Here is a 136,383-nt window from a genome sequence, read left to right as displayed (position 1 = left end):
GGGAAACATTCTCTCCAATGATTATGACCAGGTAACTGGAAAAACCAAAAATAAATGATTCTGAATGCAGAATGGCTTACCTTGGCCTACATTGAGAGATCTAAAAAGACCTTTATTTCCTTTTATTTTTTATAATAAAAAATAAAAATAAAAAAGAAGGTGGTGTTGGAGCTAGATGTCAAAGGAGATCAGGGATGAAGGGCTTGGAGGTGAGGAAAGCATTCATTCCAGCCATGGGAGTCAGCTAGTACAAAGATATAGTACTAGGAGATGGTGCATCATGTGTAAGGAATAATGAAGAGACCACTCTGGCTAGACTATTGAGCATAAGGAAGGGAGTAATATGTAAGAAAGCTGGAAAGATAGGATGGAACCACGTTGTGAAGAAATTTCAGTGTCAAAAACAGGAGTTCATATTTGGTACTGGAGGTAATAGAGAGACACTAGAATTTATCAAGGAAAGAGAGAATGTGATAAGATCTATGCTGTAGGGAAACCACTGTGTGAAGGATGGACTTGAGAGAGGGGAGTTGGGAGTCAGAGAGACCAATTAGGAGGCTATTGCCTGAGTCCAAGAAAAAGGTATTGAGGATCTGAACTAGAGTGAATTCATATCACAGAGAATGAGACTCAATGAGAGACACTGTACATGATTATCATGGAAATGTTTTACACGATCACACATGTATAATCTATATGAAATTGTCTGTCTTCTCAATGGGTGCAGGAAATGGAGAAAATCTGGATCAAGGTTTTAAAAACAAATGTTAAAAGTTGTTTTCATCTTTGACAGGGAAAGATTAAATACTAAATTAAATAAAGAAAAAAAGAAAGATGAGAGATGTTGTAGAAGTAAAAAATAACAAGATTTGGCAGCTGATAAGATATATAAGGTGAGTGAGCAGGAGCAGTTAAGGATAACACTGGAGTTTTACATCTTGGAGAATGGAAGAATGGTAGATTCCAAAATAAAAATAGGAAAGTTGGGAAAGCAGAAGAGTCTGAGGGCAAAGATAATGATTTTCTGTTTGAAAATGCCCAATACAAAATTGGCCATGGAGGCGCAACTCAGAAAATGATGGAGTCAATTCTAAAGATCTATGAGTCATCTAAAGATTATAATTTGGGAGCTATTGAGGTCACCAAGAGAAAGAATTTAGAAGGCAGAAGCAGATCCAGGAGAGAGGCTTGGGGTTCATTCAGTGTGACACTGCGGAGATCCATCAAAAAGGAAACGATCATCTAGGATCAAACACGCAGTGTCAGGAAAATCTAGAGAAGATGGTACCCCGGAAAAGAAGGTTGCAGAAACTGTCACATACTGAATTGGTCAAGGAGGATGAGGACTGAGAAGAAGCCATTAGATTTGGCAATTAAATTCCTAGGAACTTGGGAGAAAATTTTGGTTAAATGATGATATTACAAGCTAGACTTCACATTAACTCTCTGAAGTCTAGCTTCTAATATCATAACTCTATGATGAAGTGAATGAGAGAAGAGAAAGTGGAGGTAGAGAGTGTGGATAGCTCAGTCTCTTGTCTAAGATGAGTTAGCCAGCAGGGATGGTGGGATCCAATGTCCAAAAGGGAAATCGGCTTCCTTGGGTAATGGGGAATTCCCCCTTTCTTAAATTCTTCAAGCAAAGGCCAAATAACCACTTGTTCAATACATCATAGAGGGGATCCCTTCTGGGGATGGGTTGAACTGGGTGGCTGCTGAGACTTTTTCTTCACAAGTCAAGGACCAAGGAGAGCTGTTGGGTAATCTATGTCCTCTGTCTGATGGTCAATGTCAAAAGAAAGTCATAGAGTCTCAAAGCTCCTTGGATGAGTCCTATGTCCATCTCAGAATGGGACACAGACAGGAGTTCCAGGATAGACAGTCGTGGCTAAGTCGCTCTTTGCATCACTGGAGGGACAATCCCTATTCATGAGATCCCAGATCTATTGAATTCAGAATATTCTCCAAATAGTAGTTGGAGTATGGCAGGGTCCAAAATCTATAATTTTCTGGCCTTGGAGTCATGAGGCCCAGGTTGCAGCCCTGGCTTTGCCCAAGCTGTGGGATCACAGACAAATCACTTAGCCCAACTCAGTCTTCTCATTTACAAAATATGCGCAGTATTTACTTTCCCTACCTCAATATAACGTTGCCATGGGACTATAGAGAGGTTGTACTCGATGACTCTGAGACTGATTAAATGCTCTCTTGGGGTCCATAGGATATTCCCAAAATGAAAATGAGAATTGATTCTACCCATTTTACTTCCTGTATTTTAATAAATTAGATTCATTTTTTTCAATCATCAAAAATTTACCTTGTCTCCCTCTAACCCCACCTCATCTTCTATTAATTTTTTTTCAATCATCAAAAATTTATCTTATCTCCCTTCAGCTCTATCCCACCTTCTAATTGAGAAAGTCAGAAAAATAAAACGCTCGTTACAAACCTGTGTAGTCAAGCTGAACAAATCCTACTGGCCACCTCCCCAAAATTATGTCTGTCTGCGTTGAGTGCATCACCTCCCTATTAGGAGGAGATGGGTAGTCTGTTTCATCAGAAGCTCTTTGAAATCATCTGGAATTTGCCAGTTAATATGTATTCCTACTAAGTTTTAGGCCTCTCTGGGCTGGATCTGAGATCTCTTACTTTGCTGCTTGCTTATTGTTCTTCCTGTGCTGGAATATTCTCCCCAATAGCATCCTCCAAGAATGCAGTCCCCAGCATCTGGAAAAATAACTCATGGTGACTTTTTTCCTTAGATTTCTCTTTCAGGATTTGGTCTGGTGCATTTTCTAAATCTATTTAGAGCAATTGGGGGCGCTCTCTATACTTTTTTTCTGCTATTCTGACAACCTGGCTCTACCTTCTACTTCCTATGTCTAGGAGCAAATGCTTATCTAAATCAGTGATTTTGTGTGTGTGTGTGTGTGTGTGTGTGTGTGTGTGTGTGTGTGTGTGTGTGTGTGTGTGAGTGTGTGTGTGTGTGTGTGAGTGTGTGTGAGTGTGTGTGTGTGTGTGAGTGTGTGTGTGTAAAATCAGTATCAATACTATGAAAAGAGAGATCACACACAAATTATACATACACTAATGAGACTATTCCCTGGAGTCAATGGGGTTCTCAGGAGGACTGAAGACAGGGGATACTGTGGGTCGGGGGTCTGTATCTTGAGGTGTTCACTAGTTACCAGGTCAGCTGGTAAGGGCTTCTCAGTTTTTGGTCCTCCCTCTGATACCTGTCACTGATATCTTCCTTGATTTCCTCATTTCATAGGGATCCTAAAGCAGTGACTTGTAGGAGAGCAAGGGGTCACCAGTTCCCTCTACTACTAGAGCTTTGGGATCTATGAGCCTTGTAATTGGTTGAGGGAATAAAAGAGAGAGGAAAGACAAATACACTCATGGTTAATGATGACCTTGACTGGATTCTTCCAAACATTTATCTGTAAGGTACCAGAGCCCAAAGGCTCACTCCTTCACCTGAATATTGGTTAGTTCCTAACATGCTATGAAAAATGCTCATGGTAAAATAGAGGACAAAAGCACCACTATATTTGTAATTTTTTTAGTTTATTTACTTTTAATAGGCATTTTCATTTTAATACACAATATGAATTATGTTGGGAGAGAAAAATCAGAGCAAATGTTAAAAACCATGGGAGACGAGGAAAAAAAAAAAAACAAAACAAGAAAGAAATGAACATAGCATGTGTTAATTTACATTCAGTCTCTTAGTTTTTTTTCTGGGTGCAGACGGCATTTTCTGTCCAAAGTTTAGTGAGATTTCCTGAACCCCTGAGAAGAGCCAAGTTTGTCATAGTTAATCATCACACATTCTTGCATAATGTATTTCTGGTTCTGCTCCTTTTACTTTGCATCAGTTCATGTTAAGTCTTTCCAGGTTAGTGTGCTTTAATAAAATACATTGTTTTATGAATTATGTTGGAAGAGAAACATCAGAAAAAATGGGAAAAAACATGGGAACTTGGGTAAAGAGACCTAAAATTGTCTGCAGTGAGTGGCTCCACTCAGCTCCAAAAGTCTGAGCAGCAGATGAATCACCTATTTAAGGCTCTCGGTCAGCATCCTGTTCAGTGGAACACGAGGCCCTTGGGGATAGCCGCTCTTTATCTTCTGCGTCCTTGATACTAAGAACAGGATCCTGCTGAATAGAACTGAATTGGAAACCTTAGGGTGCTGGAGAAGAGATGAGAGGAATGGGTTGCCCACTCCCACCTCCGAACCCTCTGGGTCCTGACTCCTAGGGCCAGGCCACAGCATTGAAGGCAGTGGGGACACAGGGAGAGCCTTCCAGGTTGTCCAGTTTTCTCTTCAAGTTGTCAGACTTATCACTGAGAACGAGGCGCGTGGAGGACAGACTGGGGCATCCCCACCTTCCTGGACATCGCCTCTCTTGGGGAGGCCTGGGCCACATTAGCTATGACCTGGACAGAACTGGAGGAGTCACATATCAAAGGCCATCCATCTGATCCAACCCATGTGTCCTCCAGAGCAGACTTTCAGGCCTGCGTGAGTAAATCCCAGAGCCCATCTGAAGGGACCAGCCAGCTGGGCCCTGCATGGATGCTCCTGCCTGGCTCGGCCTCCAGGAAGCCTCGGCCACCTGGCTTCTGGGCAGCCATGTCCTTCCCCTCCCTTTCACTCCCCGTCCTTCTGAGCTGCCAAACCTGCTTTTCCTGTGGCAAACAGAACAGGGAGTAGTGAGACCTGCCTGGGGGAGGCAGCTAGGCCCCAAGGCCCCAAACACCTGGATTCCTCAAAGGGTTTCCCGCTCTCCATGGCCCCTGGCTTCCCTATGCCCGACCTTACCCAAATCTGGTGCCAGCTCTTCACCGCCCACCCTTTCCAGGCAGGAGGCCTGTGTTCCAGGCCGGGCTCCACCCTCAATTCCTTAGGCTACATGACCTTGTTATCTCTTGCTGGCTTTCCCATCTGTAAAGCAGGGAGAGCAAAGCCCTCAAAGCCCTGGTCCTGGGTGGCATTTTAGGAAAGGGGGCTTGTTGGCAGGGAAGAAACCAGGAGAAAACTCTGCAGGGAGCAACAGAAAGTCACTAAAAGTGTCTGAGAAGGGCATTATGCACACCTGTCCAGTGGAAGATGGACCAGAGGAGAGGCTGGAGATGGTACCTGCAAAAATTCTCCCTTCCCATCCTTTTTTTTTTTTTTTTTTTTAAGCTTTTTATTTTCAAAATTTATACACGGATAATTTTCCACATTCACCTTTGCAAAACCTTGTGTTCCAAATTTTTCTCTCTCCCTTTCCCCCATCCCCCCCAAACAGCAAGTAATCCAATATATGTCAAACATATACATATTTATATAATTATCCTGCTGCACAAGAAAAATCAGATAAAAGGGAAAAATGAGAAAAAACAAAATGCAAGCAACCACAAAAAGGTGAAAATGCTATGTTGTGATCCATACTCAGTTCCCACAGGCCTCTTTCTGGGTACAGATGGCTCTCTTTCTCACAACATCCTTGGAACTGGTCTGAATCACCTGATGAGAGCCGTGTCCATCAGAATTGATCAGCATATAGTATCATTGTTGAAGTATACAACAATCTCCTGATTCTGTGCATTTCCCTCAGCATCAGTTCCTGTCAGTCTCTCCAGGCCTCTCTGTATTCCTCCTGCTGGTCATTTCTTACAGAACAATAATATTCCATAATATTCATATACCACAGTTCATTCAGCCATTCTCCAGTTGATGGGCATCCACTCAGTCTCCAGTTTCTGGCCACAACAAAAAGGGCTGCCACAAACCTTTGTGCACATGTCCTCCCATTCTTTATGGCTGGATCCAAAGGCTTCTTCCAGAGACCTACCTGTCCCATCCCCCTCCCCCACCTCCATGGCCCCTCCCGCACTAAAAAAGCCCTTCTCAATATCTTGTGACTGTTTATCCACATCTAGATCGCAAGCTCTCTGAAGGCAGAAGCTGTATCATCTCTAATGACAAAGAGAAATATTTCCGATTATAGTAAAAAGTTCCGGCAAGAGGCCATGACAGACTGAACTAAAGGGTGGCCATGTGAGTGGAGAGAAGGGAATGGATAAGACTGAGGTTGTGGATGTCAAGATTTAAAAATGGAATGAGGAGGGGCTGGAGGTGTCTGGAGATGGAGAAGGAAGAGCAGCTTTGGGGAAATGCTGAAATTGTGCAAGAGGAGGAAATGAACAGCACAGGAGTCCTGCTCTTGTCCTTAGCCAGCCTCTCATTTTCATGTACCTTCTGTGTCTCCAGCAAGAGTGGAAGCTCCTTCCAGGCCCCCCAGCCCGTGGCTGGACAGTGCAGTAGAGGCCTCCATGTGAGGCAAATCCCTGATTTCCCATCTGTAAAATGGGTGCTAAGGCTTACAGGTCCTCCCTACCAAGCAGGGCTACAGAAGTAAGAGCTGAGGGTGGGCTCAGATGAGAAGCTGTTTGCCTACAAAGCCTCCACAGCCTGGCCACTGGCACCCAAGTTAGAGGCAGTTTTCTGAGGACTTTGAGTGCCAGGGTCAGAGACAGTGACAGACTCAAGAGGCCTGAGCTGTGAGGCTGGTTGACAACCTGCCACCCCTGCCAAAGCCCCGAGGATGTGGCCCTCCTACTCCCACCCCCCAACCCCCGAGGCTGAGGACATTGGAGAGAGGGCTGGGGTGGATCTTTAACTTCTCGAGGCCTTCCCGCCACCCCAGGCAGACCGCCAGGATTAGACAGGGTTTCTGGAAGAGAGGCCAAGAGAAGCAGGAATTAACCGACCTGGAGCCAGAAATAGCCTGGAGGGGCTGACGTCACCAACTCCCACAGTCCCCCTCACCCCCAGTGTAGTTGAGAGAGTCAACCAACCTTCCCCAGTGTGAGAAAGAAAAACAGAGAGAAAAAGAGACAGAGGCAGAGAGACAGAAAGAAACAGAGAGATAGAGACAGACAGACAGACACAGAGACAGACAGAGAGATGGAAACAAACAGAAACAGACAGAAAAAAAAGGAAAGAGCCAGAGAGAAAGAAACACACACAGAGACGGAGAAAGAGACAGACAAGTCACAGAGACAGAGACAGAAACAGAGACAGAAAAAGGGAGACAGAGAGAAAGATGGAAACAGAGATAAAGACAGAGACAAAGAGACAAAGACAAAAACAGAGATAGAAACAGAAAAAGGAAAAAAGATAAGAGATGGAGAGACACAGAAATAATGAGAGGTCCCAGTTTCTGTGGACAGTGAATAAATATTTGGGGAGACAAGGAAACACAAGAGACAGTTTGCTCTCAAGGTTCTCACAGTCAAGACACAAAGAGCTCATCCACCCCAGCTACCAGCAGGCTTTAAAGCAGCAGCCTGCTGGGGGAAGGCCCTGGCCCTGAGGGGCATCAGGAAGGGCTTCCTGCGGGAAGGCTTTTAGCTGGGACTCCAAGGAAGCCAGAGAAGGCAGAGATGAGCAAGGGGGACACTCCAGGCATGAGGGACAGACAGAAAAATGCCTGGGAGGGAGAGGGAACTTTTTGTCTATCAAAAATTTGTAGAGCAGTTAGCACTGAGCCTAGCACTTAGTAGGCACTTAATGCTTATTCTCCCCCTCCTCCCTCCATAACCCCTTGTGAGAGGGTCTGCAAGGAGATCAGTGGGGCAGGATCTCAGAATACAAGTGGAAAGGAAGGAGGCCCAGGGCTCTGAATGCCAACAGAATTTGGTATTTGATCCTGGAGCTGAAGGGTAACCACTGGGCTTTATTGCCTGGGGACGAGTAGGAACCTGGTCAGACCCACAATTTAGAAAATCAATATGATGGCTGAAAGGAAGAGGGAGTGGGATTGGGGTGGGGGAGACTCCAGGTGAAAGGACTCCCCAGCACCTATTGCAATAGACCAGGTATCAGTTGACCCCAAAGTGGCAGCCATTAATAGATGTCAGGATGTATTTGAAGGATGTTCTGAACGCAATCCAAAGAGGTGAGAGAATGGGGTCAACGATAACATTTAGGTCGCAAGCCTGGGTAATAGGACGATGATGCTCTCTAATGTAATGAAGTTAGGAAAGGGAGGGAATGGGGGAGGAGTAGCTCAGTTCTGGACACCACACCAAGTTTAAGATGGTCTAAACATGTCCAATGGGTTGCTTACTGGTTTAGGGAGAAAGGAGGTGAGGAAAAACATTTGGAACTCAAAATCTTTTAAAAATGAATGCTGAAAGCTATCCTTAAACTACACATGATGAACCTATATTGGATCACTTACTCTCTAGGGGAAGGGGTAGGTGAGGAGGAAAATTGGGAACATAAGGTTTGAAAGTATGATTGTTTAAAACTATCTTAGCATGTATTTTGAAAAAAAAAAAGCTAAAAAAGGAAACTATGTATTTAGAAAAATAAAATACTATCAAAAATGCAAAATAAAGAAGCGAAGAAAAGAAGGAAAAAAGAAAAAAGGGAAGAAGAGGGGAAAGGGACTTGTCTTGGCCTGGGGAAGGGGCACCCCTCCTTCCCTGGGGTTGGAAGAAGGAAGGCATCTGATATGAGAGGGAGCTCTCATGGAATGGCCTCATTTTATTATTTCAGTAAAACCTGGGTAAAAATTCTCAGCTGAGAGGGTGAGGGAATGTTTGGAGAGAAGAATGTTTGGAAGAGCTAGTGGGGGGGAGAGGGAAAGTTAGTGAATTCATTAGGGGAAGTAAAGGAATTGCCGAGCAGCAGTGAGGGCCTAGTTGAAGTTATGTAAGCATGCATACATTTGTAGTAGACCCAATTAACATGGATTTGTGATTTTCTTCAGCTTTGTTTAGCAGCACCAATGTAAGAGAAAGAAAAGGTCCCCCAATCATCTAGCAATATATGTATGGAGGGAAGGAGGGAGAAAGAGGGGAGGGGGAGGAGGGAGAGGGGGAGTCAGAGACAAGCAGAGACATGCAGTGTCAGAGATCCCAGGCCCCACAGCTTCAATTTCCAGGAAATTAGGGGTGGAGGAAGGAAGTATGGCCCCCACGTGTAATTCCAGGGCAAATGGGGGCTACAGAAGAATATCCAAACCCTACTTAGATATTCTCTCTGCTAAGAGGTGAGTCTGAGGATCCAAACCTAGATGGCAGGTCCTGACAAAGTCTAGGCTATCCGTGTCCTTCCCCAGCCCAAAATGAAGCTCCCTGGAGAGCCACTTTGCAGGTTCCCACTAAGTATGGAGAATGAGTGAGTTGCTTCAGTGGATGACTGAGACTTTGTGGGGGGAATGAATAAATGAAGTGAATGATAGAGGAGGAGGGAATTTCTGGGCAAAGGACATTTTCCTGGCTTTCTGAGCTGAGAGGATGGAGCACCCCCCAGCTTCCTCTTGGGCTGGGGAGAGGATGTCATTTCCACTTTTACGAGTCCTTCCCTATTCACATGGGCACAGCGCCCACACCGGATGCGCTCTCAGGTCGCCACTAATTGCCCAAGATGGAGACAGGCCTGGGAGAGTGGGCTCTGAAATATACCGATATACCTGGACCACACTCCTCGAGCCAGACTAGCCTCTCAATTAAGCTCGTGACCTCCCCCTGCTGTCCTGAATTTGAACATTCCCTCTGTCCACATGAATAAACCCTGGAAATGCACTTGCCTGGTCTGGAGCAGGGGACTGTGGGAAGAGAGAGCAGGTCTGTCCTGCAACTTGGGGCAACAGCTTGGAGAAGGGGGAAGGTAAGCAGGGCTGGAAGGACTTTAGGCCAGGAGGGATTAGCAGGGCTAGGACAGGGAAGAAGCCCTGGAAGGACTAGCAGGGCTGGAAGGACTTCTTAGGCCAGGAGGGATTAGCAGGGTTAGGATGGGGTTTCTTAGGCTAGGAGATTCTAGCAGGGCTGGGGGATTTCTTTCCCCTGGAGGGACTAGAGGGTTTCAGGCCGAGGCTGAAAATTTGACGGTCAGTCTTGGAGGAGCAGAAGTCTCCTCGCTGCCAGAGAGCCTTCACCCCCTACCCCTCCCCTGCAGCTCTCCTGGGGTTTGCCCCTTTCCTGCTGTCAGTTATCTTTGCAGGCCTCTTCTCTCCATTCTAGACTGGGATCTTAGAGAGGGCCAGGGCCAGAAACAGCTCCAAGGGACCTCAAAGATGGTCGGACCAAATAACTCATTTAAACAAGAGGAAACTACAAAATGACTTGGCCAAGGTCACACAGCCTGTAAGAGTCAGAGTATCCAATCGGGAGCCCAGAACGGCCGGCCCTCTCCACACCTTGGGAGCCTGGCCAGGCTTCGGGACAAAGTCCAAGGGCTTCAAGCAAAGCAGCTCCCCAGGACCTCCCCCGAGTGTTCTCATTCTCCTTCCGGCCCCAGAAAGCCTGGCTGATGTTTGCTAGCTTGGGCCCAGGGCAGGAGGGAGGGAGGTGTGCAGGCTGGGAGTCAGGAGATTTGGGTTCTGCCACTTACTCACTCACGTGCTTTGTGACCTTGCACAAGTCACTCCCCCTGAGACTAGTTTCCGGGATGTAAGCGTTTATATTTAGGTCATGGGGAACCACCGTGAGTCAGAGTCACCAGGGATGTTCAGCCTCCCCTCTTCTGCCCCAAATCTCACCCAGAAAGCAGGGAGAGGAGAACCAGGTCACGGGGATCCCCTTCCCTGTCCGTCCCCCTCCTCATATCTGGGTTCAGTCCCATGATTCACAGGCCCCTCTCAGGCCAGTCTGGCCAGGGGGCCCATGACACCTGGACACTGGCCAGGGCCAGCCCTTGTCACCCCCCCCAAATCCCTATGTCCCCAGACACAAAGCTCTGTCTGGAACTAGGAGATGGGACATTGGATTTGGAGTCAGGAAGAACTGAATTCAAACCCTTTCCCAATTCATTTACTATCTGGGTGACCCTGGACAAGAATAGTTTAAATAGTTTGTGACTCAGTTTCCTCCTTTGTAAAATAATGGGATTGAACTTGACAGCTTCTAAGGTCTCTGAGAGACTGAGGCCTCTTGTGCCCATGGAGAGACAAGCGGACACTTGGGTGAGAGGGCAGGTGGACAGAGAGGATCTTGGGGGATTCCCAAGCTGGGCTAGACTGTGGCCTGATGGCTGCTGGCCTCCGGGGTCTCTCCAAATTGAAATCCTTTAGCCTCCCCCCCCCTCCTCCAGGAAGCCCTCCTGGCCTGACTGGGAGAGACGGGGCACGGAGGGCGCCTCTGCTCCTGCTCAGTCTGGGGCAGCCATTCCAGCGGCCTCCAGCTGCTGCTCCTTTGGCACAGACCCCAGGCCACGTGGCCATTAGACTGGCTGCCAGCCCTGGAGAAGAGCAAATGCTCAGGGGACAGGTCCGGCCTTGGTCACCGCCTCCCTCTAAACCCCGGGACCTCAGTCTCCTCTTCTGTAGCATGGGCAGACGGCTCGGCAGTCTCCGGCCTCTCCAGCTCCGCGGCCCACCGGCCTGTGCCACGTTCCCCCGTCGCCACCAAAGGAAATAAGCAAGCGGAGACCAATAGGGCTGAAGAGGATATACTCTATGGCTGTTCCAAGGCTGGGCTTCTGGGTGGCCAGGACTCCACGAGGGTCTTTCCGTAAAAGAGCAATCTCCCCAGGTGACGTAATTGACTAAAGGCTGGAGGAGGGGGGGGGGAGGGGAGGAGGGAAAGAGCCTTTGGTCCCTGCTCCGGAGCCTTTCTTCCAAGGAACCACCCCCTCCCCCCAAGCTGGGACTTCCCTCCCCTCCCCCTCCCTGCTGCAGCAGCTCTGAAAACCCCCCAGGACTTTCTTGAGGGTCAGGGGCTGTTTGTTCCCCTCTGAAGAAGGGTTCCCAGGGCCAAGACAATGTCTCCCTTCAGAGGAGACACTTCTCTGGGCAAGGCTGTGCCCTCTCTCTGCTTAGCTCCGCCCCCAGGCAGGGCTGTGTCCCCCTCTCTGATCAACTTCCTCCCAGGAAGGACTGTACCACCCCTCTGATCATCTCCCCCCCCCAGGCAGGACTGTACCCCCCTCTGATCATCTCCCCCCCCCCAGGCAGGACTGTACCCCCCCTCTGATCATCTCCCCCCAGGCAGGACTGTACCCCCCCTCTGATCATCTCCCCCCCAGGCAGGACTGTACCCCCCTCTGATCATCTCCCCCCCCCAGGCAGGACTATACCCCCCTCTGATCATCTCCCCCCCCCCAGGCAGGACTGTACCCCCCCTCTGATCATCTCCCCCCAGGCAGGACTGTACCCCCCCTCTGATCATCTCCCCCCCAGGCAGGACTGTACCCCCCTCTGATCATCTCCCCCCCCCAGGCAGGACTATACCCCCCTCTGATCATCTCCCCCCCCCCAGACAGGACTGTACCCCCCCTCTGATCATCTCCCCCCAGGCAGGACTGTACCCCCCCTCTGATCATCTCCCCCCCAGGCAGGACTGTACCCCCCTCTGATCATCTCCCCCCCAGGCAGGACTGTACCCCCCTCTGATCATCTCCCCCCCAGGCAGGACTGTACCCCCCCTCTGATCATCTCCCCCCCAGGCAGGACTGTACCCCCCCTCTGATCATCTCCCCCCCAGGCAGGAATGTACCCCCCCTCTGATCATCTCCCCCCAGGCAGGGCTGTGTCCCCCTCTCTGATCAACTTCCTCCCAGGCAGGACTGTACCACCCCTCTGATCATCTCCCCCCCCCCAGGCAGGACTGTACCCCCCCTCTGATCATCTCCCCCCCCAGGCAGGACTGTACCCCCCCCTCTGATCATCTCCCCCCCAGGCAGGACTGTACCCCCCTCTGATCACCTCCCCCCCAGGCAGGACTGTACCCCCCTCTGATCATCTCCCCCCCAGGCAGGACTGTACCCCCCTCTGATCATCTCCCCCCCAGGCAGGACTGTACCCCCCTCTGATCATCTCCCCCCCAGGCAGGACTGTACCCCCCCTCTGATCATCTCCCCCCCAGGCAGGACTGTACCCCTCTCTGATCATCTCCCCCCCAGGCAGGACTGTACCCCCCTCTGATCATCTCCCCCCCAGGCAGGACTGTACCCCCCTCTGATCATCTCCCCCCCAGGCAGGACTGTACCCCCCCTCTGATCATCTCCCCCCCAGGCAGGACTGTACCCCCCCTCTGATCATCTCCCCCCCAGGCAGGACTGTACCCCCCTCTGATCATCTCCCCCCCAGGCAGGACTGTACCCCCCTCTGATCATCTCCCCCCCAGGCAGGACTGTACCCCCCTCTGATCATCTCCCCCCCAGGCAGGACTATACCCCCCTCTGATCATCTCCCCCCCCCAGGCAGGACTGTACCCCCCCTCTGATCATCTCCCCCCAGGCAGGACTGTACCCCCCCTCTGATCATCTCCCCCCCAGGCAGGACTGTACCCCCCTCTGATCATCTCCCCCCCAGGCAGGACTGTACCCCCCCTCTGATCATCTCCCCCCCAGGCAGGGCTGTGTCCCCCTCTCTGATCAACTTCCTCCCAGGAAGGACTGTACCACCCCTCTGATCATCTCCCCCCCCAGGCAGGACTGTACCCCCCCTCTGATCATCTCCCCCCCAGGCAGGACTGTACCCCCCTCTGATCATCTCCCCCCCAGGCAGGACTGTACCCCCCCTCTGATCATCTCCCCCCCCAGGCAGGACTGTACCCCCCCCTCTGATCATCTCCCCCCCAGGCAGGACTGTACCCCCCTCTGATCACCTCCCCCCCAGGCAGGACTATACCCCCCCTCTGATCATCTCCCCCCCCCAGGCAGGACTGTACCCCCCCTCTGATCATCTCCCCCCCAGGCAGGACTGTACCCCTCTCTGATCATCTCCCCCCCAGGCAGGACTGTAACCCCCTCTGATCATCTCCCCCCCAGGCAGGACTGTACCCCCCTTTGATCATCCCCCCCCCCCAGGCAGGACTGTACCCCCCCTCTGATCATCTCCCCCCAGGCAGGACTGTACCCCCCTCTGATCATCTCCCCCCCCAGGCAGTTCAGTACCCCCCCATCATCTCCCCCCCAGGCAGGACTGTACCCCCCCTCTGATCATCTCCCCCCCCAGGCAGGACTGTACCCCCCCCTCTGATCATCTCCCCCCCCAGGCAGGACTGTACCCCCCTCTGATCACCTCCCCCCCAGGCAGGACTATACCCCCCTCTGATCATCTCCCCCCCAGGCAGGACTGTACCCCCCCCTCTGATCATTTCCCCCCCAGGCAGGACTGTACCCCCCTCTGATCATCTCCCCCCCAGGCAGGACTATACCCCCCTCTGATCATCTCCCCCCCCCAGGCAGGACTGTACCCCCCCTCTGATCATCTCCCCCCCAGGCAGGACAGTACCCCCTCATCATCTCCCCCCCAGGCAGGACTGTACCCCCCCTCTGATCATCTCCCCCCCAGGCAGGACTGTACCCCCCTCTGATCATCTCCCCCCCAGGCAGGACTGTACCCCCCTCTGATCATCTCCCCCCCAGGCAGGACTGTACCCCCCCTCTGATCATCTCCCCCCCAGGCAGGACTGTACCCCCCTCTGATCATCTCCCCCCCAGGCAGGACAGTACCCCCCTCTGATCATCTCCCCCCCCAGGCAAAACTGTACCCCCCCTCTGATCATCTCCCCCCTAGGCAGAACTGTACCCCCCTCTGATCATCTCCCCCCCAGGCAGGACTGTACCCCTCTCTGATCATCTCCCCCCCAGGCAGGACTGTACCCCTCTCTGATCATCTCCCCCCCAGGCAGAACTGTACCCCCCTCTGATCATCTCCCCCCCAGGCAGGACTGTACCCCCCCTCTGATCATCTTCCCCCCCCAGGCAGGACAGTACCCCCCTCTGATCATCTCCCCCCCCAGGCAGGACTGTACCCCCCCTCTGATCATCTCCCCCCCCAGGCAGGACAGTACCCCCCTATCATCTCCCCCCCAGGCAGGGCTGTATCCCCCTCTCTGGTCAGCTTCCCCCCCCCCCCGGGGCAGGGCTGTGTCTCCAAGTCTGACCAGGGGCTCCCTGAGTTCAGTGTTGTGTTTCCCCCCAGATCAGGGGCTTGCAGAACATGCAAAGTCAGAGCCCAAGAGGCTGTCGAAGAGCACCTGATTCAAATCCTTCATTTATAGGTCAGGAGATAGCCTTGGAGCAGAAGGGACTGTGGGAGGCAACTCAGGGGGGCTGGGCCCAGCTCTGGCCCCCCTCATTTGGAGAGATGAGGAAAAGATGCTGAGTTTGGGGGTCAGTGGGGTGCAGAACGCCCTGGGTGCTTGAGAGAGAGTGAGCATCTCAGAAGGGGAGAAGGGTCCTGGCCTGGGAACTGGGAGGCTCTGGGTTCAAATCCTGGCTGGGCCTTGGCCCTGAGAGTGGGGTGTCAGGAAAGACTCCCTGGCAGAGTTGGGGGGAGCAGTCCAGGGACTGGGCGAAGTGCTTTGCCTCCCATCTGTAACTGGCTGCTCTCCCGCGCCCACCTGGGTCTGGTCTGGAGTCACCAGCCTCAGGGATCCCTGGGAACATCACTGCAGAGTTTCCTGGGGGACCCCAGGAGGGGAGGGGAGCTCCTGGGGAGGAGGAATGGCCTGGATGGAGCTTGGTCTCCTGAGGGAGGCAGAGATGCTGGGGGAGGGGAGACAGCCTGGACCGGCCCCCACTGAAATCCCAGGGTGGCTACTCACTTGTTATATGACCTTGTACCAGTCCGTTCCCTTCTCTGGACCTCAATTTGCTGTAAAATTTCTGTAAAAGAGGAAGGGGGAAGGATATTGAACTGCCTGGTCTCTCTCCCGAATTCGTTCTTCTAGCTCTAAAGCTGACCAATGCCGTGATCTCCAAGGCCCCTTCTAAGCGGCCGCTGGCTCTGCCAAGCCGGAGGTCATGACCAGGCTGACCGTCTGTCCGGCCTTGCCATCCCTCCTCCCTTCCTCCCTCCACAGCTTAGCCACCCAGGCCCACACAGACCCAGGGGCTGATGGGGAAGGAGCCACAGGCTGGTGCTGGAAGCCAAAATATTGGGAGGACTCCTACGCTGGGTCCGGTACCTAGGCCGGCTCGGTTTGAACATTCTCTGGGGGGTTGCTCTCAGTCTGAAGCGTCGCAGGCGAAAACGACGCCTGCCCAGGCCCTGGCTGGGATAGCGGGAGCCCAGCCCCCGGGGCCGGGGGGCACGGGCAGGGTGTAGAGGGCCCATCCAGGCCAGCAACTACCAGCAACTACTTCTCAAGCTTTGCGGGAGCAGGAGCCAGCCCAGGGTCTATGACACGGGGGACTGCCTACATAAAGGAGGGGCGGGGAGAGTGACCCGGGCCCATCCCCCCATGCCCTCCTCACCCTCTCCCAGGGTCATCTAGGCCAGGCCCCTGCCTCCAGATTGGATTGCATCCAGCTAGCCATCTTGAAAAGCTCACTGCCTCCCCCCAACCCAGCCCAGATGAACTTCATTTACTCCCATTCATTTACCCATTCACTCATACCCATTTCTTGATCATTCACTTATTCTCATGATTGCTTTTTATTAACAAGCATTTATTATCGCTCTTCCTCACTACTCATTCCCCATTAAACAACTAAAACCTCACAACAAACACAGAAGCTCTACCAAAATAAGTGTCCACACTGTTTCTGTCCCAAATGCGTGCTTCATTCTGTATTTTAAGTGCATAATCCGTCCCATGGCACAGCTCCATTAATAAAGCATTAACGTGCCTGCTCTCCTATAACCCACCAACAGTGAGCATTTTCCTCTCGTTAGTTTTGCCAGTCTGGTGAGCAGGAGCTAGAATCTCAGAGTTGCTCTAATCTGCATTTCCCTATTTCTTAATGTGTGGGCAGCTGTGGTGCAGGATGACAATGCTTGGAGTTAGGGAGATTCATCTTACTGAGATCTGGACTGATACTAGCTATGTGACCCTGAGTAAATCACTTCTCCCTGTTTGCCTCAGTTTCCTTATCTGTAAAATGAGCTAGAAAAGGAAGGAAGGAAGGAAGGAAGGAAGGAAGGAAGGAAGGAAGGAAGGAAGGAAGGAAGGAAGGAAGGAAGGAAGGAAGGAAGGAAGGAAGGAAGGAAGGAAGGAAGGAAGGAAGGAAGGAAGGAAGGAAGAGGCAGAGGGAGGGAGAGAGGGAGGGAGAAAAGGGAAGAAGGGAGAGAGGGAGGGAGGGAGAAAAGGGAGGAAGGGAGAGAGGGAAGGGAAGAGAGGAAGAAAAAAAGAAAGAAAATAAATCACTTCTACATAAACCTTGACCATTTATCTACTGAAGAACTAAACTTAAGTCTTATGAACTTGAATCAATTCTACATATATCTTAGCTATCAGGTTTTTCAGAAAACTTGTAGCAAATATTTTTCCCCATTACCTGTCTCCTCATTTTAACTACATTAGATTTGTTTGTGCAAAAACGTTCCCATTCTGTGTAAAGAAAACCATACATTTTGTTTTATCCAATCTCTTTAATCACTTGTTTAGTCATAAATTCTTCCTTTAACCATAGATCTGAAAGGTAAATAACTTGCATTTCTAATTTATTTATAATGACACCTTTTAGGTCTAAGTCAGCTATTTGGAGTTTTACTTTGGTATATGGTGGGAGATACTGGTCAATATTCAATAACTGTCAAAATGTTTTTGAGTTTTCACAGAAATTTTTTTGTTAAATAACAAGTCTTTCTTTTCAGTAACTGGGATGTTTAGATTTACTGAACACTCTGCTACTATGTTTGTTTACTTCAGTATAATGTGTTTCAGTGATTAACCTCTATTTCTTAACCAGTACTAAGTCATTTTTAATATATAACTCCTTTGTACTATAATGTGAGATCCAGTTGATACAACTCCTTTTCATTCTATTTTATTTGAGAATCAATCTTTTTTACTCTATATAAATTGTATTTTTCCTAGCTTTATAAAATAATCCACTGATAGTTTGATTTAATACTGGATAAGTGTTTTAATTTAAGTAGTATTGTCATTTATTATATTGACTCAACCTGAACATTTAATATTTCTTCAATTACTAAGGTCTGTTTTTATTTCTGCAAAGTGTTTAAAGGTGGATACATACAATTCTAGAAATATCTTGGTAGGTATACTTCCAAATATTTTATAGCTTCTATAGTTACTTTAAATGAAATTTTTCTTTCTAACTCTTTCTGCTGAGTTTTGTTGTTAATATACAGGAACAGTGATGATTTATGTGGATTTATTTTATAACATACAATTTTTCTGAGGTTAGTTATTATTAAAAAACCTCCTCTTTAGGGGTTTTCTAAGCAAATTATCATGTTATCTGCAAAAAAAAGTTTTGTTTTCTCTTTGCCTACACTTTATTTAAAAAATTTTTTTCTTTCCTGTCTTATTGCTGTAGCTAGCATTTCTATGACTATGTAAAATAGTGGTGGTGATAATGAACATCTTAGCTTTATCCCTGATTTTATTGGAAAGGTTTCTAATTTTTCCCCTTTATGTGTGCAGTACAAACACTCTTGTTCTACTTTTTCAAGGCCAGGCCTAATAAATCTCCCTCAGGTTTTCAGGTATCCAGGAGGTAAAAGAGTCTGTCTTTTTTCTAGCTAAACAGTATGGTATCTGAATATGATCGAATACTATTGGACTTTAAAAAGTGATAAAGAGGATAATATCAGAAAAACCTGGAAAGACTGTATGAAATGAGTGAAGAAAACTGGGAGAATAATTTATACATTAAAAACACAATTGTAAAGATCATGTCCTTTCTAAATGAGGGAGGGTAGGGATGAAAGAAGGGACAAAATCAGGAATACAATGCTTTAAACACAAACGTTCAATTTTTTCTTTTCATGTAACTGGGGAAAAATAAAATCTGAAATAATCAAAATTAAAGATGATCAGTTTTGAAAGACTTAAGAATACTGATTAATCCAATAACTTATCATAATTCCAAAGAACTGATGAAACATGCAATCTATCTCTGACAGAAAACTGATGGACTCAGAATCCAAATGTTCATATTTTCTTCTCTTTATTTTTTAAAATTTTGGATATGGATAATGTGATAATTATTTTTGTATGACTACACATAGTTATAAGAGATTTTATTTTTCTTGCCTTCTTACTGGGGCATATTGAAAGAGAGGGAGAGAATTTGGGCCTGAAAATAAAATGGAATTACTTTATTAGGGGAAATAGTCTATTATTTTTTTCTTTTGTTAACCTGAGTGTTTTACATTTTTTGTAAGTTTGAATACATTTTATCATTTTTGTTGGAATATGACTAGGCAAAATAATTTCTGATAATTTCCTATATTTCCTCAATTATCACAAATTCTTTTTAATTTTTATATGAACTTGATTTATCTCTCTCTTATCTCTTAGATTAACTCAGGTTGTTTTGTAAATAAACGAGGAATTGGAACATGTATAGACTACCTCAAATAGTACCTCTTCTAGGATACTAGGGGAACAGATGGTAGAATGCTAGGATGCTACTTCTAGGAGAACTAAGACAAGTGAGGTAAATGCCTGTGGAGCATGCATAATAAATCTGGTAGACCAACTATGATTGGGAGGATGCTTTTTCAATTGGCTGCTTAACTAGAAATGTCAACAATTTCAAAAACCAAAACCAAAAATTTTGGTCGATTGTTTCATTTATTTCTAGCAAAGACTAACTTCCAGGGAGAAATCCCACATATAATATAGATAGATACTCTAGCTCTCTCTGCCAGAACCAGGTCTGCTACATTTCATCTTAGGGCTCTAAAGTTCTTCAAGGGTTTGGGCCCTCTTCTCAAGCCCCACCAGCTGTGTTACTTCATTTGCTAGAGGCTAGTGACTAGCACCCTCAATTTCATTTAACCATTTAACATCAGCTAATTATTCCAAAGGGATATTTTCTTCAAAGATACAATGAAAATAAATATACCAGCATTCTCTCAAATACCTCTAAGGTACAATCCTCCTATATTATATCTATCTCTGAGGGACTAGGCTCAAAATTTGGCTCCATTTCCATTTAGCATTGTTTCCATCAAGTTCACATCCAAAAGCAGCATTACCACTGGATCTTTTCAGCTACTGCTGGGCTTCAATTCTGAATATCAGGCCTGAAGTTTACTCCTTGCTCCTCAAGACATCAGTGTTGGGTTGTTGCAATACCCAGGTTGAATTCTGACTTCTAGACTCTAAGGCATGAATGCTCCACTTCCTCTCCCTAAAATAAAAAAAGAATAAACGAAAGGGCCAAGAAGGTTGAATTTCTCTCCTCAGAAAGTGAAGTCTCCATGGATCTTTCCCTTACACTGTGCTTTAACTGTTCAACTGAAGATAATGAAAGCAAAAACATGGATAGTGCTGACTCAGATCTTAGAAGAGGCTGACCCATTCTACCTGCACAACCAGTTGAAGAAGAATCCTCCCAACTGTGTGATTAGTCAACTAGCCCACATATATTCCACTGTCTCCCCAAGACACTGATCTTATACGTCAAGATACTCCCAGAAGCAGCTCTCAAGTGGAGAGATGCCATCTGCTCTCTAGAGTCTTCCACATGGAGACACACACCATCTGAGGCATTGTGAGCATATGTCAATCACCACCCCTCCCCCATCAAAATTGTTTTGTTTTGTTTTGTTTTTTCAAAAAACCAACACCTAGATTTATCTATTCAGTGGGGTTGGCTTTTTTCTTTTTAAGTTTATTAACCTCTTCTTTAATTTTCAGAATTTCTACTTTATGGCTAAGTCGGGTTTTAAAATTTGTTGTTATTCAATTTTTATTATCGATGTGCTCAGTTCATTGATTTGTCCTTTTCCTCTTTTATTGATGAAAGCGTAGTATGTATTTCTTTAAAATATATTTAGAGGTAAATTTTCTACTACAAATTGCTTTAGCTACATTCCATTTTGCTATGTTGTTTCATTATTGTGATTTCTTTGATGATATTATCTACTGTTTCTATTTAAGTATCTTTTAACCCACCAGTTCTTTAGAATTATATTAGTTTCCAATTACTTTTTAATTTTCTCCTCAAGGACCCTTTATTCAATATAATTTTTATTCTATTGCAACCAGTAAGTGTTATGATAAGCATTTCTACTATTCTACATTTTTAGTTAGGTCTTGTGCCCCAATATATGGTTAATTTTTGTAGAGATGGCATTTTAGAACTTTCTATTTTCATCCACTAATTGTAAGAGACCTATTATTTCTGATTTTCTAAAGTTCTATACAGGCCCTTAACATGTATATCATCTTTTGGTTAGATTTATCTAGGTTTGAAAATAATACATTTAGATCCCTCACTATTACAATTGTACTACCTATGTCTTCCTATTCATTTAATTTTTCTTTAACATTATTCTATGTAAAAATGAAGTATCAGTATTTATTGTTATCTATAATGTCTTTAAGCATAATGGACATTCCTTGCTTACGTCGCTATCATATGTATATTTACAGTACCATTCGCCTTGGTATTCCACCTTATCACCACCCTCTCTTTCTCTGATTGGAGAGTAGTGCCATGAACTCCAAACCTTCCATTAAAGAGAGATCTCAGCTCAGCCTTCTCATTTCTCTCCTGGCAGTGTTACTTTGAGATTTCTCTGACTTTTTTTCTCTACCTCCCCTCCCTGCTTTCAGCTTCCTTTGTATATTGCTAACCCCCAATTATAGAAGTTTCTAGAGGGGAGGAACTATCTTTATTTTTTATTTTTTTATATTTGCATCCTCAATGCTTAATACGGTGCCTAGCACATAGTAGATGCTTAATAGTCATTTATTGACTCCTGGCTTTAACCTTATCTAAAATTATATATTTATGTATAATTATATTTTATATATATTATAAATATAAAATTATCTAAAATTATATTAATCCTGCTTATATGAGTTTTGTATATCATTATACTATACTATACATTATATATATACACTATACTATACATTATATATACTGCTCTGTGTATATCATTATTTTTTCAAGTGTATTTCTTGTAAACAATATATTGTTAGTTTCTGTTTTCTAATCTACTCTACTATCCTTGTCTGTTTAATGGGTGAATTCTTTTCATGTCCATCCCCAATTAGGATTGTTAAGTTTCTATCTCTTTTTATCCTGCCCTCTTCAGTTTTTCTTCTCTTTATTTTCATCCCTCTCTTTTCAAGTAAGGTGACAACAGAAACTTGTTTATTGCTTCATTCATTTACTTGCCCATTTACTACTCACTCAATTTATTTCTTCATTTACTGGCCTGTTTATTCATTTTTTAAATGTTTTCATTTCATTTACTGGCCTGTTTATTCATTAACAAGTATTTGTTGAGCTCTGGCTATGTGATTGGCAATGTGTTAACTAGAGATACAAATACAAAAAAAAAAAAAAAAAAAAAATAGTCCCTGCCCTCTAGGAGCTTAAAACTACACACAAAAAAAGAAAGCTGAAAAATGTATTCATCCATTCAATCATTTCTTCGTTCATTCACCCATCCATTTATTGGTTCTGTCTGGAATTGATTGCATGTCATGGGAAATGCTGGCACAGGACCACCCACTATGACTTGTTGTCAAGGTCCCATGTTCTAGGAGGGAAGCAGAAGTACAGTAGCTAAAGAAAATGAGCGCCATTTTAGTGCTACCTCCAATCCAGATGTTCATGTGGACTGTATGCTTGGGACTTATAATAGAGCTTTTTCAGCTTGTATTGCTTTAATCAGCCACAGTCAGACATACTTGATCCTAATATCCTCTCCGGGAATTAAAGACAACCAACCACTTTCTATTCTGTCACCCATAAGCACCTGCTAAGTGCTGGGCCCTGTGAATCTACTGCCTTCTTTGTCCACCTGAATCTTTCTTCCTTCTCTCAACATGGAAGCTCCCAGCCACAAACTCATGGAATAGGAAAGTAGTCAGAGGACATCTAGGCTAATCTTCTCTTATAAATAAAGAAACATAGCCCAGATTCTCTGAGTCTATTTTCCTCTGTATTCCCAAACTTACTCCAAATCTCTCCAGAACTCAAATCATCTTCTAGTTTGCATCTGTGGGCATCTGGCCATAGTATATAGTGCACCTGGCAGGGAGGGGCAGAGGTATGGGGGGGGTCAGAAAAAACTCATCATTCTGAGTTCAAATCTGATCTCAGACATTTCCTAGCTGTGTGACTCTGGCCAAGTCACTTAACTCTGTTTGCTTCAGTTTCTTCATCTGTAAAATGAGCTGGAGAAGGAAATGGTAAATCACTCCAGTATCCTTGCCAAGAAAATATTTGTGTGGTCACAAAGAATCAGACATGACTGAAAAAACTGAATAACTTCTTGCTTCTCTTCCAAAGAACATTAACCTTGGTGTAATTCTCAACTCATTCCCCCTAGTAGAAAATGGTTAATATAATTCTTAACATAATTGATGAAGTGTAACTCCTAGGGAGAATGTAGCAATTTCTGAGAAATCCTAAGGCTACCCAGCCTTGGGAATGCCAGAGAACAATCTGTTGGTCAGCAAGCCAGAGAATTCAATGATGGGAGCTGTTCCATTCTTTAAGAAGCCATAGAATTCAGGAATGGGTGCAACCCACCCGTAGCACGCCTCAATTGTACTTCTAAGCCTTACCTCTATAGGTGAGTTGTACCTGATCTTTGTTTCTCTTTCCTATAAAATTATTTTCTTACTTCTCTTTGCTAAATTCTCTTGGAAATTAGCAGTTTAATAAGTCTTTGCCCCTTAATTTGGAGACAAAAATCCTAATAATATCAGGGCATCTCCTGCCTCAACATTTGGTGGCCTTGTAAAGGGAGCCCCCAATTTTACATCTTCCTTGTTAAGGTAAGCCCCCTTTAACTCTAGGGATCACCCCAAGCACTTAAGAAGGCTTGTTTGGGTCATCAGGAGCTCTATGCTCTGCAAACTTTCCTTGACCAGAGCTGCCTGGACTTGGAATTTCTTGCCATTTCTTGGCAAAGTTCCTTCTTGAAAAATTTCTTACTAAGGAATTTTTGCCAACTTTTCACCCTCTCTGGGATGCCAGAGGAGGCAAGGACTAGGAATTCTAAGACTCATGGCAAAGATGGAACAGTACACCTCTATCTCTAAGTCTACTGCAGGGGAATTGAGAGTAGACACTGACCTCCTAGATGACCCCATCCTTTCCACTTTTCCAGGGACTAGGGATCTCCCATTAGCTCCCTCATGAGATCCTTGTCAGGAAACCCAAGAATGCCTTCCAGGACCATCCCTTTATCAAGAACCAGACCTCATGTCCAGCAATATTTCTTCAACTTAGTACCCTTCCTATGGGTCCCCTGGACCCTCACTTGAATTCCAAAACCTTCTGGCCCCCGCTCCTCAGTCCCTCCCATACAAGGAGTGGGGTCCCTTTTTCTCTCCCTTGGGATCCTGATTCAGTCATGCTTTCTAAATTGGCCCCTGAAAGAAGGAGCAGATTCTCCAGGTGGAATACTCGGGGTGCATGTGCCTTTTTCCATGTCGGATCTTTTCCAGATTAAGGAAAAACTTGGTGTTTCTCTGGGGACCTCACTAAATATACGGAGAGCTTTAAAGCATCTCCCTCCAATTTGATCTTACCTGGGGAGATGTTAATATCATTATCTCCTCCTGCTGTACCATAGAGGAGAAAAAGAGAATCTGGGATTTAGCCCAGAAGTTTGAGGATGATATGGGTGAGTTCTCTTCCTCTGGTAGATACCTCCTAGAGCCTATTGTCATCCCAATCAGGGATCCTCAGTAGGTTTATCAGGAAGGAAGCAGAGACAAAGAAGGGATCATTTCTCATCTACCTCATTGAAGGCATGAAGAAGTGAATTAAGAAGCAGGTTGATTATGAAAACTTAAGGAAGTATCCAAGTTGCTGAGGAAAATCCTGCCCTCTTTCAGAAGTGCTTCATAGAGACTTAAAAATTACACTACCCTGAACCCCATTTCTTCAGTGGGGACCACTGTCCTCAGTGTACATTTCATTAGTCAGGCTGCCCAAGACATCTGGAGGAAGCTGCAGAAGTGAGCCCTGGGTTCTCAAACTCTCCAGACCCAGATTTTTCAATACTAGAGATTAAACTGCAGCAGGAGAGAATGACTGTCTCAGAACTATGGTGGGGATTAGAAAGTGAGTTCATTTTAGCCTCTGCCATATCTGGGAATCATTCTCTTCAAATGCCATGGCGAGGGCCATTGGTCTGGCAACTGTTCTCTAAGGAAACTCCCAGGTTTGTGGCTTAAGTGAAACCAGGAGGAGCACAGGAAGAGAGACTGTCTGAGGTGGGGTCAAGCTGCCTTTTTCCGATGCCCTGTCTTCCAGTCTCCCCAGAACCAAGAGTGATGGTCCTCGGGGTTTGGCCAGGCTCCCCCTTACTCCATCACAATGGTAGAACCTAGGGTAACTTTGGATGTGGCTGCTAAGTCCATTCAGTTTCTCTCTGATTTGGGGCCTCATACTTTGTCCTGTTCCTGTACTCTGGATCCATCTTTCTCTCCCCTCATAAGGTGATGGGAATAGAAACTAGTTTGAGACCTTCCCTCCTCTGTCTTGTCAGTTTGGTGACCTGTTATTCACACACCCTTATCATTTCCTCCTGTCCTGTTCCCTTGCTGAAAGCATTTTTGGTGCTTCTTTCAAAGCCCTGCCATATTCATCTGAAACTGAGAGGAAGTGGATTCCTCTCTGTGGGACCAAGGAATCCCTAGGCCACCCCATGCCACAAACCACTGCCACTTGTGCCATCCCAGCTTTAGTGTGCCCGGTAGCTATGTGTGTTCCTTCATAGGCGCCAGTACCAGTGCAGCCAGAGACCAGAGAGGAATTGCAATCCCTAACTGAAAATTTTCAGAGTATTGGACAGAGATAGGTGAACCTGTCTGTTTTCTCCAAGTTAATTGTCTTCTTCCCCACCACTTGTGAGCTTCTTCCAAACTCCATGCTGCTGCCACCATGGTCAAGTCTTCCTTCCTTGGTCTGGACTCAGGCAGGGCCAGTTCTATATCCCTTATTATCCTGAAGCAGCTCCAGAAGATAAGACCTTCCTCCCTTTGCCCCACATAAATTTGTGTTTTGATTGCTTGAGGGGAAAATGATGAGATAAAGTCCTCGGGAGAGAGTAGCAATTTCTGTGAAACCCTAAGGCTACTTTACCTTGGGAGTGTCACAAACAATGCTGTGGGTCAAAGGACAAGCTGTTGGTCAGCAAGCCATAGTTCACCAATGGGAACTGCTCCACTCCTCAAGAAGCCAAAGAATTCGGTAATGGGTGCAACCTCACCCCTACCACTCCTCGATTGTACCTCCAAGCCATAAAATTAGCATAACAGTGACTTGAACCAGATCTTTTTTCTCTTTCTTATAAAATTATCTTCTTGCTTCTGGCTCTTTGCTAAAATTTCCTTGGAACTGAACCCACTGCAGAATAATAAATCTTTGCTCCTTAGCTTGGGGACAAATTGAGTTTGTGAATTCTTTCACCATACCCTGAATGCCTCAACATCATGACAGAAATTTGTTAATACCAAATGTTATTTACCAGTCCCTTAATGATCCTAGTACAATCAAAATTTCAGTAATATCTTTACATTCCTATTCTTAAAATATTATCCTTTATTAGGTTAAGCTGAACCACACCCTAAATCCCCCTCACCCAGAGATTTTACTTTGTAAAGGAACATAGCTTAAACTGAATCTCAGTTCCTAATGTCCTTGCCCTCTTCCATTGGGATTCATGGCAGGAAGGGCTAAACAGCCAGAATGAGGTGAACTCCCCAGATTGTGGAGAACCACTGGGACCTCATGACTGTGTCTTGCTACCTCACACTGCCTCCTCCCCCCTCCTCCTAAAAGTATAATATTTTACTTGGAGCTGGTTTTGGAGTTCCAAATTTTTTCTTCCTCCTTCCCTTATCTCCCCTCCCCAAGATAGCACCTGATGTATACATGTATAATCATTTTAAACATATTTCCTCATTTGTCATGTTGGGAAAGAAAAATCAGAACAAAAGGGGAAAACCATGAGAAAGAGCAAACAAACAAAAATGGTAAAAATATGCTTCAAACTGCATTCAATCTCCCTAGTTCTCTCTCTGGGAGCAAATGACATTATCTATCCCAACTCTATTGGAATTGTCTTAGGTCACTGAATTGCTTAGAAGAACTAAGTTTTCATAGGTGATCATCACAAAATCTTGCTGTTACTATGTACAATGTTTTCCTGGTTCTGCTCATTTTACTTAGCATCATTTCATGTAAGTATCTCCGGGCCTTTCTGAAATCATCCTGCTGACAACAATAATATTCCATTACATTCATATACTATCATTTATTTTATTTTTTTTTTTTCCCTGAGGCTGGGGTTAAGTGACTTGCCCAGGGTCACACATCTAGGAAGCGTTAAGTGTCTGAGACCAGATTTGAACTCGGGTCATCCTGAATTCAGGGCGGGTGCTCTATCCATTGTGCAACCTAGCTGCCCCTCTATCATTTATTTAGTCATTTCCCCACTGATGGATATTCACTCATTTTCCAGTTCTTTGCCACTACTAAAAGAGTTGCTACAAACATTTTTTTTACATGGTGGGTCCTTTCCCCTCTTTTATGATCTCTTTGGGATACAGGCCCAGTAGTGAGACTGCTGGATCAAAGGGTATTCCCAGCTTTATAGCTTCTGGACATAGTTCCAAATTGCTCTCCAGAGTGGTTGGATCATTTCACAACTCCATGGAGTTGGGAAATCCATTGTGCTTTGTACTCATAGTATATCTCCCAGGGTGGCAGCTTTACTATGCTGTTAACTCCATTAAAAACATTTTATTCCTCAACTCATTTCAGGACTCCTCATTAGTTGCTATTATGAGAGGCATTGTGTACAGAAGATTGGTAGTGAGTAGAGTCATCACCTCAGGCACTTCTGTCTGATGCTGACAAGCCACTAAGCTGCTGGCTGCCTCAGTTTCTTCTCCTGTAATATTCTTCTCTAAAAATGAAATATTCTCTGGGAGCAGGTTTCTTGGGGAGCTTCTGGGAGCAGCCTTCATTTCACTTCAGTGTAATCACTCCAATGCAGCCAGGAGTTAAAGTACAAATCCTTTATTATTTCCTTCAAAGTCTTGTCTCTTTTCCTGGGGCCTGCGTAGCTTTCTTAAAGGCCCATCTCTCTCCTTGAGCTCCTGCCACTAGTCCTTTGCCTCTGCCAGTTTCTGTCTTTATCTTCCTCCGAATGAGCTTCTAGTGGGCTTCTCCTTCCTGGCCCTGACAGCTCCTCCTTATATGTCCCACACTGAGTATACACCAATCATTATATCACGAGGAAACCATTATTTGTTGTAGGATTAAATCAATGCTAAACCAGATTTAACCACTATCTCCTCAATTCCACTTAGTACCTTGTTTCATGTTCTGGCCCATAACATCTCCTTGTAGGGTCAGATCAATCATACTGAACCATGCTAAATTAGATAATTATTGTCTCTATTCATCCCAGTGACTTAGCACCTTGTAAGAATGCTAACATCTCCCATTTTCTTTTGATTTAGAACATAGGTGGTCATGACCTCCCAGATTTCTCAAGGTGAGAACTCCAAAAAAGAAGGTGATCACGCCTTCCCTGACTGCTCAAAAAATAAGTGAAAAACGTCATAAAAAGGAGATGAAAACACCAAAGGAAATAGGAGATCAAATCAGATTAGCAGGTTTCTGAAGGGGCTCACTCTTAAAACAGGTATATATAAATCCTTCAATATGGGAGGAATTACACATAATTACATAAATTACATAAGCACATAGTAACATAACACAGGCTAGAAGTGATGTAACAAATAACATGAATCAACATGCAGAACTATACATGTCCATAAGTCCTAGAAATAGTCCAGAAGAAATGTGTTGTCCATTAGTTCATGTGCCAGGAATCCAATAATTCCTGCTGGTTTTCAAGTTCTGCAACAGTCTTATCTTGTGTTAGGGAATCCTGCATATTTTGCTCTTAGGTCTTCTCCTTTGTTTCCAGATTTTTCTCTTTTTCTGTCTCTCTCTGATAGACAAGGTGAATATGGCTTGTTGACCCTCATCTGATTCCTTCTCCATGTGTAGAAATACAAGCAAAGCCTCTTCCCCAAGCAGTTAACCTATCTAATTGCCTTCTATTCACCACTTTCTAGATTTCTCCTCATCACCTGGCAATTATATTGGAGCTGCTCAAACTGGACACTGCCCTTCTGTTGGGTTAAAAAGCCTGTATTTTCTCCAATTGTAATCCCTTTCTGCCATGTGATTGCTTTTCTGCTGATTGATCACATCAGAGCCTTGAACTTCTAAAGGTGTAACCTCAGCTGCCATCATGCCCCACCTGTCTTTTGTATGATATCTTGGAGCTGGGCCCTGCCTCTCATTTCCCTGGGTTAATCTACATTCTGAGGCTCAGTGGAAGCCTCAGTTGCATTTTGGACTTGGGGTTTTAGGTCTTCTCTCACCCCGTCTTCTCACTCTGTCTCCATATCTACATTGGGCTCTTAGATGTCCAACTTTTCCACATTGAAAGCATCGACAAGTTTCTCTAGAAGTCCCTTGCCAAGAGGGACCCTGTCTTCCCATGTTCATCATAGTCTGAGTATAATAAGCATGTGGGCCCATTGTGGCACAGCTTCTTATGATCTCCTCTAAAGGAGCATCTTTGTGTAGTCCCCATATAATTCTTATGCAAACCTCATTGGCATTTTCCTTAGCCAGTTGTCTTATCACAATTTCTGTAGCTGCATTTTCTCCAATGGTTCTTGTGACAGCTGTTTGCAAATATCCCACAAAATCCACAAAGGGTTCATTGGGACCTTGCTCTATTTTTGTGAAGGCTTCCCCTTGATCTTTTTGTCAGGGGAGGGAACCCCAAGCTTTTGTTGCAGAGTAGCAATTTGTTCATAAGCTGTTATAGGGTAATTAATCTATGCTGAATTCTCTGCATACTGACCTTCACCTGCTAGTTGGTCAAAAGTGATTTGTATATTAACTTCAGTTTGCCTATTTTGTTGGGCTTGAATCCTACATAATTCATGATACTCTGAAAGCCACAAGTTTTGTCCAGGTTCTAAACATGTCCTTGCTATGGATTTCCAATCATTCAGGCTTAGGATTTCATAAGCCAAATTATCTAGTAACATTTTAATAAAAGATGATGTAATATTGTATTTAATTTATATTTTAACATATTTAACATATATTGATCAACCTGCCATCTAAGGAAGGGGGTAGGGAGAAGGAGGGGAAAAATTGGAACAAAAGGTTTGGCAATTGTCAATGCTATAAAATTACCCATGGATATATCTGGTAAATAAAAAGCCATATTTAAAAAAAACCCAAAAAACATAAGATGATATAGCCCCATAAAGAGTGCAACCTTTTTTCAAATCCTTAATTTTATACAAATCAAAAGGAGTATATCTTCTCCTTTTTTGACCTGAAGAGTCAAGCTCTTCAATCATAGGGTATATACATGTATTAAATTAGATACATCCTATCCTTCATTTTTTGCCTTAACCAGTGCTTTTTGTAATCTTGTCATAGGCTGCTTCATAGGTGGTTGTGTCACCGCCCTTCCCCCTCCTCCTTCTCCCTCTACCCATGAAGGGTTAATTGAGGGAAGTAGGTCAGGGGATGGGAATGACCTAATTTCTCCTGCTGTGAAGTAGCACACTTAAAATTGTACTAACTCCATTCTTATCTGATTCTTCATCCTTTTCACCTAGTTTATTTGGCTCTTCCCCCTCCTGTTCTTTCTTCTTTTTCCTTATTCTTGTACTTATATAATTTCTTAAAGCCAGTTGTATTAAATTGTATGTATAAAGTGTATTTTTGAAAATTGAGTTTGGATTGGAATTGTAGTATTCACCTAATTGCTCTCCTACTCTCGTCTGGATTCAATTCTTTTTCCTTAGAAAACCAAGGAGATATGTACTGTACAGTTTCTAAAAGTTCAGTGATCTGCTCCCAAATTATAATCAAACCTTGGCTTTTTATAAGTCTGACAATGTTCTACAGATTTTCCTTGAATTAGAAAAGAAGGCTGTTTTCTAAACATTTGTCCCATTTCAGCTGAACTTCTACTTTAGCTCTTTAACAAAGTTTCTTTGTTGTACTCACCCTAATTTCTGGGTCACAGATGAAGGTTCTTGGTCCCATGTTCAGATGCCAAAATATAATATTTTTCTCTAAAAATGTAATATTCTCTGAGAGCAGGTTTCTTAGGGGGGCTTCTGGGAGCAGCCTTCATTTCAGTTCAGTGTAATCATCCCAAATGCCACCAGGAGCTAAAGTCCAGATCCTTTATTGTTTCCTTCAAAGTCTTGTCTCTTTTCCTGGGGCCTGGTTAGCTTTCTTAGAGGCCTCTCTCTCTCCTTGGCTCCCAGAGCTCCTGCTGCTAGTCCTTTGCCTCTGCCAGCTTCTGTCTCTAGCTTTCTCTGAATGAGCTTCTAATGAACTTCTCCTTCCTGGCCCTGACAGCTCCTCCTTATATGCCCCACACTGAATATACACCAATCATTATACAAACTATTATTTGTTGTAGAATTAAATCATTGCTAAACTAGATTTAACCATTGTCTCCTCAATTCCACTTAGTACCTTGTTTCAAGTTCTGGCCCATAACATCTCCTTGTAGGATCAGATCAATTATACTGAACCAGGCTAAATTAGATAACTATTGTCTCTATCAATTCCAGTGATTTAGCACCTTGTAAGAATCCTAACACTCCCCAGTAAAAAAGGAGATGGGACTTAATCCCCAAAGTTCCTTCCAGCTCTAAGTCTCAGATCCTCTAACCTTATTATTTTGATTTACATAGCATCTCTTGAATCTACTCCAAAGTCACCACTGAGTCCAGACTCTCAACACTTCTCACCTTGATTATTTACTGCAATAACTTTTGTTCTCCAAGAGGACCATGTTATCAGGGAGGTGATATCATGACAACAAGTGAATTATATCTAAGTGAGGGAGGGCAAGATCACTTGCCTCACTTTCTCCTCCAGAGCATCTGGGTCCAGTGGTCAGACATAAATCAGATCAATTGGAGATGGCTCCAGACACAGGAAACTTTAGCCTTTTTAAGAGAAGGTCTACATCAGGTCAAAGTTTGACTGAGGCAATACCCATTCAGTGACCAGATCTAGGTAACTATTGAGGCAAAGAATCTCCTCTTAGTCAAAATCAACAACAAACCACCAAATGCAAACCAATAAATAAATAAATGATGGAGCAGGCAAATAAATAAATAAATAAAATTAGATGGAGAAGGCCTTCAGGGTTTCTGGTCAAAGGAGAAAAGATTGCTATTTACATTCAATCTGAGTCAATCTGGACCCAAACCACGCCCAAATGGGCCTTGGCCAGTGTGAGGGCATCGCCTCCCCTATGTCAAGGTTCTCTCTGAGAGAAATAGCAATTGTGATACTCCCTTATGATTGGTTTTCTAGCTTGAAGTTTGCCTCCACTCCATTCCTTCCTGCCAAAGGGATTTTCTTTAGGCACAGTCCCTAGCATGCCATCTCTTCAAGATGCGCCCTTGGATTCCCCCCCCTTCCTCTAGGATAAAATCCAAATCCTTCTGATGGACATTTAAAGGTTTTTTCCACCTGGTTCCAGCCTCCCTTCCAGGCTAATTACTTGTGGCACTTCACCCAGTCTATGTACCAGCCAAAAGACAACAATTGCTATTCCTCCCAAACTGTTTCTCCCCTCCTGGCCTTTGTGCCGGCAGCCCCCCAGGAGGGATGCACTCCCTCTTCCCAGGAAGACTCAACTCTAGGCCTCTCCTAATAAGAGGAATTTCCCCTTCAACTGTCTGTGAGCCAGTCCATTATCATGCAGGTATCTGCTGGAGTCTAGCATTTGCTTATTTGAGAATCCACATTTCCCTCCCCTGGGAGGCCTGGAACCCAGTCAGCTTTGTGTCTGAGTCCCCTTCGAAGGGTGAGGGCCTGGTTCCTGGAGGGCCTCAGAAATGTTTGTTGGTGGATTGATCACACCTGAAAAGGGATCTTTGAAAGAAGGAGGATGGGCCAGACTGGGGAGATCCCGAATATCGGGATCAGGAATTCTTGCTGCTCTGTGAAGAAGGGAGCCATTAGGGCTTTCAGAGGAAGGCAAGATCACCCACTCACCTTAGGAAGGTGACTTGGACAACCTTGAAGGATCTTGTCCAGAAAAGAGCAGATTTGGAGTCTGGAGCCCCCGCCAGCTTTGCCACTGAACTTTGCCAGATCGTTGCCCCTTTCTGGGCTTCCCTTCTGGGTTAAAATGTCTCCTTGTCCCCCAGACCTTTGCTCCAGGTCTTCAGGATAGATTGGAATTTGGGGGAGGGGGCTGCCAGTCAGGAAGGGACAGGGAGACCAGGCCTGGTGCAATGTAAGGGCCACAGTGTGCACTCCCGGAGACAAGCCCTGGATGCTAGGCTGATCAGTGGAAGCACATTCTGGCCAAGGGGGGGCACCCTATTTTTTGGCAAAGGCCAGATCCAGGTAACTTGGGCTAGATTTGGGGGTGGGAGTAGGGGGAAGCAGAAAAGACACACTGAGGGCGGGGCTGGCTGGGGAGCAGGAGCTAAGCCTGCCCCAACTGGGACTCCTTCTGCCCAGCTCGGGCTGGCTTGCGGAGGGGGGAGGAGGGGTGAGGAGGGATGTGGATCTTCTGGCTGGGGGGTTCTCTGGTGTGGGGGAGGATCTGCTTGGACGGCCCACCTGGTTTTTTGGTTTTTGTTTTTTCCTTCTGTGAGCTGGCTCTGGACGCCCTGGGCTTTGTCTGCCCGTGTGTCTTACTGGGCAGGTGTCTATATGTCAACAGAGAGGGTGTCAGGAGCTGTCTGTGTGTACAAGGTTGGGGGATGTATCTAGTCAAAGCACTTAGGAAGCGTTACTTTGTGTCAGGAGCCTCAGGATACACGAGCAAGGATACAGAGAAACGCAAATGTTGCCCTGGACAGATGTTGCCCAGGAGCTCATAGCCAGCCCTGTTTTCTCTTGCTCGTTTGATCTTTAGGACACTAGGAAGCAGATGTTCCAATTCCCATTTTAGTGATTTGTCCAGGAAATAAGTGTGGATGGGAAGGTAGAAGAGGTTTTAGCCGAGACTTGAGGAAACGAGGGAAGCCGAAGGCCATAGAGGAGGAGGGGAGCCAGTGAAAGTCCTGCTGTGGAGGGTCTGGTGCCAGTCAGTGTCACTGGCTCCCAGAGTTCCATGGGGGCCAAAGAGGTGGAGGTGGGGTGCAGGGTGGGTTAGGAAGGGCTTCGAACTTCAAAGAAAGGGTTTGCATTTGCTCTGGGAGGTCCTAGGGACCCACTCGAGTTTTAGAAGCTGATGATGTCAGACTCGAGATGTAGGAAGTTCACCAGCAGCTGAAGAAGAAAGGGCCGAGGTGAGGAGAGAGTGGGGACAAGCAGCCCTCAGGAGGCGGGGGTGAGGTGATGAGAGCCTGGGGGGAGGGGGACAGGAGGGAGGGGGGGACCAGGTGTCAGAGGCGGCCGGTGAGACACCAGCCGCTAGGCCCGGTGTGTCCTGGGAGTGGGATGGGGGACAGGAGCTGCGTGTGGGGGTTTGGGGGGGGTCTGTGTCCTCAGGGGGAGGGGCGGGATTGGTGCAAGCCCAGGAAGTCCATCTCTCTAACGGCCGGGAGAGGGGTCACTGGGGGTCAGCAGTCCCGTTTCGCACCCCCTGCTGACTGTGTGCCTTCGGGCACGTCGGTGTCCCGCTCGGAGCTTCCATTTCCTGCTCTTGACGGCGGAAATTCTGTCTCGCTTGACACGAGACCTTCTGCCCACGGGAGCGGGACCGAGAATCTCAGGACTCAGAGCTGGGAGGGTCAGGAGCGGTCAAGCGGACCCAAATGTGCTTTTTCCCCAAAGGAACTTGAAGAAGCCGGTAGAAGAGAAGCGACCGCCCCGGACCCCACCACTCGCGAGCCGTGCGGCCTCAGTCTCCTCCTCCACGCAATGGGTCGGTTGCTAAGTGCCACCGATCTTCAAAACTGGCCACCGGAGGGCCTCAAGCCCCACGCCGAGCCCCGGCCCACCTGTCCGACCTGCGCCCCCGGCCCGGGGCAGCAGGGGGCAGCAAGCACCCAGGGCCAGCCCGGGCGGGCCGGGGCGGGCCGGGGCGGGGCCCATAAAAAGCCGCCCCGGGCTTGAGGTGGCTCAGGTGAGCCTCGGCGGCGGCAGCGAGCGGGAGCTCTTGGACTTCTGCGCTCAGTCCCGGCTGATCCCTACAGGTGCGGGGTCCGAACCCTGCCGGTGCACCGCCCGCCCCCGCTCTAACTCCCAGCGCAGCTGCCGCCCTCCGGGGGCCCTGGACAGGTGCGGGGAGGAGAGGGAGCAGCCCCGGGAGCTGGCGGGCGGTGGCCGGGGGCTTCGCGGAACCTAGCGGGAGGGGGATGGTCTGGGAAGGGGTCGTCCTACCCCCCTAACTGTCTGCTGCTCTGCCCCCAGGAGCCAAAATGAGTTGCTTTACCTTCCTGAAGGTCACCATGGTTATCTTTAACCTCCTCATCTTTGTAAGTCTTGGGGCTGGGGAAGGGGGGGGTGGTTCTTCCGAGGCAAGGTCCCCCGGGGCACCCGAGCGGGAAATGCCCGCCTCCCTGTCCCCGGGGCTCAGTTTCCCCGCTCTGGGCTGGGGCAGTTGGTATGAGTCGGGAGAGAAAAGATGGGCTGAAGGTTAAAGCCAGACCGGGCCACCTGCGGGGGCGGTTCCCCCACCTGGGTAGAGCGGGGATCCTGAAATCCTGTTCTGAGAGCGAGGAGCTGGGAGATCTGGGAGATCCGGAGATGTGGGAGTCAGCTGAGACCGGGAGGGGAAGAGAGTTTCAGCATCTGGAGTTGGGACAGGGCAGGTTTTAGATCCTGGCAGATGCAAGTGTCTGTTTTCTCTTCTGTAAAATGGGGATCCTTGAACTTGTACTGCTGGAGTCCCACCTCTAAAGCAAGGGGAGCTAGGATTAATGGCATTTTCACTGTTGGAGGGGAAACTGGGGCACCAGGACTTGTCAACATGACCCCGACTAGAGAGAATCTAGGTCCTAGAGAGGGTTCTGAGCATCACGTGCAGCCCCTTTAGTTTTGCTTGAGGGGAAAGAGGAGGCCTGACTCCACCGCCGTACCCTTCCCCAGAGCTTTATCTCCTCCTCCCCTTTCCCCTCCCCCCTGCTTCTTTGGAGCCCGGAGGGTAAAACCTGGGCCCTGCCCTTTCTGTTGAGATGGGGGATGTAGCTAGGACTCTGGAGGCTGAGAGAAAAGGACAGATACTAGGGGGAGGGAAAGGGGTCCATAGAGTAGGATAGACTGGGAGGAGGAGGAGAGGAGGAGGTTGGTGAAGGCTTAGTTCCCCTGAGGGACCTGAAGAACTTCTATTGTGGGGGATTGAGGAGGGGAGGAGAATCCTAGAACTGAGCTGAGTGGCTAGGATGAAAGGAGAAGAAAGGTAACCTGGAGACAGATTGTTGAGGACCTTGAATGCTACAATCACTAAAATAGGCTGGATCCTGTACCTAAGCCTCCTTCACCTCCCCCAGCAAAGTTACTTTGGCAAGAGCTGCAAGGATAGACTGTAGGGAATGGTCCAGGCAAGAGGTGATAATGGCAAGAGTTTAGAAATAATAGGCAGGGAGAAGGGAAATTGGCCACCATGAAGTTACACGCTCCCTGTGAGCAGAAAGGTTTGAGACCAGAGGACTCCCCACCCCCCACTATCTGGGGATGCTGGCTAGAGGGTTGCTATGGTAGGCAGGGGGTTGGACTTCAACACCTTGGAGTATTCTGACCTGGCAGCTCTTTGACTCCACAGACCTTGGCATGTATTTGTATGTGGGGGGCAAAGGAGAGGGGAGGATCAGGGCATCAGGAGCCTTTATTCCCTGGGAGGAGAGCAGCCCTGCCTTCTGCCATCTCTAGAAATAAAGACAGTCTGAGTTTAGATTAAAGGGAGGAAGAGGATGAATGAGGAAGAAGTTCCAGAGTTGCAGGGACAACACCTAGGGAGAAATTCGTGCTGGGGAAAAAACCACCAGATTTCTGAGCCAGGGGAGCTGGGTCTGAAGCCGCCTTCTGCTTACTCACAAGTCACCTCTCTGTGGGTCTCAGTTTCGTATATAAAATGAGGGTATTGACCTGGATGACTAGTCTAAGTACTTTTTCTATCTTCAGTGTTGATATCACAGGAATCCAGCTTAAGTAGTTAATAAGCATTTATTAGGCATTTACTGTATGAAAGTTTATCAGGGAACTGAACATAGAGATCTGGAAATCATTGGCAGAGAAGGCACAGGTTCATAGCTCTTAATCTAGAAGGAGCCTCAAAGACAAAGTCCATGTCTCTCATCTTAGAGTTAATGGAAAGTGACGCCTAAAAAAGTTTAAATGATTTGTTCAAGATCCCAGGGGGATTTGAACACAGATGTTCTGCCCCAAATCAAGTCTTCTTTCTATCATCCTATGTTACTTATGAGAACTAGATGGAGAAGAAAAAGGGCCTAGCATGGAGTATTGGGGAACTTGCCCAGTCAGGGAGTGGGAGAATGATTCAGCTACACTCAGACCAGTAGGAGAACCAGAAGAAACAAAAATATCTTAGAAAGAAAGACGAGAGAGTTTCCAGAAAGGGTTAGTCCAACCCTTGTCAAAAACCATGGAGAGGTCAAGCAGAAAGGTAAGAAGGATGGCTTTGGAGTCGACAGCTAGAATGTCATTGATAAGTTTGGACCCTTTCAGGCCCAGAGAAGGGAGTAAAGGAAATGGAGGCTGTGAGTGTCCGGGTGGTGAGTGAGGGGAGAGGTCTTGGGAAGTTGGGGAATATTAGAGCAGATGGGGAGGGTTTTTTTAAAGTTGGGGAGACTCAGAATACATGTAGGTAGCAGTGAAGATGAGGGTCAGTGGATGCTTCCTCCCTGAGAGACAGGAGCAGAGTGGGGCGAGTGTCCTAGTGCTGGACGAGAGAAGGGCTGCCTCATCCCCTGAGATGGGAGGAGAGGCCAGGAAGGATGCTGGAGGCTTGGCAGGTGGTAAGGAGAGGGTGAAAAGAATGGGTCTTCCAGTAGAAAGAGAACAAAGGCTCTGTCATAGCCGTCCCAGAAGCCAGATGAGGCAGGATAACTAGCAGGAGAGGAAAAGAAGAGCAGAAGTCTTAGAGAATGAGGATGGACACAAGGTCATTGTTGGGCCATTTCTAAACTTGGCGGGAGAAGTCTGGGAGGGCAGTGAGGGATGGAAACCAGGAGCTAGAGAAAGTAATGTAAGGTGAAGAAGGAGAGGCTGGCAAGGTGTCAGGGAAAAAAGGAAAAAAAAGAAGCGGCCTTCTCAGGCTCTGGGAGGGGAAGAGGAACCAGCCTGAGTCCAGTCTAGGTCCCAGGGCCTGGGTGACTCTTGTACTATACACCACTCCAGAAGCTCCCCGTTGGTCCAGGGCCAGAGGGGCCCCCCAGGACTCTCCTGACTGACGTGGCCAGAGCTGATCCTGAGGCTTGAGTGGACACAGCTCAGCTTCCTGTTTCTGTAACCTCTCCATGATCTTGTAAGGAAGGCAGGGAAGACCAGTGAGTGTCACTGTCGCCATTTTACAGATGAAGAAGCTAAGGGACCCTGGTAGGAAGTAATGGAGCCATGATTTGAACCCTGGGCTCTCATTTTCCACCTTAGTGTGTTTTATCTGCTTGCTTGTACTGGACCTCATGTGACCCTGACTGTGTGAGGCAGGGTGGAATTGTGGAAGAATGTGTTCAGCCTGGGGGCTGTAGGGAGAGAAGGGAGGTCTGGGGGGGTAAGGGCAAGGAGGCCTCGAAGGTAGAATGTTGACCTTCCTTGTAGGTCCTCTGTGCCCTCAGAGAAGGCTCAGAATAGATTGGGGCCGTTCTGGAATTCTGGCCTGACCAGGGTTAAAAGCAGATCCGGTTTGCCCTCAGAGCCAGAGGGGAAGAACAGGATTCCTGGCTCCCTTGAAACCTGACCCCTTTGCTCTTGGTTCCTTTCTTCTTCAGACAAATATATGTTAATCCCGCTCTGGGCCCACCCAGCTGGTACCCAGGCAAACTTCCTCCTGCCACCAGCTTGAGCCCAGCTCCCCAGAACTTCTCTCTACGGAGACCCAACTCTGAACTGGGGGGGGGGGAATCCCCTTCTCTAGAGGTCCGGCAGAGCTGGGCCTCTGTTCCCCTAACTGCATGGTGGGGGTGACCAGGCATGTGGGTGCTATTTACGTAGATAAGGTGCTAATCTGGGCTTGGGTGTGCCCAGGGGAAGGGACCACATGGGTTTGGTCGCTGTGGGATCTCGGGCCAATCCCTTCCTCTCTCTCTCGGTTTCTGCGTTAGAGACCAGACAGAAACACAGGGAGAGACCCTTCCAAGTGTCTGAAGCCTGTCCTTCTTCGCTTGACAGAAGGGGAAACTGAGACCCAGAGAAGAAGGGGAGTGGCCCCAGCTCCACTGCCAAGAGAGCTTCCCCCAGAGCCCTTGCCTCTGGCTCCTGGCTACCTGAACTTGAGCCAATCAATTAACCTCTGTTTCCTCTTCTGTAAAATGAAGATAATGGCTCCTGTATTTCATTTGAATGGTTATTTTGAGCCAAGTGAACCTTGGAAGAATTCTAGAAATGGGCGTTTATAATACAGAGGACAGAAATAGGATTTGAATCCGGGCTTGGTGCGTGTGTGTGTGTGTGTGTGTGTGTGTGTGTGTGTGTGTGTGTGGTGTGTGTCCTTAGCTCTAGCCCATCTAAGTGCCCAGGGGAGAGCAGGAAGGAGAGCCTCGGAGTCTGACGCTGTATTTTGGGCCAGCTTAAATCTGGGGGGAAACCCTGGGAGGGCACTGGAGGGCAATGGCCAGACCGAGTGAGGGTCATTTAATAGAGCTGGAAATGCCGGCCCAGAGGACAGGAAGCTCAGGGGAAGGATCGTGATGGCCGTCCTCAAGCATGGGAATGTGTGTGCCTTGTGGAAGGAGGGGGATCCGCCTGGTGGAGCTGTGGGGGGGTCCCAGAACATCCGGGCGAAGATCTCCCTGACCGGAGCAGTGCTCCCCCGCCACTAGGGAGGGGCGGGTCTTTAAGCTGAAGCTGGAAGCCCCCTGGTCAGGGACACTACAGGAAAGGGGGTGAGAGGCTCTTGTTCTGGTACCGGTCGGCATGGAGGGTCAGGGGTGCTGTGATTCTGGGGTCACCAGTGTTTGGGAGAGGAGGTCTGGACGCGTCCTCCCGTGCTAAGAGTGCGGCCAGGCCCTCAGCAGCAGCCGGAGTGCCCTCCCGGAGGCCCAGTGTGGATGGGACCCCGGCCCCTTCCAGCTGTGTGGTCATGGGCACGTCATGTCAGACGGGTCTGCTTATCCCTCAGCTGTAAGGGAGAGCCGCCACCACTCTGGCAGGATTGCTGTGAGCGTCAGAGAGACGGGGAGAGTGCTTAGTGCACAGTAGTGCCATGTGAGCAGGAGTTTCCTTCTAGATTTCTCACTCAGCAGGGGAGCAGAAGCCTAGCTAAGCCCCTTGCGCTCTCTGGTTTCCCTTGTGTGAGCCCCTGGCCAGGTCCCCCCAGGGCAGCTCTGGAAGGGGTACAGGGTGCTGGAGACCTGCCTTTCCACCCCGGGGCGGGAGGCTGGCCTGGGTCTGCCCTCACTGGGCTCCCTTTGTGCCCCCAGCTCTGTGGCGTCTCCCTGCTGGGAGTGGGAATATGGGTCTCTCTGGACGGCGCCTCCTTCCTGAAGATCTTCGGGCCTGTGTCGGCCAGCGCCATGCAGTTTGTGAACGTAGGCTACTTCCTGATCGCCGCGGGCTGCGCCCTGCTGGTGCTGGGCTTCCTGGGGTGCTACGGGGCCCAGAAGGAGAGCAAATGTGTGCTGTTAATGGTAAGGTCCCCTCCGACCCATGGAACCCCCCCTTCCCTCCACCTCTAGGCTCATGGGCCCAAAATTTGCCCCTGGAACACCCTAGACTTGGGGGCTCTGAGGAGACATTCCCTGTTGGAGTGGAGGTGGGTAAGAACGGCCCTTCCTTGCTGGCCTGTAGGGAGTGGGTGAGGGGGCCTCCGTCCAGTCCTTGGGTCTCCAGAAACTCCCAGAGTCCTCTCCCCCCACCCCATCTCCTTCAGTCTGTGACTGTCTTCCCTCCTGGCTTCTGCTCTCCCCAGTTTTTCTCCATCCTGCTCATAATATTCATTGCTGAGATCGCCTCTGCCGTGGTCGCCCTGGTCTACACCTCCCTGGTGAGTTGGAATAGAGAAGGAAGGGGCGGATGGCTCAGGGGGGCCAGGGAAGGCGCCCGGGAGCACTGACCAAGAGAGGGACCTGAAAGGGCCCAGATGGGGAGCCAGAGGCGGTGGCCGGGTCCGAGGAGCCCCCGGGGAGGAAGAGAGCTGGGCCCTCTGGGAGGGTCGGTCAGCGCCAGAGCCGTTCCGGCGGGACCAGCCCGGAGGGAGGAGGGAGTTCTCAGTTTCTCTCCCTGTAGAAGGGAGCCAGCCATTTCCAAGCCTTGTGCCCAGGGGCAGGAGAGAGCAGGACAGGTCCCCGTCCTTCAGAAGCTCCCATCCTAGATGGGGGCGTGAGCCCCAAATTCCCACGGCATGTTACAGTATCACTTAGAGGGAAACGAGCTCATGAGAGTCTCACAGTACAGAGTCCTAGGAGGGGGCCTTGCCATGCTGGGAGGGGAATCTGGCCCAGATCCTGGAGGAGGCTACTGGCAGGGGGTGGGCAGAAAGACCCCCAAAGATCTGAATTCAAACTCCACCTCACACACTTCCTGGGTCCTGCCCTTGACTTTGGTCAGTCTCAGTTTTCTCAGCTGTGAAATGGGGGCAGTAAGAGCACCTCCCTCCAAAGTTGTGAAGATAAAAAGATAATATTTGTAACCACTTTCCAAATCTCAAAGCTGGGCATCGTTATCATTAATGAGGGTGAGAGTTAACAGAGGGGCTGCTGAGGGCGGGGGAGATAAAGAAGGCAGGGAGTCCTTCCTCACAAAGCTTCCGGCCTAATGGGAAACTAGGGGGGGCAGGCCTGGCTCGGCCGTGGAGAGTTGTCATTGTCAGGGAGTTTGTACTTGATCCTCCGGGCAGCAGGGAAGTCCGAGGCCGCCTGAGCCGGGGAAGCCTGGCTGGGAGGCAGGGGGGGGAGGGGAGGGAGGAGAGGGAGGATGGTCCAGGCCTCGGGAGCCAGGGCAAGGACAGGGCCCGGTGGCTCCCTTGTGCCTTGAGGGGGAGGGGCCACTCTGAGAAGGGCCTGGAAGAGATGTCTGGGGAACAGGCCCCAATCTGGGCATAAAAAGCTGGTTATTTGGGAGCTTGTAGAGCTGGCCATGGGGAGAATAGAGGCGCCAGGCCTGAGGTGGGCACAGTCTGCGGGCAGGGGAGGGCTGGGCAAAGAGTCGGGGCCGGACACGGGAGGTGAAAGCCATTTGTGCTCTTTCCAGGCGGAGAACCTGCTCAACACCCTGGTCGTGCCGGTGATCCAGAAGGACTACGGGCAGCAGTCGGACGTCACCCAAGTGTGGAACAGCACCATGGAAGGGGTGGGTGCGGGCCCTGCTCCGAGCGGATGGGAGGGGGCAGCCCATCACCGCTGGGGAGCATCCGGGCGGGGGGGAGGACGACCCCATCAGCGCTGGGGAACACCCAGGGGGGAGGATGGCCCCATCAGCGCTGGGGAGCACCCAGGGGGGAGGATGGCCCCATCAGTGCTGGGGAGCACCCAGACCGGGGGAGGACGCCCCATCAGCGCTGGGGAACACCCAGGGGGGAGGATGGCCCCATCAGCCCTGGGGAGCACCCAGACCGGGGGAGGACGACCCCATCAGCGCTGGGGAACACCCAGGGGGGAGGATGGCCCCATCAGTGCTGGGGAGCACCCAGACCAGGGGAGGACGACCCCATCAGCGCTGGGGAGCACCCAGGGGGGAGGATGGCCCCATCAGCGCTGGGGAGCACCCAGGTGGGGGGAGGAGGACACGGCTCTTCCTTCCGGGAGCCCCTTGGTTGGAAGGGATGAGGTCCGGTGCCACCCAGGCCCTGACTGGCCCTCCTCCTCCCCAGCTCCACTGCTGTGGCTTCAACAACTACACAGACTTTGAGTCTTCTCCGTTCTACAAGAAGTACAATCAGTTCCCCTCCTTCTGCTGTAAGAACCACACGGCCGTCTGCTCGGCAAAGGCGGCCAGTGAGGCCAATGTCAAGGTAGGCAGAGGGCGGCCTGTGGCTCGGGGCGCCGGGAGCCCCTGAAGGTTCCTGACCAGAGAAGGGGGGGGAAGAGTCAGGCGGGAGGCCCTGGTGGCGCTGGAGGGGCTGGGGCGGGGCTCAGGTGCTCCGGAGGGGCTGTGAGGAGAGAGCCAAGGCGGGAGATGAGGGCTTTGGGGGGGACCGAGGCCGTGGGGGCGCCGGGCCCGGGGCCAATCCTCCCCCTCCCTCCCCAGGGCTGCTTCGGACAGCTCCTGAAAAGCATCCGCACCAACGCGTCTGTGGTGGGCGGCGTGGCCGTGGGCTTCGGGGCCCTGGAGGTGAGACCCTGGCGGGTCGGGCTGGGCTGGGGGAAGGGCCCAAGAACCCACTTCCCATCTCTCTGATCCTTGTGGAGACAGAGCCAAGAAGGCTCCTTGGGGGGAGGGGGAGCTTTTCTCCAGGCACTCCTAAGCCCAGAGAGGGCCAGTGCAGGGCGGGGGAAGGGGAGGCTCCCTCCTGCCCCACCCCTTGCCTGCCTCTGCCCCCCATCCCCCGTTCACTCGGCCTATCTCTCTCTCTCCCTCCAGCTGGCCGCCATGGTCGTGTCCATGTACCTCTACTGCAAACTGGACAAAGCCTGATGCTGAGCACTGGGGGGGGAGGGGTGCGTGTGTGCTGTGTGAGTGTGCTGTGTGAGTGCGGGTGAGCCCCTTCGGCCCACCAGGGAGTGAGGTGATGGACGGACGCCCACGGATCCAAGCTGAGCCGCTGGGGGAGGGGGGTCCCAGCCCGTCCCCCCTCCCCCAGATGTTGCCATTTCCCCAGTCCTTCCATCTGGGGAAAGGGCCCAGGGCCGACATGAAGGCTCTAGGGAGTCAGAGCAGCCCTGACCCTCTGGGGAGGGTGGACGGGGGCCCAGCTCAGCGGGGCTGCCCTCCACCCAGCTCCCACCCTCAGCAGGGGGAGGGGGAGAGGGGCAGACCGTGGGGAGGGCCAAGTCCAGAAGCTTGTGACTTTTGATTGTACAAAAATAAAGATTTTTTCCATTTGCCAGCCTGGCCTGAGCCGTTTCCCCGGCAATGATCTGCGTAGGGTGGGGCACATCCCAGGGCTCCTGGGGGACTCTGAGCCTCTGCGTTCAAGCCCCCCCCCCATAAAGTTTTATGGGAGCTGTGGTCACCTTCCTTCTGGAGCCTGGCCCGGCCCAGCAGGAACTAAAATGTGGAGGGCGGGAAACCTGCTTTGGTTCCTGGCTTGCCACCTCTGAGGTCTCTTCCTCCAAAGGATTGTAAGCTGAAAGGAAACATCCTTTTATTTATTAGTTCCACCCCTCTGTTTTGCACATGGGGAAACAGATGGGGGGGCAGGGAGCTAATGTGAAGCACCTACTCTGTGCCAGGCACATGCTGGGCAAATGTTCTCACTTGATCCTCACAGCAACCCCGGGAAGGAAGTGCTACTATTGTCCCCATTTTATAGATGAGGAAATAAAGGCAGACACTTAGTCTAGGACAGGAGGATTCCCTCCTTGAACATTCAAAGTCCATTCCCGGTCACTCGCCGAGTGAGACATTGGACAAGGGCTTGGTCCTCGGAGGGCTACTTCTTGCTTTCCTGTGAGGGCAGCCCGGAGAGCTCGCTGCGATGGGGGCTTGGCTGCAGAAGTGGGCAGCAGGGGTGGGTGGGCGCTGCTGGCTGGCTCAGAGTGGCAGTGCGGGGAGCAGGAGGGAACCAGCCACCCTCTCTGCCCCGTGCCCCTTTTCTCCAGCACGGGCTCCCGGGGGACTTTGGCCCCGGCTCCCCAGGGCCTGAGCATTGAGCTGGAACTCCATAAAAATACCAGGCTGCCTAGGCCTGGCTTGGCTCTGGCCCCACCTGGGCCTGGGTTTCCCAGGCAACAGGGCAGCTGCTGCCTGTGCCGGGGCTGGAGTGGGGGGCTGGAGTGGGAGGCTGGGCTCCGGCCTGCCCCTTTCCTGGGAGCCCGGAGAGTCTCTATTTTCGGGGGCCTGGGTGTCTGGGCCCAGAGCCGCTGCCTCAGTTTGCCGGGCGCTTCCAAAGGAACTGACCCAAGAAGAGGCTCTGGTCAGGAGAAGGTCAGCAGCGGTCACCGTTACCCGGCAACGGCTGGGCTGGCCTGACCGGTTCTCCCATTTGAGCTGTCACTTGGTGTCTCTCTCGTTGTTTCTCTCCCTCCCGCTGTCTCTGTCCTGTGCCCCATCTCTCGTGTAGCCCAGCTGGTTCCTCCCCGGGGCTCTGTTTCTTCCCCCTCTCCCACCCCTTCCCCTGGGGGTGAGGAGGTCCCAATTTGGGGGTGCTCAGAAGGGGGGTTCGGTCCTTTTGTTCCCCCCCCCCCCGCCAGTCCCTAGCCCGTGTCCTTGAGTTCAGGGGCGACTCAGAACTAGTCATGTGCAGAGTCCAGCCGGCCCTTCCCGGCCCCCACCTGCCAGATGGGGCTGGCGCCAGGAGCTGATTTGCCTGAGGTTTGGCCAGCCTGGGAGCTCCCGGCTCTCCTCCCCCACCACACAGGTGCCAGGCTGTTGCAGGACATGGAGTAGGTGGAGTGTTTGCCAAGGGCTTGCCTCGATGGAGAGGGAGGGGACATGGGGGGAGGGGAGGGTGACACAAGCGCTCTCTATCTCTCTGGAGGCAGGACTGCCCCCAGTACAGGGCACCTGCTGGGAGGCTTGGCCGCTGACCAGGCCTCCCACCTGCCGGGTCTTGGGGGGCCCAGCGCCCCTTTTCAGCATTCATCTTCCCTCTGCGCACCCACCATCCCCTGTCCTTCTATCACATGTTGAACTTGAGTGAGACACCCTGCAGGAGGGCTCCTGGCTGGCATGGAGCCAGTCCCTGAGCTAGCCGCCCACTCCTTAGTCCTCGGAGAGTCATTTTACAGGTGGAGAAACTGAGGCTGGAAATGGACTAGCTGGTTCCCACGGAAAGGGCCTGGGGGGAGGGGCCGTACATGGCACAATGGTCCTCCTTGGCGTTTCCCCCTGGTTCCCGCCCTGCGGTCCAGGGCCACGACATCCTGTTGGCTGCCCTCCCAGCCCCCCCTTCTCTGGGCTATCATTCTATACTGCAGTTCCTGGCCATCCTCCTCATCTCCCCGGGCAGCTCTGTGTAGCTAACTTTGGCTTCGAGGGCAGCTGGATGCCAGGGGTCCTGAGGAGCCGAGTTCAGATCCTGCCTCAGACAACAGAGGCTTGCTAGCTGCGTGATCCTGCTTAACCCCGATTGCCTCAAAAAGCAAAAAAATCCAGCTTCGGCTTCAGGGACTTGGGGAGGGGGTTCGGCTGTGGGAGATTTGGGATGGGCAGGGAGACAGAAGTGGGCAGAGACAAGTAAGCGAGGGGCAGCTAGGATGTGGCTGGGGCGGGGGAGGCTGGGGGGACCTCAGCTCACCCCTGACCCCAGGCTGCGGCCTCTGACCTCTGGTCATTCCCCAGGCCCCAGTGGGGCTGCCCGGACTCCACCAGAGCCAGAGAAGGTACATGGAAGGGCCAGGTGGTCCCCATTGCCACTGCCTGGCGTCCAGTGACCCTCTGGCACCCCTTCCTCTCCGATGGATCACCAGCCCCCGCCGTTCCCCTTGAGCGGACATCGAGTTCCGTCTGAGCCTTAAGTTTACTCATCCGCACAGGCAGCGGATGGGCATTTGCACTCCTGGCCCTGCCTGGGAGCAAATGAGGAAGGACTTTGAGTTCCACCACACATCATAAACAGCCGTATTTAGGGACATTTTTATAGGTTTCAGGCCTGAGATCTAGGAAAACAAACAATAAAAAGTCCTTCCCTGGGGCCTGGTTCCTGTCCCAGACCTGTGCCCCAGAGCCCTGGGCTCCCCTGAGGGCTCTGACCCAGCCCCAGACTCTGCCCTCCGGGGCACTTCTCACCTCTGACCTAGTCTTCTGGCTCCGGAGCCTGCTCCCGCCACCATTCCTGCCCTCCTTCCCGGCTCTGGCCCGCCATGGCTGCCCCTGGGCCTCCCTTCCCCATCCCCACCTGGGCCTCTCTGCCTGAAGACCTCCAAGGAGGGGGAGCCCACGGTACCCTGGGGATGACCACCTCTCTCTGAGATTGCTCTGGGAGCGGCATTTCGTGGCTGCCATGCCCTCCTGGGTGGGGGGGAGAAGGGAGGGGGCTGGGGTCATAGTAAGGAGTCCCTGAAGACAGGGAGGGCTGGGAGCCAGCCTTGGACCTGCTTCCTGCGGGGGTGCGGGGTGTCACAGGGCAGGTCCTGCTGAGCCCCTGGAAGCGGCTCCTGGGGTCACCCCCGGGCCCTGACGGCCTCGCTCTGTGACTCGGGAGCCAGATTTGTGGCTTTCCTGCTTCATTCCGCGGGACTTTCCCCAGGCGCAGGATTGCTGCCCGGCCCTCCCTCCCTCCCTCCACCTGCTGCCTTCCTGGTGGTTCTGAGTGTGAGTCACCTGCGCTGGGGTTGCCGGCCCTCCCCGTCCCCAGGGACGCCCGAGGGTGCCGAGGAGCAGGCAGGCCAGGGCTTGTCGGGCCCCAGGGAAAAGGGGGGGTTGTCAGGGGAAGTCTCCCTGGAGGAGGGGCGCAGCAGTCTCCCTTAGCCAGCCTGGGGCACTGCCCCTGCCAGCACACTGCTCGCCAGACCCTGCCAGGGAGGAGTCCGGCAGCCCCCTGGTGGCCACTTGCTTCCCCGAGGGAGTCAGACTCGCCCAGAATCCAAGCTGGGCAGACCCGAGGCAGAGGTGGGCGCACAGTCAGTCAGCAAGCACTTGCTAAGCTACCTACTGGGACAGCCCTGGGGTCAGAAGGCCCCGAGTCCCAGGCCAAGCTAAGTACTAGGGACACAAGAGGAGGAACTCAGGTCAGTGGAGGACACTAGGCAGCTCTGCACAAGACAAATGGGAAATAGAAGGGAAGAGCTCCCGTTAAGGGGGGCTGCAAAAGGCTTCCTGAGAAAGGGGTTTTAGCTGGGACTCCCCCAAGGGCCCGAGCAGCGGGTCTCACGTTTGATCCCAGAGGCCTGCGGTTTATTGGAGGAGAAGGCGACAGACCGAGCCCCCAGCAGCCCCCGCAGGAGTGGGTGACGGGGCAGGTTCCGGTGCTGCTCCTTTCCCACAGCCAGGGAGCCCGTGGGGGCGGCACGTGGAGACAGACCCCGGAGAGGGATTGCCGAGCAGCAGGAGGCCCAGTTAAGGTTCTGTGTGCGGTGTTTTTAGCTGACTAAGACAGAACCGTTGGGTTTCTCGGCCTTTGCTCACCTATCCGTGCAGGAGTGGAGTGGGGAGGGGTAGGGATCCAAGGCTGAGGCTGGGACGATGAGGGGCCGGAGGCCTGATTCACCCTGGGGCCTTCCTTGGGGAACAGGCAGGTGGGCTCAGAGCATGCCATAAGGCGGGGGTGCTGGGAAACGGGCAATGGGGTCTGCAGTCCCCGAGATGTGTAGGCTGTGTCCTCAGTGAAAGGTCTTCGGGATGCTGAGCCCAGGCCCCTCTGGCAGGATGGAGGGAACAGTTCCGCTGGAGGTCAGTGGCTAGAGCCGCCCTTGGGCCCTGGGCAGAAGCCCTGACTCCACAATAGTGGCTCTCTGCCTCTCTGTGACTCAGTTTCCTCCCTTGTAAAGGAGTGGCCTCTGGTCACAGATGATGGCCCTTTAGGCAAGTCCTTTCTCAGTGGGAAGTCCCGGCCATCTGGCTGTCCCCCTTCCCCCCCTTGCCCTCGGAGCCGGGCAGATGCACACATCCACAGGCGCTGGTGCTTTTTCTCTTTTTTTTAATCAATCAATGGTCAGTGTAGCCACTGGACAGCAGGCTTGCGGCCTCAGAGTAGAAGCAGCGCTGCCCTGGGCTCTGCGGGTCTGTCCAGGGAAGTCAGTTCCTGAGTAAGGGCCAAGAGCCAAAAACCTCTCCGCCCTCAGCAGTGGGCAGCCACCTCCCGGACGCCGCTCTCTCAGGGCCCCCCTCGGTGGGCAGGAAGGGCCTCCTGCTGCCTCAGTTTCCCCAAAAGCCTCACCTGAGGAAGGGAGAGAGGCCAGGAGGGTATGTCCTGGGACATTCAATAAATAAGTTAGACTCTGCACACCCACGCCTCCCATAAGGCCTGGCCCTGGCTCCCATGGCCCAGGTGAGAGGGCACCGCTGTGGAAGGAACCTTCTCGGTCCCATGTCAGCCCCCTGGAGCCTCCTCCTGGGAGAACCCCAGGAAGAAATAAATAACACCCCCGCCCCGCCCCCTGCAGGGGTTGGCAGCTCCTCACTTCCCCCTCCGGGGGCTTGGGAGACATTCTTGGGCTCAGCAGATGGGTTCCGGGCAGGAGAGGCTTCCACAAGGCCCAGTCTGGCAGGCAGCCCCTCACGTCTGCTCCATGGCTCCTCCAGGCCCCCCACCTTCCTCCTTGGCTGGAGGCTCCAGGAAGATGGGGGTCACTGATGGTGGCTTCTTTACCCTTGGGGGAGACAGGAGAGGGGCAGGACTGAGGGAGGCCTCTGCCCCACCCACACGTGCACAACAATCCCCCTACCATGTTCCCCACGAGGGGGACCCGGCCTGGAGCCAGGGAGAGGGACTCCTCCCCTCTCGGGCAGCCTCCTGCCGCCCTTGGCCCGCCCAAGCCACGAGCCCCCTTGGGCCCAGGGACTGAGCCACTCACGAGTACGGGGAGGCCGGGACGCCGACAACCAGCAAGTGATTCTTCTTCCAGAAGAGTCTCCACAGGCCCTGGTGGTTGCCGCGGACATCCAGGTCCCAGATGTGCAGGCACTGGGGAGACAAGGCCCGCGGCACAGTCACCTCTGGGGCCCTGACTTCTTCCTCAGCCTGGGGGCTGCTCCGTCCCAGGGAACAGGTTCTGGCAAGGAGGGGGTCCAGGGGACAGACGGGGCTCCTAAATGGGGAGCAGGGCATGGGCAGGGAGGCGAGAGGGCACCTTGGCAAGCTGGGTCCATGTGGCGAAGTCATTGTCCTGCTCCATGCGGATGAAGGCCACGTACGTGTGACCCTCGGTGTCCGGCACAAACGAGTCCTCACAGGGATCCTTGCTGTGGTCCAGGACTTCAGCCTCACTGCGGGCAGAGCGAAGATCAGGGCTAAGTCCTGCCCCCCGGCCCCTCCTAGCGCCCCCCCCAGCCCACAGGGCTCGTACCTGAGAAGCCGAAGGACCTCGACCTCGTAAGCGTCCTTCTTTAGACTGGAGGGAAAGGGATATCACGGTCAGGGGGCACCTGGGAGTAGGAGAAAGGCAGTCCCCATCCTGTAGGGGTGCACCCCACTCCCGCCACATCCCAGCCCCTACCTGTCCACATTGCGGAGCTGGACGCCAGGGACGGTATTGAATTTGTGCTTCTTAAAGTAGGCCTCCTGTAGGACAAAGGTCGGGGCTGGATGAACTGTCCCCGGTTGATATTCCCATGCAACTTTTCTCCCTCCCCACAAAGGAGCTGTTTTGGGGTGACGGAAGAATCCCCGGATTTGCACTTGGCTCCACTAACTGCCACTAAAAGCAGCTGGGAAAGCCGGCCAGCCCCTGGCTCGGAGCTCTCCTTGGGGGGAGGCAGAGCTGGTCCAGAGCTGCTCAGAGGGCTGGCTCAGGGGGCAGGTAGAGAGGGCACGGGATCCTCAGGAAGGGCACAGGCTTCTGAGTGGCAAGTCACAGTGGGGATCCCAGACAAACCTCTACTCTTGGGGTTACTGAACTGGGGTTACTCAGGGAACTGAAAAAGGAAGTTTTCCCTGGTGGAACAGGAGGAGCGCTTCAAAAAGCAAACAAACAAGGGGATCGTGTAGAAGCAGAGGAGGAAGGCCAGCCCACGTCAGGAGGCCAGAGGTTGGGAAACCACGACCCAGGGAGCACCTGGGGCCTGCCATAAATGAAGCTGGCGGCTCTTCCCAGGGGGAGGAGGGACTAGACCAGCTCTGGGGGAAGCCACTGGTACTCCAAGAAAGGGCTTTTGGATGAACTAGAAGAGTGGCCAGGAAGGGAAGAGGGGGAAGCGACAGGTGGGGAGGGGAGGCCCTTTGGGCCTGGGAGATTCACTCCTGAGTCACATGGTGCCAAATGAAGGAACCTGCAGGAACGAAACCCTCAGTGCTGCCCCTCACTGGAGTGCACTGCCCGCAGGGCCAGCAGAACATCCCCAGAATGGGAGTCGGGGCTTTGGAGCCCGCTTAAAGCACAGAGGGGCTCACAAAGACCCGTAAAAGGAGACCCGTCCCAGCCAAGAGATGGTCAAAGGTAAAGGGGTGGGGGGAGAACTAGGAACACAAAACCAAAAGGGACAGTCCCTACGCTCAAGGAATTCACCTTTGGCTGGGAAAGACACGACAGGAAGGTGCAGACGCAGGGAGAACAGATGACCCGGTGACACGGTCCGGGAAAGGAAGTGACTTTACTGGGCTCCAAGAAGAGACCGGCGGGACAAAGACAGACTGAGGGAAAAGCTCACACCGCCTGGTGCTGATGGAAGCCAGCGGGGCCAAGAGAAACAATACCCACAATACCCCTCACACGCTCGTCTCGGCGCCTGTCCGCTGAGGGAGGCGGCCCCTGCACGCCGCCCACTTTTAAAGACTCTTAAACCTATGAAGCGGTTTCACATCTTCCTAAAAGTCGCCACAGACGATGAAGCGATATCGAGATGAAACCCAAGCGCAGCAAATGGCAGAGCGCCCCTGTTCTTAAACGTTCCCCGAGTTACAGGAGAAAATGCACGGCAAAATTCTACTGGTGGGGAACCTCAACTCTCCCCTCTCAAAACTAAATAAATCCAACCACACAATAAAAGAGAGATTAAGGAGATGAAAAAAGGAATTTTTAGAAAATATAGATATTACACACTTTGGAGAAAACTGAATGGGAATAAAAAGGCAGTACATGGCACCTTCACACACTAAAAACTTCATAATCAAAATGTTAATCAGTTTTTCTGGCTTTTCCCTTTTCTTGAAAATACTGTTATATGGGATGGCTCCGGGGGAGAAACAGGAAAGTAGGAATACTGAAGAAATCTTGGGGCCGTATTTTATTTATTTATTTATCTATTTGTTTGTTTAATTTGTTTATTTATTTCTGAGGCTGGGGTTAAGTGACCTGCCCAGGGTCACACAGCTAGGACGTGTTAAGTGTCTGAGACCAGATTTAAACTCCGGTCCTCCTGAATTCAGGGCTGGTGCTCTATCCACTGCGCCACCTAGCTGTTCCCCCATATTTTTTTTTAAAAACTAGACAATGATAAAACTTGCTTTAATTTAAGAAAAAAAGCAAGCTCTGGTAGCCCTTGAAATGCTGCAGCAGGGTGAGGGTTGAGGCCCCGAGGTCTGCAGGGTTCAGAGCGGGGCAGGGGGCTGAGGGGCAGCAGCAGGACTGGCTTTGCCCACCAGAGTGAACATTACTCATCTCTTCCCAGGAGGGGACAATGAAGCACTCAGCCCCCTAAGCCCCTCTGGTCCCCAAATGAGGAAGGGCTCAGCCTACACAGCCACTGCCACGGTCAATCCTGTGACTTGGGGGCGGCGGCGGCAGCTACGGAGGAGGAAGTGGGGAGGTTGTTCCTAGTCCGACCGGTAGTAACTGCCGAGGCCCCCCACGTCCCCAACCCCAGCAGGCAGGCCAAGCGGCCAAGCTGCTCAGAACAGCTGCTGTTTGAAAGGACCCCCGTGAAGGGTGTCCACCACAGCCCTGACCGGATGCTGCGACTCGAGCTCAGCCTGTGGCTGGCATCCCGGTCCCACTGCCCATGGGCAGGAAGCAGGAACCCCTGCCAGCCCCTGCCCTCAACAGCCTCGCCGGATGACGAATGCCCTGGCACCTGCTGTTGCATAAGCAGCTGCTGCTAACCACCACGCTGTTGTTGGGGGTCTAAGCCACGGCTGGCCCTCTACTTTGGGGTTGTGCCCCCCATGCTAGGAGCCATTTTGTTAGGAGAGTAAGGGCCCCAAGAGCTCTGCCAAACCTGGCTCTAGGGAAAAGGAGGTCTGGCAAACCCTGGGAGGAAGCCAGGGGTAACCCCACGTTTCTGAGTGTCTCGGCACAAATGCAGCTGGTTCTGAGTCTTCTAAAAGATGGAAGAAACGTGGGAGCGAGTTTCTGCTCTGGACCCACTCGGGGCCAAAAAAAAGAAACAAGGGAGCACGAGGGGAAAGCCTGGCAGAGCCTGCAAGCGCCTGAGATTTTGAGGGAGATGATTTAAAACAAGTCCAGACAAACAAAGATTGTGTAAGACCTCCCACCCTAAAATTAGCCAGAGAAGAAAGAGGAGGGATGATTCTGCAAGAAAGGAGCACTCACAGACACGGAGGACAAATGGGAAACTGAGGCCCTCTCCTGAGAAGGGTGCTCGGGGACAGGCGGGGGGGACACTCGTGGGCGGGAGGACCAGGAGGACAGAACGTGACTAAGATGAGGGACTCGGCTTGTCTCTATCACAAAAAGGCTCATTGTGGGGACAGACTCACAGATCGGGGGTGGGGGGGGGGGAGGGAGGGACTGGTGGCTGAAAAACAAAAGGGATCACTAAAACTGGAGAAGAAAAAAGGCTGAGGACGAGCCAGGAACCACCAAAAGGGGCCTCTTGAGCGAAGCGAGCGCCAGGAAAAGCCCAGAGAAGGCGGCCTGGCTAGGACGGGGACCCTGAGGACGGAAGGAACTCCTGGCTGCTTGCCCACTGTCCACAATAGGGCCCATGACTCCCTCTGCTCCCTGCTGACTACTGTCCAGGGTCCCCGTGGCCCTTTGTGGGCAAACTCCCCCCAGGGGCGTCCACTGAGGGTACCTCCTCTCTCGGTCTCGCTCCTCATTGTATCACTAACTCAGATCGTCCTTCGCTGGAGCCGCTCTCTCCGGACCTCAGAGCTGCCAAGCCCCGCAGCCCGGCTCCCTCCTCCTTGACCTCTGACACCGCTGGTCACTCTCCTGCTCTCATTCTCTCTAGGCTTTCAGGATACCTCGTCTCGGGGTTCTCCTCCCTCTCTGCCCGCTGCTTCTCTGTCCCCTTTGCAGGATCCGATCCAGAGCATTGGGGGTCCCTCTGTCCCGGACCCCCTTTCTCTCCTCCCGCTCTACCACCTCCCTGGGGGATGCGATCGGCTCCCACGGATTTAATGATCGGCGCTGATTCTCCATCTGCTTTTCCTGACCCGGGCTCTGCTGATCTCCATTCTCACATCTACAACGACCTTTCAGATACCTCAAACCCGGTGCTGTTAAACTCAATTATGTTCAAAACTGATCTTTCCCCCGAAACTGCCCCAACTCCATTCTTTCTAGCCTGGAAGGCACTGGCGTCCTCCCAGGCCCTCAGGCTCACAATCTAGAGCTAATCTGGACTCCTCACTCTCTCCCCCATCTCTCCCCCTTGCCCTTTCCCCTCCCCCCCCCCCCCCCCCCCCCCCCCGCCCCAACTGTTGCATCCCTGGAATCCGCCCTCTGCTCTCCTCTGACCCTGACACCTTTCCCTCTCATGCCTGGACCACTGCACTAGCTGCTGGGGGGGGGGGGTGTCCTCCCATTCCAAACCATTCATTAACAGTATTTTTCTAAAGAGCAGCCTGGGTCATGTCACCACCTTACTCCAGAAGCTCCGGTGGCTCCCTATCGCCGGCAGGATCAATACTGAGGGCTCAGTCTGGCCTGCGAAGCCCTGGTCACCTCTTCCTCCCTTTCTAGTTTTCTTACATCTGAGCCTGCAGCAGGAACCCTCCCCTCCATGATCCTGGCTCCTGGCTGGGTTTTGAACGAGATCCCACTGTTTTGATGTTCCCCCCATGTTGCTATTCTGACCCCTGAGCTCCCCCGCTTCCTTTAAGCCCCACCTGAAATCCCAGCATCTTCGGGAAGCTTTGCCCACCCCCTCTACATCCAATGCCTTCTGTTTATTTATTTACCCTGCATATAGCTTACTATCTCTGCATATCTTCCCCCTCCCCCCCTTAGATTATAAGCGTTTTGGGGACAGAAGCTGTCTTTTTCATCTTTTTGTAGCTTCAGTTTATAGCACAGTGCCAGCAAAAAAGCGGGTGCTTAATAAAAGCTTATGGAAGGGGCAGCTGTGATGCAGTGGACAGAGCCTCAGCCCTGAATTCAGGAGGACCCGAGTTCAAATCTGGTCTCAGACACTTAACACTTCCTACCTGTGTGACCCTGGGCAAGTCACTTAACCCCAATTGCCTGAGCAAAAACAAACAAACAAATAAATAAAAGCTTGTGGACAGACTGATTACTCAGCCTTATTATGCTTTCCTCTAATACTCTTTAGATTGGGAAGGAGAACAAACATGGCAAATGGAGACCAGCCCAATCTTTCCTCCTGCTCAGTCCCGCAGCCCCATGCTTGCCAGGCCCTGGGAGGTGGCAGCCGCGTGCTGGAAGTGGCGCCCACCCTCCCTCACCCCTCCCACCCCGTCTCCCAACTTGCCTCCCCATCCGTCCCCCTCGTGGCCTTGGGGCGCTCTGTAGCTCTGTTCCCTTCCCCCATCCCTGGCCAGTGCTCAGGCCCATCCTTCCTCTCAAATCTCCGCCAACTCTCCCTGTCTCCGGCCTGAGTCCCTGCCCCCACCAGCGGTCAGATGCCCTTGCAGCCCGGCTCCTGCCATACCCCCGCTGCGTGGGGCATCCCGGCCTCCTCCCCGCCCTGTCCCAGGCTGGGGGCGCCCTCCTCATCTCAGCATGCTCAGGCTCCTTTGGGGCTCGGCTCGGGACCCCTCCTTCCCGGAGGCTTCCCCCACTGCCCATGTTCTCTGAAACGAGCCCTATCGGCACGGCCTGCCCCCCATGATTTATCTCACATCCGTCGCCTGGTGCCCAGCACGGTGGGCGCACTGAAGCCCGTCCCCCTGGGGCTGTGGGGGAAATGAGCCGGCGTTTCACTCACTCACATGGAAATAGCCGTTCATGTTGAGACCCACGATGCCGAAGTGGTAGGAGCGGGAAACATCGGGGATGATACATTCGCGGCCTCGGCGCTGCTCGGGCATCCGCATCCACATGTCCCAGTCCCAGAGCTGGCGAGGGGGCACCGGGTCATGAGTCACCCTTGCCCCTTGGTAGCACTCGCCCGTCCCTGCCCATGGTGGTGGAGAAACTGAGGCAGCAGGGAAACGACCAAGGCAGGGGCGTGGAGGCGCCTGAGTGGCGGTGAAGGGGCCGGGCAGCCACAGGGTCCAAGAAGCACTCGAGGAACGGGGCAGAGGCTGGGTTTCCGGGGCAGGGAGCTCACCTTCTCCGGCGTGGGCCAACGCGGCTCCAGTTCATCCTTGTACAAAGACTTCCTGAGCACCCAGCCCAGGCCGGGCATGGTCTCTACTCGATAGAGCAGAGCCGGGTCTTCAGCCGTGTGCTCGTAGCCCTGGGGGCCGGGCCAGATCATCGGTCAGGGCAGGTGCTGGGCACTGCCACCCACCCCCCCACTCGGACACCGAGCCTCTCCCCGGAGCTCCCCCCCCCAACACCGCAAAGCCCTCCTCAGCCCGGGTCCCACCTGATCATTCCAGGCCGAGATACAGTAGATGGACTCATCTTCCTCCAGGAGGTGGATGGACTGACTGAGGAAGCTGAAGGGGAGAGAGGGAAGGAGTCTCTGTCCTCCCCTGTCTTTGGTCTAGCCCCTTCCCCCACATGGGGTGCCCTTAGCCGGAGGCCCTGGGCTCCAGCAGAACTGGGCCCCGTGCGGCCCAGCCCACCGCCAGCGGATAGAGAGATGAGAGAATGGAGAGTGGGCCCCCTCCTCCCTTCCGTCCCTACCCTCCCAGCTTGCTCAGCTCTGGAGCAAAGGCCAGGCCACGGTTCCAGATTTCCTCCTGCCCTGGCCCAGTCCTGCAGCTCTGGGACCTCAGGAACCAGCCCCCCCCTGCCCAGGCCAGCCCCCCAGCCATGTCCAGAGGCCCCCAGGCCCCTACCTGAAGAAATCAACAGCGATGTCCAAGTCTTCTTCAAGGATCACAGCAAACTTTGCCTCCTGTGGACAGGATGGGAGATGCAATGGGACTCCCCTCCCCCACCCTCCAGGCAACAGGGCCCACTAGCCCCAGCTCCCCACGGGCAGCTGCCCACACTCACAGGGTAGAGGTTGAAGACGGCGGTGAGGCTGGCCTTGTAGTGCTGGGGGAAGAGGAAGGGGAGAAGGGGCTGAGTGGGAGCCTGGTCTCCCCGTGCCCTACCCCATCCTGCCCGGTCTCCTTGCTCTCCCCCGCCCCCGCCCTCCCTTACAGGGTACCTGGGACACTCGGGCATTCTTGATGCTGATGGGCGTGTGCTGGATCCCCTTCAGACCAAACAGGGCAACCACATCCATGGGCTCCTGGGGGGGTCACAGGCATCAGTCCTCGCTACCCACCCTCCCCACCTGACTCACAGGCCAAGACCTTTCCAAAGCACTGACAGCCCCCCACAGGGCTCTCCAAAGGGCAAGAGCCGCCCCCGATGCCCTGCACCTCTGGGGGGGCGCTCTCCCTCACGCCTTTCTCGGGGTCTCACAATGCCAGATCCTGCTCATTTAAGCTCCACGATTCCTATATTCCATTGGAGCTTCCTGCCCTACAGCCTCCCCAAGGCCTCTCCTCATGACCTCTCCTCTAGATGGTGGCAAAAGCTTCCTAATTAAGCCCCCCCCCCCCACTAATCTCCCCCAGCAGCCAAAATAATCTTCCTAAGGCAGACTTGGATCGGGTCACTCCTGTGCACAAGAAACGCAGGCAGCTCCCGGCTCCACAAGCACGATCAGAGCTTCCGGCAGAACTGGCTGAGCTCTCCGAGGGGTCGCTCTGCGCCAGCTGGGGGGTCTCTGCACCTCAACAATCAGAGCCCAAGGAAGCCTGACCTGCTCCTCAGACTCGCGGCTGACCCAGGCTGAGGCAGGGGAGGCCCCCCCGGACGTCAGCCAGCATCCGGCTAAAGTAGGGGTCCTGAACCTGGGTGCTCGTGGGCTTTAAAAACCAGGCTGGGACGGCTGCATTCCGACAGAATCAGATTCCCTTCGAAGGTTCTGTATTTTATCTTATGCATTTAACAACATGGGCCTGAGTGGTCCGGAGGCCATGACACCCCAGGGGTCGTGACGCCACAAAGACAGGAGCCCCTCGACCCAGAGGGCGACCCGGAACGCAGCCAGGTGAAATTCACTGCAGATAATGTCAAGTCTTGGACTTGGATTCAAAAAACTTTGTGAGTGCAAGAAAGGAAAGCTATGGATGGCCTTTGTTTTGAAATGGATGTGGGGGGTCTTAGTGGACCAGAGGCTCCCCATGGCTCAACTGGGTGATGAGGCTTCCAATAAGGTAAATGTGGGGCGAACTCCAACTCTTCCCCTCTTGCCAACATCTCTCTTCTCCTGAAGCCTGAATCTCGGGGCCATCTGTGACGCCTCCCCCTCCTCTTTCTCTATGTCCAATCAGCTTCCAAATCCCTTCTCTTCTGCCTCCCCAGCGTGTCCTGACCCCCTCCCCCATGCAGCCGGAACATTTGCAGCTGCCTATCATCTCCCGCCTGGATTATGCACCAGCTGCTGGGGTCTGCCTGCCTCCAAGCCTCCTCCCAGCTGTCCCGAAGTCTTCCTCATACTGAGGTCATGTCGTCCTCCCCCCACCTTGGGATCCAAAAAAACCCCTGGTCTCACGTTCAAGGCCTTTCCTGGGCCTGACCCTCATTGCTCCCTCCCCCACCTTGCAGGCTGCTCCTGGGGGGGGGCCCCTATCTCCCTCCTCGGGGCCTTTGCCTTGGCAGTGCCCCGCCTGGAATGCACGCCCTTCTCGGCTCTCCCCCTCTGGATCCCCAGCATCCTTCACACTCTTCCTTCCCGTCCCAGCAGCTAGTGCTTCCCTCCGAGACAACCTGGCCTCTCCCATGTGTCCCTGGCTATCTCTCCTGCCCCAACTGCAAGCTCCGAGGGCGGGGCTGTTTCCACATGGCCAGGATTGATGTTCCGAGTGCCTCTCCTTGGGGATGCCTGCCCTCTGCAGGTCCAGGCCGGCCCCTGTCCCTCTTGAACTCCAGGCCACCCAATACTTTCCACTATTCCACCAGAAGAGGAGGATAGTGCAAATGTCCATTTTACAGATGGGGAGCCTGAGTCTGGAAGCTGGGATTCTAAGCATCCTTCTACAAAATAAGGAAAGGGGATCGGGCTCTCCTTGGTGCCAGTGACGTAGCCAGTCAGTCCTGAAAGAGAAGCTATTCTATTCTGCCCACGAGGTCTTGTCCAGGGTCACACGAGGTCAGGGTGCAGGGGGTTGCTCCATAGGCTCCACCTCCAGCCCTATGGCCTACCTCATAGTAGCCATCGATGAAGACTGTGATCATGTGGGGGTTCACTCCCTGAGCAGAAAGGAGGGATCGTAGCATCCTAGGGGAACCACGGGAAGCAGAATCAAGCTCCACCCTCACATTTCTGCATCATCTGAGCCCTCCCCAGGTAGCCCCTGTGCAAAGAGGCGGACGATCCCCCTCGCCCTGTTCTCCTCTGAACAGGCAGATGGGCCCACCTCCCTACCTGAGGCTTTGGGCCCTCTCTTCCCCCAAACTCATCTGTCCAAGATGAGTTTCCTGCCCCTGGCTCACCTGCACAGGTGAGTGTCTGTTTCCCTTCCCAGGATTCATCTGTATAAGCCAGGATTCCCACTCTGGGCCCACCTATAGCGGGTAGGGATGGATGGGTCCATGTCCCTAGCAAGGGCTCACCTGTATAGGTAGTTGGGCCGGTTCCCTGCAATGACTGCAACAGGCACGTCAGCAACCTTGTTGTTGGGAAGCTGAGGAAAGGAAAAACGGAATTCAGCTCCCTGGAGGCCTCTCCTTCCCAAAGGCCTGAGGGAGTCTCACAGGAACTCCGCGTCAGATCTGGGGTGCTTGGGAGGGGAGGGGAGACCCTAATATCTAATTTATTAATCTGCCGAAGAGGCTCCAGGGGCCCTGGGGCCAGGGGCTGGTTTCAAACCCTGCCTCTGGCCTCCATGTGTGGTCCCTTGCAGCTCTCAGTTTCCATTTCTGTAAGATGGGCATGAGCATGATTCCCACACTCCCATGACTTCGTCCCTTTTCTTAGGCTCCCTCTCTAGACTCAGTTCTCCTCAGCAACATGGAAGAGATGACAGGTGCTCCCCCGGCAGTGTCCACAAGCCTTGAGAAACCAAGGAGGGCCCCCGTGACCCCGGCAGGCTTAGGGGAGATCTGGACAGGAAGGGCCTATCTTGGCAGGTGTAGACAGGGGAGCTAAGGGGTGAGATCTGCGTGTTGGAGGAGAGGTTCACAGCAGGAGCATCCAGACCCACGCTCGTGTCTATAATACCAGTGCCCGGCACCTGTTTCTCTGTTCAGCCTTGGTGGTCTTGACTTGTTCCCAATCACCTATCAACCCTCCTCCCCACCACTACACACAGCCCCGATTTGGCTCAGACGTCCCCTCCTGAGACCCTCCCTCAAAACTTGCTCCTGCTCCAAGGCTCAGCCCAGCCCCCAGACCCCAAGCTCTCTGCTCACTCACCGGGTCAGGGTTGAATTCAATGGGGGTGGGGTCCCCACAGCTGCACACACTCCCATAACCCTCCACTTTGCTGCAGAAACGTTTCCGACGGCGGTTCAGTTCGGTGTCTGCCCAGTGACACTCTGCCTCTGGGGGGAAGGAAGGGATTTGGCCTGGCCCTCCCACCTCCCCTTCCTCTCCCTCAGGCCAGCAGCAGTAACTAACTCTCTAACCAGAACATCCTGGAGTCTAGTCCCAACACCCCCGGGGGTCCCAGGCCCAGCCGCCCCTCCCAGGTCCCACCTTCAGCCGAGCTCAGTGGGACATCCGTCTTCAGCAGGATGGGCTCCCCCCAGGAAGACAAAGTGGGTGATTTGGAGTGTTTCTCCCCAAGGACGGCACCTGGTAGGGGCAAGGAGTGTGGGCAGAGGCTAAGAGGAGGCCTTCCTTCCTGGCAGGCCTGCCAGCCCCCAGCCCCTTACCCTGTCCTGGGCAATCTCAGTGCCTCTCTGCAGCCCTGGTGGGAGTTGTTGCTTTACCTCCTTTCCGGCCGACAAAGGCCCAGGTGTCCCTCCAGCCCAGCACCGGCCCTGCTTGGCTGCCCAGGCTCCGAAGGAGGGCCTTGGCTGTATCCTTGAGGTGGAAGGAGCCCTCATCCTATGGGTCAGAGTGGGTCACGCAGGAGCTCTCTCAGTCAATCACATCCTGGCTCCTTCCCTAACCCCCCCAACAACAAAGGACCAGGGTGCCCGGAGGCCGGCTCAGGACCAAGTGCAGGGTGAGCGCACTGACCTTGACGGTACAGATGATCACGCGGCCGGGGGCCACCATGTTGAGGAAGAGAACCATGGCCTCGTCTTCATGTGGGGAGTATGTGTCAAACACCCGCTTTGCCATCACGTGACCCTGGGACATTGAAGAGTGGAAGAGCCAAGTGAGACTCTGGACCCGGTTCAGGGGCTCCCCAACCCCCAGCAGGACCCGGCTCTCACCGTGGCCTGGTTGAGAACAATGACGTGGATGCCCCGTCCCTGCTCCCGTGCCTCATCCTCCAGGACCTGGGGGAGGAGGAGGAAACCAGTGAGATAGATCAGGCAGACAGTGGGCTGCAGCCCAAGAAACTCTGAGGTCATCCGGTCTGCCCCCTCATTTTACAAATGGGGAAACCGAGGCTAAGAAGACTGAACCACTCGCCTGAGGGCCCATAGCTAGCGGGGGCCTCAGGGTCAGGCTCTGAATCGAGCTCTCCTGCCTCTGCGCCACCTTATCTGCCATTGGTCCTTGAGATATGGAGGGGTCGGGGTGGGGGCTTCCCCCAAGGCATCTGCAAACACGTTTGAATGCCATGCTGACTAGGACCCCAAGCATCACTGCTCCTGCTCCTGCTGCCGGGTGATCCTGGGCGAGCTTAGGGCCCATTGGGGAGCCGACCCATCCTGCTTCCCCTACACAGGGAAAGGGGACTAAGCTGTCCCTGGAGCCAGCGACATGACAGGACAAAGGAGACAGAGCCAAGTCACACAGGAGAAGGAAGAGAAGCTGCTCTGTTTTACCAGCGGGGAGCCTGACTCGTCCAGGTCACACGGCTAGCAATCCGACTCTGTTCCCCTTTAGGATTAAGGGTCCCTAGGTGTAAAGGGCATATTATTGCCCTGTAAAGTAAGAAACAGCAAACAAGGTGCAGGGGCACCAGAAGACGCACATGGACACAGACTCCAGACTGCACAAACATGCAAATGGAGCCACAAGAGGCTGTCCAACTGCTGGGAAAGAGCACGGCCCAGGGCTGTGACCAGAGCCTGCCCTCCTTCTTCCCTCCCTTGCAGAGCTGGAGAACTAGGGACAAGGAACTTCCGCTTTTCCAAAGCTTGGTTAGCTTTGTCTAAGTGGGTGGCTCCCCCCATTTTCCCTCTCAAGGGTTCTCACCCTCAGAGACAGCCAGACTTGGTAAGAGAAATGTCAATCAATTGCTCAGTTTGGCCAATGTAGGTGTGAAGTCCCCTTCTATGTATCTCCTCTCTTCTGATTTCACATGCCCTTCTCATTAACTGGACTATTTCAATCTTTTCCTAATTGGTCTGCTTCTACTCTCTTCTCTCAAGTGTCTGGCACACAGATGGCGCTTAATCAATGTTTACTGGCCAACAGACTCCTTAATCCAACCTCTCCTAGCCACCAAAACAATTTTCCTATTGGAGATTGCCTGACCACTTCATTCCCCTGCTCAAGAAGGTTCTATGGCTCCCTACTGCTTACAGGATGAAATTCACACTCCTGACACTGAAGTCCCTCTGGCTCCCAAACACCTTTGCAAACATCTCCATCACTGCCCTCTGACACATTCAACGTCCAGCCAAAAGGGCCTCTTGGCCGCCACCTGGACATGATATTCTACTCCCATCCCTGGATTTCTGCCAGGCCGCTTTCTATTCTTGGAACACACTTCCTTCTCCCTTCTGTCTGAGTCCCTGGCTCCAGCATGGTATCTCCTTGTTAAATATACTTATTCATCTTTCCCTTTTTTCAAAGGAAAAACCAGAGGTTGTCAGAGGGGAAGGGGCTTGCTGGGGGTTCCCTGACAGTCAATCTGACCTCCGGCTGTCCTGCCCTGCTCTTAGCCTCTCCAGGGCTGCCCCCTACCTCTTTGCAGGTGCTGCAGGAACGAGCCCCCGGCCATTCCTTCCTGCCTAGCCCTCTGGGAAGATCTGCCAGATCCTGGTGGCCCCAGGGCCCTGCCTGGACAGACAGAAGTCTCTAACCCCTGCTGTGCTCCCCTTCCCGTCCACAGCTGCTGTAATGCTGTTTGACTGGTTTCTATAGAGAAGCTGGGGTCTTGTGGCCCCATCCCTCAGGATCTGCCCTCCTGGGCTCCTCACCTAGATATCTGCTGCCAGGTTTATCTATTTAACTGGACAAAGTCCCTCCCGGGCGGCCAGGGGACTTCTGGGGGAAGCAACTTGAGCACTTGGAGGGGACAGGGCACAGGAAGGTGCACCCACTTACCGTAGTGCCATCCACGGCCACGTATACTTTGCTCCGGCTGGAGTAGACCTCAACGTCCAGCACCCTGCGGGGGCCTGCTGCACCACGCCTTGGGGGCTCCTGGTGCTGCAGGGTCTCCTCTAGGAGACAAGGAGACGGAGGGTCAGGTCATCCCTCCTCTCAAAGGCCTCCTCCCCCTCCCCCAAGCCAGCCTCTCAAACCATAGTCCTGCTCGGACTCCAGGTCCTCCCCATCCTCCAGGACTCCTCCACGCGTGTCCAGGATCAGCTTGATGTTGACGAGGACGGTCACCAGCAGAAACAGCACGGCCCCCTGCCTGCAGGAGAGGGGGGACGGTTGGGGCAGAGCAGACAGAGGGAGGTCCTGGGGCAGCCTTCTCCACTTCCAGGCAGGATGGGGGCTCGAGGATTCCAGGGGGATTCCCCCCAGCCTGCCCACCCAGCCCTAGGGACAGCAGCGCCCCCCAGAATCAGCCCACTGGCAGCGGCAGCGATGAGGTTTATGCGTTTTTTATGGAGAACCTGGGGTTCCTTCGCCAGGCTCTCAGGACCCACCCCCACCTTCTCCTCTGCCCCCCCTCTCCCACATTAGGATCTTAGGGGAGGGCAAGGGCCTGAGACTGCTCCTTCTCTGTCCCCCCCCCCCCAGGCTGAACCCAGGGGCTACTTACTCCCACCAGGAGGGCTGGGGAAGCTCAGGAAAGATGGGGCCGTGAGGGGCTCCCAGACCAGACCCTGGGGGCGTGAGGGCCAGGGGATGAGAGAGACAGGCTGGGGGGGGGTTCTGGGGCCCCAGATGGCTTCTGGGAGAGGGGCTAGCTGAGGGGCTCTTTGGGGAGGGGGAGACAAGGAGGCCCCACCTGGCAGACGCGCCGCACGAGGCGCTGATTGGTCAGTCGGTACTTCCAGGCCAGGTACCAGCCCCGCTTCTTCCTGGCCCCAAAGGGCTTCCCCGGGGGTCCGGGTTTCCACTCGTCCATGCCCAGAGCGGGGCCAAGGCTCCTCAATGGGGCCTCCTGGGGGTCCCTGGCATCGCACCTGGCAACGTCGGGGGTGACCGTGAGGGACTCAGCGAGAGCCCCCCTAGGCTGGACAACCCGGGAGGGGGGTGGGGGGGAAGGGAGATGCAGCGGTGTGGGCTGGAACACCCTGGCTCCGGGCCCCGCCCCCGCCCCTGACCCCTCCTGTACCCTCTCTGAGTTCCGGGCCCCGCCCCCGCAATGGACCCCCTCTTGGAACGCCCCGCCCCCGCCCCTGACCCCGCCTTACCTCCTCCCAGTTCCAGGTCCCCGCCCCCGCAATGGACCCCTCCGGGAACTCCAGCTCCCGTGCGGACCTTTCCCGAACCCACCAGCTCCGGGCCCCCGCCCTCAGGAGGACCCCTCCGGGAACACCCCCTCCTGGGCCCCCAGCGTCACCCCCCAGGCCGCTCCCACCTGCACTCACGGCCGCCTGGGGACCCCCCCCCCGCGGGCTTAGGGCCGGCAGCGGCGGCAGCGGCGGCGGCACAAGCAGCAGCCGGTGGGTCCGGAGCGAGCCGCCTCCTCCATGCTGCCTCCCGGCCCCTCCCGGTCCCTCCCCGCCCCGCCCCCACCCCGCCCCGTCCCGTCCCGTAGCTTCCGGTCTCCGTAGGGTCAGGAGGGCCGGAGGTGAGGCGGGGCCTAAAGGGGTCCGGGGAGCGGGAGGGGGGCGGGGAGAAGAGGGAGAGGGGAGGGGGGAGAAGGGGAAGGGGAGGAGCCTCGAGGAGTCGTCAGGGCCCGGCCCCGCTTCTGAAGCCCGCCCGGAGAGGCGGGGACCTGGACCCCCGCGAGCTCCTCAAGACTCGGAAACTGAGGCTCCGGAGGCAGGGTTCGGTAGGGAGACGTTCCGAGACTAGTTCCCAGGCGGCGCCATAGGCATAGAGGCTTGAGGGGGAGGGCCTCCCCTGCCTCCTGAACTGGGCTTCTTAAAGCTTGGGAGGACTGTGCATCCCCAGGCCTGGTTTCCATGGTAACCCAGCTCCCGTTATCGGAGTGGGGTTCCCCCTTTTCCCTAGCAGCTCTTCCCGGGGGAATCATCCCTTCCCCCTTCCCCCCTCCCCGCTCCTCCCGACTGGGCGGTGGATCTCCGGCTGTCCGCGGGCGGCGCTTTGAATGTCGCTGTTCTTCGGCCGGGCCGAGGGCCCGAACTATCCGGGTCCACTTGGCTTGAGGAAGGGAACTGTGTCTAATTGTCTGAGACATGGTGGGAAGGCTGAGACCATCCCGGCAGATCTTCCTCCGGTCAAGCACCCCCTCCCCCCCAGCTGGGCCGTGAATATACAAGGTCCTTTTCTCATTTTTAGACTCCTCCTCCACGATCTGGGCGGGGGGGGGGGGTGAGAAAGCCTTTGGGCTCCAATTACTGTCCTCAGGGCCTAGCACGGGATGCGGAATCCAGGGTGTATATTAATAGTGTAGCGATGGAGGGGAGGAAGGAGGAAGCTGTCACATTCTCCGTTCCCTCCTTCACCCCCCCATGCTGTTGCTTAGTTACTCCCTACCCCAGGGCCAATCACTTTCTAGAGAGAGGAAGCAGCGACAGAGGGGGGCGGGGAGGTCTGTGCGCCGGCTTCTTTGCATCCAGAAGCCTGTCGGAATCGAGTTCAGAATCTCCTGGGCTCCAGCTTTGCTCAGGGGGGAGGGGGCACAGGAAGGGGAAGAGTTTCCAGGTAGACGGGGAATGGGTTTTTTCCAGCTTAGACTCAGATTCTCAAACATTCGAGCCTGTTTCCTGGAGCTTAGAATCATCAGCGTCTCAGAACGGAGGACTCAACCCATAAGGAAACTAGAGCTCAGGTTTGGAATCAGAGGCGTCTGGAACTTTCCCTTGGACCAGAGAATGGGAGAGCTGAAAGGGAGCTTAGAACGCGGGGCAGAGAAGCTCAGAGCTGCGGTAGAAGTGAGACTGAGATCTAGGTTTCAGAACTGGTGATGAGGAAAGAAGGTAACAGAATAGAGAACAGCAGAGCTGGGGGGGGGGGGCTCGGGTCGGAGAAGGGAGATCAGAATTAGGAGGGAGCTTAGAACAGGGAACGTCCGAACTTAGAACAGAGAATGTGGCTGGTGCTATCCGAGTCCGGCACACGCTAAGGCCCAGCAAGCACCGAGTTTGGCCCAACAACAATCCTTTGAGCTCATTCTCCGGATGCTCCCACCCAAACTTTCACAGAAGCACCTGACTCTGAACCTGGACAAGCGTATCCATGCTCCAGGCTGTAAATCAAACTTGTCTCTCTGTTACTGTAACCTCTCGCTGTCTGGGCCACAGGCCACTATGTAGCCAGAGGTATATAGTAAGTATCTCCCTCCGCCGCCCTGGGCCTCCCACCAGAAATGGGGCTTCTGCGCATGTGCCCCGAATCTCCTGTATCTGCACTGCTTGGCCTGGCCCTGACTACCCACAGGTTAGAGGCCGTTCCTGGTCTGGTTGACATTAATTGGTGTCAGAAGTGGGAATGGACACGGAACAGGCCATTGAATTCTCCAGCACCAATGGGAACCGACCAGGTGTCACTGGGCATTTATCTCTCTGGAGTCTGACCAACACCGCCCACCTCCATCTGCTGAGTCTTTTCCCCTTGTTCCTGCTCCAGGTTTCTGTGCCAGGTCTGGTGGAACTCAGTATTCTTTGTGCGGAAAACTCTTAAGGCCCCTCCTAGGCTCCTATCCTGGTTCCCTCTCCACATCCCTCTGTAAAATTGCAACTCGGGCCTAACTACGGATCTTGAAACTTGTGTCTCACTGCCGAATCGGTTGTGTTTAATCTGTTTTGTCATTATGTCTGTGTAAAGTGTCTTTGTAAAATGGCAAATGTCTTTCTCATGTTTGTGTTATGGACATGTTACCCCGAAAGATATAAAATACAGCCAGAAAAACTTTTAACGCTGGAGCCAGACTTTCATACTTGAAGTAAAAGTCCCAGTAAGCATGATTTTACCAAAATTTAACCATATTATAAGAAAAGAGAAAGAAACAGAAAACCTGTAATACATTTTTTTCCCCTGTGATTTCAATACTGACCCAAGTTGGAATTATAGCAATAGTCAGATAAAATTGAGGAACGGCTAAAAAAATTTTTTTGGTAAAGCAGGGGGTTTGGAAATTAATCATTTCAAGATTGCAGAAGAGAACTTTTAAGACTTTGGGGTAATTCTAGGAAACTCACTCCCTTCTGAAATAACTTAGTAAGTTTTGGGATTCTATTCTTTAGAATTTGTTTTAAGGAAAAATTAAAGATTAAATTATATAAAGTTTTTAAAAAGTAAAATGGCATTTAGATAATTTCCCCCCTGAAGATTAAAATGGATAGCTTCATTATTCCAAGGCGATGAAGAAAACCAGCTATTTTGGAAGTAATCCCAGAGTTAAGGAAAAAAAAAATTAGATAAATGATTTGCACCTTAAAGCAACTTCTTGTAAACCTTTACCAATGGTTGAGACCAGACATCCCTGATCACTCCCCCAGGTCAGAGACCCTCTTTCTCTCTAAATCCTCTTATCCCAAATCAAAATTTCCAAATAAAAGTATTGAAAAATGCTGGGAAAATATAGGACAACTTGAATTATGTTCTGCTCTTCTAACTGTGCAGTTCACTGCCAGTCCACTTGGTGGAGCCCCAGCAAGGAGTAAGAGGTGGGGCAGGACCTCTTGGCCATGAACCCAACTTCCCTGTGCCTTTAGGCATCTCGCAACTTCCTGCCCCCCCCTAGGCAAGCCTGTGAGTATCACCCAGGTGCAGCACATCCCTCCTGGCCCCAAAGCTGCAGCTGTCAGGAGAGGCGTAGGATAAGGCTCCATAGTTGGAGCAACCAACAAGTGGTTGTCTTGCCACCAGGAACTTTTACCAATGGGAAGATCCTGGCACCAACTTCCAGGTTATAGTTAGCACTGTCTGCCACATGTCCTAGGGAAGACCCAGCATCAGCAGATCCTGCCCAGATGCTGCCTGGGAGGCTGAGTGCCCCTGTCAGTGCCTGGCATAGCAGTATAAGATAGGGGGAGTCAGCCAGTCTCTGCCCTTGGTGAGTCCACTCTTTTCTGCTCTGGTTGTAGAAACTTATTAGCTGTGTAATCTTGCACAAGTTATCTCTGTAAAGCCCATTTTTCTGATCTGTAAAGAGAAGAATAATTATGGTACCCACTTCCCAAGGTGGTTGTGAGATCAAAATAATATAGTGATTCATTTAACATGTATGGGATTGCCTGTCATCTAGGGGAGGGGGTGGAGGGAGGGAAGGGAAAATTCGGAAAAGTAAGTACAAGGAATCATGTAAAAAAATTACCCATGCATATGTACTGTCAAAAAATTATAATTATAAATTTAATTAAACATATGAAAAATAATAATATAGTGATTGTAAAGTGCCTAACACAGTGACTGACATGCTGATATTATGTTATTATTTTTTTAATTGAATGTAATTATTCCATTCTTGATATCTAAAGTGGTTTTGAGATTCAAAGGTATTCAAATTAATGATCTTTATATATGATAATTTGGAAATGCTATTGTTGTCATCTGAAGTCTTGTTTCATTTTTAATACAATATCATGTATTAAAATGAAATTTCAGATGATGTCAAATTGCAAACAAATATCATTTGTATTATTATTTTATTTCTAAATTGTTTTATACTGTGAAATTTGAGAGACCATTGTAAACTAGAAATACTGTTAAAACTTTTCTTTTAAACTGGATGCTGTTGGATTATAAACTGGGATTTTAAAAGGATGTGATAAAAAAAATTGGATACTTAAAATTGTTAGAATTGTATATATTTAACTTATATCAGATTGTTTGTTGTCTTGGGGAAGGGAAAGATAAGGGAAGGAAAGAGAAAAATTTGAAACAAAGTCTTACAAAAATGAATACTGAGAACTATCTTTACATGTGTTTAGGAAAAAATGCTATTGAAAATTGTCTATCCTAGGCAAATCACTTGACCCCAATTGACTCAGCAAAAAGAAAAAAAAAAGTTAAATATTTAATCAGGTATATTTAGTTACAAAATTGTTAATATTTACTATGTCAAAATATTTTGAAGCTACCCTGTTTCTCAGAGCTAAGATACAGCAAGCAGACTATGTCTTGAACTTGGCATAATGATAAGCCTTTGCACTCAGGATTACTTTCTAGCAAAGTGAATTGCTTGGACCAGAACTAGGTGTTCACTGAGGAATTTAGCTCCCCTTATTTCCCAGGGCCATCCATCACACGTTCACAATCCCTGCTCCTTGTCACTGACAGGTATTGAGTTCCTGCTCCTGTTACAGAACTCTGGTTCTGGGCTCTGCAAGGTGACTATGATCCCTAATACTTGAGACAATACTGCTCCCACAGGGCCTGTAGGAACAGTAACTCAAGACCTAAAAATTACTGTGTCCTAATCTGGCCCACTTGTGAGATATAAGACTCACCTTTGGTCTAGCATGTTAAGCCCTCCTTCTTAAAAGATGAGTGAGGGTGGAGGGCACTTCTTTTTGCAAACATCATTTTCCTAACTCCAGAACTAATTAAATTTCTGTTTGTGTCCTGACTCTCCTGTTTCTGGCCTGCTTTGTGCTCTGGCCACTCACAAGGTAGAGGCCAGTTGCAGTCTGGTTGACAATCATAATAGTAAAATTTCACTTGAAATTGTTGGTAGTCATGAAAAGCATCTAAAGTGTTTTAAAGATATAGCTTCAACATATTAATAGTGAGTCAACTATTAGGTATTTATCGTATGTCTGAAGCCTCTGAATACGGATAATTTTAATTTATAAGTAAAGGATTAATGAAATGGTTAGGGAAACAAAGATATTCAAGCCCTAAGTTATAGTTATGAAATTTTGCTATTGAAGGTAAAAATTCCTGAGGCCATAATTTACTGTTGTTTTGAACTTTGATTGCAGAGATAGTTGTCTGAATTGTCATGAAGTCAATAGTAGAAAATGGCATGTGCTGTAGTCTCACAACTGCTAAAGATGGATGTCTGTGCCTGGGGAAAGTTTTAGGAACAACTTTTGTATCACCTAAGTAGGATCTTCCTGACTTTATTTCCCCATTATGCCATTTCCTTTCTGAAAAGAAAAATTCCCACCTGCTTAATATTGATCCTTGCTTTTGACATTCTATGACTACACAATTGACTGTCAAATTTGTTATATTTTTAAAATCAGAGCTTAGGGACTTTTTCCTCCTCATGACATATGACATTGTTATTGCTATGTTCTTCCTTTTCCTTTTATAGCAAATTTCTATAATAAGTTTTGTATGTATAACACAAAATCTATTAAATAACAGATTGATACAGAAACATTTCTGACTTATGTAAATATTAACATCTTACAAATTTAAAAATTAAATAATAGCTTTGTATTTTCAAAATATATGCAAAGATAGTTTTCAACATTCACTTTTGCAAAACCTTGTGTTCCAAATGTTTCTCCCTTCTCCCTACCCCTTCTCTTAGGTAGCAAATAAGCCAATCTATGTGCAATTTTTCTATACATATTCTCACATTTATCATACTACACAAGAAAAATCAGATCAAAAAGGGAAAAATGAGAAAGAAAACAAAAAAGCAAGCAAACAACAAAAAGGTGAAAATACTATGTTGTGATCCACATTCAGTCCCCACTATCCTGTTTTCAGATGCAGAACATCTTACAATTTAACCTATATTTGTGGTTAAATCATAACGTAGGGATGATATTCTCTTGAAGGGAAATGATTAGAAAAAGTACTAAGACAAAGATATAATGTGAAAGTATTCTAATTAGATGGAATAGTAAACTTTGAGAAAAGTAACATGAACTGTTTTCTTTAAGAACTATGTACATCTAGATACATATGACTGACTTTCAAAATGTATCTATTGTGGAAATTCAGGCTTTGAGTGTGTTTTAATAATAAGCTCTCACAATTGGATTTAGGATTTCTTGATTAAGGATTAAGGAAGTTGCACATAAATTGTAATGATAATAAAGTGAAATTTCCCCATTTTTAAAGTAGTTGTCTAATAATTTTAATTTGAGATAAATGATAAATGTTGGAGGGGTTGTGAAAAAACTGAGACACTAATGCATGGTTGGTGGATCCAACCATTCTGGAAAGCAATTTGGAACTCTGCCCAAAGAGCTATCAATCTGTATGTACCCTTTGATCCAGCAGTGTGTCTATTGGGTATGTTTCCCAAAGAGATCATAAAAAAAGATTCCCATATGTACAAAAATGTTTGTAGCAGCCCTAGTGGCAAGGGACTGGAAATTGAGTGGATACCCATCAGTTGGGGAATGGTTAAATAAGTTACGGTATATGAATGTAATGGAATATTATTGTTCCATAACAAATAATCAGCAGGATGATTTCAGAGAGGCCTGGAGAGACTTACGTGAAATGTGCTAAGTAAAATTAGCAGAACCAAGAGAACATTGTACATAGCAACAACAAAATTATGTGATGATCAATTGTTATGAACTTGGCTCTTTTCAACACTGGGATGATTCAGCTAGTTCCAATGGTTTTGCAACGAAAGAGAGAGCCATCTGCAACTCGAGAAAGCATTATGGGGACTGAAATATGGATCACAACATAGTGTTTTCACCTCTTGTTGTTGTTTGTTAAATCCAATATATGTATACATATTGTACAATTATCTTGCAAGCGTTATTTATAATGGGGATAATCTTCCTAGTCAGATCAAGTGTGAAACAAGAATGCACATTCCCACCAGTATTCTGAATATCACAAAACACTCCAAGAAGAGATAGTAAAAGTTGCCTCATTTTAAATAACTCTAGACAGTGTAAAATACCTGAAAGTACATTTGCCAAAACAAGCCCAGTAATTTTTATCAGATTTACATAATAAGAGAAATATAAATTATTTATGGACAGTCAGGGCCAATATAATAGAAATGAAGAACAAAAAGAATGGCAAAGAAACTAATAAAAATGTAAAGGAAGAAGGTTTAGCAGTATCAAATCTTAAACTATATTACAAGACAGTAATTATCAAACTACCTGGTGCTGACTAAGAAATAGTTTGTAATGATTTTTAAAAAAAATATATATCAGATACAAGTTTTAGGTAAAGATAGAAACAGCAAATGATATAAACAGAAGTTTTCTGAATTTTCAAAATTGGAGAGCCAATTTTATTATTTATTTATTAAAGCTTTTTGTTTTCAAAGCATATGCATGGATAATTTTCAACATTCACCCTTGTAAAACCTTGTATTCCAAATTGTTTCCCTCCTTCCTCTTCTCTCCTCTAGAGGGCAAGTAATCTAATACATGTTAAACATATGCAATTCTTCTGTACATATTTCTGCAAAGATCATGTTGTACAAGAAAAATCGGATCAAAAAGGAAAAACAATTAGAAAAAAACAAAATGCAAGCAAACAAAAAGAATAAAAATAATATGTTGTGATCCATACTTAGTTCCCACAGTCCTCTCTGGCTCTCTCCATCACAAGACCATTGGAACTGGCCTGAATCATCTCACTGTTGAAGAGAGCCATGTCTATCAGAATTGATCATCATATAATCTTGCTGTTGCCATGTATAATAATCTCCTGGTTTTGCTCATTTCATTGAATATCAGCTCATGTAAGTCTTTCCAGGCCCCTCTGAAATCATTCTATGGATCATTTCTTATAGAACGATAATATTCCATACTATTCATATGGCATAACTTATTCAGCCATTCTTCAACTGATGGACAATCACTTAGTTTCCAGTTTCCAGCCACTACAAAAAGGGCTGCTACAAATATTTTTGCGCATGTGGGTCCCTTTTCCTTCTTTATGATCTCTTTGGGAAACAGACCCGGTAAAAGCACTGCTGGATCAAAGGGTATACATAGTTTGAGAGCCCTTTAGGCATAATTTCAAATTGCTCTCCAGAATGGTTGATTCTGTTTACAATGGAGAACCAAATTTAAATGGTTTTATTAAAGTATTTTAAGTAATAATTATCTAGAAATCTTGAGGTTTGGGAACCAAAGCAGCAGAGCCCCCTTTAGAGCTGTAGTGAGAATATGGCCTATTGTCCAAGGTATCTAGGGACCAGATAATTTATATGCCACATCTGGGACTCAAAATGTGCTGATTAAGTGGATATTGAGAATAGGATACTAGGACAGGAAGAGACTTGATGTTAATATAAGAGTGATAACCATTGCATATTGCTTTGGTCTTTTGTTTCAAGAAGTTTAAGTTTTTCTTGATTACCTTGGTGACATATAACTCTCCCTTCTCAGAACTAGTCCATTGTGAGACCTCTAAGTGGTTTGATCTGTATTTGACTTAACAGAATTATACAATTGTAGGAACTGTGAGGAAAACTTTAGTGTATTGCTTGAAACTAGCCCCTGGGAAACTGGATCATCTTTAATATATTGTTTACATACTCTCAACTAAGGACTTATGTTATTCTAACCAGAAATTCAGATTTAAAGAATGATGCGAGGAGTTTTCTCTAAGGATCCCTACCTGGTCATTTTTATGACTCCCACAGCTGCCAAACTTGTGGGTATAGATTCCTGGGTCATCTGAAGAAAGCTCCTGAGTGGATGATGACAGAACCCTCCAGGGACCTCAAGATTCATGTAGTATGGACCCAGAAGCAGCCAACCTCTAGATGAGACAGTTGTTCCAAAATGAGAAACAGGAGCTGAGTACATTGTCCTAGGTTCCACCCCCCCTCTTCCTTTTTGTTCTGTGTCTAACCATCAAGGTCCTGATTCGAGCATATTTTTCTCCCTCTATATTCTCCACCCTCCCCTTACTTTGCTGCTTGTATGCAAATAATGGCTAGCAATGATATCAGGGACACACTTACCCAATGGGTTCCCTCGAGAAACCAGGCAATATCTCATGGCATCTTGGCTAATACCTGCATCTCCTTTTAGGCCATAACAGTAGGAGTTCTTTCAGATAACTCTCTGGTCTAAACGGGAAATGTGGATATTAGGACATACCCTATTTTCCAAGACTAAGGTTCAGCAAGTAAGCTGTTCTCTGAGCTTGATATAACAATCATTTGTGCTTACCCTCTTAAAAAACTCAGCCACAGTGAAATCCCAGAATTGCTTCACAGCAGCAGCAGGTGGTCTCTGAGTTTGGTGTTCTAGTCATTAAGACCTGCTATAAATCAACTTAGTTTCCAGTTACTGTTACCCCTCCCTGTCAGGCCCTCAGGTCACTGAGGATCCATAGGTCTAAGATTTTGAAAGCTCCCCACAGGTATGGGAGTTTCCCAGCTAGGAGAGGCTGGGAACCTGTGTCCTTGCGGGCAAACTTTTTTTGTTTGTGTCCTGACTCCCCTTTATCTATCCTGCTTTGTTCAACTCGGACCACCCACAGATAAGAGACTGGGTTGGTCTGGTTGATTGGGCTGTAGGACAAAGAATGGTAGAGCTGGGAGGGGCCTTAGAACCGAGAAAGTCCGAGCTAGAATAAACTTTGGAGTTTCTCTAGGGCAGGACCTGCCCGTCACCAATGGGAGACATTTATACAGATGTAGATAATATATCTTTCCTATTCTACTCGTCCCTCCAATTATCTAAGACCTGTGCCTTTAGAACAGTAAGTTGAGGGCACCCCAGTAATTATTGTTAGCTTCATTGAGGTAAGCCAGGTGGTACTAGTTGTTAGAGCTTTGAATCCGGAAGACCTGGGTTCAAATTTGTCCTTAGCCGGTGACCGTGGACAAGTCACTTAACTGCTGTTTGCGTCAGTTTTCCCAACTGTAAAATGGGGATACTAACATCGCTTGGGTTGTTGTGAGGATCCAATGGAAGCGATTTGCCTCCTGTCCGAGGCAGAATTTGCACCCAGGGCTCCCGACTCCAAGATCAGCACCCTGTCCATACTCCCGAGCGTTTCTTAGAGCTGAGGAAGCTGAGAGACACTGGCACGTCTTCCTGCCAGGTTAGGAGGTGGATAGGAGCCTCGTGGCCCGGGAAAAGGGCATCCGGCGCCTAAAATAACTGCGCAGGGGGCTGGAGTGGCGCGGAGATTTTCCCCGCTGCCGGGTCCGCCCCCGCACCTCGCCCGGGCTGGCAGTTCCCAGCTAGGTTCGGCGCCTCCCCGGGGGCGGCAGGGAAGGTGGAGCGCTCCCTCGCCGCCCCGCCCCTCGGCTCCAGACCTCCCCTGGGCTCCGGGATCTGAAGCTCCACTCCGCGACTGGGGGAGATCCGGGAGGAGGTGGGAACTAGACGTCCGGGCGGCCCCGCCCCGCAGGGGCAGGGGGGGCGGGGGAAGTGAAGCATCTTGGGCCCCTCCCGCCCCTGCATGGAGGGGACCCCGGAGTGCTCGGCGCCCGACCTGCGGGACGTGGAAGGCAAGGTGGGACGGAAGACGCCCGAGGGGCTGCTCCGCAGTTTGCGGGGCGAGGGAGAGCCAGTCCCCGCGCCGCTACCGCTTCCCCGAGGAACCCAAGCCGACCATGGCCCCGGCCCCGGCCTCGGTCTGGGCGACAAGGTCACGGCGCTCAGGCTGGAGCTGGTGAGTGAGTCTCTCCTCCTGGCCCCCTCCCCACGCTCGGACTGGAGCACGCTCTTCGCTCCTCCCCCCCCTGCCGTTTCTGCGCTCCCAACGGTTATAATGCGCCTGCTGGATACCCCCCCCCCCACCCGCCGTCCACAGCTTAAAGCCGGGCTAGGTGCGCCGAACTTGAGGAGGGGCTTTGGGGGCTCGGAAACCCGAGTCTGGGCCAGCCTCCACCCCCAGGGCCGAGGAAAAGATGTGCCCGAGCTTCTTCCGTCGCCCGCTTCCCCCCCAGTCTGATTCCAGGATGAAAGGTCAGGTTTCCCTTTCCGAAGGGGGTGGCGGGATCTGCCTCACGGCCCAGACACCCGCCCCATCCGCTCTGGGGCCCGGATCGAAATGCCAGCCGCCAGCAGGTGTAGGACCCTGGACAAGACCCCTCAGCGGGACCGGGCTGCAAAGGAGTGAAAGAGGGGGCTCTCACCAAAGTCAGGGCTCCGTAAGCCACTTTGGCCGCTGGGACGGCCCCTCCCCCGTTCCTCCAGGCATCCGCTTCCCAGACCCTGGCGACCTCCTAACCCTGCGTTAGGGGAGGAGGTGCGGCCAAAGCAGCCGCGCTCCCGGAGCCCTCTTCGAGCGCCGCCCTCCCCCGGGGTGGGGGTTTGTGTGGGGCAGCTTCTGCCCCAGATCCCACCTCCCCACTCATGGCTCTGCTAAAAGCCGGTGGTCTCTGAATTAGCTGGAGAGCCGCCTCCCTGATCTGAGGGTCTCAGAGTGAGAAACAGGCAGGTGGAGCATGGCGGAGAGGCCGTGAATGGGAGGCCTGTGGAGGCCACTCGCCCGCTGCCTGACCTTGGACAAATCCCTGCAACTCTCCAGAATCTCAGTTTTCCACTCGGTAACTTAGAGCGGAGGCGGGGAGAAGAGTGGGGAGGCCAGGGAAAGCCCTATGCTGATGGTTGCTTTTACTGCCTCCTGGTGGCCTTCGGGGGGCCCTGGAGTCTCTTCTGAGGGATCAGCTCTCTGGCTGGCCCTGAGCCTCTCGATGCCACAGTGCCGTTAGAGAACCCCATTAATCTCTAGTCTGCTGTCCAAAGCCAAGTGCACAGAGACTGGCCTCTTCTAGCGTCACAGGACTTTGCACAGAGAGGTGGAAAGCTGAACCCAAGAGGCTCCTGGGAGTGAACTAGCTAGGCTCCAATCCAGGATGACCTTGTGGAGTTAGTAATAGTTGTAGCCCCCAATTTGTAGAAAAGTTTACAAAGTACTTCTCCACTCCATCCCTCTGAGAGCCACTTGTTAGCCCACTTCACAGATGGGGAAACTGAGCCCCAAAGAAACTTGTCTGAGGTTACAAAGGTAATGTCAGGCATAGAAGTGTTCGTCTCAGGCTCTTTCCCCTTCAATGTTAACACTTTCTAACTTCTCCCTGTATTCAGACAAGGTAGAGTTAGGGGAAGGGATTTTTTTGAATTTTGGTCCCCCATGAGGATGCCTGTTTAACTGGGGTGGGGAGTGCAATGGGGAGCTTTGTTCCTCTAGTTTCTCTCCAAACCCCCAATCTGGCTTCCCAGGGACCCAGCTGGTGAGACCCAGTCATCCTGGTGTCCAGCCTCCTCTGATCATCTCCTTTCCCCTGGAGTGGGAGAATAGTCGGGCCCTACCATTTTCCATTAATCTGTGACTGTGGAGTGGATGGTAAAGGACCCGTATTCCTTTTTTTTTTTTTTTTTTAATTAATTTTATAATTATAACATTTTTGACAGTACATATGCATAGGTAATTTTTTCTTAACATTACCCCTTGTACTCCCTTCTGTTCTGAATTTTCCCCTCCTTTCCTCCACCCCCTCCCCTAGATGGCAGGCTTAAGGATCCGCATTCCAAGGCCCACTCTGTCCCTTAATTGGCGGTGAGTTCCGGTAGTTTCCTTCACTCCAGGTCTAAGGAGCCCTGATTTATCTGCCACTGTCAGCTCGCTTCTACTTTGGAGACTCTGTGACTTTGGAGCACTGGCCCTTTAAGGCTCCTATTACCTCCCCCCAAATCTGTGTGTGGGAAGGGAGGATGGCTCTGCCCTTCATACCTCCATCTGCCAACCCAGCTGTCCCCCCCAAGGTGGGCTGGCACGGCACCCTGCTTTTCCTCCCTTCCTAACCAAGAGTCTGAATGCTGCTGCAGAAGTGGCCTCTTGGTGGGCTAGGGATGGGGTGGGGCGGAATGGGGCATTCCTATTCCTCCCCCTCCAGGAGCCCTCCCACTCCTGCCACAACCAGAGCCCCTGGGGAATATTCTAACCCTGGCAGTTGGCGGGGGAGGGGGGATTCCTAGCTTAGACCCTTCCTAGGTGAGTGACCTTGAGCATCCTGCCCTGTAGAACCGGGATCAAACTCAGTGAATTCCCAGCTTTCTTTGAGCTGGGATGGTCTATGTTTCCAAATTCTCTGAGAATCCCCAAATGCCCCTAGCGGGAGTTGAGGGGGTTGGGAGCCCAAAAGCAGTCCCTGCTTTTTCCCTAGGGACGCGGACTGTGATGTCACTCTCCACTTTCCATCCCCTGCAGCCATTCATATTCATGCGGATTCTTTGGTTCTGGTGACCTCTTCCTAGTGGCTCTGGGGCCTGTTTTTAGAAATCTGTCTCTCTCTCTCTGGCCGCTAGGTGGTGCAGTGAAGTCAGGAAATCTCATCTTTATGAGTTCAAATCTGACCTTAGACTTCCTAGCAGGTGACCCTGGGCAAGTGATTAAAATAATGCAGGTGGCCTCAGTTTCCTCATCTGTAAAATGAGCAGGAGAAGGAAATGGCAAAGCACTCTCGTGTCTTTATTGAGAAAACACCAAATGGGATCACACACAACTGATTAACAATAACAAAGTATTCTCTGTCACCCTGATCCTACCTGGCCTATCTGTATGGTTCTCTATTGGGGGCAGAATCTGGGCCGGCCCAGAATTCAGGAAACATTGTGCTTGTTGTAGGGTTCCTTGGAGGGCACTCCAGACCAGAGCCCCCTATCCCATTGCCCTCTTCCCAAAGTTTATAGTCTAGTTTGACCCTGCACCAGAACCCTTTCTCTTTTAGCCCTGTGGATGTTTGGGAGTTCAGCACTTTCCTAGGCAGCCCATTCCTTCTTGGGGTGGTGATGTTCCTTCTGGCCACCAGAAATTTGGCAATTGGTCGGGTCCTCCTAGCTCCAGTCTTGGCCACCTTCTGAGACTGGAGGACTCATTTAGCCCCTACAAGTAGCCCTAGAGGCACATCCAGGGGCCTTGGGGCACCAAAAGGTAATTTCCTGGGTTCTTGGCTCCCTCTGGCCAGGAGGAGAGAACAGCTTACATCTGCCCCTCAGGCACTCCCCCCATTCTTCCCTGACCTGGAGCATGTTGTCCCCATTTCAGGTAGCCATTCTGGTCTCTGAGACACTAGGGGAATGGACATACCTCACTGCCTCCTCCCAGCCAGCTTGTCCTGGACATTCTGAGGTGGAGGGCAGACTTCTGGGACATCCTTGGAGCTTCTAACTCAAATTCCTTTACTCTCCAGCTCTCTCTTGAAGAAGCCCCAACCCAGGTAGTACCTTCCACAGGTATCTGATCTTGCTTTTCCCCATCTACTCTGACATCTGGGGACCCTCCTGCTGGCCTTTCCTCTTTGGCGGTCTGGCCAATCTTCTTTCCTTTCCCTCTTCTCCCCGTTGGTGCCCCCACTGACTTCTTGGTCCTTGCCTCAACTTTCTCACTGACTTGACAATTTGACTGTTGGCAAGTCATTCTCTCTGCCCCATCCTTTTGTATTCTATAGGGATCATATCCAAGCTGGGGAACCCTTTGGCTACCTCCTGCTGTCCCCCATCAGCCCACTTGGCTCTTGCTTAGTCACCAAACATGGAGAGCCTCACTGTTGCTGTGAGAGGCTCAGCCTCCTAGCCTTTGCCCCTCATACATCCTAATCCTCCTAAAGATGTCAGTTGTGACTTCTAGTGCCCTGCCCCCAAATCCAACCTTAATCCAATGGACACACAATAAAGTTCCCCTAGATTTCTGGGACCCATTGAATTGCATGGTGATCTGACCCAGCAGCAGGTGTGAAAGTGGGCATCTGGAGGGTTTGCCAAGAACAGGGATAGAGGATAGTTCATCATCCCTCCTCTAGAACCAGGATCAGCCGTTTGTGTGATATTGTCAGGAGAACTGTCTTCAGATATGTGAAGGGCTGGCCTATGAAACAAAGATCAGCCTGACCCTGCTGGGCTCCAGGTACCCTAGGGGAGAAGTCCCCAAAAGGCCAACGGAGGCTGCTCGGCAGGAAGAACTTCCTAACCCCGAGAACCGTCATTTTGCAGATGAGAAAACTGAATCAGTGTGAGTGTGTGTGTGAGTGTCTGTGAGTATCTGTGTGTGTGTGTCTGTGAGTATCTGTGTGTGTGTGTGTCTGTGCATGTGTGTCTGTGCGTGTGTGTGTGTAGAAGTGGCTAGCTTATAACTCTGGGCTCCAGAATTGGGACTGTTTCCTGACCTGCCCCATCAGGCAGCCTTCATTATTAAGGGACTGGCCTGGCTCCCCCTGCCCAGACTCAGCCTGTAACCCTCTCCCTCTCTCTCCAGGCTTACCTTCGAGCCACCGATGTGAAGATCTTGCAGCAGCTGGTCACAGTGAACGAGGGCATCGAGGCGGTGCGCTGGCTGCTGGAGGAGCGGGGCGCCCTGGCTAGCCGCTGCAGCAGCCTCACCAGCAGCCAGTACAGCCTGACGGGGGGCAGCCCAGGAGCCTGCTCCCACCGAGGCAGCTGGGAGAGCCTGCCTGATCCCACCCCCACCACCACCACAGCCGCAGCCATAGACCGGCTGGACAGCGTCTCCATCGGCAGCTACCTGGACACGCTGGCCTCAGGGGCTGAGCCCGATGACGAGGGGCTCTCGGAGGCCGGCCCCCGGCATCTTCCTTCTAGCGTGGCCTGGGCAAAGGCGTCTCCCTCGGAGGAGAGACCCTGGACAGAGGCCGACTCGGTGTCGGGGGCGAGGTTGGGGCGGAAACCTCCTGGAGAGGAGGTCCCTGAGGATGCCAGGACTGGCCTCAGCTACGGGGCCCACTGGTACTGGGGACAGTGTCAGGATGACGTGACGTTCTTGTAGCAGCCCCACAGGCCTCTTGTCTCCCCTGAATCTGTCCGCTTCCTATCATTCTCCGACTGGGGAGACAGCATGGGTTCAGAGATTCCTTTTGGCTTTAAATTTCAATTGAAAATCTGAAGACTTAGGGAAAGAAATGGAGAACTAGACTCCCAAGATGTTCCTCAGACCGGCCTCCCTCTCCCCAACTCTTCCCTTGTAAGAAGCTGTCTCCTATGGCCCCCTCCTTCAGGAAGACAGCCCAATGGCAATGTTGGCCTAGTGAAGGCCCTGCCCAATTTAGGGGAAGCTGGTGGGATGAACATCGGAGAAGGGTTAGCGTTGTCCGCCCTTCCAAGCTAGCCTCCTCCAGCTGTTAGATGGCGATGGGAGGAGTCAGGGTGGAAGCATCTCCCCATTCCCTACAGTCACCAAGATTTTTGGGTGGCAACTCACTTCTTCCCTGCATCAGGGATAGCATCACAGTCTGTGGAGAAGGTGGGAGGCCCCAAACCCACCACCTGGGAGCTACTTCTTCCCGTTGACTGTAGGATTGGGAGACCGGTCAACATCACCTCCTAGTGGTCAAGCTTCTCCTTGGCTGTGATAGAACCCTCCTTCCCATGGGCTCCCTTGAGATTTCCTAGCAGTGTCATTTCCTGTTGGTCTCCACCTTACCAGTGTTGAGGAAGAACCTTGTGCTAGTATTCCCCCCACCCTCCACCCCCCCTTCTCTGCTGATGGGGGGGAGGGGAGGGAGAGAGGAACAGAATTCTGCCTCAGTGGTCCAGCCTGGGCTGTACCTGAGCTTCCTCTTCTCCTGCCACTCCCATACCCCGATTGTATGCCAATTCATGACCCTTGATCTCTATCCAGTCTCAGTGCCATAGGTCTTGAGCCTCAGAGTTGGGGGGGAGGGAGGGTAAGTTTATTTGAGGAGAGGGGGGAGGAAAGAAGGCCCACAATACTCAGTTTCAATAAAGTCCATTGTTGCCTGAGCCTGTTCTGCCCACATGGCACCAGCTGCCCACTGCCCCGTCTGTCTTCTCTGCGCCTCCAACTCTGTCTCCCTTTGTCTCAACTGCCAAGTTGAAGATTCTTTGTCTACTTTCTCAAAGCTGAGGCTCATGGGGTGTCTTTCTCTCTGTGATTTTAGCCCATTTAACACATGTCTCTTGTTTTTTATTCTCTGATTTGTGTGTGTCTTTGTCTCTGATTTGTGTGTCCATTTGTCTCTGTCTAATGGTTGAAGAACTCTAGGCCCCCCTCAGAATGGTGGGATGTCTGGGAGGACAAGAACCTCTGTCCATAAATTTCCCATAGTGGCTTGGCAAAAGGTAAACTAAGGCAGGGGGGAGAAGCTGAAGCCACAGTGCTCAAGGGAGGATGGGAAGCCAGGATTCAGCCTAGATCCCCTCTCCCTTTCCTTTTTTGATAGCAAATGAGGCTAATTCTGAGTGGAATTGCCACTGTGGAAGGGGGAAGTGGCCCAGACAAATTAACTTGCCTTCATGATAGATGGGGGAGAGAATAAAGGAGACTGCCCCTGCCATGGGGCCCAAACTCAGCTCCCATAAAGCTTGACTCAGACTCCAGCACATAGGAGAGACATCCGGTCATCAGAAGCAGCTGGTGGCCCAGTGGATAGAGCGCAAATTCAGCCTCAGACACTGACTAGCTTTGTGAGCCTGGGCAAGTCTTTTCACCCTGCCTCAGTTTCCTTTCCTGTAAAATGAAGATAATCATTGCACCTACCACCCAGGGCTGTTGTGAGGATCAAATGAGATATTAACTATGGCAAGCACTTGCACAAGAGCTTTCCCTTTCCACTTATTTGCCTACCCTGGCATGACTGGCAGGAGGATTTCTCCTCTCCCAGGTTCTGAACTCCACTGCTGCTTCCACTGTGAGCCAACCAGGCTGCCGGGGTGGCCACTCTTTGCTGTCCTTTCTGAGCATCAGGTGGGGTCAGACACTGGAAGACAGCTTGTCCCTCCCCTACAACTCCTGACTTGGCCATCTCTCGCCTCCCCTCTCCATCATTGTTTCCTTTCCCCCTCCTTAAACTGCTCCCCAGTGGAGTCCAGCTTGAGAGGCATGAAGTCAGGAAGGGGAGGAGTATAAGAGGACACATAGGAGTATTGAGGACATTCAGCCCTCTTAGAGGAGAGAGGAACAAGGGTGGAGGCAAGTGGAGTGACTGGATTGTGGCCTTCAAATATCTGAAGGATTGGCTTTGTTCTTCTTGGCCCCAGATCCAAGTGGAGAAGTTATAAAGAGGCACAAGTAAGGAAAAATTTACCAATTAGTTCTGGCCCTCTGTGGAGTGGAATGGGCTTCCTCAAAAGGCAACGAGCTTCCAGGACCTGAGTTCAAATCTTGCCTGAGACATTTATTAGCTGGGTGACTCTGAGCAAGTCACTTAACTCTTGATTGCCTCCCTTCCCCCACCCAAAAGATAGTGGGCTTTTCTTTAGGACAGAGGCTTTTCACTTTGTCCATGTTGAACCTTTATAGTTTAGTGAAGCCTCTTGACCCCTTCTCAAAATATTTTTAAATGCAATAAGTGAGAAACTCATTGGCACCTCCCCCACCTTTTCTGCTTTTTGTGTTGTCTTCCCCTATTAGACTGTAAGATTTTCATTATGTCTGGCACATAGTAGGTGCTTATTAAATAATTATTGACTGTTTACTATATTTCTAAGCATCCATAGAACATGTAATAGGTGAAGGGATAAGGAATAGATTTAGCACCTGCTTGGATGGGGGTGTAAGGCAATAATGCTGAGGGTCTGAACCTGGGAGATGGTGGTACCCTGGATGTTTAGTAGAAGGTTGAGTTTCTATTCCATGTTCTTATTTTTGCAGTCAATGGGGTTAAGTGACTTGTTCAGGATCACACAACTAAAAAGTGTTAAGTGTCTGGGGTCAAATTTGAACTCAGGTCCTCCTGACTCTACACAGAACCATCTGGCTGCTCCCAAGGGGTGAGTTTCAGGGAGTGAGAAGATACAGTGAATTCTGTTTGGAATATAGTATGTTGATTTTGAGAGATCTCTAGGCAAAATGTTCAGTAGGGAATTGGTGATAATAGTACTGGAGCTCAAGAGAGAGACTGAAATGAGCTGTGTTTAGGAGTAGAGGGCTAGACTTAGAATCAGAAAGAAATGAGTTCGAATGTTGCCTCAGACACTTGGCTAGCTGTGTAACTTTCTTACTCAGTTTTCTCATTTCTAAAAAGAGAAAAGTGATAGCATCTATTTCACAGAATCCTAAATAAGATGACATAGATGGGCAGTTAGGTGTATGATAAACAGAGTGCTGGACTTGGAGCAGGAAGAGACCAAAAGAGAATAATGCCATGAAAATTTAGGAGAGCGCACTTTGGATAAAACTGCCACATATGGCAGAGAGGAAAAGGCTGAAGACTGAGGAAAAAACCCCATAAGACTTTTTTTTTTTTAAATTTAAGTTTTATTTTATTTTATAATAACTTTTTTTTTTGACAGTACATATGCATGGGTAATTTTTTATAACATTATCCCTTGCACGCACTTCTGTTCAGATTTTTTCCCTTCCTCCCCCAACCCCCTCCCCCAGATGGCAGGCAGTCTTATACATGTTAAATATATTACAATATATTCTAGATACAATATATGTGTGTAGAACCAAATTTCTTGTTGCACAGGAAGAATTGGATTCAGAAGGTAAAAATAACAGTTTACACTCATTTCCCACCCATAAGACTTAATAATGAAGGTATTATTGACCCCCAGCAAAGATATGAGAACAGCTCTCAAAAGACAAAATTGCAAACTATCAATCACTGAAAGACTGCTCAAATCACTAATGATCAGAGCAATGAAATCAAAATAATTCTTCACATTCAGAAAATTGTGGAAAGATGACAAAAGATAGTAATGTTGGAGGAATTGTGAAGACTAGCACACTAATGGTCTGTTGGAGGAGCCATAACTATTCTGCAAAGCAAGTTGAAATTATTCAAAGAGTAATATCCAGACACTGACTTGAGAGATTCCACTGCTAGGCATATGGATCAGGGAAGTAACTGACTAAAAAGAAAGGTTCCATGTTCACCAAAATATGGTAACACTTTTGTAGAATTGGGGGGCAGCTAGATGGTGCAGTGGGTAAAGCACCAGCCCTGAGGTCAGAAGTATCTGAGTTCAAATCTGGTCTCAGACACTTCCTAGCTGTAAGACCCTGGGCAAGTCACTTACCCCATTGCCTTGAAAAAAAAAAAAAAAAGGAATTGGAAATAAAATAGATGCCCATATATTGGCAAATAAACAGTGGTGCATGAACATAATGGAATGTTATTGTTCTGTAAGAAAGGAAAAGAGGTGTGGAAAAACTTACATGAACTGATAAATGTAAAGCAAGCAATGCTAGGAATACAATATATGCAATAACTATAACACTAAATTTAAGAACAACCATAAAAATATTGGAAATGAATGTTGTGAAATTATAAAATACAAGTTTAAAGAAGAGATGTTAGATGACACTTCCCCCTAATGCTCTGAAGAGGTTCCATGAGTAAGGAACATCATATGCACTGTAAGATGATTGGTTTTGTCTAGTTCTGAAAGGGGTACACTGCGATCTCCCAGTGCTGAAGTTTCATTCTGTTTCTTCTTGTAACTTGCTTAGCTTTCCCTTTCCCTTTATACACGTGTTGAACTGAATAATTCATTTATTCATACAGCACCTTTCAATAAAATATAGTTTCTCTGGTTATTTTAATTAAGGCTGTTCTTTGTTTGAAATTACCACGGCCACCCCTGTTTTTCTGAGTTTTGCAGCACAATGATATATTTGCCCTTATTTTGATTCTGTGTAAAGATTGATTTCAAGTGAATTTCTTGCAAACGTTGCTAGGTGATGTTTTCTGATCCAGTTTGCTGTTCTCTTCTGCTTTATAGACAGGTCCGTCTAATTCATCTTCACAGACGTGATTTCAACTGAATATTCTTCTAGTCTCCTAAACTCCTGCTTAACTTGATTTTTCTTCTTTGTCTTTTTTAAAAAAAGGGATGTCTCTCTGAGAAGGGGGAGGGATTCAGCTCCCTACCAATGAAACCTATGGACACAAATTATTTTTTTTAATCCTACATCAAAGATCTTTGGAAATCTGTGATTTTGTCCCAGTCTTTGATCCCGGCCCAGAAAACGACAATATGTACATTACAACAATGGATGAGTCGCTGCAGGCCCCGCTTCATTTTATGAAAATTTGACTCAATATATGTGTGAACTGAGGAGAAACACGAATTACTTAAGGTCCCCAGGGGCCTGTGGGAGAGCAGGTGACGACTCCCAAGCCTGGGCCTGCGCCTGCGCTTCGCTGGACTGACGTCAGGAGAATAAGCAGGGCAGGCCTCAGACTACGCAGCCCCACTGTGTTCTCAGTCTCCAGCCAGTCCCTAAAAGCTTATCTACTTCCAAGAGACACAGATACAACCGAATGGAAGAGTAGACTTAGGTAGAGACAGCCCCTCCCCCTCCCCCCAAGCGGATTGACAGCAGCTGTCCTTAGTTTCTGGAAGATCTTGCATGATGTTCTCTTGGCACGTGGGTCTAGAAGCGGATAGAACTCTGGAGAGCCCATGCTCCAATCTCGGTTTCCAGGGAGGTGAAGTGACTGGTCCAAGGTCACCCGGAGGGGAGAACCCGGGTCTCTGCCGGTGTCCGGCCTCTCCCGTGGTACCGATGGCTTCTCCAGAGCCCCCAGTGGCCCGGCGGGGACACGAGGCAGAGGGGAATGGAAAGGAAGGCAGCGGCGAGCGTTCCGGGCCGGTCCGAGCCCGCGGGCGGGGAAGCCTCTGCAGGGCGCTTTTAGAACCACCAAGCACAGCGTCTGCCCGGGGCCAGGTTACAGCCACTTCCCCCCTGCGCCTGCGTATTGGCTCCCCCTTAATCTCGCTCGCGCCCAACGAGCCTTAGGCCACGCCCCATCCGATGACGCTTGAGGAGACGCAGCCAATGGACAGCCGCGCTGGTAGGCCGCCATCCGATTGGTCGGGCTCGTTGGGGGCGGGAATTCGTGCTCCGGCGGGTGCTGCGGACTGCGAGAAGCGGTAACTGGGGTGTGCGGGAGTCGGGGCCGGAAGTGCGGGGCGGGGTGACTGAAACCCGGCCTGGATCAGCACCAGGACCGGGACCGGGACCGAAAGCGGGCTGCGGGACCGGGACCGGGACCGAAAGCGGGCTGCGGGAGAGTGACACTGAGGCGACGGGGGGAGGGCGGTCGTAGGTCTGCCTCTGCCGTGGGAGGGGGACCTCAGACTCCCCAAGACTTGGCCCTTGACTGCCGGGGAAACCGAGGCCGGCGGGGGAAAGGGCCTGACGGGCCCCAGGGTTTCAGGGGTCGGCAGAACCCCCTCCCCCCCAGGAGCCCGACAGGCCGCCAGCACTGGTGAAGCCCCTACTGTGTGCGAGGCGGCGTCGAAGGCCCGAGAATTGGGGGCTCGCCGCCCCGCGCGGCCGGAGGAGGAGGGGCTCCGGGTGCCCAATCAGGGCGCTTTTGTCTTTTCTCCACCGCTGATGGGATGATCCCGGAGTGATGGGATCAGGCTGGAGCTTTAGGATAATCCCCTTGGTGGCTGAGGGAGGCTGGTCCTAGTGGGGGGAGAGTCAGGGGTCAGGACCCGGAGGGCCCGCCCCCGCAGCGGAGAGGTGCCTGAGTGAAGGTGAGAATGGCCTGGGGGCAGTAATGGGGGGCGGGGCGGGGGGGGGTAGCTTGGGCCCTGTCTGAGTTTGGGGACGTCCTGCCTGAGATTGCCAGAGGCCGAGGCTTGGGGTCCGGAGAGGGCCTGAGAGCCCTGTGTGTGCGCGTGCGCGGGGAGGACGCAGCCCCAGCCCCACAGCCCCACAGCCCGCCGTGGCCCGCAGCTCTGGCCCTCACTGTTGGCCGGGCGCCTCTGGGCGGGTGTGGGGCGCTCACTTCTGAGGCTGCGCTGCTCCTTGTTGCTGGGCTGGCGGGGCTCCTCTCCCTCCCTCTCCGCGTGTGCCCGCAGGGCATCTCCCGCCTCTGTCATCCCTCCTTGCAGGCCCGGCTCCCGCCCCGACTGTCAGGCCCATGGGGACCCCCCGCTTGGAGTCAGGATGGTGAGTGTGGGTGGCGGCTGCGGCTTCCTGGGGCCGCCGGGGCCTCGCTTCACAGCCGCCTCTTCTTCCTGCAGAGGAGGAGCCTGGCTCCCAGTCAGCTCGCCAAGAGGAGGTCAGCGGGCAGCGCCTCGGACGACGAGGACTGGCACCCGGAGGTGAGAGCCAGCCCTCCCTCCCCCGCCGTGGTCTCAGCTCAGTCGCTCCTTGAAGGCTGCCACCCCCCCCCCTCCAGGCCGGGCCGGGGCCATTCAGGTCCAGCAGCCCCAAGGGGGAGGGGCCTCAGCAGCCGGCCCCTCACCTCCCGGGGTGGAGGCCCAGAAAGGAGGCCCTTTGCCGGGACTTTCCAGTCCGGGCCTCCTTAACTCTGATGTCCCGGCCCTGGCAGAGCCCACGCCGTTGGCGGGAAAGCCCAGGGGCTGCCGGGACCCTCCCCCCCTCCAGGGGGCTCCAAGCACTTGTCACCCTCAGGGGCTCCTCCCCGTGGTGCCGCGGGCTGACTGGGGCCTCGATTCCCTCTCCCAGACGCCCAAGAAGCGGAAATCAGGCGGCGAGGCGGGCGGCCGGGACTGTTTCCTGTCACCCTTTCGGAAGCCCCTGACTCAGCTAACTAATCGGCCCGTCTGCCTGGACAGCAGCCAGCATGTAAGTCATTTGGGGAGGGGGCCCTGAGTGGGCCTTGGGGGGGAGGGGAGGAGTGAGCCATGCATACGTGGGGGGGGCGTGTGTGGGAGTGGGGGGGGGCAGTGTATGGTACGGTCTACGATGTGGGCTGGGGGCTGTGGCTTCCATAACGTAGCCCCCTGGGCTCCGCTCGGAGGGTAGCTGTTTCCGGGCTGATTGGGCACAGTGCGAATGAGTGGCAGCTCGTGGGCCTTGGAGATCCTGCCCTGGAGCCCCCGGCTGGCGGCGACCTGATTGTGCCGGTACTTTCCTTAGACTTGTGACCCATGGGGGCTTCCGAGCTCCGGCCCTGGGCGCTCGGCCTTCCAGGCTGTGGGAGCCCAGCCCAGGCCCCCGAGCCGTCCTCCCTCTCTCCTTCCTCGGCGTCGGCCCTTAGGTTAATCAGTCCTGGACTCCTGGTCCCGGTTCTGTCGGCGTCCCAGGCCTCCTTCACCCCTTCTCTCCCGTCTCGCCAGCAGTGATGTGGTTCTCCCCAGTGCTCGCTCACCCCCCTCGGCACCCCGCCCCCTGACCTTCTCCCCCTCCCCCAGCCCTGGATCCTGGCTCCTCAGCTCCTAGCTCTCCGGCTCTCAGCGGGAGGTCCCTACTTCCACACCTCATCCTCTTGGCCGCCCACGATCACACCTGGGGAGTCTTCTTGGACTCCTCCCTCTTGCTCACTGGAGCCTCCAGAACCAGGCTCCTGCCTTGTCTCGTCCTCCACCTGTACCCCAGTGACCCCGCCCGGGCCTCCTCTGCGGGCTCTCCTGCCCTCCCTTGTCTGACCCTGGCTCCCCTAGGGCCGGGCCATAGACATGAAGAGGACGAGGGGGGGCGCGGGTACGGGCGGGACCTCTGCCTTGATCCAAGCCAAAGTCTCCAGAAGGGCCTTGCTGTCCCTGCATGGGGCGTTTCCCACCTCCCCCCCCCCCCCGCCCTCTTCCCCTCCTTCCCTCCCCCCACCTGGAGTGCCCTCCCTTCCCATTTTGACCTCTTGGGACCCTACCTCCCTTTGAGACGCAGATCACCTTCCCTGGTCCCCCACCCCCCCCATGCTGTAGTTCATATGGCAGAGTGTAGACCCCTTGAGGGCAGGGGCCGCCTCCCGCACCACGTGCTTGCTGATTGGTGGCAGCGGGTTCCCGGTGTCCCCCATAGGACACTGTAGGGGTAGTGAATCTTAGGGCTCAGAACATGGGGGGGGGTTTCCAGGCCGAGGAGCCTGGAGTCGGTGCTGTCCCACAGCCACCCACAGTTAAAATGCTGTTTCTGGACGAGAAACGTGAGCGTGGCCGGTGCCGGATGTCAGGGGATCCCGTGCGTGCCGCCCCTCCCCCTCGGTCGCGCTTCATAATCTTGGCAATCATGTTAATTTCTGGAGGAGCTCTGGGCCGGCTCTCCCCGCTCCCCTCCATCTCTTTAGCGAAATATATTCATGACTTTGCAGCGGCCGTTTAAAATGCATTAGCTTACTAGAAATTCATGAAAGTCGGGCCCGCTGCCCAAAGGAGGGCCTCCACACAAAGCGGCGATTCCTCGGGGACGCGGCTCACTCGGCTGTTGCGAGCCCCCTCTAGCCGAGAGGAGCTCGCTCCTATTACCGCTCTGCCCCATCCTTCATTCTCCTTAAAAACCGCTCTCCGGGCTCCCGCTCCCGCTCCCCCCATTACCGGCTCCGCTTCAGTGAATATTCTAATTACCCCTGGGGTCAGGACGGGCGCAGAGCCAAGCCCTCATTTGGAGCTGCTGCTCCTGGAGACTCCACCTGGTCCCAGTGAAAAATCTGTGTCTTGGGGCAAAAGGTGGTAATTGATGTGCTGAAGCCCGGCGTGTCGGGGATGGAGGCTGGGATGGAGGCTGCGAGACACGGAGCTGGCCACGGAATCCGCGCTAAAGGAGGTTTATGGGCTGGCCCCTGCTCGCTCTTCCCTCAGGGGGTCCTTCATGGGGAGCGGAGAACTTGGGGGGAGCATCAAGGTGTCTGCTTCTCTCCCCAAACTCCTGCTGTCTTTCCCACTCCCGTCACCCCCATCAAAAAAAAAGGAAGTGGGGTGAGAGGTCAGAGCCACGTGATGGTGCTATCTTACATGTGGAAAAATGTGGCTTTCAGGGCTACGGTAGAACAGGTTTGGAAGGAGCCTTGGAATTGTGGAGGCAGGGGCTGGCTACCTGCCGAGAAATTGGGTGGGTCCCCCCAGCTCCAGGAGGTGCACTCTGGGAGTGAGGGCTGCGGCCCAGCCTTGGAAGGCCCCTCTGACCGGAGAGCCCAGTCATCCCAGCAGCCCCTTCCTCGGGACCCTTTCTGCCTCGGGCATGCCAGAGGACATGCCCATCTCCCGCAGAAGAGGGAGGTGCCAGTGAGTGCCCGTCTCCCAGAGAAGAGGCTGGGCTGCTGATGGACAGTGCCTGTCTCCTGCAGAAGGGGCTGGAGGTGCCAGTGGAACATGCCCAGCTCCCACACATGAAGTTGCAGGGCTGACGGATGGTGCCCGTCTCTTTCAGAAGACAGAACCTCCAATGAATGAAGCCCATCTCCCAGAGAAGAAGCTGGGCTGCAGATGGATGATACCTGTCTCCCGCAGAAAAGATCGGGGGCGCTGATGGATGGTGCTTATCTTCTTCACAAGAGGAAGGTACCAATGAGTGGTGCCCATCTGCAGAAGAGGTCAGGATCGCTGATGGACGGCACCCTTCTTCCCTAAAAGAGAGTTGGGACCCATTTCAAGACCAATCCAAGAATTCCACAGAGACCACTGGCTCCCCTAGAATGAGGCCTGGTGCGCCCTCCGCCGGTACGAGAGCCCCATCACCCCCGTGTCCCAGGATTGAGCTCGGTGGGCTCGCGGGCCGGCCTGGGCTCCGTCCCGGCTCCTTGGGCACAGAGGGCAGGGAGGGCGCCCGCAATGGTGACTGGCAGGCGGTGGAAGCCACGCTGGAACTCCCAGTTACCTTGTTGAGTATTAGATGAGTGATGCCGGCCGGCTTCCCCTGGCACTTTGTGGTTGATGTTTGTCTTTCATTCCCGAAGAGATCCGTGATGTTGGGGAAGTGATGCCGGGACCTGCAAGTGAATTGGACTGAAGTGGGGGGGCTGGGCAAGGTCGCCGGCCTCATTTCCCCCCCAGGGGTCAGAGATCAGGACCATTGGAGTGGCGCGTTCAGTTCTGTGAAAAGCTCTTGCAGCAGCCCTGGGAGGGGCCGGGGGTGGATGTCGTCTCCATGTTGTAGGTGAGGGTGCTCAGGCAGACAGAGGAAGGCCACACGAATGCCTGGGCCGCCAGCGTCCCCACTCTGTCCCGGCTGGCGGGCGTGGAAGCTCCTTTAGAGAAGCAGACACCGGTGCGCTCGCCGTGCAGGTTCCGGGTGTTCTCGGAAGGTCGCCGCTCTGGCCACATGTGCCGGGCTCCCCTCCCTGCCCCCCCCCCCCCCATAGCTGTGGCCAGCCGCTAACATGCTTTGGGTCCTCTTCCCCTCCAGGAGGCGTTTATCCGGAGCATCTTGTCGAAGCCCTTCAAAGTCCCGATCCCCAACTACCAGGGTAAGTGGGAGGGCACCCCCCATGTGCTAGCAAAGACGCAGAGGTGGGGGGCGGGGCCGCGCGAGGGTTGTAGCTGGTGCACCCCCGCTTCTGTCGCCCCGTGGTGCGCTGGGAGCTGTATTCCCTCCTCATTGGGAGCAGGAATCGGGGAGAAGAAAGGGAGGGTTGGGCTTACGGAAATCTGGGTTCAAGTTCTGGCCACGAGAAGCGGGAGGGAAAATGTACAAGAGGATGGTGCATCAAGGCCAGGGGTTCTCAAACTAGGGCCCGGCCGCCGAGTTATGGCAAATGGGCTGGGGGGCGGAGTTTTACCATAGTCCGGCCCTCCCACAGTCAGAGGGATAGTGAACTGGCCCCCATTTAAAGAGTTTGAGGGCCACTGGTCAAGACGCTCTCCTCTTACTGGAGACAAGCGAGGGTGGGAGGCTTGCTGGGATCCCAGAGTGGGCACTTGAATCCAGGTCCTTGGGCCTCAGTTTCTTCATTTGTGAAATGAGTATAATAACCACTGCCTAGGGCTGTAGTTATTATGAGACATCCATGTAAAGTGCACCCAAACCATGGCACATCATAGAAACGTCTTGTTCTTTCTGCCCATTGGGCGCACCTGTGCCCAGGTGGAAGGAAGCCCCAGCACCTCCCAGAGGCCTCTGCAGTGGCTCTGCAGTCACATCACTTCTGGGCAGTTAGACCCCCGCCCCTTCCTCAGGGCTAGGTGGCGCCCCCTTGGTCTGGGAGAAGAGCTTAGGCAGAGCCTGTGGGGAGAGGGGGCCACGTCTGAGGGCACCTGCTGGCATGGATTGCTGTGGTGCCCTTCTCCTGTGACCCTTTCCCACCGTGGGAACAAGACATGGGAAACAGGGCGGTCCAGTCAGTGGAGTGTGGCAGGCCAAGGGGTGACGGCCTTGAGGAGCCCATCCTGGGTCCGGGGAGCACGGCCTGCAGAATGAGAGGAGGCCACCAGGCTCCCCTGCTCATCCTCTGTCCAGAGGTGGGGCTGTGGCTGCCGCGTGTTGCATGGGCTGCAAGTCCTGGGTTGATTTGTTTGACAGATTGTTTTTCTTTGCTGGGATGGGGGGAGGGGTATGTGTAAACCTGGAGAAATCACAGAAGCACCAGTGAGATGGGGGAGGGGCTGCTGGCCCTCTCACCAAAAAGCTGCCCTGTCCTGGGTGACGTGGCCTGTGATTGCTTACAGGTCCTCTGGGCCTCCGGGCCTTGGGCATCAAGCGGGCGGGGCTCCGCCACGCCCTCCACGACCCCTTCGAGGAAGGCGCTCTGGTTCTTTATGAGCCACCGCCTCTGAGTGCCCATGACCAGCTGAAGCTCGACAGGTGAGTGAAGGGGTGGATGGGGCAGGGCGGACGTGGGGGAGGGCCAGCCCCGCCTCTCTGCCTTAGTTTGGGACCCTCGGGTGGCTCGGGGCTCCCACTCTGTGTGCTCTGGGCTGGCTCCCGGGCTGGTTCAGAAGGGCTCTCTTCTTTGACCCTCCTTAGGGTCTTCTACCCCTCGGTCTGCTGCTTGCTGGAGTGTAGCGTCTCTGCGGAGACACTTCCCTGCTGGACTGGGAGCTCCAGGAGCCTGGGGCCATGACCTGGTTCTCCCCTGTCCCCCCCACACTCAGCCGGCTGCTCTGGACCCAGTGGGCGCGGAGAGAGTCGGTGGCCGAGGGACCCGAGCAGGGCCAGGAGCAGGGAGGAGCGCTCCCCTCCGCTCCCCGAGGCCCAGAGGGAACTTTGTGGTCGGTTCTGGGCGGCGCGTGGTAGGAAGTCCATTGATGAGTGGGAGGGTGCCAGGGTGGGGGATGGAACGAGAAAGGCCTTGAAGCCTCGTGCACAGGATCACTGAGAGGACTGGGGGTAGAAAGCTTGGAGACACGGAGACTTTGGGGAGACCGCCCATTTCTTCAGGCTGCTTGTGGAGGAGGGGGTGGCTCTGCCCTAGGAGCCGTTTGGGTGGAAGGGGCTGGCTCAGAACTTGGGGTCCCGTCAGCAGGCGGCACGGCTGCTTTCAGGAGAGCCCCGGGGCTGCGACGCGCTGATTCTGAGGGAAGTGGCCGAGTTTGGTACAGCGCAGGCTCCGGGTCTGAGGGGGAGGCAGCCGTCACAGAACTGCACTAGGGTCGGGGCTGCGTCAGAGGAGAGTTTTATACAAGTAGAAACCGGGGCTTTGAAGGAGGCGAGAGGAGGAGGAGTGGAAGGCGACAGCCCCCCAGTCCGCCGGGGGCTGGGAGGGCGGTAGTGCCCTTGCCAGTCACAGGGAAGTTAGGAGGGAAGGCAGCGGGCTCCGTTTGGGATCTGTTGAGTTTGGGGTATCTGTGGGTCTTCCAGTTGGAGACGTCTAGTAGGCGGTAGGAAACTGGGGGTCAGGAGGGAGAGTAGGGCCTGGCCAGTAGTTCTTGGGATCGCTGTATTGAGATGATCCCCAGTGCAGCGTAGGAGGAGAGGAGCAGAGGGCCCCGGACAGAGCCCTGCGGGATCCCATGGTTAAAGGAGGCAGAACGGGGTTCTGGGAAGGGCGATTTGGCCGCCGGGGGCACTCACAAGGAAGTGGAGCCCCTGGGCAGTGGCGGCAGCAGCATCACGTGGTCTGGCAGTGGCTGGGGACGGGAGGGAGTGTGGCTCGTCCTGGTCACAGAGAGCGGGGATGGCACAGTGGCCCCTGCCCACGCAGGGCTCTGGGGCGTGACGGGAGAGCGTGGGACACCCACCAAAAGCAACTCGGTATTTTTTCATTTCCTAGTGACAAGTTCAGGGCCCGGCACACAGTAGGTACCTAATAAATGTTTATTGACAATTGGCAGTTTTTAAAAGAATTTGTATCAGGATCTTCCTACGAGGTGACTTTGTTTTTGAGATCTATAGTCTTACTTTCCCGCCCCAATCTCCACTTTCTCTGTCCTCCTCTGAATCCATTGAGAAAAACAAAAACAAAACAAATGCCTGCTGTCCAAACCAGTTCCTTCCTTGGCGATTTCTGGAAGAAAAGACCCTCAGCTGTGGGGGGCACGTTTCATCGGAGTCCTCGGGCTGCTGGCGGTGGCTTAGACTCAGCAGGCCTTCCACACTCTTGTGGGATATTAGTAATAGAACCGCCACCGGGGGCAGCGCTTGTGTGGCACCTGCTGTGCCCGCCTGTGCTCTTCCAGTCCCGTAGTTCTCCCCCCAAGTGGGCGACGACTCTCCTCCTTACACAGGCGAGGAAACAGGCAGGCAGGTGAAGTGACTGAGGACGGCTTGAGCTGCCTTCCTGACGCCAGGCCCGTGCCCTCTCCGCTGCAGCGCCGCCCAGTGGCCAGAGCAGCCACTCCCTCTAAGTCTTCCAAGGTTTCTCCCAAACCGGCTCTTTCATGGGCCGTCCCTCGTGCAGCCATTTGATGGGCACCAAGACTTTTATAAAGCACATGGGTCCTTTCTCCCGCTTTTTTTTCTCTTTGGGCACAGACGTGTCCCTAGGGAAGCCGGGGTCAGTAGCTTTGGCCCCTCCAGCAGCCGGTCAGCGCCCGTGTGCCCACAGCCCCTCCGGCCTCTGTCTTCGCCAGCCTGATGGGCGCCTCTCAGCTGCCTTGGGCTGCACTGCTAGAATTGTTAGCACTTGGAGCATTGCTGTCACGTGGTCACTGAGAGTTAGGACTGAGAAAGGCTTGTTGGAGCCGGGGCGGAGCGCCCGACGTGGGGGGGAGAACCAGGAGTTCTGGCCGCCTGTGGTTGGGACCCCCCCGGCCCCGGGGTTCTGAGACAATGCAGGGGCAGCCCCGGGTTTGGACTTCAGGAAAGCTTTGGTGGTTGGGGCCGCACTGAGCTCACCCTTGGCTCTGATTCCCTCCTTGCTTGGTAGCAGGGAGACTGTCCAGCCTGAACTGACCACGTCCCTCCTGCCTAGGAGCCCGAGCCAGGGCAGCTGCCGGCTTCTGGGCCGTTCCGGGTTTGGGACTTCTCTCAGCACACGCAGTGCATTAGGGGTATGAGGTGACGGTGGGTGCTAGGAAGATGAGGTTTCTGGTCCGTTTCCTAGCATTCGGGTCAGCAAGGCTGGGCCCCTGCGACATGTGGGCACCGGGGCAGAGGAGAGGCCGTCTTCTGTCCTCTTCCTGAGAGCCAGACTGACCCCCCTGGGCCAGGTGCTGCTCACATGGGGCCTTGTGTGAGGTCCTGGGAGGAGGGGGTATCTTGGGAGAAGGTCCTGGCCTCCAGTGGGAAAGGGCTCTGGGCCAGTGACTGAGGCCCACCAAAGGACAGCCCTGCAGGAGCCCGAGCCGGGAGCAATGGCTAAGGGCCCCGGCTGTCCCGGGGGAAGGGGAGCAGAATGAGGATAGCTCACTTCTGGAGACATCCAGGTGTCTAGCCCTGCCTTCGCAGAGCCCAAGGGCCTCCTAGTGGCTGGGCCTGGCCACTGGGCAGATGAGCGCCCCAGGGAGTCACTGAGAGTTGCCCGAGGCCGCACCAGACTCTCATGGTGGGGGTGTTTTAGGTGACACATGGGCAGGGCCCTCCAGCGAGGCTGGAGCACAGAGTGGCAAATGGCCCTGGGAATGGGCCCTGGAGTCGGCCCAAGGGAGGCCGTGGTCACCAGACCATGCCCTCTGACCTTGTAGGCAGTAGCTGAGGGATTCCCTGGTGTCCAGGTAAGGGAGCGATGTGGTCCAGCCTGTGCCTGAGGAGGATGAGGTGCCAGTGGTGGGAAGGACCAGTGATGAGGGAGGGGAGAGGGAGGCAGCCCAGGCAGAGGCTGTGGAGAAGCAGGGCCTTTAGCTCTTGGGGGGAGCATGAGAGAAAGGCAGGGAAAGGGGGACACACTCAACAACACAGTCTATTTTCTTTGACCTGTTTTCTTAGGGAGAAACTCCCTGTCCACGTGGTAGTCGATCCCATTCTCAGTAAGATCTTACGACCCCACCAGAGGGAGGTAAGTGAAGGGAGGCTGCCCCGGGAGTCCCGCTGGGATGCTTGGGGGCGCAGTGCTCGGCTTTGGGGCCTGCCTCTGGTTTTGAGCAGCCCTGTGATGGCACCCGTCCTCAGGGCGTCAAGTTTCTCTGGGAGTGTGTGACCGGCCGGCGCATCCCTGGCAGCCATGGCTGCATCATGGCGGACGAGATGGGCCTGGGCAAGACCTTGCAGTGCATCACGCTGATGTGGACGCTCTTGCGCCAGAGTCCTGAGTGCAAGCCAGAAATCGACAAGGCTGTGGTGGTCTCCCCCTCCAGCCTGGTCAGGAACTGGTCTAATGAAGTGCACAAGTGGCTGGGGGGCCGGATCCAACCCCTCGCCATCGATGGGGGCTCTAAAGAGGAGATCGACCAGAAACTGGGTACTGACCGAGTGCTCCTACACAGCCACCTTTGGCTGGGTTTCCCGTCCCTTTTGTTGGGGGGGGGGCAGCGGGGCCGGAGATGGGGAAAAGAAAGAAGTTCTAGGAGTAAAATGTTTCCCTGCTAACCTAGCTAGTTTGGACAAGGACCCTCCACTAATCTTCTAGAATTCCCCTCATGCTCTCCCTGTGACCATTGAGCTCCCCCCTACTCTGATTCCCTTCTCCTTTCTGATTCTGTCTCTTCCCTCCTCCGCCCCCCTCCCAGCCAGCTTCATGAACCAGCGGGGCTCCAGGGTCCCCTCGCCGATCCTCATCATTTCCTATGAGACGTTCCGCCTGCACGCCGAAGCCTTGCAGCGGGGGAGCGTGGGGCTGGTGATCTGTGACGAGGTAGGCGACGCCTTCTTCCGGATGGCATCGGGCCTTCTGAGAGCCTGTGCGCAGGGCCCGGGTCCGGGGCCGTCCTCCAGGAGGGTGTAGGCTGAACTGGGGGGGAGAGATGAAGGACGCAGCGGAACCATTTACTCCTGAGCGGGGAGAGACACGGCCATGCCTAAGGGGCCTCAGTTTAATGGTGGGGTGGAGGATGGGTGAGCAGAGTGGGGAGGGGGCGGCAGTGGGATAGGGCGGTGGCTTAGCGGGCAGGTGCAAACTTTTGTTTGGGGCTCACTCCTCGGTTGGAGCCTGGGGGCCTTGGGCAGAAATAGGGATGTTTGGGTCACTCCAGCATTAGAGGGAACGCTGGCGCTCTCTGCTTTGGGGGAGCCGAATTTGAGGTGTCTGTGACAGCAGGCAGAAAGGGGCCGGAGCTTGGGGGGTATTTGTTCAGTTCTGCAAGTCTTTTTCTCAGAGAGACTTGAACCTGTGGGAGCTAAGGAGAGGAGAGGTGAGGGTCACCTGGCTGTTGGGGGCAAGAACCACATGCATCCTGGTGTTCCTTCTGAGCGGGACGTCCTGCACAGAGAAGGCAGATTCATGGGAGACCTTGGCAGGGGGCATTTCCCACCATTATCCAGCTAGGATAGAATGTTTTCTCCCCCAGTAAAATTTCTGCTAGAATTACTCAGCAACCGCCCTTTACCGAGAGGGTCCTGGTCCAGTCTCACCCTTTCCAGTCCTGGGATTTCCAGTCTGCTCCAGGCTCTGCTTGGTTGGCTGTGCTTTGGCTGCTTGATCCAAGGGGTGGGGAAGAAGCCAGGACAAGTTTGGGGGCTTTTAGCGGTGGCTCCTGAGCCAGTTCTTGGTTCTGGGGCCCCCTTCCAACTCTTGTCATGTCAAGCTTGTAGTCTTCTAAGGCCCCCAGATCTGTTTTCAGTTGACCTGAAACCTCCCCATCTTAGGAAGCTGATTTTTTAAATGCACATAAGACCGCGTGTTTGCCCTGCTCGAGTTTTCTCTCTGATTTGGCCCAGGGTTGAGAACCACGCGTTGGTTTTTCAGGGCCACAGACTCAAGAACTCGGAGAACCAGACGTACCAGGCCCTGAACAGCTTAAACACGAGCCGGCGAGTGCTCATCTCGGGGACGCCGATACAGAATGATCTGCTGGAGTACTTCAGCCTGGTGCACTTCGTGAATTCTGGCATCCTGGGTGAGAGCCCTGAACTCAGCATGTCATGCCCGGGGAGCAGGCCCCGGGCCCCATGGGCCTTTGTCTCCTGTGCTGGGCCACGACCATGGCAGCGACTTCCTAAAGCACCTCTGCTCTGGGGGAACACTCACGGTGGCTGTTGGACCAAAGACCCCGGACTCTGTGGAAGCTGGCTGCCTCTCCCTGGAGGGCTCCTGCCCGGGCCAGCTGCCCCTGGTGGAGAGAAAGGGCACCAGAGGAGCTGTTTCGGTCTCTCACTGCCATGGCCGAGGGCAAGGCTTGCTTCTTGCCTGTAAAACGACCAGGGCTGGGCTCTCAGGTCCCTCCCGGTTCTCTGGGCTTAAGGGGAGGAAGGACAAGAAAGTTTCACAGGGTGTGGCTTGGTGCCGTCCTCAGGGGGCGCCACAGAAGCCACAGCTGCCCTCCTGGTTCTGGGCTGTGCACTGGTTGGGGGGGGGGGGGAGGCTGGGGCCTTGTCTGTCCTGAGGGCTGTAAAAGAAGCCACCTGGGCCACCTGCTGACTGGGTCTGTCCTGCCGGCACCAGGGACAGCCCAGGAGTTCAAAAGGCACTTTGAGCTGCCGATTTTAAAGGGCAGAGATGCGGATGCGAGTGAAGCAGCCAGGCAGAAGGGGGAGGAGCGCCTCCGGGAGCTCGTCGGCATCGTGAACAGGTAACGCTCCTGGGCCTGCTTGTGGGGGGCCGGACCTGCGGGGGGCTGTCTGAAGCCTTGTCCCCCACAGGGACAGCTGTCTCTCCCTCTCTGACTGCGGGAAGCCTTTCTCTGGGTCTTTGGCCCAGTGGGGATGGATGGGGGCATTCAGGGAGCACCAGCCCCTCTGGAGTGAGGGCTGCTTGCCACTTTTGGTGCCCACCTGGTGCCCACGTCTTCCCCGTTTGGCCCCAAGAAGCTGCTGCGTGTGCAGCAGCCACACCCCGCTAAAACCATCTGGACACAGGGAGGACGGGAAAGGCAAAAGCCATGGGCCAGGGGAGACACCTCGGAGTAACTATGGACCAACCCACTGCGGGCGGCCGTTTCACGGGGAGGCCCGAGCAGTCGGGGCCCACACAGCAGCGGCTCGAGCTCCCGGTCCTAGATGGGGCTTTCTGGGTGTTGGCGGGGCAGCGCGGGGCAATGGGTAACGTGCTGGACCTCCTTTGGGGAGACCACGGGCTGTGCTCGCTCTGAACTTCTGCTTCCTCCTCTGTGAAGCCTGTGCATCTGCATGGGGGTCTTTGTGAGGCTGGGGAGGGGAAGGTTGTCAGTCCCCGTGGTGGCTCAGCCTCTCGGGGCTCGCCCCAGGCCTGGGCTGCTTCTCGACATTCTTGGTGTCTGGTGCAGGTGTCTGATTCGGAGAACCTCGGACATCCTCTCCAAGTACCTGCCGGTGAAAATTGAGCAGGTGGTCTGCTGCAGGTACGTGGTGCTCCAGGCCTCCACCCTCAGGCCTGCTCTCCTGGAGCCCCCAAATCAGGGGGGCTCCCTCATGCTAAAGGAGCCGCTAGCTGCATCCTGGGGCATGCACTGACCATCGAGGGCTGGGATTGCCGGGGCCATTCGGCTGGTGACCAGCCCTGGTGATGCAACCCTCCACCCCCGTGGGCCCTCTCAAGGTCTAAAGACAGACATGGGTGTCTGAGAATGAAGGGGGAGGGAGCATGAGGGGCCCCAGCTGCCGCTGCTCCCCAGATTGCAGGACTGGGCACTTGCGCCTGGCTGCCGCTCGGGGCCCTCCTCACCTCGGCTCTTCTGGGCCGCAGGCTGACTCCGCTGCAGACTGAGCTGTACAGACGGTTCCTCCAACAAGCCAAGCCAGCGGAGGAGCTGAGAGAGGGCAAGATGTCCGTGTCGTCCCTGTCTTCCATCACGTCCCTGAAGAAGCTGTGTAACCGTGAGTGAGGGGCCCATGGGGGCTCTGCCGGCCATTCACCCTCTCTCCTATCTGAGTCTCTCCTGGGATCCTCCTCTCGCTGCTCAGCATTGCCCCCCCCCATCCCCCCACCTCCTGACAACCCCAAATGGCCCTGAGCTTGGTGACTCGCTGCCACCCACTACCCCCGAGGCAACCAGGTGGGGCAGCAGTGGAGACAGGGCCACGGGCTTAGGAGGACTTGCCCTGTGTCAGGCTCTGTGCTCGGACACTGGCATTAGAGCCAGTTGGGGCCCAACAAAGGGCAGAGAAAGCGGGAGGCTTCTGGGAAGGTGCCAGTGTTGGCATCTAGAGAGGCAGGGACGGTTCTGGGAAGGGGGGGCAGCCACAATCTGGACAGGCGGCTTCGGGAGTTACCCCACTTAGCCCCAGAGTTTGGTTCCGGTCCTGGGTCTTCCCTGACCTTTTAGGCATCTCAGACGGAGGTCCAGAGGCCACCCACCAGTCTCCTGGTTTTACAAGCCCTCGGCTCTAGCTTCCAGCCTCTCTTCCCCCCTAGCCTCAGCCTCTGCTTAGACCCCCATGACCTCCTACCTCCATCCTTTCCCACACACTGTTGCCAGAGCATGGTCCTTCTCCCTCCCCTCCCCCTACTCAATCACTGACCCTGAGGTGCCCGTGGAGGAATTGGGTCTGGCTAGGGTGGGCTCAGGGCTACGGCCCGGGACCCAGCCTGAATGCTCTGGATGTTCAGATGGGGCTGGAGCCCTCCTGTTGGGCCTCCCGAGGAGGCAGGGGGCGAGGCTGGAGTAGGACTTGGGCGGATGGATGGCCAGGGCTCCAGCCTGTGGACGCTTGCCGAGGGGGATGCTTCTGAAGAGTGTTCTGACCTCTCAGACCCAGGCCTGATCTACGAGAAGTGTGTGGAGGAGGAAGAAGGCTTCTCAGGAGCCCTGGACTTGTTTCCCCCTGGCTACAGCTGCAAGTCGGTGGAGCCGCAGCTCTCAGGTTAGTGCTGCCCTGTCCCCGGTCATCTTGAGGAAGCCTGAGTTTGGAACTGAGCCTGTGGCCTGGTCCCCACAGGGCCCGAGGGACGGGAGGGGAGTTTGGGCAGGCAGGCAGGGGCCTTGCCTCGCATGATCCACTTTAAGGGCCGCTTTGCTGAGCAGGGCCGAGGCCTGGGAAATGTGGAGCTTGGATAGGAGGCTGCTGGTTTCAAAGCAAAACGCCGTTGGTTGGGATTCCGGGGCCTGGGTTCAAGTTCCAGGCCTATATGGCCTCCCTCCCCCACCTCCGAATTTTAGGTGCTTTTCTATAAAATGGGGGGTTGCCCGGCTTCCTGGCCGATCAGTGGCCTCCCGGCCTTTGCCTTTTTGTGTCTGCTTCTCAGCATTGCACGTCCTCCGATTGTGGAATGCTTGTGTGGCCTGAACCTCGGTCCCCACAGGGGCTGGTGCAAGAAGGAAGGGGGGGAAGAGGGAAGAGGCCGTTGCTACAGGGGGTGGGTCTGGTCACTCCCCCGGGGGCGACGGGGTCTCTGCAGGAACTCCTTTTGTGGGCAGCACTGGCAGCCATGGTGGGGAGGTGGCTGGAGGCCATGGACACATGACTGTGACCTGACCTGTTTAGGGGCAGAGCCTCAGGTTCCTGACTTGCCTTCTGGCTGGCACACAGTAGGTGCTTAATAAATGTTTGTGGATTTCCTAGCTGGAAGGGACTTGAGAGATCCTCTAGTTGAGGACTTCTTGACTTTTGTTATGGCCTGGGCCCCTTTGGCAAGGCAGCCTGGGAAAGCCTAAGGGACTTTCAGCATAAATTGCCAATGCATAAAGACTGGAAGGAAATGTCCGGTTTCAGCCTGGAGATAAAGTGATTCATGGAAGCCACCCCTCCCCCAGTCTCTCCATGTCCCCTGAACCAGGCCCCATCCCCGAGGCTCAGGGACCTGGAGACAGCGGGCAGCTGATGGCAGAAGGGGGGGGACTGTCCCTGCTGCCAGGCCTGCCCCACTTCCTGTCTGGATGCCCCGGCTCTCCGGTTGTGCTTTCTTGAGTGCACTTTGCTGGGAGTGCTGGGTCTGGGCCCCTGGGCCCCTCCGTCAGGGACCTGGCCATGCTCATCAGCTTGGTGAGGTCCGCCTGCTTGGGTCTTTCCTCAGGGAAGATGCTGGTCTTGGACTATATTCTGGCTGTGACCCGGAGGAACAGCAGCGATAAGGTCGTGCTGGTGTCCAACTACACCCAGACCCTGGACCTGTTTGAGAAGCTCTGCCGGCTCCGGAGGTGCGTCCCGGAGCCTCCGTGGGCCCAGCCTGGGTCAGCTTAGCTTGGGATGGGGCCTGTGACTTATAGGGTTCAGGCCCCCTTGTTTGGTAGAGTCCACTATTGTTTGTCTCAGGGCCCAGGATTGGATAAAGTGGCCTCTCTGTGGCTGGTCAGAGTCTTGTGATTGGCATGGACCAGCCTAGGATCTTAGGACCTCAGCCACTCGGGCAGTGGGGGAGCTTCTTGTTGTAGACTTGCATCTGAAAGGGTCTCCCATTGGTCCTGGGCCAAGCAGAGCCGGTCTGACTGTTCTGTGACTGCCTCCCGTGCTTCAGAACAGCTTCCTCAGGGGACGTCCTTTGGGCTCCCCCCTCCATCACTGTCCTCTTCACCTCACATTCCTGTTCCCCTTGTGCCCTATCTACCTATGAAGAAATGGGGACCAGGATCCGGTGTGATGTCGCAAGGGGGGGGGTCGTTTGCCCTCCCAGCCCATGGCAGGGCCTAGCCACCAAATCCCTGTCCCCATTTCACCTTCTGTGATTACAGCCCTGACCTTTATCTTTTCCTCTGCCCGTGGTCCAGATATCTCTATGTGCGGCTGGACGGCACCATGTCCATCAAGAAACGAGCCAAGGTCGTGGAGCGATTCAACAACCCTTCGGTGAGTGGGCAGGCTGGCCCCCTGGAGCTGGCCTCTTGCCAGATGGGGGGCGGGGTGGACTGCACTGCTGGTGTGTGCTCACAGGAGTGCCCCCAAGGCTTGGGGGCCTGGCCCACAGGCACAGAGATGGGCTTGAGACAGACTGGGAGGGAAGCCCCAAGGACAGGCTCAGGCTTGTTCGCTGTAGTCCCAGGCTGGGGCACCTTGGGCAGGCCTGGGTCTGGATTAGCAAGGCTGCAAGAGGGCACCTGCACCTGGATCATCTACACCGAGTCCTTCTGGTCTTCCCAGCTCAGGCCCCCCATCAGGAAAGGACTTGAAGAAAAGACTTGGGAGGAGGGGGGACACCCCTTTGGGACCAAAAGGATATCCTGGGGCAGGGGAAATCAGATTTCCTAGCCCTCCAGGGACAGATTGAGGTGCTACAGAGCTCTTTGGTAAGGTAGTGAGGTAGACCAGGGCTTGGCACAGTCCTTCCTGCTCACTTCCAGCTGAGGGCAGGCGCCTCGAGGGGATGAGACTCTGTGGTCTTTCTGTAAGGGGCCCCGCAGCCCAGCATGCTGGGACAGGCCCTCTCCTCTCTGTCTCCCCAGAGCCCAGACTTCATCTTCATGCTGAGTAGTAAGGCTGGTGGCTGCGGTCTCAATCTTATCGGGGCCAACAGACTTGTCATGTTTGATCCCGACTGGAACCCCGCCAATGATGAGCAGGCCATGGCCCGTGTATGGCGTGACGGCCAGAAGAAGACCTGCTACATCTACCGCCTGCTCTCGGTGAGCCCTGCTGGCCCTGGTGGGCTTGGGAGCACCTGGGGTCGGTGTCCCCTTCCTAGGTACCTTCGGGCTCCCGCCATCTCTGGCTGCCCTGAGGAGGTCACACACGAGCCTCCCGCTGTCCTGTGTCTCAGTCAGAGACCCCCACATGGGAGATGGATGAGGAGGCTGGGGCTGAGTCTCCCGTCCCCTCTCCTTCCAGGCTGGGACAATCGAGGAGAAGATCTTTCAGCGGCAGACTCACAAGAAGGCTCTGAGCAGCTGTGTGGTGGATGAAGAGCAGGACGTGGAGCGTCACTTCTCTCTGGGGGAGCTAAGGGAACTCTTCACCCTCAATGAGGTCACACCCAGCGACACCCATGACAAGTAAGGAGGTGGGGGGAGAGCCACTGGATCCTGGGAGGCATGGAGGGGGCACATCCCACCTGGGGCTGAGGTCCAGGAAGCAGGGACGTGCTCCTGGGTGCTCTCTGTAGCCTGTCACAGGCGTGGGCCTGGGGCCAGGGTGTTGTAGGCTGGGGGGCCAGAGCTCAGCTCATTATATCATGTCGTGTCTCTACAGACTGCGCTGTCGTCGCTGTGTGAACGGGCGCCAGGTCCGGCCGCCGGCTGAGGGGTCGGACTGCACCTCTGACTTGGCCCAGTGGCACCACAGCGCGGATAAGAGGGGGCTCTCAGATGAGGTGTTACTGGCAGCCTGGGATGCTGCCGTCACCTTTGCCTTCCACCAGCGCTCACATGAGGAGCAGCGGGGGCTTCTTTGAGCCCTAGGACTGGACCGGGCCTGGGGAGGGCTGGAACTGGGCTGGACCTGGTGATGTTGGAGTCAGAAATGGGCCTGGGAAGCTGGGGGGCTGGGGCTGGGTTGGGGGGAGTCAGTCAAGGGCCAGGCTGGTCCAGGCTATTGCATGGCCGGGCTGGGCAGAAAGCCTGTGCTTGCTGCTCCAGCCAGAGCTGCCCTGCTCAGACCGCTCCCTGTCACTGCTGCCCATAAGCTGGGAGAGGAGTCAGCCACGTGGCTAGGAGGCAGGGGAATGCAGAATAGATTTTTTTATTTTTAGAAATGTAAAAAAGGCACAGAAATAATAAAGGCATTAAAAACTCTCTGGTGGCAGAGTCAAGAGCATGGTGCGGACTCTGGGTGGGCCATTCCTGGGGAGAGAGGGTGGCTCTGGGGGTGTTTCCCTTGATCCTTGAGCACAGAGAGCCCGCTGGCCCACTCTGCCTGCTTCCCCTGTTGAGGATGAGGTCAGTAACCTGGCCAGAACTTGAGCCTCTGGAGCCATGCTCTACCTCCCCAAGCTCTGCTGAGAGCCAGGGTTGGAGGGAAGTGTGGCTGGAATCCTGTGGATCCTGGCCTAGGGTAGGGAACTTCTCTAAGGCACGAAGGCCTCAGTCACATCATACTGACATAGTCGGCAAAGGCCTGGGAGGAGTCCCACGTGTCACTAACCACACTGAACGTGGCCCGCAACCGGCCAATAGCTTCCTCGGCCATGCCGGGGTCCTGGTCCAGCCAGTTCTGGAAGAGAGAGAGGTGGCCGAAGGTCCCACGGTTTGGGTGGCTCTGCTCCAGCTGCTTGGCAAATTCCAGGAGTCCGTCTGGCTTGATGCAATTGGAGCTGAGATGGGGAGGAGAGAAGATCGAAGTCAGGAAGGGGCTCTGAAAGAAGGGGAGGTGGTGCTGACCCCCTCCCCCCCACTCCAACCACATACCTGATGTCCAGCTGGCAGAGAGAGGAGGAAGAGTCACTGGAGAAGATCTCAGCCAGGGCCACAAGGCCTGAGCTCCCTGAAGAAGGAGAGAGGCTAAGTCTCCCAGGAGGCCAACCTGCCTGCGCCTTTCCTGGATCAGCCCTGGTCAGCCCACCACACTCACCAAGACGGTTCCCCGGGACCCGGAAACTCTTCAGAGTGGAATTGCTTTTCATGGCTGTGACCAACTTGGGCAGAAAGTGGGTCCGGCGCTTCTCCAGCAGGCGGCAGAAGGACAGGGTGAGCTCTGTGGGAGAACCAGAGGGGAGCTTGGGCCGGCCTGCTCTCAGGCCACAGTTTCTTGCCCATGTTACAGAATAAATTTAGAGCCAGAAAGGAGATCAGACGCCACTGAGTCCTAGCCACTCATTCTACTGATGGGGAAACTGAGGTACAGAGAGGGTGACTTGCTAGTAATAAGCATGTTAGTGGACCCCAGATGCTCCTGATTCTCAGTCCCAAGCTTCAGCCCCTCCTGGTCTATTGCCAGTTCTTCAGCTTACCTCGAAGGCTGGGGTCCTGGAGCAGCAAGAGCACCTCCTTCTGGCAGTCAGCGAGATTCATGTCGTGGAAGCTCAGCTTCTGCAGGGCTGGGTTGCATTCTGAAGGGTGGAGGGACAGGGCAGGCAGCCTTTGGGGCTGAGTGGGGCAGCCCACGCTGGGGCCCCTGAGTCCTCCCACTGTGTCTGTCCCTTCCCCCATGCAGGGTGGTACCTCGCAGTGTCTGGAGCACCAGCCCCAGTTCCCGGGGAGAGGTGAAGGTGGCACTGTCCAGGGCTAGCTGCTGCAGGGCGGGCGATGCCTCAAGGACCTGGCACAGGCACTTGCTGGCCTGCGGCCTGCGGGGAAAGCCCAGCTCCAGCTGCTTCAGGCAGTTCTCTGCCAGAAAGAGAGGAAGTATGGAAAGTTGTAGGCCCCAGCCTCGGCCCCCAGAACAGTCGGCTTTCTTCCCCTCTGGTCAGGTGGGCCCCTCAGGCTGCTCCTGAAGCTCGGCCCCTACAGAGGAGGGGCTTTAATGGCAGAAATGATGATCGAGGCAGCTCCACACAGCAGGTCAGGGGGCCCAGGTGCCAGGAGGCTACCCAGCCTTGGAGGCACATAGGGGGACATGGAGCTCCCCAGAAGCTGCCGCTGCCCTTGCCCCTCTCTGACCCTCATTCCTTATCTGTCTCCCCTGATAGCCTCTAGGATCCCTTGCAGCTCTGGGTCTGTGATCTCACAAAGATCTCAGGAGTTTGAAAAGGACTCTGCACAGCCACAACTTAACACTACAAACGGACTCTGGAGGGCACAGGACACTGGCTCGCCTCCCTTGTCCTGGGTGGCGTGCCTGGGATCAGAGGCTCTCAGCCTGCCCAAATTTCCCCGTTGCACCACCCCCTCACCTGGAATGTCCTCGTGCCCTGTCTCAGTACTAGAGTTGCCGGCGGCTCTGGGGCTGTCCTCTGGGCTCAGATGGTCAATCCGGATGGCGAGGGTGTGCAGCCTGGGCAGGACCCTGAGGGTGGTGTGGGCCAGCTCCAGCACAGACAGAGGGGAGAAGAGATCAGTGAAGTGGAAGGAGCGGAGGCAGCAGCTGGCCTGGGCTGAGAGGGCCTGCAGACCCTCCAGCAGGTAGAAAATGTTGGAGCCTAGCCCTGTGGTGGAAGGAAGCAAGCATTTATTAAGCACCTAGTGTGTGCAGGCCAAGCACTGTGCTAACACATTTATAAATACTTCATTTGATCCTCATAAAACCCTTAGAGATAAGCCCTAGATTATCATTACTTTACAGATGAATTTCCTAAAGTCACACAGCTCCTAGTTTTTGAACTCGGATCTTCCTCACGTCAGGCCCAATGCTCTACCTACTGCCCCATTATGTTGCCCCAGTGGAGATGGCAATTTCAGGTCACGCCGGAGGCAGGGGTCTTAAGGAGGGAGGATGCCTTCCTTCCCGGTCTTTATGGCTCTATTCCCAGGTCAGTTTCCCTGCTCAGAGACCCTGGTAAGAAGCACAAGTAACTATCTCCTTTATTAGCACTTTAAGGCTTACAAAGTACTTTCCCACAAATGGAATGGGTAGTACAACTGTTCCCACTTTATGGGAAGGAACCATAAGGTTCAGAGGTTGCTCCGAGTCCACAGCCGGAAAGCACCAGCGGCAGGATCTGATCTTGGCTCCTCAGTCCAGGCCCAAAGTACAGTGCCCTAGGAGGCTTCCTGGCCCTGCTCGGGCACTTGTCCGCCTAGGATGGCAGGGATGGCTCTTTCCCAGGGTTCTGTTCACCTTCATTTACCAGGGTTAGGGTCTGGCCAGGGGGGGCTTCTGGTGTGCAGGAACTGAGAAAGGACGGAGGCTACGCCCCAGATCAGGAGATTCCCAACTCCATAAAAGGGGAACCTTGTGTAGGCTTTGGGAACGGAACACCCAGCAGCTTTTCTGATAGCTACTCGGTTCCAGATCCAGACCCTGGTGCACTGGGGGAGGGAGAGTGCCCACCAGAGTAAGGAGGGGTCACGGGCCGGGCTGTGGACTGAGCTAGGAACAAGTTCAGAGGCCAACAGCATCGGGGGCTCCCAGCCTCCAGCTCAGTCCGAGCCTTGCAAAAGAACAAGGGCAAGAGTTCCAGATTGAGAGGAGCCTGCAGTCCCATTGAGCTGGCAGTTTTCTAGTCAGCGGAAAGTCTCCTGGGACTTTTACCTGGAGCCAGCCCTCAGGAGAACTCTGCAGAACCCACTCAGGCCAGCCCAGGGGCGGTAATTCAACTTTCCTCCCAATGTGACACTTTAGAAGCGTGGCCCCCTCTGAGCGGTCCCTGAGACGCTGGAATAACATGAAACTCAGTGTCCCAAGACAGACGCAACACGTCAGAACAGATATTTCTCCCAGAGCTCCATCATAAGAAGTCTGACTAGACTGCATCGGTGGGACAAAACCCACGAACTGTCTTATTCCAAAGGGACCAGACGGGTGATGGGGTCAGCCATCTCTTCTATTCATTAATCATCTGCCGTGGCTGGTGCTGTGCCGTGGGACACGCGGACCAAGAGAGCAATTAGCTGGGCAACCATGCAGACCCTCCTCCGCCCTGCCTGGAAAATCCCCCTGCCTGGAAAATCCCTCCCCTTCTCGGCCTTCCCGGCAGAGGGAGTCGCCTTACCGTTATAGGAGAGGGTGAGCTTCTCCAGGGACACCCAGGAGCGCAGCAGGTGGCACAGGACGAGCGTCGATTCCGTGGACAGTGGGATGGTGAAGAGCTCCAGAGAGGAGATGCTGCGGAAGCGCTGGGCGCTGTCCAGAGAGGGCAGGTCCCCGCCGCTGGGCGCCCACGCCCCCGAGGACTCTTCTTGCTCCTCTTTCTCACTGGCAATGAGGAAGACAAAGTCATAGAGGTCGTCTGGCTCCGTACTGGGCCCCTGGCAGGAGTGGGAGCAGGAACTTTTCCTCCTGGGAGCCGCCTGGGGCGGCAGAGGCGAGCTGGCCGGAGTCCGAGGACTCCCGGGGCCCGTTTCCCCCAGCGTCCGGCTCTCCTGCACTAGCATGGCCTGTTCTTGAGCTTCCCTGGCCTCAGTCTCCCACCGAGTGGCCATCAGGGCAGCTGCCGACCGCTCTGCAGTGTCCCGGCGTGGCCGGCCGGGCGCCAGCAAGAACGCAGGCTCATCAGGGGCTGGGGCCTGCTCCGGGGAGTCCGCCCTACATAGGCTGCAAGGCCCGTCACAGGGGGCTGGCTGCCAGAGGCCCGCACTCATGGTGAGGATGAGGATGAACAGGGCGGTCTCAGGCACAGGCCAGGAGTACATGGACACCTGCTGGACGGCCCCGTGGTGGATGAGTCGGTGCAGCAGCCTCCTCAGGGCCTGCTGAGCGGTCCCATCAGAGAAGAGCAAGTGCCGGAACTTGAGCGTGTGCAGGGAGCGGGCCAGGATCTCCAGGGCCTCACGCTGGGCCTCGGCCACCAGTTCCCCCACTCCCTGCAGCGCGTTGCAGATGGTGAGCTGGGAGACGTAGGGCGCGCTGTGCTGCAGGGGCGAGAAGCGGCTGTCCTGGAGGCGGCAGTCGCACGTCGGGTCTAGGGTCCCTCGGAGCACATGGCAGAAGAAGGTCTCCAGGAACTTGGCCCGCCAGCAGGCCACACTCTGTGGCCCAAAAGGGAGGAGAGACAGCTCGTGAGGCTGTAGCCCTCAGGTCATCCCTGACCCTGCCGTTCTCCCAGCGGGCACATCTTTGGGTGGGACCCTGGCAGGGCTGCCTTGCTGCCTTAGGGGGGCTGGCACATCTTTGGGTATGGCTCCTGCTCTCTTGGGGATGGATCCCTCAGGGTCCAGGACTGGAGCAAAAGTATGTGGAGGAAGGGGGTTCCCCTGATGCATCCCCGCCCTGACCTCGGCTGTCTCCTTCTCTTAACCACTGAATGAGCCGAGAGGCCCCGTCAGCCAGGCCCCAGTCAGCATGGCTCTGTACCACCTCAGTGCCAAGGAAGGGCTGGCAGGAGACTCTTCCTCACCTCAGAACGGGGAGGCCTGGTCCTCATCACATCGTCCCAGAGCTGAATCCAGATAGTCTGTGTAGAGAGGCCTGTGGGGGGCAGAAAGACCATGTGTCCTGTCATTCTAGATGCCCCTCAGACTGCATGCAAGAGTTCTCCCTGGCATCGGATGGCACTCTCTACCACCCATGCCCCTGCTAGTGTCTCTAAGTCTCAGATCCCTCCTGGGGAACAAATATAGGGACACCCAGGTCTGCTCCCTATTCCCACAGCCCTACGTCCTATCCAGGTGACGGTGGCCATTACTGGTCAGGGGGCAAACCCAACCTCTCCATTTGGAGTAAGGGTGCCAGCTCACCTTTCTTCTGGGCTGCTTGCTCAGCCCTCTCCAGGTAATATATATTGAGCAGTGGTAAGATGCCTTGAAGTATGGGAGCCGGAAGGCCTGGGAAAACCAAGACAGAATGCTGGGCTTGGAGGCGGAGCCTTCACACATCTGTTTCCACACTTGCCCACCCCTAGGAGGGGTCCTTGGAGGGAAAGAGCCTCAGCCCTGCAGCCCCCTCTGCATCTACTCCAGCCTTCTGAGACTCTTCTGGTGCCAGGGAAAAAAAGCCTGGAGCGAAAACCTATAAATGGAAGCCAGCTCCCTCCTGTCTCCTCCCTTCCCTCCAAGGCTCAGCTTCAGCACGCCCTCCTCCAGGAGGCTTTCCTGACCCTTCCATCACCTTCCCCCCCCCCCCCCCATGACTGTCACGAAAAGCTGGAGAAAGTGGACAATTAGGATGGGCATTGGGACCCTCCGCGGGATGTGGTGATTAGTGACTTCTAATGTGTGACTTTTGGGGGTTTGGGGGAGCATTCTGGGTGGGAGGATGAGGCCAGAAGCCAGAGGGAAAGGAACCTGAGGAGGAGCTTCGTTATAAAGAGATGGAGACTCAGGGGAAGGGCTCTGGGAGAGAGGGAGTGGGGACCAAAGAGGCCGTCAGCCAGAGGATGACAGGGACGAACGGAGGCCCTTGTGCAGCCAGGGGAGTTTGTGTCGGCCAGGAGAAGCTCTTCTCTGAGGCAGGTGAAGGAGGAGATGGTGGCGGAAGGCATCTACGGAGGGGAAATCAAGAGGCAGAGAGGAGAGGGAGCTCTTAGTGAATGATCTCAATTGTTCCGATAAGATAGGAGGCAAAGTCCCCAATTGGTAAATGGTCATAGGATATAAACTGACAGCTTTCAGATGAAGAAATTGAAGCCCTCTATAGGCATACGTAAGTCACTACTGAAATTAAGACAAGTGAGGCATCGTGTCACATTCCAATATTGGCTGAGAAAATGATGACGACAAATGTTGGAGGGGAGATGGGAAAACTAACGCATTGTTGGTGGAGTTGTGAACTGATCCAACCATTCTGGAGAACAATTTGGAACTATGCCCAAAAGGGCTATCAAACTGTGCATACCCTTTGGCCCGGCAGCGTCTCTATTGGGTCTGAATCCCAAAGAGATCTTAAAGGGGGGAAAGAGACCCACATGTACAAAAATGTTTGTAGCCTAGCTGAATAACCTATGAAATGGAATATTATTGGTCTATGAGAAATGATGAGCAGTTTGATTTCAGAAAGGAAAGACTTATATGAATTCATGTTAAGTGAAGTGAGCAGAACCAAGAGAACCCTGTACACAGCAACAACAGGATTAAGTGATGAGCAGCTCGGTGATGATGGACATGGCTCTTCAACAGGCAATTCCAATAGACTTGTGAGGGAAAGGGCCGTCTGAATCTACAAAGAGCTCTATGGGGATAGAATGTGGATCACAACGGTATTAGCGTCCTTTTTGTTACTTTTTGCTTTTTTTTTTCCATTTTTTTTTTTTTTTCCTTTTGGATCTGATTTTTCTTGTGCAGCCTGATAAATGTGGAAATATGTCTAGAAGAATTGCTCATGTTTAAACCTATATAGGATTGCTTGCTATCTAGAGATGGGGGGAGGAAGGGGAGGAGAAAAATTTTGAACACAAGGTTTTGCAAAGATGAATATTGAAATCTCTTTGGGGAAAAATACTATTTAGGATGAAAAACAAACAAAAAAGGAGATGAAGAGAAAGAGAAGGTTTGTGGAGGAGGGGAGTGATTAGAGAAACAAAAGATTACAGAGCAGCAGTGCTGGAACTCTATCTTTCCAGAAATCAGCAGGAGTCAGGATCACTAAACGTCTTTATTCTAGCTCTTTTCAGTCGCCTCCAACACCAGGTCACGAGTGCGAGTGAGCGTGAGTTCCACCACCCAAGTTTCTCTTCCTCCTCCCACACAAGTCACTTCCCCCTCTTTGTCCCACCAATCAAGTCAGCACAGAACAGCTGGGGAGGGTCAACCTTAAACAAGTTAATAGGGAACCGTCCAATTGGCAATTAGTCTCACGTGCTTCATCATCCAAGTGCATTGCTCAGTTCTAGCCCTTTACACAGCAGGGAAAGCTCAGCCGAGTTTATGTAACAAATTTGTAGTAGACCTAGCCACTCGGGCTACGTGATTTTCTTCAGCTTTATTCAGCAACATGTGGGTAGCAGTAGAATGGATGGTGGGAATAATCCTAATGGGTAGAATTTAGAAAGGTCTCCAAAAGAATTAAGGGGCAAGAGAAAAGCTAGTAAGCCGCAGTACCAAAGGGTCAAGGCTGGCAGGGGAGGCCAGTCCGAGGGGGATGATCTAAGAACGGAGAAGTTGATGGCCTGGAGGCCACCATGAGACGAAGAGCAGGGTTTGGTATTAGAAGGCAAAGAGAGACGTGAAATCACAATAGATTATGATCAATACAAGGATTGCTGAGTTCATGAACACAGAAGGGGGGCACTGAGGCGTGATGGGGGATCAAGGACATAATCGTCTTTGACTGAGGCAGGGTGGAAGAGGCGGGCTCGCAAATGAGTAAACTGAGGAAAAGCAAGATTAGGTTTTCTGAGAGTATGGAGAGACTGTGGGGCAGCGAGCTTGAGGGAGAATGGGAGTGTAATGGAGTCTGCAGACAACAAATCCCGGGACTTCGATGGGGTGATAGATATGAATGAATTTCAATGGAGGGGAGGTTACTGAGTAATGACGGCCAAGGGAGAATCCGGAGGTGGAAGAGATGCCGGGGACGCTGCATCAGCACGAGGGAGTCAGTTCTGGGTGACGCGCTAGCAATGAGAGGGGATGTTTGCTTTCGGAGTACACGGCAGAAAGGTTGGGGGGTCTGCAGAAGGGGGTTTGGGAAGAGGCTGGAGGGAGCCGAGAAGTTGGAGCAGTAATAACTGCAATAGGAGGGTGGGAATCACTTTGATGGGAAGGGTGTGGCAGGGTGGAAGGATGCTGAATACCGGTGGGTGCAGCTTGGAAGTTATCCCCTGGAGGGGCTGCCCTGCAGGGGGAGGGGGGACTGGCTCCCGGGGGCTCCACCTGCTCACACACACCCCCCACGCAGGGCATAAAGCCTCCCTCGATAGCCTGCCAGCTCCTGGAGGCCTGCCTTTGTTAGGGCTCCCTTTGTGTACAGAGGGATGCGATGCCATGTTACTTCTGTCTTGCCAGCATCTCTCTAGGAATCACGAAATACTCAACAAGTGACCACACTGCTTCTTTTCCAGGCTGGGTCAGCTGTCAGTGAGCTTCCCTCCCCTCCCCCCCAGGTCATCAATGTCCTCCATTAAAGCCAGAGCTGACCACGAGCCTCCACAGCGGGAGGCCTCTTTGGGTCTTCATGCTGGCTCGGGTTTCTGCCTCAGTCTCCATGGCAACAGTGCCCACACTCGGCTCTGGCTCCGATTGGGTGCCTCTTGTTTCCATGGAAGCGTAATTTCCAGCCCCTACAAGAGCCAATGTTTCCATAGTAACGGGCGGTCCGTTGACCCTCCCCCTCACCGAGTACTCACCCCACACCCCACTTTCCAGGACACCCATGTGGGCGCTCACGGCCCGACCGCACAGGACGAACAACTCTGGGGGGCCGCTGGGCTCCAAGACCACCGCAGAGCTTCTTTCCCCGCAAGCGGCCTCCATGGCGACCGCCGCTCTGGACCCACGTAGGGCCAAGCTGGCACTAGCGTCTCGAGGCCTGGGGGCTGCCATATTGGGCAGTGGCTCGCGCCTGCGCAAGCACGGACGTACCTGTCGCCATCTTTGATTAGGTTGGGGCGTACCACAGGACGCTCTTTGCGGGGGGGGAAAGGAAAGGCCAGTCTCTCTGTTCGGAAGATCTCAAGCCTGTGAGCTCGTTTACGGCCAGAAAGGCCATTCAGATTCACTTTTGTGTGTGAGAACCATTCTTCTCTTGCGCAGGGGCCCCAGAGGCAGCGCAGGGCGCGCCGCCCACCCCCTTGAACGGCGCCGTTGGAAGAGGCTATTTCACTTCCGCTGGCGAACTGAGTTTCCGGTCCGTGACCCTGGCGAGTCCTTCTCGGCCAGCAGGGAGGAGTCACGCTTGCTGAAGCTGCAGCGGACGGCAGACATGGTGGTCGAGGACGAGAAGAAGGCGGGGAACGGCGAGGAACCCAAGAAGGTGAGGGAACACGCGGGCCATGGAGCCTTGGGATGGTGGCTTCAGGTTCCCCTCGTTGGAAATCCTGGAATTGCACCTTTGCCAGCGTGCTTTAAGGTCACTTTGGCTTTCGGCTTTTCCAGGGTGGGGGTGGGGGCGAAGGGGGAAGCCAGCCGAGAGAAGGAACCGAGGTTCTGAGTGGCCCCCGGGCGTGGGGCAGCCGTTCACATAGCGGGTCCTCCCGGAGCAGGTCTCTAAAGGACCCGGAGTGGGGAAGGGGGAAGGGGGGAGGGCGGGGTCAGACTCCTGGGGTACAGCCCCGCTCGCCTCCCATTGCCCATTTCACACAAAGAAGGTGCAGGTGGCAGAGGCGGGATGAGGACCCAGGGCCCTGTATACGGGCAGCACTGTGAACGCGGGCACGCGTGATGGGAGGCCGTTTGTCCGAAGAAGACTTGGGGGTCCTAGCAGACTGCAAGCTCAGCAGCGGGAGTGTGAGTGATCACCTTTCCCTCCCCCTCTGCAGCTTTTGACCCTGCTGACCCCGCTCTCCTCTGGGGCTCCCCGCGTGACCTTCTCCAAGGATCTTCATGCAGGCCCTGGGTCCCTCCGGCCCCCCGCCCGCCCGCTGCTGCTGCCCTTGGCTCCCCTCCCCCCTTGCAGCCCCTGCTTGCCTGTGGGGCCCGGTGGTCTGGGGGGTGCGGCCACGCCCTCGGCGTCCCCGAGGCTGCACGCGGGGTGGTCCTCCCCCGGCTCCTCCCTCCACTCCCTCCCCGGTCACTGCGGCCCGCCGCTCCCGCCTGGAATGTCTCCGCCGACCTCTTTGTCCTCCTTGCCACTCCACCCCTTAGGCCTCCATCAAAAGGACCTCACGGAAGCGCAGAGGAGGCCGTTCTTGAGGCCCTCTTTTCTCCACCTTTCTTCACTGTCCCCTGACGTCATCTCCCATTCACTCCATTTTCTGTTGAAGAGGGAGCTGTCTGGGCTAGGCTGACCCTCGGGCACCCTGGGCCCACCCCCTGCTTTCTTCTCCACAGCCCCTCCCCCAGCCACCCCTTTCATTCCCTTCCTCCTCTACTAACCCATTCTCTGCTGCTTCCCGCCGCCTTAACCCCTTCTGGACCGCTGTCGTCCTCGAGCCGTTCTCCTGGGGGTCTCCTCCTCCCCAGTCAATTGCTAGAAAAAGCTGGGTTTCCTGATTGCAGCCCCTTTAAGAGTCCTCCATTGGCTTAATGTGTGAGAGGTGCAGCGGTGATTTACAGCCCTGCTAGAGACCCTGCGAAGGCCGAGCCACTGGAAAAAGAAGGGCCTTGTGCTGGAGGAGCTTACATTCTGAGGGGGAGATACTGAAGGGGCGAATGGACACTAAAGGAAGGGGCACATGGGAGAGGGGAGGGCTGCTCACGAGACCATCTGGGGGAAAATGAGAGTCAGCGCTAGCTAGCGCTGCTTTGGATGTCTGGCAGGGAGAAGTGGCCCTGGGTGATCTAGGATTTCCTCTTCCGCTTACGCCCCCATAAGTTCCTCCCCCAAGGATCTGGGAACCTGGACGAGAGTGCCGATTGGGGGGAGTCTGAGAAAGTGGCTCTAGAGGGGCTTAGAAGAGAGATTTTAAGGTCATCCTTTATCTGAATGGCAGCTGCACCCGAGAGTGCTTCCTCAGGAAGTGTGAATGCCGCTCACAGGTGTCATCTTGAGGCCTCGCAGGTGCTCAGACCATTACTGAGATTAGCTGTTTTTAAAAAATAAAGTCTTGTTTCTGCTCTGCTTTACATTGCTTTCTCTCCCCTTCCCATAAGTTTTTTTTCCCCCATTAGAAAAAGGGGCAGCAATTCAACAAAAGACGTTTTTGCCATATTTCTCGAATTGCTTTCTTCCTTCTCCAGGGAAGGGAGAGAGGGAAGGTTATTTTCCTCTCTATCCAGGGACATTCTTGGCCATGAATGTGAAAGTGTATTTCTTGTTAATGTTTTGGCAGTTATTGCATTGATGTCTTTTATTTTGACATCTTCCTATCTTTGCCCTCCTTTCTAACAAAGAATTTAAAGGCAGACATAAAAGCACTTCAGCACAGCTGCCCCACAGCAGTGTCATGTTCCCAAATTGGAGAGCAGAAAGGAAGACAGAGGTCATCCTTTTATAGAAATCTAAAAACTGACCCCAGCGTTTCCTCAGAGATCTCTAAAGAGAGCCCAGTTTTCTCTGGAACACCAAGGCCTGAGGCAGGCTCCTTCCTCCCATGACCCCTTCTCCATCTTATGGTTTATCCAGTACTTGAAGCCATTGTGTTTCCCCAGACTGAATGTGCCCCATTCCTTCCACTTGTCCTTGTGTGCCAGAGCTCACCCATTCCTGGTTATCTTCTCCACACTTGCAGTTTCAGTGTCCTCAAGTACACAGTGCCCAGAACTGGACTGGGGCTGCAAATGAGATCTGACCAGGACAGGAGGATTTACTGATGCTCCTCTCCTCAGGGGTTCCGACCCTCTTTCTGCAGTCCCCTTCAACTCCCAGAACTGCTATCTAAATGTGCTTGTCATGTTCAGATCTTATTTATTTGAAATTAATTTTCAAGCCTAGCTACAAGACTTGACATTCATCCTTATTGAACCTCTTTATTAGATTTAAGCTAATGCAGTGGCTTCTTATCCAGGGGTACCTTTCTTCCATCAGGTCCTCTGGAAGTTTGAGGGGCCCATCTAGGCTTCTACCCTGAGGAACGCATAAAATGTGAACCTGTAGCTTAGTACAGATTCTCCAGTGCTGCATCTACTCTGTAAGGAGAATCGGAGGTACTTTATGGAAATGTAGGTAAAACATCCTCTTCATCTCCAAATCACAGAACTCAATTCCTTCTTTTTTATATTGTCATCGCTTGGGTTTATTGCCTCCTTCTGCCTTAGTTTATTTTTCTTTTCTAGTCATCTCCCATAGTATATTAGCATCCCATTGTCTGTAGCTGTTAGTAGAGTTTATGTGGTGATAGGAAGTTTGCAGATAACTCATTTGCTCCTCACCACAAACCTGGAAAGGTGAGTGTCTCTTGGTTTTTTTGTTTGTTTTTTGTTTTTACTGATGACTAAAGAAGAGGTGACTTGTGCAGGTCACATAGTGAGTGTCCTAGGCCAGCTTGGAACATGAGTCTTGCTAATTTCAGGCCCGGCCCTCTCTCCAGGGCATTTCTCCATTTCCCCTTGTCCTTTATTCTCTGAGGCCTCAGCCCACCCTCTGCTTCATGCCCTGGCTTTGTCTGTACCCCTAGCCCCTTGAGCATCTTAGCCCTTGCACATTGACGTTTGTCACTCTGTGTTGCCTTGTCCGGTATTCTAGATGTCCAGCATAGATTGTTGATGCCTTTAACTACAGGCCCACCTAGTTTCTCTGCCCGGCAGACTCCTGGGCCTGGAGTCAGGAAGATCTGAGTTGAGATTTGAACACACACATTTCTTAACTGTGTGACTGGGCAAGTCACTTCACCCCTTTCTGCCCCAGCTTCCTCCCTCTGAGATATGGCACCCATCTTCAGGGCTGTTGGGAGGAACAAACAAGACTTTGTAAAGCACCAACAGTGCCTGGCAGTGTTATGGAAATATCGTAGGGGTCTCTACATGCTGGTGGTTCCACTGGGTGGCAGGCAGCCTCGAGCTGCTTTTGAGTTAGGTGGTGACTTTATGGCTTTTGCAGAGTAATCAGATAGCGTTCATCAGAACTTCACACTTGCGTTTCTGACCCTGGGGTCCTAGTTTTTGCCCAACACTGGTGTTAATGGGTGACACGGAAACAGTCGTGGCACATGGTGAACCTTAAGTTACTATAGGCCCTGTTGGACTGTCTGCCACTCATGGCTCTCCTTTCTCTTGTAGGAAGAAGAAGAAGAAGATTTGGTGGTAAGAATCACTTTACAACTGAAACCATCCCTGTAAAAGCTAAAGGTTCAAGCTGTAGTGAACACATTTTGGGGAGGGGACCCTTCTGTCCTTGGTGCTATATGGGAGATTACTGCGAGGAAGGATGAGACCTTGTTGGCCTCATAGAGCAGAATAAATGGGGTGCTTGATATGGGTGGGAACACAGGGACCTGGAGAATATTTGACCAGTCCAAACCAAGAGGAAGCCGATGCTGATGCAGCTGGCTGAGGCTCCTGGGCTCACCTTGCTCAAAGGGAGCCAAGAATCCCATGGCCTTCCAGGTAGCAGTAACTCCATCCCTTCCTGATAGAGCCTGCTCTGTCCCACACCTTGGGAGGAGGCACTCCTCCCCCAAAAAGCCCCACCTGCTCTCTCAGACTCAAGTCATCCCAAGTGAGGTCAGCCAGGTCCTGGGCGAAGGCAGTGAAGGAGGTCCTGTGAGGATGCTTGGCCCCAGGCACGGAGGAAAGGCCTCCTGGATCCTTGACTTGGCTCTTATGTCTTTTGAGGACCCCCTGACCACTGTGAGGGAGCAATGTGAGCAGATGGAGAAATGTGTGAAGGCCCGAGAGCGGCTGGAGACGTGTGCAGAACGAGTGTCTGCAAACCCCCGCACTGAGGAGGACTGCACCGAGGAGCTCTTTGACTTCCTGCATGCCCGAGACCACTGTGTGAGTGCGCACTCACACAGGCCTGATGATTGGGGCTAATTGGAAGGGCTGGAGGGGGCTTGGCCTGGGCCCTGAGAGAGAGACGTGTGCAAGGGTGGCCTTGCTGTCAGGGACCTTGGCTCCAATCTCTGGGGCCTCCCCTACTCACACTGTAGGACTAAGCCAGTGGCCCTCAAACTTTTTAAATAGGGGCCAGTTCCCTGTCCCTCAGACTGTGGGAGGGCTGGACTATAGTAACAACAAAAGCTCACACTGTCTCCGCCCCTCAGCCCATTTAGCCATAACCCGGTGGGCCGTATAAATGTCCTCAGCAGGCCATAGTTTGAGAACCCCTGGACTAAGGCTTCCAGGAGCATCTGGGGTGAGGGAGAACCCATATCACCCCTAGTGAGGTGTGTGGCTCTAAGCTGCTCCTCAAGGGCTGGAACTGCTTGTCCCTGATGTCCAGCTCTGGGGCTCTGGCCCCGGGCAGTACTTAGGGCTACCTGTGTTGGGTGCCAGGAGTCCCAAGGGAGCTTTGCTCACTGCCTCTTTGCTTCCTTTAGGTGGCTCACATGCTCTTTGAAAGTGTGAAATAAACCTGACCGGAAGCCCCCTGCCTTGTTTCTGCTCACCTCACCCTGAATCTCCAGTCCTGGGCCCCCTGTCCTCTCTGCATGAGGCCTTGAGACCGCAGGCTTGGGCCTGGAGTCCGGGGGACCTGGAGCAGCTCCCTTGTAATAAAGCCAAGTCATCTGTGCACGTGTCTCTTGTCATTTCTGCTGGGACCCCAGGCACTGGCTGCCTCCTTAGGGAGGTCCAGGAGCTTATGGTGGGATCCGGGGTCTGGATCCAGGGAAGGATCTGGAACACCTCTTGGCCTTCCCCCTCCGGGAGCCTCTCCCACTCATTCCTTGACTGTCTGCTCAGCATGCTCCGTCAATCTTCCCTTTGCCCAGCCACATGCAAGGCCGCTGTGTTGCCCAGTGATTAGGGCTCTCTGCCTTAGTCTTCTCATCTGTAAAATGGGGCTCCTGGAAACGCTTGGGCTGCTGCCCCAGGCTAGTGTTGCCCCAGTATGGGGTGTGTGAGAGGCACTCATTCTTCCCTAGTTAACCCATCTTTGAACCCTCAGGAGCATGGGGGCGGGGGAGGGGGAAGGCGGGAATGGAAGGAAATAAGTTATTCTCCCACGTGCCGCGCTCGTGGAAACGTGGAAAGCAGCCGAAGGCTGAGTCCTGTGAAGCCCGACTACAGCGATTTAAGGGCTCCGGGTCACGGTCCTCTGGGAGTTTCGGGCACCGCCCCTCCCGGAGCCTCGGTTTGCGGAAATGCCGTACGGGAGGACGGCTGCGGGGCCGGAGAAGACCCGATAAGCGCCAAATCTCGGGTGGGAACCCGGAGGACAAAGAAACCTCTCTTCGGCCGCGCCTTTGTCTGCACTCCTGACGTCATTGCCCAAGATTCGTCCCTCCCATCGCTGAGCGTCACGTGACGCGTCCCGTCCCAGTTGCGCCCTGACTTCCGGCGTGGTGGGCGCCATCTTAATGAAGCTGCTTGCTCCCGGTCCGAACTCCAGCTAGGCCGGAAGTGGACGTCGACGGACGCACAGACGTGCGCATGCGTAGCCAGCATGATGGAGGCGTCCTGGCGCCTTCTGGCAGAGGCGCGCCGGTTGCTGAGGCGGCCCGCGCCTGGGCTGATTCCACGGAGGCTGCGGCACAAGAAAAAATGGGTGAGTGACGCGCCCCGCCGGAAGCGTCCCCTGCCCGGGGGTCGGGGGCGGTGGGGAGACTGCAGGAGGGACCTCCGCGCCCGGACAGGAAGTGCGCTTGTGCTTTGCCGTGATTGGGGTGGCGTGCGCATGCGCCCGGACTTGGCGCGAAGTTCAAACGCGCTTTGTCCCCCTTTCTGGGGTGAGCGCGCAGATAATTCGCGCCTTCTAGGGACGGTGTGCGGGGGTACGGGCTCGCGTGGCCCTGCGAGGCCGGGGGCCGGCTGCTCGTCCCCATCGAGTCACCCCGGAGTAGAGGGGGGAGGAGCGAGCGATGGGCGGGCCCCTGAAGGCGACCTTCTCCCTGGCTGCGCCGCGGCCTGGAGCGGCCCCTCGTCGCCCCCGAACCCCGCGGGGGCCCGGTCGGTGTCGCGGCCGCGGTGGGAGAATCCGGAGTCCCCCTGTGTCTCCAGGTTAAGGGCGAAGGCTTTGGGCGGCGCGGCCCAAGGACCGGCAGAGCCCGAGCGGGGAGTAACTCTAGGAAGAACCGGAGCGGGCGCCTCGGGCCGGTTTGGTGGCCGGGCAGGCCGATGTTTGTTAGAACAGGAGCCCGGGGCCTGCTCTGTCCTCCCCAAAGCCAAGGGAGGAAACGTGCTCATTCTCCTAGTCCTCTGGCCCTGACCGGCGGATCCCACGGCCGGAGACTCCCTTAGACAGAAGCTTAGACCGAGGCCTGGGCTGCCCCGTCTTGCTTCCCTTGTGTGGCCCAGGCGCCATACGGAATGAAATGGAGAGGAGGGGGCTTCTTGAGGACAAGGACGAGTGTCTTTAAGCATCTATTAAGCACTTACTGTGTGCCGGGCACTGTGCTAAGTGCCAGAGACAGGAGGACACCAATAGCGCCCGTTGTCCAAGAGTTTACATTTGGGGGCCCAGGACGTGGGAGTTCAGGTCCGGTGGGGGCTGAGCCCACTGCCCAGCAGGACGGGGGACCCGAGCTTCGGGGTCAGCGCCTTCTCACGGTCTTCCTGTGTTGGAGGCCCGGACCACGAAGGGCTTTTCTTCGGGGTCACAAAGTGGGCCTTTTCTAGGTGTCTAAGCTCGGTTGAGCCGACAAAAACGCTCATTGAACGAATGTGAATTTAGCCCGAAAGGCGTCGGAGCGACGTGTGACGGGCACAGTGAGTCTGGCCGGGACTCGGGGCAGGCCTGAGCCCCCTCTCTCACTTTGCAGGCCTCCACAGAGCCAAAGTTCTCCCCCACCCGCTTGGCCCTGCAGAACTTCGACGTGAACTACAAGGTCCAGTTTGGAGACCTGTGGCCCTCCATCCGGGTCAGCCTCCTCTCGGAGCGGAAGTACGGGGCTCTGGTCAACAACTTCTCCACTTGGGACAAAACCGCCTCCGAGTTAGAGCAGCTGGAGGCCAAAGATTTTGTGATGGAGGCCCAGAGGAGGGGCCGGCGGAAGGCCTTCCCCGAGGATCCCAGCGCCCCCGCCCTTCCCCCAGAGCTTGAGACACACTGCCCCCCAGCAGCCCCCTGGCCCTGCAGCCCCAACCTGCGATGCTACACGTTTACCAGAGGGGACGTCAGCCGCTTCCCTCCATCCAGGTAGGACCCTGGAGGGCAGGTGAGAGCTTTAGGGCTGGGACCTCCTAGCAACCCGGGGGGGGGGGTGTCTCCTGGACTCTACTTTTCAGTTCAAGAAACAGGTCAAGAGAAGGAGGGTGCCTGGGGCTGTCACAGGAGAGTGGGGCCAGGCAGGTGCTGGCTGGGGAGCAGCCCCGGGGCTCGGAGGGGCCTGGCGGGAGCTGACAGGTGAAATCCTGGGGTTTCTGGAAGGGGGAATGCCGAGGAGGAGGGGGTGGTCCGGCTACTGCTGAAGAAAGTAGGGAGGACATGGAGTGAGAGCACAGCACTCCCAGCCTCCCCCTCCCTTGCTGAGGCCCCGCCGGTACTGGGCGGCAGAGCTGGGGGCCGGACTCGGGGCCCCGGGGCCCAGTAGCCCTTGTCTCATCCTGCCTGAGCTGCTTTGGGAGGCCAGCCTCCTCCCCATGCTCAGCTCAAGGCTCCTGCAGCCCAGCCACTGGTCCTGCTCGGGGTGAGTCTGGGCCTGAGGGTCCACTCCCCAAGAGGCTCCACACCCAATGATGCTCGGGGGATTCCAAGGGCGGCCCCTTATGGCTGAGCCGCCGTTCTCCTGGCACCATCCTCTCAGCCTTGAAAGCCTGACCTGCAGGTGGGATGGGGACAGGCCCGGGATCGGCCGCCGATGTCACGGGGCCCTGGGGGAGACACGGGAGATGGGCCAGGCCGTTCCCCCGGACTGATGGCCACAAGCAGGACGCTGACACAGGAGCCTTGGGAATAGCAGCGCTCCAGACTGCCAGAGCTGTTTCCAGCCCCTCTGGAGGGGGGAAATCGCTGCAGAGAAGGGAGCCGCCAACAACGACTCCTGACCAGCTGCCACCAGCAGTCAGGCGGGAACAGGAGCCCACAGTCCTGGGGAAGCAGCCATCCCCACACCGGGCAGCCTGACTGAAGCAGCAGAGGGCCTGGCAAGTCCACCACTGTAGCGTGCTGTCGTCTCCAGAAGCTGCCGATCGCTCTCTGGGAGGAGATCTGCTGGGGCAACTCAATCTCCTGGCCAGACTCTTCTTCCTGTAGAGAACCGCTGTCTCCAGGCAGTTGCTGTTAACTCTGGTCCAGAGAAGTGACTTCCCTTCCTGCAGAGAGCCGCCTCAAGCCTGGTCTAGAGCAGAGACTGACTTTTTTCCTCCAGAGCTGCCCTCTTTTATCCTCCCAGAGAATGGGCGTGGGATAATGCAAGGGCTTCTGGGAAGAACCACTTCAACCAATGAGCTTGCTCCTCCCAAGCACTCAAGCTCCTCCCCAGGAATTCACAAGTCAAACTCCCAGGAAAGGCCAGAAGTAGAAAATTTTTTTTTTTTTTTTTTTTTTTATTATTATATATATATATATATATATTTTATAATATTATCCCTTGTATTCATTTTTCCAATTTACCCCCCCTCCCTCTATTCCCTCCCCTCGACGACAGGCAATACCATACATTTTACATGTGTTACAATATAGTCTAGGTACAATACATGTGTGCGAATATCACTTTCTTGTTGCACAATAAACATTAGATCCGAAGTACATGCAACCTGGGCAGACAGATATTAGTGCTAACAATTTTCATTCCCCTCCCAGTGTTTCTTCTCTGGGTGCAGCTACCCCTGTCCATCATTGATCAACTGGAAGTGAGTTGGATCTTCTTTATGTTGAAGATTTCCACTTCCATCAGAATACATCCTCATACCGTATTGTTGTTGAAGTGTACAGTGATCTTCTGGTTCTGCTCATTTCACTCAGCATCAGTTGATTTAAGTCTCTCCAGGCCTCTCTATATTCCTCCTGCTGGTCATTTCTTACCGAGCAATAATATTCCATAACCTTCATATACCATAATTTACCCAACCATTCTCCAACTGAAGGACATCCATTCATCTTCCAGTTTCTAGCTACAACAAAAAGAGCTGCCACAAACATTTTGGCACATATATGTCTCTTTCCGCTCTTTAGTATCAGAAGTAGAAAATTGTCAAATACCGACTTAGCACTTAGTAAGAACCTAACACACCACATCTGCTGTAGCAGCCCGGGCACCATGGCTACAGCGGCTGCAGCCACAGCTACTGAAGACCCAAAATGGAACAGTAGGAATGACCTGAAAGAAGAGGCCAGACCACCTGCTTGGAGGCTGAGCCTCCAGAGGGCATCTCCCCACGGGACCGTGAGCTTCTGGAAAGCAGGAAAGGGCTTCTGTCTCTGTGGCTCAGGTGCCGTTCACCCGGAAGGTGCTGAAACACCACTCTTCAGTCGGCAGACTGGGCCTTCCTTCCATGTCCACAGCGCAGAATGGGGGAGGCTGTGGGAGAGGGAAAAGCCCCGGGGCCCCTGGAACACGACGCTGCCCTGAGTCCTTGGACACATTTAACAGTTGAGCGAGCAGTCTTCCCACTGATGTCACGCCAGGCTCAGAGCAGGGAGAAGGTTGTTTGCTAATGGGATGGAAAAGACCCAGCTCAGTGCCCGGGGAGGTGAGATCTCCACTTGTGGGGGTGTGAAATGACGTCAGAGCCTGCCTCCTCAGAGAAAACCGTGCAGAAAAACCAGGCCTAAAGCTTTCTCCAGGCTGGCTTGGGCCTCTGCTCATGTCCGGGCAGGCAGGTGGTGGCCCATGATCCGGGCAGATTCTACTGAAGGCTGCAGGCCCAGAATTGAACAGGAGGCCAGGAGAGATCCCCAGACGGGAGGCTGCTGGTGCTTTGTGGATCCTGGGTCAGGCCCACCGAGGAAGCCTCACCTCGGTAACCCTAGCACACAGATTTTGATTGTGGAGTCTGAAGACTCAGAGTTACATGTGACAAAGTTTGGGGGAGGGGAGTGCCTGAGGGAGGACTGGGTAGGGAAGTTGGACTATCATTTAAGGACAGGGAGAGGCCGGGCTCTGAAAGTTCCCTAGGTGTCCCCCAGGGAAGGAAGAACTGGGGCTGCTCTTTGCGTGTTTCCTCCCCAGATTCTGTGGGAGGATGTAGGAGGAAGTCTTCCAGAGTGGAAATGCATCTGGTCATTCACCCATTGAAGTTGTGCCCTTCGATTCTCCTGTAGAAAGCTGTAGCTAAGGATCGCCCTCTTCTGTAGCCTTTCAAGCTTTGCAGCCCACTCTAGCCCTTATCTCTGTGTCAGTCCAAGGCAGTTTGAGTCTGAGACATTCGTGGCTCGCCCTCAGATCCCCTGAGCTTCTTGGCAGTGTCCTGGGGCCCAGGTGTGTGGTCCCTGCTCCGGAGAGCAGCATGCAGACGTGTCCTCAGTCATGTTTCTTATTAGTCCACTATGGTGAGAGAACATTGGCTTTCTGTTCCCCAGAACAGGGAGGTTGGGTTCTAGGGTAGCTATGCCCCGTTTTCCTTAAGTGTCCCACCCCAGAAGCCAAGTGTGGCTACTGCCCTGGCCCACAGGACTTCAGCCACAAGAATCAAATGACCCAGGGAGAGGGAGTTTTCGCCCCTTGCAGATTGTCCATCCCGCTGCTCAGGAAGCTTTTCCTCTGCTTCTGGGTCCTCTGGGGTGGGGGAGCCTCCTGCCTTCCCCCTGTCCCCGGGCATTGCCCATATGTGGGGCACCTCCTTGGGCTCCCACTCTGTCCTGAAGCTCCTTGGTCTGTTTTCCAGAGCCAGCAGCTTGGGCCTTCTCGACTACTACCTCCTGGACGCCTCCTCCTTGCTGCCTGTCCTGGCTCTAGATGTGCAGCCGGGTGACGCCGTCCTTGATCTGTGTGCTGGGCCTGGGGGGAAGACGCTGGGCCTGCTCTTGACCGGCTGCTGCCGTAAGTGAGAGTGCAGACCGTCTGTAGCCCGCCTGTCTCAGGAGCATCGGGGAAGCGAGAGGGGGACTTCCCTCCCTGCCTCAGAAGTGATGCTCCTGATTCCCCCTCCCTGTGGGGAGGACCAGACGAGATTGGGGAGGTCCCCAGCCTTCAGCTCGGCGGGAAGCACATAGGAAATGGTTCTTCCCTGGGGGAAGAGATAAGGCTCAGAAGGACACTGGGGGAGATGGGGCTGCAGCTTTAGAGCTGCCTCGGGTTTCAGAGAGAGTCCTGCCCCAGCTTTTGTAGCTGGCACACAGAACTCAATTTCCTCCTGTGGGCTGAGAGGCTTAGGGCCACAGAGATCACATGTGTGGGTGCTGGGAGAGCCCTGGCCTGGGGACGAGGGTTGGGGGAGTCCTGGACAGCTGGGGGAAGGGCCCCCGAGTCTGAGCCCCATGAAGAGTATTTGAGGGAACTTTGGGTTCATGTGAAAGAAGGCCCCAGAGGGCAGAACTGGGCAGGGCGGGGGAGAGGGCCCAAGAGACCTGTGTAGGCTGGATGTCAGGAGGCATTTCTCTCTACCTAGGGGAGCCTTCCCAGAGTGGACAGGCCTCCTCAGGAGCTGGTGGCGACCCTCTCATGCAGGTCTTCCTGCAGACCCCGAGCAGCCACTTTTTAGAAAGCGTGTAGAGGAGACTGCAGTTAGGGGTGCCCTTGCTGAGGCTCTGGAGACCCTGGGGAGTCTGTGGCTTTGTGACCAGGTTGGATGCCCGTTTGTGCTGCTCTCTGAGAGCCCCTTTCCTTCCCAGGCTGTGCTGACCCTGTAGAACATGAGAACTCCATATCACATGACTTGTGAGGGGCTGGGCCAGGCTGTGAATGGCCTCCTTCCTGGGCCAATCTGTGCCTTTTGGTCAGCAGGTGGAAGCCAGAGCTTCCTTGGCTTGGGCGCGGCTCTCTGTGTGTGAGGACTGGGTCCAGCCACCGCCGCTTGGTCAGCTCTTCCTCGGGCTCTTCAGTCCATACTCCTTTTCCCAGGTCACCTGACAGCCAATGAGATCTCTGGCTCCCGAACCAGGAGGCTGAAGCAGGTTCTGCAGCACTATGTACCCCAGGATGTGAGCCAGGTGCGAGTCACGTCCCAGGATGGAAGGAAGTGGGGAGACCTGGAGAGGGACACCTATGACCGGGTGAGTGACGCTGGCCCTGCTGCCCCTGCCCCAGCCTTGAGGGGCCTCCAGGCCCTGTGTGTTCCAGAGAAGGAGGCACACGCCGCCAATTTCCCAAGAACCCCTTTGCTTGTGTTCTGGGGTGTGTGAGTGTGTGTGTGTGTGTGTGTGTGTGTGTGTGTGTGTGTGTGTGTCTGAGTCTGAGTGTGTGAGTGTGATCATTTACATGCTATGAGTGCCCCTGAGGAGGAGGGTCTGGCCCAAGGTTCCTCTCCCCGAGCCACCTCTGTTTTGTGGTTGTCCCCCTCCTTTAGTGGGGGGGTGGCTGGGCCGGGCTGGCATGGGGCCCCGCTGCTTTCTCAGGCCTCTTCTCCGGGCACAGGTGCTGGTGGACGTGCCCTGTACCACCGACCGACACTCGGTGCTGGAGGAGGACAATAACATCTTCCAGCGCTCGCGGAAGGCCGAGCGCCAGATGCTGCCCATGCTGCAGGTGCAGCTCCTGGCGTAAGTGGGGAGGGGCAATGAGGCATGCTGGGAGCTGGTGCGAGACCATGTGGGAGGGTCTGGGGGGAGCCACTCGAGGATGCTCTGGAGCCTGGACAGACTCCCCAGCCCTGGGAGGTACGGGGTGCCACAGCTCTCAGTCAGCTGTCTTCTGACTCAGAATCAATCCAGGAGAACTTCCGGGGGGAGGACAAGCAGGAGTGCATCATTGGTTAGTGTACTCTGTGCTGGATCTGGCCCTTCACCCCCTTCTCTCCTTCCTTCTTTGGTTTCAGGGCTGGCCTGCTCGCCACCAGGCCCGGAGGGACAGCTGTCTATTCCACTTGCACCCTCTCCCACCTGCAGAATGAGTATGTTGTAGGTGGAGCCATCGACATTCTGGCCAGCCAGTACCAGATCCAAGTCCAGGTGGAAGACCTGAGCTGCTTCCGGCATCTCTTCCAGGATACCTTCTCCTTCTTCCCATCGTGCCGCACGGGAGAGCTGGTTCTCCCTGTCCTTTGGGCCAACTTTGGACCCATGTACTTCTGTAGGCTACGGAGACTGACTTAGCAGCTCAGCTGCCTGAGCCTCCTTCCCCTGCAGAACTCCTGTGGATTTCCAGCACAGAGAGCCCAGGAGGACTTGGGGAGGATGGGGGTGCTTTGTCCAAGCAGGTGGGGGAATGATGGAAAGTGGGATGGCACCCCCTCCATTCTTCCCTTTGTGGCTCAGGGCCTGATTTACTTGGTGTCTCCTGAGAGAGCAGAGGAGAGGCTGGCCTTCCAGTGGGCACAAGGAGCAGTTGGGGGAGGCTCTGGCATAGTCCAGGGCACATGGCTCCTTATCCCTCCAGACTTATAACAATGTTAGTGGGACGGAGGCCCCTTCTGGGCAGAGCGGCTGTTTCAGCCTTTGTTTCCTTAAAGTCCATCACAATGCCTGGCATACAGTAGGTACTTAATAAAAGCATATGGATTGGCTGGGTTGTATGTTTACTTCATCTACTTCAGGCTTGGGGGTATTGAGAATCTACCCTTGGGCAAACTGTGGGGTGCAGGAGTCTACAGAGAATCTGGGGACAGGGGAGATTTCCCTTCAGCCAGGGAAGTCTAACCCTGGTATGGGTAGGGGGCGGTTCTAGCTTCTCCCTTCCTCCCAGACTAGCTTGGATCCCTGTCTCAGCAGCCCCTCCAATAAGGACAAGGGATTTTAAGCTCCAGCGCCCTGCCCCCCCTCCCCCTCCAACTGAGACTCTCACCAACTTCTGAGACAGAAAGCTGTGCACTTGGGCATCTCTGAGAACATGAAACTTCGTTTCAGAGCGTTGGGGAAGTTTCTTCCCTCCGGGACCAAACTAAACAGGCCCAGCCAGTCCCCTCTCAATGGTGTCCAGACTTGTTTACACATCCCAAAAGAGAAACATTTTGAACACATGGCCTCTGGAGAAAATATGTTTTTTTGTTCTCACCGAAATACTATTAGCACCGCAATTTTTATTAAGAATGATGACAAGTAGACTTCAGTGTTTTTTTAAAATCTCAATTTGATGCTTTTTGAGGCAGCAATTCAAAGGTGTGCTTCTAAGTTCATTGTAGGTCAGTCTCTCTGCTCTTCATGGCTGTCAGCCCCAGATAGAAAAAATAAGGCTGTGCTTACTAAATCATGAAACGCACTTTTCAATCTCATTTTCTACTAATTACATAAAAGGTTTTGTTGAAAATTGGCCAGTAAGTTTCCAACTTCTGTGGTGTCAATGAGGTGTTCTTACAAAGTAATTGGATGGCATTATATTTTTTTTTATATTTTTCACAAATGAGTTCCAAATGCACTGGAAATTTTGGGAAGATTTTTTTAAAAATGGATCACAACTTTAAAAAAAATTTTTTTTTTTAATGTAGATTGAGTAGAATCTTTGAAATACAAACACAGGAGGTGAAAAAGTGTGACAGTTTATTGGTGACACACAAAGATAGTTTTCAACACCCAGGACTGAGTGGGTGATGGACAGGGTCAGAGGCTGAAGAATAGTTGAGAAAGGTGAGGGCTAAAAAAAGGGCAGCAATTCAGCTGCCTTAGAAAAGGATCCAGCAATTAGAAATAAACTTTGAACAGAGCTGAGTAGTCAAGGATGGTGACAAAAGTGCGAACCTGGAAGGCTGAAGGTGCCCTTGACAGAAGGAAGATTGGAAAAGGGAGAGTCGGCCTGGACACACAAACGTGAAGGAAGAAGCAGTCCTTGTTTGTAAGGAGCCTACACCATAAAGGGGAGACTCCGTACACAGCAAATACTGAGTGCCTCATGACTGGAGCAGCCTGACAGTAACCTGTACTGGAAGTGGGCAGGACCTCGAGTGCTACAACACCAACCAACCAAATTCTTTTTTCCCCCATTCCTAATGTAAATGTTTGCTTATTTTTAAATTTTTATTAAAGCCTTTTATTTACAAAACATGCATGGGTAATTTTTCAACATTGACCCTTGCAAAGCCTTCTGTTCCAAACTATCCCCTCCTTTTTCCCACCCTCTCTCTTAGATGGCAGGTAGTCCAATAACATGTTAAATGTGTTAAAGTATATGTTGAATCCAATAAAGGTATGCATATTTACCTTGCTGCACAAAAAAAAAAAAAATCGGTTCAAGAAAGGAAAAACTGGGAAAGAACAAAATGCAAGCAAACAACAGAGAGTGAGAATGCTATGTTGTGAACCACACTCGTTTCCCATGGTCCTCTTTCTGGGTGTAGCTGATTTTCTTCATGACTGAACAATTGGAACTGATTTGAATCATCTCATTGTGGAAGAGAGCCACGTCCATCAGAATTGATCTTCATATAGTCTTGTTGTTGTGTACAATGTTCTCCTGGTTCTGCTCACTTACTCAGCACCATGTAAGTCTCTCCAGGCCTTTCTGAAATCCTCCTCCTGATCATTTCTTACAGAACAATAATATTCAATAATGATTTGGAACACCTTTTCATGTGGCTACAAATAGTTTCAGTTTCTTTTTCTGAAAATTGTCTGTTCATATTCTTTGACCATTTATCAATTGGAAAATAGCTTGAATTCTTATAAATATGAATCAATTCTCTGTATATTTTAGAAGCCTTTATCAGAACCTTTGAATGTAAAAATGTTTTCCTAGTTTATTGCTTCCCTTCTAATCTTGTCTGCATTAGTTTTGTTTGTACAATAACTTTTTAACTTAATATAATCAAAATCTTCTATTTTGTGATCAATAATGATCTCTAGTTCTTCTTTGGTCACAAATTCCTTCCTCCTCCACAGGTCTAAGAGGTAAACTATCCTATGTTCTTCTAATTTATTTATAATCTCATTCTTTATGTCTAGAGCATGAATCCATTCCCACCTTATTTTGGCATACGGTATTAGGTATGGGTCAGGGCCTAGTTTCTGCCATACTAGTTTCCCAGTTTTCCCAGCAGCTTTTGTCAAGTAGTAAGTTCTTATCCCCATAGCTGGGGTCGAACCAGCCAGAGTCTAAAGAAGCTGTTGTCATTTTTGATTATTTAAAGGGAGACATCTCCAGCAAAAATGACAACCTGAAAGATTGTAGTCAAGGTGGACATGGCTAACTAAGAGCCATCAGGGAGAACCTCTACTCATCCAGCACTGAATTAGGAGACTTCTTATAGACGAGTTGACTTCCAAGCATTTCTGTGATGAGAAATAAGGATTGGGTAGAATCTCTGAATCACAAACATAGGAGATGAGGAATCGAGAAAGCTCAATCAGGGCATTTGGCTTATTTGAAGGGCTTAAATGACCAATTGCTTGCTTCCTAACAGAAAGAAGAGACCATTGTCCCTTCAGAATCCAACCATTTCCAGAGAGGAAGGGAATAAGCATTTATATGCAGCCACTGTGTGCCAAGCTTTTTGACATTCAGGTTGGGGATGGGGGAATGGTACCAGAGAACAAGGCCTCAATCCAATATGATTGGTCCGTTAGGGCTGCTGAGGAAGAAGGCCAAGGGCATTGAGATCTCTCATTCTGGGGCTGCGCCCAGAGAGAAGCCTTGGCAAGCGTGACTTCCATGATGGGGGCTGCCAGATGAGTCTGAAGCTAGGGACTGCAGTGGGGGAGCCAAGACCAGGACCTAGTCCTTCTAGCATTATGGCAGGGCACAGGCACCCAGACCGAAGGGGCCACACCGAGGATCACTGCCACAGTGTCTCGGAAAGGGAGAAGAGCTCAGTCTAGCCATCCCACTTAAATGCTGCGTACATGAATAAACAGAAGAAAACTCACAATGGAGAAATAAAGTCAGCTAAGGGAATCAAGGTGAAATTCCAGAAGATCACTCCACAATAATAGCAGGTAGAATCCTGCAGAAAAGGAGCTACAAGGAATCAGTACTGGACTGAAGAAATAGAGAAGAAATGATGTGAACATTGGGAAGGAGAAAGTGGAAAACCGTAAAGATATCCTGAAAACTAAAATGTAGAAAATAGAAGTTCACTAATAAAACAAGAAATGTTGGAACAAAATTAAAATGCTCAACAATTAGAAAACATGAGTTATCTATTATCATAGAAATACCTGGAAAAGAAGTGGAAGAAATAATGATCATCGCACTCCCTGAAAATTGCCACATCAAAACCTGGATATCATATTCCAAGGAAATCACAAAAGGAAACTTCCCAGAGGTATCAGAACCTGGTAAAGTGAAGATACTATAGTTAAAATTGAGAATTTCCAAGTTAAAAAGGTAAAAGCAACCTCAAGCCACCAGAAACAAATAAAAGATCAAGGAGCCATTGTCAAGATCACAGAAGTTTACACAATAATCAAGAGGAAAGAAAGCCTAAAATAAACACAAAAGCCAAATGAAAAAAAGCTTATGACTAAGATTATATTGTTCCAATTTTTCAGTTGTATTCAGTTCTTCAATTGATTCCACTGGGGTTTTCTTGAGATACTTGAGATAGTGGTTTGCTATTTCCTTTTCTAGCTCATTTTATAGTTGAGGAAACTGAGGCAAATGGGTTAAGTGACTTGTCCAGAATCACAAAGAAAGAATTTGGGGCTGGGTTTGAACTCAGAAAGGTGAGTCTTCTTGATTCCAGGCTTGGCACTTTGTCTAATGTACTCCAATGACTAAGATTAACATCCAGCAAAATTGAGTGGGATTATACTGGGAAAAAAATAGATCTATAATAGAATAGATAACTTTCAATCATTTCTGTTATGAAAACTAGAATTAGACTCTGATGAGAAACCAAGAAAGCTAAATAAATTCTTTGAGCTATTTGAAGGAGTTAAGTAATGAATCTACCAAGAAAACAAGAGACCATTGTCCCTTCAGAATCCAACTGTTTCCAAGGGGAAAGGAAAGAGAATAAGTATTTACATAGCATGCCCTGTGTACCAGGCACTGTACTAAGTGCTTTACACATAATCTCATTGAGTCCTTTCAACAGATCTTCATGGTAGATGCTGTTATTATCCCCATTTTATAGGTGAAGAAACTGAGGCAAAAAGTGACTTGCCTAGTATCACACAGTAAGTACCTAAGCCACATTTGAATTCACCTCTTCCTGACTCCTGGTCCAGAATTATATCCACTGAAATACCCACCTGGCAGTGATCAAAAGAGGGAACAAAGAAGAAAGTACTTAAGGCGTGTGAGAAATTGTGTTCTTTTTTCTAAAAGAATAAGAAATGAGAGGAGGGAATAAATGAGGAAGAAAGAGGAAATTAATACTTCTCACAAAAGAAGCAGCAGCAGAATATGCAAACTGGGAGAAGGTGTGGTCATGGGGAGCAGAATCTCCGGATCCTTGTTCTTATCCAAATTTGGAAAATAAAGGCCGAACAAACATACTCAAGAGGTCAGAAAGTGTTGAAATACATTAAATGGGCCTGGAGAGAGAAAAGGGAGGTATTAAAAAGGATAGAGCTGGAAAGGGAATGGTTACAAGCAAAATATTTCAACTAGAGAAGACAGATTATATTGTTTCATTATCCTTTTCTTTTACATAGTTATTCATTGTTTCTGATTTGTTCTTTGTACCACTTATTTAAGATTTAAAAGACTGATTATAAAGTGGTTAACATTAAAAGGAGATAGAAAGGGTAATAGCCATTGGGGTGTGTGTGTGAGCGCTCCACTGCCTGGTGAATTCAGGAAGAGTAGAATATTATTGGATCATTCCAACTATAGATTACCAATATTGATCTCATTTCTTTACCTGTGTTTTTACTGATAAAGGGAGAGGAGGGGCAGCTAGATGGTGCAGTGGATAAAGCACCAGCCCTGAATTCAGGAGGACCCGAGTTCAAATCTGATCTCAGACACTTAACGCTATCTAGCTGTGTGACCCTGGGCAAGTCACTTAACCCCAGCCTCAGGTAAAAAAAAGATTTTTATTTTCAAAACATGTGCATAGATGACTTTCAATATTCACCCTTGCAAAACCTTGTGTTCCAAATTTTTTCCCTCCCTTCCTCTTACCCTTTCCCCTAGATGGCAATTCTTCTATACATGTTTCTACTAATATGTTGCACAAGAAAAATAAGATCAGAAAGGAAACAAAATGCAAGCAGACAACAAAAAGAATCAAAGTGTGGTGTGGTGATCCTCACTCAGTCCCCACAGTCTCTCTCTGAGTGTAGCTGGCTCTCTCCATCAGAAGACCATTGGAACTGGTCATCTCATTGTTGAAGGGCCACGTCCATCAGAATTGATCATTGTACAGTCTTGTTGCTGTGTACAATCATCTCCTGGTTCTGCTCACTTTATTCAGTATCAGTTCCTGTCAGTCTCTCCAGGTCTTTCTGAAATCATCCTGCTGGCCGTTTCTTACAGAACAATAATATTCCATTACATTCATACAGCATAATTTGTTCAGCCATTCCCCATCTGATGGGCATCCAGTTTCCAGTTCCTGGCCCCCACAAAGAGGGCTGCCACAAACATTCTTGCCCTTTCCCTTCTTTAAGATCTCTTTGGGATATAAGCCCAGTAGTAACACTGGTGGATCAAAGGGTATGCACAGTTTGAAAGCCCTTTGGGCACAGTTTCAAATTTCTCTCTATAAAGTCTCCCAATGGACGTTTCAATTTCTTTACCTGGTTCCCTCCTACCTTTCTTCCTACTCTTCTCCCAGGTCCTCTCTGACTCAGCTCTCTTGACCTACTTCCTGTTCCTTTCATACAACACACAATCTTTTGTCTTTGTGTCTTCTCTCCTCCTTCCTGAAATGTTCTCCCTCCTCACCTCCATCTGGTTTCAAAACTCAGCTCGAGTTCTGCCTTCTGCAGGAGACCTTTCCCGTCCCCCCTCAGGTGCTAGTTCCCTCCTTGAGATTACCTTCCACATGCTCCACCTTTAGTCTGCCATCTTGGCTCCACCTCCCCATACTTTCTGTAGGTATCTTATATGCAGGTAACCTGTTGGAGGGCAAGATCTGCTTTTTATTTCAGTTCCTGGAACTCACCATGTGCTTAATGGATGTTTGTGGAAGGTTCCCCCTC

General features: G+C 52.8%; 7 protein-coding genes and 1 long non-coding RNA gene across 22 annotated transcripts; 5 read left to right on the top strand and 3 right to left on the bottom strand.

The window, feature by feature from the left end:
- Nucleotides 1-11,447: 11,447 nt before the first annotated feature.
- On the bottom strand, nt 11,448-16,108 carry LOC141541696 (uncharacterized). Its single transcript, XR_012481880.1, has 3 exons — nt 15,927-16,108; nt 15,564-15,624; nt 11,448-11,560 (listed from the first exon to the last, which is right to left on the bottom strand). It is a non-coding gene; the product is annotated as an uncharacterized LOC141541696 (long non-coding RNA).
- Nucleotides 16,109-35,007: 18,899 nt separating this feature from the next.
- TSPAN1 (tetraspanin 1) lies at nt 35,008-44,071 on the top strand. 2 transcript variants are annotated; one of them, XM_074266062.1, is made up of 8 exons: nt 35,008-35,105; nt 35,323-35,387; nt 40,509-40,715; nt 40,997-41,071; nt 42,277-42,375; nt 42,896-43,036; nt 43,273-43,356; nt 43,606-44,071. In XM_074266062.1, the coding sequence occupies exons 2-8, from the start codon at nt 35,331-35,333 to the stop codon at nt 43,657-43,659; spliced, it is 717 nt and encodes a 238-aa protein (XP_074122163.1). In that variant the 5' UTR covers nt 35,008-35,105; nt 35,323-35,330; the 3' UTR covers nt 43,660-44,071. The 2 variants fall into 2 exon arrangements, with proteins under 2 accessions (XP_074122163.1, XP_074122164.1); XM_074266063.1 differs by having other exon boundaries at nt 35,015-35,190.
- Nucleotides 44,072-48,749: 4,678 nt separating this feature from the next.
- Nucleotides 48,750-65,036, bottom strand: POMGNT1 (protein O-linked mannose N-acetylglucosaminyltransferase 1 (beta 1,2-)). 6 transcript variants are annotated; one of them, XM_074266059.1, is made up of 22 exons: nt 64,884-65,036; nt 64,298-64,475; nt 63,639-63,754; nt 63,439-63,557; nt 61,428-61,493; nt 61,228-61,341; nt 60,975-61,092; nt 60,739-60,837; nt 60,457-60,584; nt 59,655-59,725; nt 59,244-59,319; nt 57,196-57,279; nt 57,039-57,080; nt 56,879-56,937; nt 56,461-56,533; nt 56,200-56,328; nt 55,859-55,984; nt 50,283-50,347; nt 50,133-50,177; nt 49,917-50,052; nt 49,641-49,750; nt 48,750-49,436 (listed from the first exon to the last, which is right to left on the bottom strand). In XM_074266059.1, the coding sequence occupies exons 6-22, from the start codon at nt 61,330-61,332 to the stop codon at nt 49,343-49,345; spliced, it is 1,560 nt and encodes a 519-aa protein (XP_074122160.1). In that variant the 5' UTR covers nt 61,333-61,341; nt 61,428-61,493; nt 63,439-63,557; nt 63,639-63,754; nt 64,298-64,475; nt 64,884-65,036; the 3' UTR covers nt 48,750-49,342. The 6 variants fall into 6 exon arrangements, with proteins under 6 accessions (XP_074122160.1, XP_074122161.1, XP_074122157.1 ...); XM_074266060.1 differs by having other exon boundaries at nt 64,707-65,025; XM_074266056.1 differs by having other exon boundaries at nt 63,639-63,750; nt 64,884-65,023.
- Nucleotides 65,037-75,520: 10,484 nt separating this feature from the next.
- LURAP1 (leucine rich adaptor protein 1) lies at nt 75,521-82,040 on the top strand. The gene is made up of 2 exons (XM_074266051.1): nt 75,521-75,951; nt 80,539-82,040. Exons 1-2 carry the CDS (start codon nt 75,739-75,741, stop codon nt 81,064-81,066), a joined length of 741 nt encoding a protein of 246 aa, XP_074122152.1. The 5' UTR covers nt 75,521-75,738; the 3' UTR covers nt 81,067-82,040.
- A 4,969-nt stretch (nt 82,041-87,009) lies between these two features.
- RAD54L (RAD54 like) lies at nt 87,010-105,947 on the top strand. 5 transcript variants are annotated; one of them, XM_074266044.1, is made up of 20 exons: nt 87,065-87,143; nt 87,627-87,755; nt 88,116-88,173; nt 88,248-88,328; nt 88,696-88,815; nt 92,311-92,371; nt 93,570-93,705; nt 97,207-97,276; nt 97,390-97,678; nt 97,947-98,071; nt 99,122-99,272; nt 99,818-99,944; nt 100,617-100,691; nt 101,036-101,166; nt 102,043-102,153; nt 103,304-103,427; nt 103,995-104,073; nt 104,667-104,846; nt 105,049-105,212; nt 105,409-105,947. In XM_074266044.1, the coding sequence occupies exons 3-20, from the start codon at nt 88,171-88,173 to the stop codon at nt 105,608-105,610; spliced, it is 2,229 nt and encodes a 742-aa protein (XP_074122145.1). In that variant the 5' UTR covers nt 87,065-87,143; nt 87,627-87,755; nt 88,116-88,170; the 3' UTR covers nt 105,611-105,947. The 5 variants fall into 5 exon arrangements, with proteins under 5 accessions (XP_074122143.1, XP_074122144.1, XP_074122145.1 ...); XM_074266045.1 differs by having other exon boundaries at nt 87,093-87,152; XM_074266042.1 differs by lacking the exon at nt 87,627-87,755 and having other exon boundaries at nt 87,010-87,143.
- Nucleotides 105,882-115,343, bottom strand: LRRC41 (leucine rich repeat containing 41). Of its 4 annotated transcripts, none has more exons than XM_074266048.1 (10): nt 115,209-115,343; nt 111,429-111,515; nt 111,089-111,159; nt 109,745-110,720; nt 107,987-108,238; nt 107,316-107,480; nt 107,105-107,203; nt 106,726-106,848; nt 106,563-106,638; nt 105,882-106,468 (listed from the first exon to the last, which is right to left on the bottom strand). In XM_074266048.1, exons 1-10 carry the CDS (start codon nt 115,216-115,218, stop codon nt 106,243-106,245), a joined length of 2,085 nt encoding a protein of 694 aa, XP_074122149.1. In that variant the 5' UTR covers nt 115,219-115,343; the 3' UTR covers nt 105,882-106,242. The 4 variants fall into 4 exon arrangements, with proteins under 4 accessions (XP_074122149.1, XP_074122148.1, XP_074122150.1 ...); XM_074266047.1 differs by lacking the exon at nt 115,209-115,343 and adding an exon at nt 114,974-115,184; XM_074266049.1 differs by lacking the exon at nt 115,209-115,343 and adding an exon at nt 114,765-114,831.
- Nucleotides 115,192-120,897, top strand: UQCRH (ubiquinol-cytochrome c reductase hinge protein). 2 transcript variants are annotated; one of them, XM_074266053.1, is made up of 5 exons: nt 115,525-115,599; nt 115,931-116,072; nt 119,442-119,465; nt 119,997-120,158; nt 120,704-120,897. In XM_074266053.1, the coding sequence occupies exons 2-5, from the start codon at nt 116,007-116,009 to the stop codon at nt 120,734-120,736; spliced, it is 285 nt and encodes a 94-aa protein (XP_074122154.1). In that variant the 5' UTR covers nt 115,525-115,599; nt 115,931-116,006; the 3' UTR covers nt 120,737-120,897. The 2 variants fall into 2 exon arrangements, with proteins under 2 accessions (XP_074122155.1, XP_074122154.1); XM_074266054.1 differs by lacking the exon at nt 115,931-116,072 and having other exon boundaries at nt 115,192-115,599.
- Nucleotides 120,898-121,705: 808 nt separating this feature from the next.
- Nucleotides 121,706-129,866, top strand: NSUN4 (NOP2/Sun RNA methyltransferase 4). The gene is made up of 6 exons (XM_074266052.1): nt 121,706-121,872; nt 123,086-123,462; nt 127,092-127,246; nt 128,267-128,418; nt 128,780-128,904; nt 129,180-129,866. Exons 1-6 carry the CDS (start codon nt 121,771-121,773, stop codon nt 129,454-129,456), a joined length of 1,188 nt encoding a protein of 395 aa, XP_074122153.1. The 5' UTR covers nt 121,706-121,770; the 3' UTR covers nt 129,457-129,866.
- Nucleotides 129,867-136,383: the final 6,517 nt, after the last annotated feature.

The sequence above is a fragment of the Sminthopsis crassicaudata genome, chromosome 4 (genome assembly GCF_048593235.1).
Source record: "Sminthopsis crassicaudata isolate SCR6 chromosome 4, ASM4859323v1, whole genome shotgun sequence".
Lineage (NCBI taxonomy): Eukaryota > Metazoa > Chordata > Mammalia > Dasyuromorphia > Dasyuridae > Sminthopsis > Sminthopsis crassicaudata.
Note: the sequence above shows the minus strand (reverse complement) of the source record. Positions and strands in the feature narration are given on the sequence as shown.

Bases quoted from the DNA above. Each gene is read 5' to 3' on its own strand.
- TSPAN1 (XM_074266062.1), top strand. From the start codon at position 35,331: ATGAGTTGCTTTACCTTCCTGAAGGTCACCATGGTTATCTTTAACCTC. The intron at 40,716-40,996 runs GTAAGGTCCCCT...TGCTCTCCCCAG, and splicing joins GCAAATGTGTGCTGTTAATG to TTTTTCTCCATCCTGCTCAT. The intron at 43,357-43,605 runs GTGAGACCCTGG...CTCTCCCTCCAG, and splicing joins TGGGCTTCGGGGCCCTGGAG to CTGGCCGCCATGGTCGTGTC.
- POMGNT1 (XM_074266056.1), bottom strand. From the start codon at position 64,417: ATGGACGAGTGGAAACCCGGACCCCCGGGGAAGCCCTTTGGGGCCAGG. The intron at 56,329-56,460 runs GTGGGACCCGGG...CCCGGCCCCCAG, and splicing joins TCTCGGCCTGGAATGATCAG to GGCTACGAGCACACGGCTGA. The intron at 50,178-50,282 runs GTAGGGGCTGGG...CTTTCCCTCCAG, and splicing joins CAGCTCCGCAATGTGGACAG to TCTAAAGAAGGACGCTTACG.
- LURAP1 (XM_074266051.1), top strand. From the start codon at position 75,739: ATGGAGGGGACCCCGGAGTGCTCGGCGCCCGACCTGCGGGACGTGGAA. The intron at 75,952-80,538 runs GTGAGTGAGTCT...CTCTCTCTCCAG, and splicing joins CGGCGCTCAGGCTGGAGCTG to GCTTACCTTCGAGCCACCGA.
- RAD54L (XM_074266042.1), top strand. From the start codon at position 87,025: ATGACGCTTGAGGAGACGCAGCCAATGGACAGCCGCGCTGGTAGGCCG. The intron at 92,372-93,569 runs GTAAGTGGGAGG...GATTGCTTACAG, and splicing joins CCCGATCCCCAACTACCAGG to GTCCTCTGGGCCTCCGGGCC. The intron at 98,072-99,121 runs GTAGGCGACGCC...TTGGTTTTTCAG, and splicing joins GGCTGGTGATCTGTGACGAG to GGCCACAGACTCAAGAACTC.
- LRRC41 (XM_074266047.1), bottom strand. From the start codon at position 115,169: ATGGCAGCCCCCAGGCCTCGAGACGCTAGTGCCAGCTTGGCCCTACGT. The intron at 107,481-107,986 runs GTGAGGGGGTGG...TCTTTCTGGCAG, and splicing joins AGGGCACGAGGACATTCCAG to AGAACTGCCTGAAGCAGCTG. The intron at 106,639-106,725 runs GTGAGTGTGGTG...CTCCTTCTTCAG, and splicing joins GGTCCCGGGGAACCGTCTTG to GGAGCTCAGGCCTTGTGGCC.
- UQCRH (XM_074266053.1), top strand. From the start codon at position 116,007: ATGGGAGGCCGTTTGTCCGAAGAAGACTTGGGGGTCCTAGCAGACTGC. The intron at 116,073-119,441 runs GTGAGTGATCAC...TTTCTCTTGTAG, and splicing joins GCAAGCTCAGCAGCGGGAGT to GAAGAAGAAGAAGAAGATTT. The intron at 120,159-120,703 runs GTGAGTGCGCAC...TGCTTCCTTTAG, and splicing joins TGCATGCCCGAGACCACTGT to GTGGCTCACATGCTCTTTGA.
- NSUN4 (XM_074266052.1), top strand. From the start codon at position 121,771: ATGATGGAGGCGTCCTGGCGCCTTCTGGCAGAGGCGCGCCGGTTGCTG. The intron at 127,247-128,266 runs GTAAGTGAGAGT...TCCTTTTCCCAG, and splicing joins GCTCTTGACCGGCTGCTGCC to GTCACCTGACAGCCAATGAG. The intron at 128,905-129,179 runs GTAAGTGGGGAG...CTTTGGTTTCAG, and splicing joins CTGCAGGTGCAGCTCCTGGC to GGCTGGCCTGCTCGCCACCA.